The 123,758-nt window shown below is 42.6% G+C and overlaps 3 protein-coding genes and 1 non-coding gene across 7 annotated transcripts in view; 3 read left to right on the top strand and 1 right to left on the bottom strand.

The window, feature by feature from the left end:
• Positions 1 to 17,525, top strand: part of ABCC5 (ATP binding cassette subfamily C member 5) — a 100,551-nt gene extending 83,026 nt beyond the window's left edge. For all 4 annotated transcript variants that reach the window (XM_029214166.1, XM_029214168.1, XM_029214165.1 and 1 more), the window contains exons 26-30: positions 1,405 to 1,564; positions 12,271 to 12,349; positions 13,359 to 13,472; positions 14,135 to 14,299; positions 16,065 to 17,525. In XM_029214166.1, coding sequence (XP_029069999.1) covers positions 1,405 to 1,564; positions 12,271 to 12,349; positions 13,359 to 13,472; positions 14,135 to 14,299; positions 16,065 to 16,166 — 620 coding nt within the window. In that variant the 3' untranslated portion in view covers positions 16,167 to 17,525. The remainder of the gene's footprint in view (positions 1 to 1,404; positions 1,565 to 12,270; positions 12,350 to 13,358; positions 13,473 to 14,134; positions 14,300 to 16,064) is intronic.
• Positions 17,526 to 33,995: 16,470 nt separating this feature from the next.
• On the top strand, positions 33,996 to 42,489 carry LOC114890309 (cytochrome P450 2J6-like). The gene is given in 10 exon segments (XM_029213732.1): positions 33,996 to 34,066; positions 34,149 to 34,285; positions 35,001 to 35,161; positions 35,442 to 35,793; positions 35,796 to 35,821; positions 36,233 to 36,374; positions 37,167 to 37,351; positions 42,040 to 42,100; positions 42,103 to 42,193; positions 42,279 to 42,489. Coding segments are annotated over 10 exon segments (1,437 nt in total).
• A 14,205-nt stretch (positions 42,490 to 56,694) lies between these two features.
• Positions 56,695 to 121,437, top strand: PARL (presenilin associated rhomboid like). The gene is made up of 10 exons (XM_029214643.1): positions 56,695 to 56,874; positions 66,077 to 66,272; positions 66,740 to 66,880; positions 69,208 to 69,256; positions 101,809 to 101,904; positions 102,493 to 102,642; positions 104,097 to 104,167; positions 117,398 to 117,499; positions 117,639 to 117,736; positions 121,112 to 121,437. Exons 1-10 carry the CDS (start codon positions 56,750 to 56,752, stop codon positions 121,221 to 121,223), a joined length of 1,140 nt encoding a protein of 379 aa, XP_029070476.1. The 5' UTR covers positions 56,695 to 56,749; the 3' UTR covers positions 121,224 to 121,437.
• On the bottom strand, positions 114,633 to 114,705 carry TRNAG-UCC. The gene has a single exon. It is a non-coding gene; the product is annotated as a tRNA-Gly (tRNA).
• Positions 121,438 to 123,758: the final 2,321 nt, after the last annotated feature.

Raw genomic sequence — 123,758 nt, forward strand, 5'->3', positions numbered from 1 at the left:
TGCTAGGTAATGTTAAGAGGAAAAAGCAGTTACAATATTATTTCTCTGGTATGATCTCAACTCTGAGGAAAACACTAAAAGTAAATGTGTCCGAAAAAAAAAAAAAGCAGTAGTGAGATTATGGGAGATTGATGTTAAATCTGCTTGAATTACTTGTATCATTTTTTAAATGAAGAGTCAATTAAGGGACTTCTCTGGTGGCGCAGTGGTTAAGAATCCACCTGCCAATGCAGGGGGACACGGGTTCGATCCCTGGTCCAGGAAGATCCCACATGCTGTGGAGCAACTAGGCCCGCATGCCACAGCTACTGAGCCCATGCGCCACAACTACTGAAGCCCACGTGCCACAACTACTGAGGCCCATGTGCCCTAAAACCTGCATGCCACAACTACTGAGCCTGCATGCCACAACTACTGAAGCCCACCCGCTCTAGGGCCCAAGTGCCGCAACTACTGAGCCCGCGTGCTGCAACTACTGAAGCCCTTGCACCTAGAGCCCGTGCTCCACAACAAGAGAAGCCACCACAATGAGAAGCCCGCGCACCGCAACAAAGAGTAGCCCCTGTTCGCCGCAACTAGAGAAAGCCTGCACGCAGGAACGAAGACCCAATGTAGCCAAAAAAAAGAGTCAATCAAGCAAAGCTGTTCTGCTTATCACTGTGATACTGAACTCGCTATTTTATACCCCAAACCTGCTTTTCTACCGCATTTTCCTATTGTGGTAGAGAATCTATAGCCACTCATTTTCTCAAGCCCAAACCACCTTCCCTTGTGTGTTTAGCTGGCAACTTCTTCCATTTCCCAGCTGCCACAGTGATGCAAGGCCTTGTCTTGTTTCTCTCTCAGCTAAGATAAGGGGACAGAAGAGAGAGAAAACAGCTTGTCCTCTGACTTGCCACTAGCTCCTTGCTGTCTGTTCTCACTTTGCCTGAGAAGCATTAACCCTGTGTACCTGTTCCTAAGGTGAAAAGGAGAAGTTTCTCCATTTTACTCTCATGAGAGTATAATGGTCCCTCCCACTCCTTCTTAGGCTGGAGCTGTGTGATGTAAATGTATATTCTTGGTAGCTCAGGAAAGTTAATTATTTTGGGGGGGATTTTTTTGGCTGCACCATGCAGCATGTGGGATCTTAGTTCCCCAACCAGGGATCAAACCCGTGCCCCCTGCAGTGGAAACGTGGATTCTTAACCACTGGACTGCCAGGGAAGTCCCAGGAAAGTTCATTGGTTTTGGTTTTGGTTTTTGTTTCTGGCTATTGTTTTATACATTACCTGAGTTAATCAGTTGAAATAATGATTGAACAGAAATAGAAAAATAGATGAGGTTGCCCTGAGAATAAACCAGTTTTGTCTTCACAGAATTTGCTAATTGAATGACTTTTCTGCCCGTCTTCTGACTCATCAGGGAAGTCCTCTCTGGGCATGGCCCTCTTCCGTCTGGTGGAGTTATCTGGAGGCTGTATCAAGATCGACGGAGTGAGAATCAGTGATATCGGCCTTGCTGACCTCCGGAGCAAACTCTCCATCATTCCCCAAGAGCCGGTGCTCTTCAGCGGCACTGTCAGGTGAGGAGCTCAGCACCCACATGTTTCGTGCCACATTTCAGGCCAGGTGGGCATGTTACAGCCCCCATCGGGGACTGAGATCTAGTGGCCTCTGATCTAGTGCTTTCCCATAGCACTATGTGCTCCCCATTGCAGAAGGGGCAGCTCCAGTGTGCGAGGCACCTCATTAGCTAAGTGGGGCCCAGAGGCCGTGCAGTGTGGCGGTAAGAAGTCAGAGACATCTGGACTGTGTGTCTTAGACAAGTAAACCACGCCTAAGCTTGTTTTCTCCTCCATGAAATGGGGATACTACTAAGCCCTATTGTTGTGAAGGTTGAATAAATTTGTGCAAATTTTATACAAGCACAGAGGCTGTCAAAGGGCGAGCATCCTATACATGGTAGCAACCATCATCGTCCTCCCCGTGCTGTACTCTCTTCTAGGTACCCTCCAAGTCACAGTTCTCACGATGGTCTTCAGGCATTATTACTACTCACGTTTTTTCATCTTCCAGTATCTTTCCCGCGCCTTTTGTTCTTACTCTAGAATGATGCCTGTTTCTGAAATCTGCCAGATTGCCAAAGATAAAATAACTAAGAAGGATATATGTTTAACCCCGTTATCTTTTCCTAGGCTTTATTCTACCTTTAGCCTGAAGCTTCTGCCTCCTAAAAGCAATGTGTTTCCATAATTTGAGTCCATTTCTATTTAAGTTGACTCCTTCTAAATAAAAACAGCTTTAACTATACAGTTGACCTAGGTAGGACTCCTTTTATTAAATCACTCTAAAAGTGATATTGCCATTCCCTCTTTAATTTTTAGCAGTTTCCAAAAAAAAAAAAAAAAGGTACCAACTTAATTTCAAATAACCACAGGCAATGTTCAGACTTGTCTTTAAAACTAGGCCTCCACACACACACACCCCGCTTTCTTCAGAACTGGCATTTGAACCCACTGATTTAAGGAGGTTCAGTGGATAAACTGACTTCTCACCTGCATTCATGTGGGGTCAACGTTCTTGGGTGTGTTTACTTTGGCATTTCTCTAAAACACTAGTGAATTTGGACAGCATAGACTGGATCTGTTGATGAGGATATCATTCCCTTTGGGTACTGAGATAACAGGGTTAAACAAGCAACATTAAAGAGAATTATAATTTATTGAAGACTCAGGTCTAAAATTAAGAAATTGAAAGGTGTTGCCAAATCTGCGCTTCCTTCCCATAAATCTCTCTATTTTTAGATGCCACAGGAATGCCTTTGAGAATACAATTAACCTTATAATTTTGGCTCAGGAAAAAGAACCATATTTTTCTTAATTTTTTAAATCATCATTTAGAAGAGAACTAGGATATATGACAAACCCACAGCCAACATCATGCTCAGCGGTGAAAAACTGAAACCGTTTCCTCTAAGATCAGGAACAAGACAAGGTTACCCACTCTCACCACTGTTATTCAGTGTAGTTTTGGAAGTTTTAGCCACAGCGATCAGAAAAGAAAAAAATAAAAGGAATCCGAACTGGAAAAGAAGAAGAAAAACTGTCACTGTTTGCAGATGACATGATACTATACATAGAGAATCGTAAAGATGCTACCAGAAAACTACTAGAGCTAATCAATGAATTTGGTAAGGTAGCAGGATACAAAATTAATGCACAGAAATCTCTTCCATTCCTATACACAAATGATGGAAAATCTGAAAGAGATATTAAGGAAACACTCCCATTTACCATTGCAACAAAAAGAATAAAATAGCTAGTAATAAACCTACCTAAGGAGACAAAAGACCTATATGCAGAAAACTACAAGACACTGATGAAAGAAATTAAAGATGATACAAACAGACGGAGAGATATCCCATGTTCTTGGATTGGAAGAATCAACATTGTGAAAATGACTCTACTACCCAAAGCAATCTACAGATTCAACACAATCCCTATCAAACTACCAATGGCATTTTTCACAGAACTAGAACAAAAAATTTCACACTTTGTATGGAAACACAAAAGACCCCAAATAGCCAAAGCAATCTTGAGAAAGAAAAACGGAGCTGGAGGAATCAGGCTCCTTGACTTCAGACTATACTACAAAGCTACAGTAATCAAGACAATATGGTACTGGCACAAAAACAGAAATATAGATCAATGGAACAGGATAGAAAGCCCAGAGATAAACCCATGCACCTATGGTCACCTTATCTTTGGTAAAGGAGGCAAGAATATACAATGGAGGAAAGACAGCCTCTTCAATAAGTGGTGCTGGGAAAACTGGACAGCTACATGTAAAAGAATGAAATTAGAACACTTCCTAACACCGTACACAAAAATAAACTCAAAATGGATTAAAGACCTAAATGTAAGGCCAGACACTATAAAACTCTTAGAGGAAAACATAGGAAGAACACTCTTTGACATAAATCACAGCAAGATCCTTTTTGGCCCACCTCCTAGAGAAATGGAAATAGAAACAAAAATAAACAAATGGGACCTAATGAAACTTAAAAGCTTTTGCACAGCAAAGGAAACCATAAACAAGACAAAAAGAGAACCCTCAGAATGGGAGAAAATATTTGCAAACGAAGCAACTGACAAAGGATTAATCTCCAAAATATACAAACAGCTCATGCACCTTAATATCAAAAAAACAGACAACCCAACCCCAAAATGGGCAGAAGACCTAGACATTTCTCCAAAGAAGATATACAGATTGCCAACAAGCTCATGAAAGGATGCTCATCGCTAATCATTAGAGAAAGGCAAATCAAAACTACAATGAGGTATCACCTCACACTGGCCAGAATGGCCATCATCAAAAAATCTACAAACAATAAATGCTGGAGAGGGTGTTGAGAAAAGGGAACCTTCTTGCACTGTTGGTGGGAATGTAAATTGATACGGCCACTAGGGAGAGCAGTATGGATGTTCCTTTAAAAACTAAAAATAGAATTACCATATGACCCAGCAATCCCACTACTGGGCATATACCCTGAGAAAACCATAATTCAAAAAGAGACATGTACCACAGTGTTCATTGCAGCTCTATTTACAATAGCCAGGACATGGAAGCAACCTAAGTGTCCATCGACAGATGAATGGATAAAGAAGGTGTGGCACATATATACAGTGGAATATTACTCAGCCATAAAAAGAAACAAAATTGAGTTATTTGTAGTGAAGTAGATGGACCTAGTCTGTCATACAGAGTGAAGTAAGTCAGAAAGAGAAAAACAAATACCGTATGCTAACATATATATGGAATCTAAAAAAAATGGTTCTGACAGGGAAGAGTAAGCTGGGACAAAGTGAGAGAGTAGCATCGACATAGATACAGCACCAAATGTAAAATAGATAGCTAGTGGGAAGCAGCTACATAGCAGGGGGAGATCAGCTCGGTGCTTTGTGACTACCTAGAAGGGTGGGATAAGGAGGGTGGGAGGGAGATGCAAGAAGGAGGGGATATGGGGATATATGTATACGTATAGCTGTTTCACTTTGTTATACAGCAGAAACTAACACAACACTATAAAGCAATTATACTCCAATAAAGATGTAAAAAATAATAATAAATTTTTAAAAAATAAGAGAACTAGGAAATAAGGCATGTTAAACATTAGACTTCCCTTGAATATGCTGCCACCAAGAAGTATCAGTGTTCATTTCAAATTTTTACAGCACTTCATTTGGGTCTGTGACTCGGGCTTCTTGAGTTAATGGTTAAGCATTGACCTGCTGGCTGCTGTTTGTAGGACACTGTGGAAGCACAGCCTTCGTGGGAGATGGGGCCATTTGTTATCAGCTCCAGAGATATGTTGCCACTTGATGGACAAGCTCAGTGGCTGGTGTGCCGTTGACTGGGTTTTTAGTAATTGAGCTCGGAGCGCTGTTTGGTTAGTCGGCTGTGCAAACCTAGGAAATCATATAAGTTTCACTTTCTGCCTGCTGTAATTTTGACTTTTTAAGTCGGTAGTAGACACTGAGGAAAAATTAAATCCCAGACCTTCTATCTTCCCTTTATCCCCTCAGGTTTCTCATAGGTTTAAAAGAATATCCAGCTTTTGGTGTTCTTCTGCTTTTGTTAGAAAATTAGAAGGCCTATAATGAGTTTCCCAAGGCAAAGGCAGGGTAGATCAGCTGCTTCCTCAGCTACCTCCTGGAGACTCTGAATCTGGAAACTGTATCTTCACTGCCTTTAACCAGCATTGGGGGTGCGAACGTCTCCTGGAGATACCAGCATGCAGTTAAAACATATCAGGAGCTCTTAGAGGGAAATCAACGTAAAACCAAAATCAGACAAACAGAACTCAGAGAATTTTGCAAGTTAAACATTTGTGAATTGTTCTGCATACAAATATAAATAAATCATAGACCAGATCATTTAGGGGCACACTCCTCCCTAGATTAGCCAGAATCTCAGTCCATTCCAATAGCTCATCCAGCCCTCCCTCATCCAGCTGTCTGGGTTTGAATTGTAGGGCCTGTGTTTCTGTAGCCAGTGCCTTTCCTCTGCCTTTTGCCCTAATGGTTGGCTCCAGGAAGAGAGGTCCCTTCTCATCCAGCCCTAAACACTTTTGTTGACCTTCCCTCTTTCGTGGTCCTGGCAGTCCTTTCCTTTCCCCAGAGGACCTGTGCTTCCTGGTCTCAGGAAGCCTATCTCTTTGCCTCTGCCCTAACCAGCTCCTGCCCAAATGCTTTCCATCCTTGTGGACTATCTACAGCCTGCCTTGGCTGATGGTTAGTCTGCCCCTTAGTGAGACTAGTTGTCCTCAGCTGTCACTCTAGTGTGTCTCTGAGTCTCAGTCTCCTTGTGGGGGGTGAGCACTTCTCATCACCTGGAGCATCTCTGCCTGGCATCTCTTCGTTAGCCGGAGGCAGTGTTCTCAGTTCTTCCTATTCAGCTGCTCTCTCTCCTTTTCCAACTGCCCATTAATATTTTTTTTTTCTGCTTTTGAGGAATATTTCAAGCTCTCAACTCAAAATCACAACAAAAACAACTGAGCCCACAACTGACCCACTCTGCTTTGGTTCATTCTGGGCCCAGACACCTTCAAGCACAAGCACCTAGCGCTCTAGAGGGAATGGAAGTTGCTCCAGATTTGAAGCAGAATCTTAGAATCTCAAGGTCTTTCATTTGTCTTTGAATTATTCTGTTGTTTAAGGGACCCCCTTTTACTTTTTTTGATGTCTTAGACCCTGTGGAACTGGGGAATTCCCCCAAAGCTTCTAATCTCAATGTCAGAAAGTAATGCTAAGTCTAGGATCGCTATATGAAGAACACTAGATATTATCTAACTTTTGTTGAAGTCCTTCTGGCTGGGGGTATATGGGAAATCTCCGTACCTTCTTCTCAATTTTGCTGTGAACCTAAAACTGCTCTAAAAGAATTGTCTTTAAAAAAAAAAGAAAGGAAAAGGTCCTTTGGTGCCAGATACTGCTGCTCTAAAGAACAACAATAATAGTAGTAGCTAAGCATATTGAGGACTTATTACACGGTGAATTGTCCTAAGCATTTAAGTTGTATTAATTCTTCAAACACTCAAAACTCAAATGAGGTAGGTGCTATTATTATGCCTATTTTATAGATGAAGAAGCTAAAACCCAGAGTGGTTAAATAATTTGCCCAAAGATAAGAACCTGGGCTGTCGGCTGAGAGCCTGGGCTCTCCCTCACTCCGCTCACTGTATTGTCTCTGAAGTTATCACCACAGCCCCCTTATTCACTACCTTGAGAGGTAATCTCTTTCTCCAAAAACTAGGGTTGCGCCTGCTTCCGCAGGGGTCTTGACCATTAGTTACCTTTCTTTTTCCGACATCTTCAAACCCTCATCGGCTTTCAGATTTGCACAGCCTCTGTCCCCCTTCTTGAAAAAAATTTTCACACAACCTCTGCTGTTCTCTTTAGTATTTTTCATGTACTCTTAACTAAAAGTCAAGCCTTGTTTCTGAATAACTATTTTGAGTTCTCCTTTAACTTCCTGAGAGACGAAGGTCTGAGGGTCCCGTAGTCTCCTGTCCTGAGGCTGAGGCTGCAGGGAGGCACGCACCACCGACAGAGGACGATGTGGTTCAGCATGGTGTCTTCTGTGTGCCTGGAGGGGATTGCTGTATCCTCAAACACCCCGGGAGATACTCTTGACCTTAATCAGTAGTAGTCAGTAGGTAAACTTAGAATATTGCTAAAAATAACATATAAAGAACCAAAGATGAAAATGCACTTTGAGCAACATAGGACTCCAGGAGTTCCAACTGTTAAAAAGTAAGTGCCTTCATGCTCAGATGCTTTTCTTTCCATCTACCCAGCTGAGTACTTGATGCATTGGATGTATAACTTTGCTTTCATTCGTATCTGTGGGTGAGACCAGGACCATCTGGCCCCTCTAATGAGGGTATATATTTCTTTTTCATTCCTGATTGAGTTCCCTGTTGAGATCAGTCTGGTCTGCCTTAATGTGTATGTTTACCACCTGCTGGTGTATGTAAATATTCCTTACATATCTGGAACCCATTGCTTAGTCTTGGGAGTCTCCTTCAGCTGGTGTGATGGGCCCGGGCGGGGTTGAATGTCAGGCCCCTCTATGTGTCTGCCGAGTCTGATGGGGCAGCTGCTCAGTGAGCAGTACACTCTCGTGTACTTACTATTTGTCTGGTAAGAGGTGTCTGACGGATTACTAGATGTATTTGTATTCTCGGCATGCTGCCACAAAATATCACAAACTGGGTGGCCCAAAACCACAGAAATTTATTCTCTCACAGTTTTGGAGGCTAGAAGTATGAAATCAAGTTGTCAGCAGGGCTATGCTCCCTCTGAAACCGGTAGGATCCTTCCTTGCCTCTACTACATTCTGGTGGTTTGCCAACAGTCTTTGGTGTCCTTGGCTTGTAGATTCATCATCCCGGTCTCTGCCTCTGTTGTCACATGGGCCCTCTCATTCTGTGTCTCTGTCTTTATGTGGCTCTCTTATAAGGACATCAGTCCTACTAGATTAAGGGTCCACCATACCTCATTACTCCAGTATGACCTCATCTTAACTAATACCATCTACACTGACCCTATTTCCAGATAAGGTCACATTCTTAGGTACTGAGGGTTAGATTTCAACATATCTTTTTGGTAGATACTTTTCAACCCATAACACTAGGCATCACTGTACAGTATTAAAGAACACTTCCTAGACTAAGTCTAGGGAAAGTGTACACATTCCTTTCCTGGAAACCAACATTACGGACCCTTCAATCTTGAACATATGTTTGTTGAGGTCTTTAACTCTGTTCAGAGGACTCAACTCAGCAGACGTGGGAGGAATCTGAACAAGGAATCTGAACAATTCTAAAACCTAGAATTACACATTCCTTCCAGGAAGAGGTAGAGAAAGGGAAGATTTAAGAGGTAGGAGATGGGCTAAACCGGAAATCCAGAAAGTGAGGTATCAAACCATAGGTGGCAATTTATCAAGTTATTGGTGCTGGGAATTCCAGCCTTAGGTAATATGGATTTTCCTCTGGCAAATAGACCACAGCAGCGGCAACTGGGCAGTGTTCAGAGACCCCAAAAGGCAGATATTTATAATCAGGGAGCTCACAGATAAAGCCAGAGCAAGGTGGGGCCCCGAAACTTGGGAGCCTGAGCGGGCTGTCAAGATAGGAACCTGGGCACATGGAGACACAACAGGAACTGACCTAGCAGAACTGTCCGACAGGGGGAGATTCTAGCTCAATAGGGTCCCGTGACGCTAAGTGGGAATCACAGTCAGAGCAGGATGCAGATGCAGAGCAGCCCGGCACTAAGCCACATGTGCACCGACTTCGGGTCCTACTGCCCGAGGTCAGAGTTGATTCCCTGTAATGGGCAGAGGCCATTCTCCAGTGTGCAGTCCCGTGGGGCAGCTGTATAGAGACCAAGGTGGAGGGCAAGGAGCAAGAGACCAGGCAAAGCAGGACATGACCCCTGTATGGAACCAGTTGTGATTTCCCGCTGCGTGGGTGCCCCTTCTGTCTAGGTTTGATGAGGACTTCCGAAGACTCTTGTAAAGAGCTCCGAGGAACTTGTTTTTTTAAAAAAAAAAAAAAAGAAAAGAAAAAACAGAGCTCTGAGCATTATGGTTCAAAAGTGAAACGCCTGTTGTGACCCCTAAGGTCAGGAAATCTGCTATATCCTATGAGAAAGTCCATATTAGACACAAAAGGAGAGAGAATATTTTATTGTGAAAACTTGCATTGCCATCTAGATAAATGTCACTCAGAGGCTGTGCTAATCTTGTTGTTGTTTTGGGGGGGTGGATTGTGCTAATCTTGCCCCATGGGAATTCCCACCAGTCTGTGTTGAACCAGACAAAAATGTGATTAACCTTTTATCCCTCAGACTTGGGATGGAGAACACAGGTTTCACCCTGATCTGTCCGTGTATCAGTGTACAAGGCAGCTGGAGAGAGAGCAGATCTCATCAACCCTGAGGCAAGCTCAGGCAGACTCCAGAGTGTAAGAGGGACAAGCAAGGTCAGGTGCTTTCAGCATCTCTTTTTGATTAGAAGCAGGTGAGCTTCTCCTTAGACTTAGGCCCATGCTCTGCCATTTCAGTTTTAGACCATCATTCTTTAAGTGAGAGGGCTCTTCCTAGATGGCATGCCTGCAGAGAATGTCTTCCCCATCTAGACCATTCACGGCTAGGACTTGATCAGAACTATTTCGGATCCTGGTATTCAGGATCCTGGGATTATTGTGTCCACTTGAAAAATGCATCAAATATAAGAGTCAAAACCACCAAGCAGTGCAACCAGGCATCTAAAGTGACCATGTCCCCTGTCAGTTTAACAGCTACCAGCTATCGAGTGTCTGCCGTGTTCCAGGCACTGTATCTACACAGCTCTAATGTTCACAGCAGCCTACCAGGTCGTGTCACTATCCCCCCATTTTATAGATGAGGAGACTGAGGACTAACTTGTCCAAGGTCACGCAGATGGTAAGAGGCAGAGCAGGGATCGAACCCAGTCTGCCCGGATCCTATGTGTGCACACACCCGCCCTCCACCATGCTGCTTTCTGCCTCTGTTATTACTGAAAATACTTAAGTTGTGACATACTAATGTCTGTTATCAGGAACTCAAATAAGCATGGGAGGAATAAGTTCTTCTTTCTTACAAAAAATATTAAACAGTATACATGGGCTACAACAGTGAATAAGATCCAGACAAGGATTCTAATCCAATGGAGGAGAGAGACAAGTGAACAAAGAGACGAGTGCCATTATAGGGGTGGGCAGGGGGACCACCAGTCCAGGCTTGAAGGGTAAGGAGACACTTCCTGAAGACCCCATCTAAGTTGAGAGCTGAAGGACAAGAAGGAATCACAGCCAAGGAATAAGAACAATGATAATAATAACACGGTAATTGTAGCTCTCACGTACACACTGCCGGTCCTGCCGCAGGTACTGCTCTAAGTGCTTTATACGTGTGAGATACAGTCCCCGAAACAACCTTTTTGAGAAGGTGCTCTTTTATCCCTGTCTTACAGTTGGGGGAACTGAAACATAGAGTAGTTAAGCTAACGTGGCCAAGGTCACACAGCTGTCATTGATAGAAGCTGTGAAGGAGTCAGGCAGTCTGGCTCCAGAGCCCTTGTCTTACCAGTGCCTCTCAAGTAAAAAGTGGGGAGAGGTCGCATGTTCTAAGTCGGGGGAAGCACACGTGCAAAGGGGCACGAGAGAGCAGGGCTGGTTAGAGAGTTGCCCAGGAGTCCGGAGATGGCGTGTGCCTGCCTGCGTTCTCCTCTTGGGCAGAATTCTGCGATAATGACCTGCTTGCGTTTGCATACCTGGGATTAGTCTCCGCAGACACAGAGACGAGTGTGGATCAGAGCTAAGGTTCTCCCAAAGGTTTTTCTATTTCCCATATGCCAACCATAATTTATGAGCAAAGCAAATTATACTTAATACCTTTCAGATTACTAGACCCACAAATGCGACGTTTAGATTGAGACAAGACACCCCAAATTAATGCAACAGCCCACTTTCCACCCAATATGTTTCATCACCACCTGTTCACCCTCATCCTTCATGACAAAGAGCTTTTTCTCCTATCTTTAACACTTCCAGAAATAACTAGACCTGTTCTTTTGGTATCAATCTTGATATCCTTGAGGTGGATACTGTTAGTACAGTAAGCAAGAGTCCCCAGACTAGTTTTCGGTGCCAGTAAAATCCTTCCTCCTGAACCCATTATGCTCAGCCTTCTCCTCTGCCTTCCTGCTGGATTAGCTCCTTTCCTGGTCAGCTAGCTGTTGAGACCCCTGCTCAGTGACAGGGCTCTCACCCTGGTGCAGCAAGAAGAAAGAGGGCGTTTTTCTAAGTTTATACATATAAGAGAGAGATTTTAACATGTATATGCATAGAAAAAATCTAGAAGGATCTATGTCAAAGTGCTAACAGTGTTTGTTTCTGAGGGTCTGATAAGAAGTCATTAAACATACATTAGTTTTTGTTTTGTCTTTGTATGTCTATATCTCCTAATTTTTCTATAACTAACTTGTATCATTTACATAATAAAAATAATAAAGTTTTGTAAAGAAGAAAGGGAGGCTCATTCCTGTGACAGGCAGGCAGCAGTGTTCCCATCTCAGCCTCCCCCTGTGGCTGGATGGGGTTTGAGCCCCAGTGTCTAAACCTTTACCACAGTCAGCCTGTGTAGCATGGTCACGTACATGTTGGATCCCTGAGAATTCCTGTTATGTTTCTCACTAGGTCCAATTTGGATCCCTTCAACCAGTACACTGAAGACCAGATCTGGGATGCCCTAGAAAGGACACACATGAAAGAATGTGTAAGTAAAGAACTGACGGAGAGTTTTGCTGGCATTTCAGGGCTGGAAACACAGTGATGCTGTGGTCACTCTCCACTGTCCAGCCCAGCCTTTCCCTCCACCTCCAGGATGTCTGTGGAGGAGCACTTCAGAGCAGGGCTTCCCAGGCATTTCAGAAAGGGCATAAAGGTTGTTATCTCCCGACCCTCACCTACCCCCTTAGCCCCCTCCCATGGTCATATTGCCCTTTTTACTGTCCATTAATTGAGAAGATATTAACGACAACCACTCAGAATTCAGTCATGCTTTAAAATCAAGTTCTGTTCTTATTCATTATAACAGTACAACATCTTTTTGAAGCATCTATATATGTGTAAGAGATATATCACTTGTGGAGAAAGTGTGTGTATGGATTCACAGACCTCTTAGGGTAACTCAGCAGGCCCCATCCAGGGGCCACAATCTACAGATACCCCTGGCCTGAAGTAGGGTCTCTTGTGTTCCTGCGCACAAGCCCAGGGTCTCTTCCGCTAATTCAACTAGATCCGCGCTGCCTTCACCTTTATAATTGGCTGCCTCAAACAAGTTCACTTGAAGAATAGGTTCTATAGTTTATGGAAAGAAAGGTTTGACAGCCATGGGCCTACAGCTTTGGACTTCAGAAAGAGAGTAATTTCGTCTACCCCATTTCTCATCGCGTGACCATATTTTCAGAACCAAAAATGACAGGCTTTGGGGACGAACATATTGGAATTTCTGGGACATTTTGATGATATGAGACTAATAGAATAGTTTAGCTGAAATATGGAATGGCCTAGAAAATGTGGTCCTACTACGTGATCATCACACCTGTACCTTCTTTCTAGGTGAGCTAGGTTCTGGGCTAATAATTCTTTCATCTGTTTCAGAATAATTTATTTTTGCCACTGGATTTTTGACAAAATTTAGGTTCTTTTTTTTTTTTCCTATCTTTCAAAATTTACTTTTTTTTTTTTTTTACCCTTCTAATCTCGACTTCCTTTCTCCCTAGATTGCTCAGCTACCTCTGAAACTTGAATCTGAAGTGATGGAGAATGGGGATAACTTCTCAGTGGGGGAACGGCAACTCTTGTGCATAGCTAGAGCCTTGCTCCGTCACTGTAAGGTAAGGCAGTTTGGTGGGTGGCAGGGAAGGGGGATCAGCAGAGAAGCGCAGGAAGATGGAAGAACAGCTTTTGCCTGTGGCATGAGGTCCAAAGGCATTCCTGGCTCCGAGCCCAGTGGCACTTCTTAAGAGTATGCCCAGAGATGTTTCTAAATTAACCTTGACACGATTTGGGTATATGGATATTTTGTTTGCTTGTTTGTTTTTATTTTTAACTTCCCTGAGCCTTCAGTTTCCAAGGGCAACTTGTTTCTAGCCACTGAGCAGTTGTAGTACTGGAAACCATGGATTTGAAAAATTTTAAAACTACAAGACACATCCAGGTCATCAAATCCAGTCCCCTCATTTTAAAACTGGAAAAGGGAGGTCCAGAAAGATTACTGTACGTGTTTAGAGTTACAGAGCAAGTGGGGCGAGTCTTTTGTTAGATCAGTATTTCACATATATCCTTTCATTCATGGAAATCAAGGCAAACATAGGGGTTTGAAGTTATATCAGTTCTAACTAAGCAAAACAGTATTTTTACATATGCGTGTACCTATTTAGAAAAAACAATATACGGTGTAAAATTCAAATCATAAAATACATTTTAGTGAAACCTAGATTAACCAGAATGCTTTAGGAATTGGTCAGACCCCCCTTTTTCTTCTCTCCCCTGGCAGATTTTGATTCTAGATGAAGCCACAGCTGCCATGGACACGGAGACAGACTTGCTGATCCAAGAGACCATCCGAGAAGCATTTGCTGACTGCACCATGCTGACGATTGCCCATCGCCTACATACAGTCCTGGGCTCTGATAGGATTATGGTGTTGGCCCAGGGGCAGGTACTGAGCCCGCAGGGGACCTTGGCTTGGCACGTGGCCTTGTCTGGGAGGAAAACTGGCCCCTGGCAGGATTGGGCAGATGGCCCTCTTAGAGTAGTTCTGAGCATTCAGATAAGCAGCCATAATGACTGTAGTCTGGTTCCTTTTGGGTGGGATGCAGCCCTCCCAGTCAAGAGATTGAGCTGGGAGCACTCTTATGGGGTTCTCGTTATGCTTTACTACCTGTTCTTTTGTTGCTTGTAAACAGTAACATTTTGACTTAGGTCAGAGAGCACGTGTACTTAGTAATTCACTCACATGCACAAGAATTTCCCAAAGCTACTGAGACCAGCCACTATATGTCTGCTTTCTTTGTTTGTTTTTTAATTAATTAATTAATTAATTAATTTTTGGCTGCGTTGCGTCTTTGTTGCTACGTGTGGGCTTTCTCTAATTGTGTTGAGTGGGGGCTACTCTTCGCTGTTGTGTGCAGGCTTCTCATTGCGGTGGCTTCTCTTGTTGTGGAGCACGGGCTCTAGGCGCACAGGCTTCAGTAGTTATGGCACATGGGCTTCAGTAGTTGTGGCACGCAGGCTCAGTAGTTGTGGCTCGCGGGCTCTAGCGCACAGGCTCAGCAGTTGTGGCGCATGGGCTTCGTTGCTCTGTGGCATATGGGATCTTCCCGGACCAGGGCTCGAACCTGTGTCCCCTGCATTGGCAGGCGGATTCTTAACCCCTGCACCACCAGGGAGGTCCCTATATGTCTGCTTTTTACAGTCATGTAGTGGTGCCAAACTTCTTGCTGGTCCCAGCCTTCCAACAATCTGGCCCCCCAGCCTTCTTCGTTTCCTGCTATTTCCTTGCAGTGCTGTTGGCTATAAACAATCTTGAATCCCCTAAGCTTTTCACCTCTGTGTCTTACTCATACAGTTCCATCTACCTAAAATGCCCTTTCCTCTTGTTCCCTCTCCCATATGGATCTGCTTATAATCTGCCTATCCCTCAATAGGGCCAGTGTCTACCTTTCCCCTTATGACGCAGGATGTCTGCTCTAGCACCCAACGTCATACCCTCACACAGCCAGTCCTAAGGAGGAACACTTTGTCCTTATGCCTGTCTCTTGGTCAGGACAACCTTTCCTAGAAGCACCCTAGGAGATGTTCCCTTCCTCTCCTTGGCCAAAGTTGTGTTCCATGCCTTTGCCCTGCAGCAGGGGAGGCTGGGAGAGTATGTGTCCTCTCTCATGGGAGGCAGGTTCTGCCAGTATATCATTCATTTTCTACTGAAATATGATTTCCAGTGGCCGCCTAAGAGTCCATCACAGGAATGGATAATTGTCTGAGTTGATTATACTGACTTTATACTCACTTCCCTTTTTCCCCCAGCCAACTAGGCATCCTGAACTGTTCCTTTTCTATCCATAGATTCAGATCAGCTTGCGCAACAAGATGACATTTGCCTGGTATGCCTTTGACTTGAGCTGCAATTTTTTCCTCTGCAGCTTATAGGACCTTGTTGATTGATTCCTTCATACCCAAGGCTGAAGGAATTGAGATTTATGTGAAGGAGGTCTGGAGGTTTTTCTCTCTAACCTTTCTCTTAACTAAACCCTGGTTAGTCGAAAAAAAAAAAGAACCCATTTGGGCATGACAGGGCTGGTTGAATTGCCACCTTGATTCCATCCTCAGGGGGCTTTGGGCTTTGCCCCCGTTCCTGAGCAGTGGATCCTCTAAATCACCCCATGTGTCCCCGAGTCACATTCTGATACCATCTCCTTCCTTTACAGGTGGTGGAGTTCGACACCCCGTCGGTCCTTCTGTCCAATGACGGCTCCCGGTTCTATGCCATGTTTGCTGCTGCAGAGAACAAGATCGCCGTCAAGGGCTAACTCCTCCCGCCGCTGCCCAAGTCTCTTTTCTTTGGAGCATTGCCATTCCCTGCCTGGGGCGGGCCCCTCATCGTGTCCTCCTGCCGAAACCTTGCCTTTCCCGATTTTATCTTTAGCACAGCAATTCAGGATTGGCTTGTGTGTTTCACTTTTAGGGAGAGTCATATTTTGATTATTGTATTTATTCCATATTCATGTAAACAAAATTTAGTTTTTGTTCTTAATTGCACTCTAAAAGGTTCAGGGAACCGTTATTATATATGTATCAGAGGCCTATAATGAAGCTTTATACGTGTAGCTATATCTATATATAATTCTGTACATAGCCTATATTTCCAGTGAAAATGTAAGCCGTTTATTTTATATTAAAATAAGCACTGTGCTAAGAACAGTGCAGATTCCTTTCTATCATTTTTGTACAGTTTGCTGCACTAGGATCTGGTTTCACTATTAGACTATAGGAAGGGTAGCATATGTTCTTCCCCAGCTGGCTGTTTCATGGTGCCGGGTTTTCTGGGTGTCCAAAAGGAAGGCGTGTGGGAATAGCGGGCCCTCCAGTGGCCCCCCTGCCGCCTCCCCAGCAGCCACTCCAGGGCGGGGTGGAGCGGGGGCCACTGGAGGCCACGCAGAGCACCGTGAATTCTCAGGGCTCCTGCTTTCTGTCCTGTTGTCACTTCACTGTTTCTGTCGGGAGAGCAGTGGGGCAAAGTCCCAGACCCCTCTTCGCTCCCTCCGTCGGAAATGAGAATCGCCGAGACGTTCCTCGGTGAGGGGGGAGTGTCCTTCCTGCTTTCCTCCTTTTCTCTGCTGTTTCTCAACAAGCATCGAGTCTGTTCCAAGTGTCCCACTGCCTCAGGTTCCTAACGCTGGCCACCGCACAGCGCTCTCCGGCTCCTCAACCCGTCGGTCCGAACCCTGGAGCCCACTGCTGCTTTTCCCGGTGGTACTTCTTCATTTGCCTTCATTTGCCCCACGAGCCCACAGTTCAGTGACAGGGTTCAGGATTTTGTGGGTCTGTTCCCCTTTCTCCCTGTGGTCGCTGCAGAGTCTCTTCCTCTCTCTAAAGTCTGCGACTTTAAGCAGCTCTTGCTCATCAGTGTCTCACACTGGTGTAGAAGTTTTTTGTACTGTAAAGAGACCTACCTCAGGTTCTGAGTGCCGTGTGGTTCATTGTGTTCCCGCAAACCCCGTTTGTGCTCTGGGGCCAGTAGCTCAGGTGGGCGTGGTCGCTGCTGTCATCCGTCCAATGGTCAGCGTTGCATGTCGTGACCAACTAGACATTCTGTCGCCTTAGCATGTTTGCTGAACACCTTGTGGAGGCAAAAATCTGAAAAAGTGAATAAAATTATTTTGGATTTTCTAAAACTCTTGGTGTATAAAATAATTCTCTGGGAGGGGAACAAGCTGTCTTTGAATGGCTTCGGAGTCCCGGAGCCTCGGATCTGAATATCCAGCTGTGGAGTGACAGATGGGAGGGACCAGTAGCAGAGCTGGTTGGTTGCAAGGGGCGTGGAGCCCCGCTTGCCTGGAATCACTGCGGCGGGCCTTAGTCCCTCCAGCCTGTGTTCCTGGGCATGGTCGTCAAACCAAGCTCCTGTGCTGCTAATAAGAGGGTGGGGAGTGGGAAGGGATGTGGTAAGATGGATGGTTGTGGTGAAACACATTTTAAATGAAGTTTGTTGAGGGTTCTCAGCAATTCAAACAATATAATGGCCCTTTCAGCCAATTCATTCAGGTTAACTCATTGAGAATTAAGTGCCCATTCGAAATGGTACTCATTCTAGAGTTTCTCAATATCTCATGTTGAATGCGGCCAAGAAAGCGGCATTAAACTATTTGGTATTGGTTCTGCTGAGTCATCAGAAATCGTATCTTAAACCCAGCCCGTTTTGTAAACTGGTGTCTTGAAAATTCAGGGGTTTGGCTGTTAAGTTAAAAATTCAGGGCTTCCCTGGTGGCGCAGTGGTTAAGAATCCGCCTGCCAGTGCAGGGGACACGGGTTCAAGCCCTGGTCCCGGAAGATCCCACGTGCCGCGGAGCAACTAAGCCCATGCGCCACAGCTACTGAGCCTGCGCTCTAGAGCCCGCGTGCCACAACTACTGAAGCCCGCGTGCCACAACTACTGAAGCCCGCATGCCACAACTACTGAAGCCCGCGTGCCTAGAGCCCGTGCTCCGCAACAAGAGAAGCCACGTCAATGAGAAGCCTGCACACTGCTACGAAGAGTAGCCCCCGCTCGCCGCAACTAGACTGCGTGCAGTAATGAAGACCCAACGCAGCCAAAAATAAATTAATTAATTAAAAAAAAATTCAGTCCCTCAGTTGTCACATTTCGAGTGCTCTTGTAGCCACACGTGGCCTGTGGCTACTGTACTGGACAGCGTAGACATAGAACATTCCCATCATTGTGGAAAGTTCATTGGATGGCGCCAATGTAAGCAACCATGTTTTTGGATGCACTGGATTTACCCTCCAAGAAGGGTAACAAAAATATCGTATAATACTGCTTATATGTGGAATCTAGAAAGATGGTAGAGATGAACTTATTTGCAAAGCAGAAATAGAGTCACAGATGTAGAGAACAAACTTATGGTTACCAAGGAGGGAAGAAGTGGGTGGGATGAATTGGGAGATTGGGACTGACATATATACACTTCTATGTATAAAACAGATAACGAATGAGAACCTACTGTATAGCACAGGGAACTCTACTCAATGTTCTGTGGTGACCTAAATGGGAAGGAAATCTTAAAAAGAGTGGATATAAGCACACGTATGACTGATTCACTTTGCTGTACAGCAAGAAATTAACACAACAGTCTAAAGCAATTATACTCCAATAAAAATTAAAAAAAAAAAAAAGAGTAACAAGGTCAGCAGAAGGAGCCCTACGTGGTTGCCCTTGTCAAGCTCACTGCAGCACGTGACACTAACTTCCCCTCCTTCAGTTTTGTTCTTTCATCTCTTGGGTCTCCTCGCACCCCTGTAACCTGCTTTGTCCCCTTAAAAGGAGGCATTTCCCTGCCTTTTGCCCTCTCCCTTTGCTCTCCTTGCCTGGATTCTTTCACTCCCACCAACACAAACCTTCAACTGTGGGCTTGACCTCTCTCTTTAGTACCAGTCTCCGCTGCCTGCTGGGCGCATCTCCCAGACCCCTCAAACAGCTTCTTGCAAATCAGTGCTCCCTGTCTTAATTAATAGCCCCTCTGACTTCCTTAAGTCTTTCAGGCTAGAAGCCTTGAGTTATTTCAGTTCTCCTGCCCGTTCCCAATAAATTTAGCCACTTCCAGGTCCTACGTATCACCACTACCACCCCCTTCTCTCCTTCTGCCCTCATTTAGACTCACCTCCTTTCTTTTTTTAAATATTGTAGTTACAGCCTCATAGCTAGTCTCCTTGCCTCAGTGTCTTTCTCCAAACCACTGTATATACCACTGCCAAAACGCAAACCAAAATGCAAGTGGATCAAATACTTTATCCTCCAGAAATCTTCAGGGGACATTTGCCTGTAGAGTGGCCTATATTCCTGAGTTTGGCAGTCAGGGTGTCCATTATTTGCCTCCAACCCTCCTTTTCTACTCAGTATTTCCAAAAACAAGTCAATATTTTCACACCTTTAAGTCTTTGCTATTTTCTTAGCCTGGAATCCCTTGATCCTCTCTTGTCAAACAAAGCCATGTTTTTTTTGAACAAAGCCATGTTTTTTTTTCTTAAACTCAGTTCAGATACTATGTCCTCCACAAAGCCTTTCTCTTAAAACTAAGTTCCTCTGGGTTCCTCCAACACTTTGCTCACAAATCTATTTTAAGGTTTATTTCCGTTTGCATATTATGGTTGATTATTTCCTTATATTTTAGCCCATGAATATAAACCTGAAGGCAGTAAATCATCTTATTAAATATACCTTTAATTATAAGGTATATTTTGTATACCTTATAACTCCTGGCTTAAGTATTACGTTTTACATATAGAAGGTGCTTAATAAGTATGACACTACTTAGCTGACTCTTGAATCATGCCTTGTACGTGGATGCTCAATGAATATTTGTTAACAGAAGCCAGTGTTGCAGACTTTTCTTTGTGGTCATGACAAAAAAGAATTTGATTCCTCGGCAATTCCCTGGCAATCCAGTGGTTAGGACTCCACGCTTTCACTGCCGTGGGCCCGGGTTCAATCCCTGGTCGGCATTTGAGGTGTGGCTTAGTGATGTGACAGCTCCTTTCCTACCTCTTTCCTGATTGATCACCTAGAAATAGGGCCTAGCATTGAGAGGAAATGAGTCACGGGGATGTGGGGGGCACACAGAAACCTTACCTTGCACTGATGGCTGCCTGCATGGTCATGAGACATATTTTCTAAATAAATTTTTTTCCTTAATATAAAAATAATGCATGCTTTTTGTACAAAATTTGGAAAATGCGGATAGGTACAGTGAAGAAACCCAGAATTGCCTGAACCCTACCATGGCAGTGTGTTTTACAAGCATGGCTGCAACAGCATCTCCCATCTCATGGGCTTTGCCGCAATGTGACCTTGCTACTCTCCCATCAAGAGGTGGAGTCTTGTTTCTCCACCCCCTTGAATCTGCGTGGGCTCTGTGGCTACTTTAACCAACAGAATATGGTGGTGCTGTGCCAGTTCTGCACAAAGCCCTTTTGTGGCCTAGCAGCTCACACTTCCTGCCTCTTGGAAGCCAACCACCATGTCAGCAGTGCAGCTATCTGGAGACCAGCATACTGTGAGATTTACAAAGCACATGGAGGGTTCCTGGAGGATGAGAGAGTGTATGGAGATGGAGTGAGGCCAGGGAGTACTGAGACATCAGACATGTGAGTGAAGAAGCCATTTTGGAAGTGAAACCTCCAGCCCCAGACATCCCAGCTGATGCCACGTAAATCAGAGATGAACTGGCCAGCCAGAACTGTCCCCAAATTCCTGAGCAAAATAAAATGTTTTTAAGCCATTACATTTTGGGGTAGTTTCACAACACTACTGAGGCATCCATCACCCAAAAGTAGCCAGTGTTATCTTGTTGTATTCTTTTTTTTTTTTTCCGGTACGCGAGGCTCTCACCGCTATGGCCTCTCCCGCTGCGGAGCACAGGGTCCGGACGCGCAGGCTCAGCGGCCATGGCTCACGGCCCCAGCCGCTCCGCGGCATGTGGGATCCCCCCGGACCGGGGCACGAACCCGTGTCCCCTGCATCGGCAGGCGGACTCTCAACCACTGCGCCACCAGGGAAGCCCCCTCTTTTCTTTTTTTTAACAGGTTTTTTGTTTGTTTGTTTGTTTTTGGCTGTGCCATGCAGCATGCGGGTTCCTAGTTCCCCAACCAGGGATCGAACCCTCGCCCCCTGCGGTGGAAGCACGGAGTCTCAACCATTGTTCCGCCAGGTAAGTCCCTGGTTGTATTCTTTCTTTCTTTTTTTTTTTTTTTAACGTTTTTATTGGAGTATAATTGATTTACAGTGGTGTGTTAGTTTCTGCTTTATAACAAAGTGAATCAGTTATACATATACATATATCCCCATATCTCTTCCATCTTGCGTCTCCCTCCCTCCCACCCTCCCTTTCCCACCCCTCTAGGTGGTCACAAAGCACCGAGCTGATCTCCCTGTGCTATGTGGCTGCTTCCCACTAGCTATCTATTTTACGTTTGGTAGTGTATATATGTCCATGCCACTCTCTCACTTTGTCCCAGCTTACCCTTGCCCCTCCCCGTGTCCTCAAGTCCATTCTCTAGTAGGTCTGCGTCTTTATTCCTGTCTTGCCCCTAGGTTCTTCATGCCTGGTTGTATTCTTTATAGCTTTTTCTAAACATGTATTTTTTTCCTTTTTAAAAAATTATCAAAAATACTATGTATGCATTTTTGTTAGAAATCCAAGTAGCACTTAAACATAAAAAATGTAGAGAGTAGAAATGCATCTTAATCACTCCCTACAGAAAAAGGCAACCACTGTTAATAATTTGATCTGTATTTTTCCAGGCATTTTTTTAAAACACATAACAGCATTATTCATTTAAAATATAATTCAGGGAATTTCCTGGCGGTCCAGTAGTTAGGGCTTGGCACTTTCACTGCCATGGCCCCAAGTTCAGTCCCTGGCTGGGGAACTAAGATCCCACAAGCCTCACGGCACAGCCAAAATAAAATAAAAGTCATTAAAAATAAAATTAGGATAACTTACATATACAACTTGTATGATCTCAACTAATAGGAACATTTTCTCATGTCAAATATTCTTCAGAAACATGATTTTAATAGTTTTATAGCATGGTCTTGTAGAGATTCACTTATTTGTTTCATTCAAAAAGTATTTATTGAGCATCTAGTATAAGGCAGACACTGTTCTAAGAACTGACAATATAGTAGTGAATAAAACAGAGAACATCCTTGCCGTCATGGACTTTACGTCCTATTGGGAGAACAGGCAGTCAGTAAGATATATGGAATATTAGATAATGATAAGGTCCAGGAAAAAAATAAATAAAGCAGGGAAGGGCACCAGAGGGTAAAATTATAGACAGGCTGTCCAGTCTCACTGAGAAGATGACATTGATGTGCTTTTTATATGAACAATCCAATTTTTTTTAATTTGCTTGCACTGGGTTTTAGTTGTGGTAGGCAGGCTCCTTAGTTGAGGCTCATGGGCTCCTTAGTTGCAGCATGCAGACTCCTTAGTTGTGGCATGCAACTAGTTGCAGCATGCATGTGGGATCTAGTTCCCTGACCAGGGATCGAACCCGGGCCTCCTGCATTGGGAACATGGAATCTTATCCACTGCGCCACCAGGAAAGTCTCTAAACAATCCAATTTTGATGGATATTTAGGTTGTTTCAGTTTTCCATGTTGTCTTTAAATTTGATTTTTTAAATATTTATTTATTTATTTTTGGCTGCGTTGGGTCTTCCTTGCTGTATGTGGGCTTTCTCTAGTTGTGTCGAGTGGGGCTACTCTTCGTTGCGGTGTGCGGGCTTCTCATCGCGGTGGCTTCTCTTGTTGCGGAGCGTGGGCTCTAGGCGCGCGGGCTTCAGTAGTTGTGGCACATGGGTTCAGTAGTTGTGGCTCGTGGGCTCTAGGCGCGTGGGCTTCAGTAGTTGTGGTGCACAGGCTTAGTTGCTCCGTGACATGTGAGATCTTCCTGGACCAGGGCTTGAACCCATGTCCCCTGCAATGTCAGGCAGATTCTTAACCACTGCGCCACCAGGGAAGTCCCTAAATTTGATTTTTAAAGGCAATTTCCACATCACCATTCTGTCCTCTCACGGCTTATAATTCCCTGAGTCCAAGTAGATAGTCAGAATCTGCTAACTGCTTTCAGCAGCTTATCACAATGACCCCACCCTGTCACAGAGCAGTGTGGTGCTGGGAGGGGGGGAGTGAGAGTCACTCGTGAACCCAGGCTTTCTCCTTCTGGTCATTCTGCCAACCTCTAGGCTTGAAGTCCTCAGCCAGATCCTCTGTGTGGGCTAGTAAACCAGGGAAGAAAGAGCATGCAGTGTTGAACAGGAAGTTTTTGTGGGCCAGACCTAAAGATATTATATATTACTTCCACTCAAATTCCACTGGCTAGAACTCACTTCTGTAGCTGCAAAGGAAGCTGGGCAATGTCTAGCTGTGTGCCCAGGAGGCAAAAACTGCTTTGAGGACAAAACAGCTTTGGTGAACATCTAGCCACCTCTGCTGCAGGGAATTAGTGACCCGTTGGAGCCTGTTTACAGGTATAGAAACAAAATACTAGGCTCATAAAATCCTCATGTCTGTTTCATAATAAGTATTGATTTGTTGTATTTTAATTAAGGTTTTAAACCTAGTAAGCTTTATAACCTATCAGTGTTGTCACCTTCAACTAGGAAAGAGAGTACTCAAATTATCTGAGCGCCTGTGTGCCAAGCACTGTGGAGGCGCCTGCAATGTGACCTTATTTAATTTTCTCAATGATTGCACTAGGTAGGTGTTATTAAACACATTTTGCTGATGAAGAAACAGGTCCATGAAGATTAAGTTCTCTCGGGTCACACATCCAGTATGTGGTAAATTACATAGAATTCAAACCCAGACAGTCTGATTCTAGACTTCTAGTGGTTCTCTCGCATCTGATGACCTCAGCCTCAGTTGCTTCAGGAATAAATGAATGTGCTGGACCAGATGGTCTCTAAGATTTCTTCCAGCTCCAGTTCTGATTAACGTGGATCAACAAATATGTCCTGAAAAACCTGGGTCCTGGTAACCTCATTTGGAGCATAGCTCCAGAACTGCGTCCATGCCTCCTAGCTCCCACGAGGGAGATGGTGTCTGTTTGGAGGCAGGGGGTCACCTCTTTTCCTGGGATCTTCTCCCTATCCTGCTGCTGTCTCTGGTGTGGGCTCCGGCACACTCCCACCCACCCCCTCTTGTGGACTCAGCGTAGGAAGACCAAGTCAGCTGCTGCCTGAGTGAGAGCTGTCAGAGCTTGGAATTGGTCTCCCGCAGCTATGGCACAGCCGCCTTCCCGAAGAGGAGCCCCATCACCCACCCAGGACTGGCCCAGTGCCAGCCAGGGAGGAGTGTGGGCACACGGTTGCTGGGGCCAAGACACTCACCTTGCCCAGAACAGTTCTAGGGGCTGAGGGACACTGTCCTGACCAACCTTTTGTGTCCTTGACAAAGAATCTAGTGGGCTGTGGTCCTGGGGCCATTCTGTCCACTGATGACAGAAAATGTGTCAACAGGCCCGCTTGGGGTCCTCCCCTACCTCATCCCCATGGGCCTATGAGAGAGGCCTTCCCTCCAAGCTCTCACTTCTCCTTCCCACGTTATTGACCCAACTATCTCTTCCCTCCCAGCTTCCCGATACCTGGACTCTAGCTTCCTCTGGATTTTTTCCTTTCCCCCCAAAATATTTATGGAGCATCCATTAAGTGCTGGGCACTCTGCTGGCCACTGGAGACAAAAACAGACACATGGAGCTCACGGCTGAAAAAGAAGAGAGACTGAAACAATGTGCTCTCTGTAGCTGTCTCTTTTTCTCTCCCTCCTTCCTCCTCCGTGATTCTCTGCTCTTGTTCTATGCAGCCAGCATGCCGAGAGCAGCCAGGCTCTCTCATAACTGGGGAGGTGCCTGGACCGGTTCTGGCCTGGGTTGTACAGACACCCTTTGCTCCTGTCGGCGGTGTTCTTTACCTTGGGGTCATGCGTTCTCACCTTGAGTGTGGAAAGGTCTGAAGGTCTAATATAAGGATGTGAGCCCGGGGCTGGTGCTAAAAGGCCAAAAAGGCCTTTGGCCTTGGACCTCCCTGAGATCAGCCACAGAAGCCCTCTGCACCAGACTGTCCAGACTAACCCAGCAAGCTGCCTCACAGAGGGCAAAGCCTTGAAGCAATCAGTGGAAGGGTTTTTGCCTAGAGCATCCTTGGTGGATATTTCCTTTGGGAGCCTGGCAGCTGGTCAAGATTGTAGGTGCTCGGTCCTGGCCACCCACCATGTGATACAACCTCTGGCATTCATAGTTAGATAAGCAAAACAGTGTTTGACTAAGAGACGTGATACTACCCATTCCTAAGTGTGATCGGATTCTCCCCGTAAATCACGCCACACTAGGCGAGCCATTTTGTACTTACAGAGAGACCGTCACTCCTCTGGTTTCAATTCTTTGTCCTTGGTCAGTACTAGAGCCACTCTCAGAAATGGACCCATGAGGAAAGCTGCTGCTCATCTTCCAGAAAATCTCTGTTGACAACTTTGTCTACTAGATGATAGTCCACACAGTAAATCCCTTTCAGAATTTGCTACTGGGAAAATTCTCTGCTTCTCAATGCGGATTCTGGAACACATGGTGTCGCCACTCTTATTCTTAAGCTCAGGCACTGTAAATACATTTGTCTCCGTCTATTTCCAGTGTCCTCCATAAGATTTTGGGTCTTTCCTTTTGACTGTTTAAAATATAGTTAATATTTTTAACAAAAAACTTCCATAAATCTTGTTTGCATAAGAGGAATAGGCTGAGTCTAATGAAAACATCGTTCTGGTTTGATGAATAATTCAGCTACTCCGGAGCTCCGTGAAGGCAGGAGGTGTTGGGTGTGGGTGTGCCCGTGTGCATGGGGAGGGTGTTGGCTACCCTCCGCCGCGCTCTTCAGACACCAAGCCTCCTCCTGAGCCCTGGGATCCTACTCCTGGGGCACAGCAGTGGCGCGTGGGAGTGTCTTTTGTGGCCCCACTCCCCCTCTCAAATTGAGGTTGAAAGCAAGCCACTCCCTGTGGGAACTGGAGCGCTCAGCAGAATTCTCAATGCCGAGATCTCATTACAGCGAGACATCACGTCATCATTTCCCTGCCTGCAAAGCCTGGAGACTTTCGGAGTCGGAGGCTGTAGGGTGTTCATGGGGAGTGGTCAAACTGGGATACTTTGGAGAATGAAAGAGGCACAATTAATGTTATAATGTGCAAAGCATGACATGTCCTTTAGGGCCGGCCGTTGTCCCGATTGCCTGGGTATTATGGTCTCTGAGTCTGACCCTCCTTCAGTTAGGGACCTGTGGGTCTCCCGATCTTCCCCAGAAATAGCTCCAGTTCTTTGGGGACTTCATCTAGCTGTCCGGAGGCCACCTGTATTTTTTCCCACTCACTCCCAGGAGGCGTAAGGCGCATTGTGCAAATTCAACACAAATGTAGGAAGTACAAGTCCCTCTCTTTGTTCATGTGTACGGAGATAACTTTAGGGACCTCTCCTCCCTCACCTCTTCTTATTTCTTTTATCTCTAGTGGTCTCCGTACCTCCTTATTTTTGTCTCCTCCCCTTCAGAGTGGAGGGAGAGGTAGGGGTGGGGCTACAGATAGCCCAAACCTTGCTGGAGTGGGTGTGGAGTGGAAGTGAGCATGGATTAGGCCCGGGTTTGGGTAGATCTAGAGGTGGGAGGAAGCAGCCTTTTATCTGGAATCCATCACATTGCAGGGAGCAGTCTATTTTGGAGAATACCTCCTGCCTGGGGCACAGGCCCCTTGGTTGAGGCTGTGATATGCTGTCCATAGCCACTGTTTCTCCAGGGGCCACAGAAGGGGGTCCCCCTGGATGGGGGAGAGGAGAGAAAGGAGGAGTGGAAAAGGCATCTCAGTTCTGAAGAAGGGGCTCCTGGGTGCAGCATCAGACAGGGTGCAAAGCCAGACCTGGGACCAGCCTGGGCCCTGTGAAGGAGGCCTCTACAGCTGCATCAGGATCTCTGGAAGCATGACTGGCTCAGGGTTTCTCACATTTGTTTTTCTCTTGGCCTTTAGTAAACTCCCTTTTGAGTATGTTGGCTTGTCCCAGCTGAGAGGCAGCTGTGGAAAGAGAAAACTGAACTTGGAGACAGAAGACCTGGGTTAGAATTGTAGCCCTAGCACTTTCTTGAGCAAATCAGTTCACCCTTGCTTTCTTCATCTGTAAGACAGAAGCAATAATGGTACGCAAAAACTGGGTTCGCGTCCTGGTGGGTGTCGAGCCAAAAGATGCACCCAAGCCAAAGAGCAGGAGAGGAGAAGGATTTATTACTCGCAGCAGGTAAAGAGAACACTGGGATCTTTCCCAAAGCAGTTTCTCCCCAAACAGCAAAACTGGGGGTGTTTTAAGCTAAGTGTAGATGTATATTCATAAAGGGGCCTGGGCGGTCTACAGAGTCCAAGCTTTAGTTGATTGAAGTCACGAGGGTCAGAAAAGGTCAACATCATCATCCCTTAGGTTCCAGTTGATCTGGTGGTTGAACCCTTCAGGCTAATGTTTACCGTGCTAACAGAACTGGGAGTCTTGACAACCCATATTACCTTTGCTATTTTTACTTCTCTTGCCTGATAACAGTTGTTTGTTTCTGCATTCTTTTGTTGCCTTAGGATCGTTAGTTTTTAACGATCAAGGGCCAGCATTGTGGCCAGGCATAGACCACAAAATGACTTAGGCCAAAAATGGCTTCTTTTATGTCCAGAAAGCCAGGCTTGCTTGGTTTTCTTTCTCCGGGGATCCCCTACCTTACCTGCTTATAGTAACATCCATCACAGTGTCATAGAAAGCAGTGGTTTAGGAATTCGATAGGCAAATACCTCACACGGGGCAGGTGCTCAGCCAAGACATCTTTAGCTGATTTGAGTTGTTCCTAGAGGAATAAGAGATAGGGGTCTGAGCTTTGTCTGCCCTTGGCTTAGAATTCTAAAAAGGAAACAGGGAGCCCCATGGCCTGGATGGTGATGGTGGCTGGAATCATAAGGGGACCATCTCTGAAGGTATGACTTGAGGGTGGGCTACCACAGGATCAGACACTGCATGGGGACTTCCCTCTAAGTGGGAACCATGTGGCCTACCTCCACCATCTTGTTGGGGAGCCCACACCTCACAGTGTAACACTGAGGGCCTTGGCCAAGCAATGAGGAGGGGGTTAGTGCCCTGGGGCCTTCATTCCAGGTCCTGGACCTGCCATCCCTAGAATCTGATTGCAGTCTGGCTCTGTGTGCTGTGTGTGTCTCTCTTCCAGGAGCCACATCCCACCCTCAGGAGCCAGAAGGAGGGGAGGAAATTTGTCAAAGTTCAACACACTTAGGAATGTTGACCAGGCAAGTCTCCCATTAGGGGAATAAATTTCTGTGTCTTAAAGAAAAGGCTTCAAATGCTATATCTGATTTTGAGGAGGCTCTGAGAAACATTCCTACCTAGCCAAGACACCCAGAATGTAGCTGGACCCGAATGAAATGTGGTCAGTGGGTCACAAGACAGATGACCGACCCATCTTTCTATCCTACGACAATCTCCCAAACCAGAGTCACCATCACAGCCACTGCCCAATTCCCTGCATTTGTGCAAAAGCCTCTACTAAAACCCTCATGCCTGCTAGCACCACCCACCCCAGCTGTCCCCAGAACACCATCCTCATGTGCCCAAACCACCAAAACCATCTGAGTTAACTCGAAGGCTGCAACGGTGTACTAGGTTACATGTGAGATATTCCAAGGTCCCCACACTGCAGTGGGGGAGAGAAGGGGGTAAAGCAAAAGTCTAAATGTGTGTGGAAGGACCACCATGAAGGAGCTCTCATGCAGTGGACACTGGTGTGCTCACACAGAGGAAAGTGAGCCGTGGGACTGGCCTGGGGGGCCACCAGGTCCTTCTGTTAGTAAGTCCACGTTACCTAATGGCACCTTGGGACTCTGAGCAATCGGGTGACACTGTTGGAGAAACCCAAAGAAAGGCCCTTAGGACCTTGTCATATTGTGGAAGAGATGGAGTGGACACCCACGTAGTTAACAGAGCCAAGGCAAGGACCACTGTGGGAGAGGGTTGGGGTGTTTGGAGGTAGTGGATAGAGACCGGTGAGGTTGGCTAGAGAAGCATTTCGAGAAATGTAGGCTCTTAAGCAACAATTTGAGGAAGAAGGAACATGACATGTTGGAGAGGGGAAGGCAACTTATAAAAAGCGGAAGCCAGCAGCTTTGTGGAAATTGCAGCAGTAACAGTATTTGTACCAGCGTGTACATTATCCACAAGCACTTTCATCTCACATTGTCTCAGCTCATCCTCCCAACAGCCCTGTGAGGGGAGCATCCTTGTCATCACATCCAGGTGAGACAGGCCTTGAAGATAGATGGAACTTCTAGAGGAGGAGACATGGGGGAAGGGCCTCCAGGCAGAGGGAACTACATGAGCAAAGGCATAGAGATGGAGAAGGACTGACTGTGTGGATGGAGAGATTAGTGCAGGGTTTCCACATGCAGAGTGAAGTCTGAGAACTATTCCTCAGTTGATGGACCATTCATCATTTTTGGCCGTTATGAATGATGCTGCTATGAACACTTGTGTACACATTGTGGTGTGAACATATGTTTTCATTTCTCTTGGGTATACACCTAGGAGTGGAACCGCTGGATCATGTGCTAATTCTATGATTAACCATTTGAGGAACTGCTAGATGGTTTCCAAAGCAGCTGCACCATTTTACATTTTCTACGGGATTTCTTGCCCTCCAGCTTCTAACTGGATTTGACCAATGGGAGGCACATTACATTACAGACATCAGAGGGTAGAGCAGAGTGAGGATGAGGTATTTATTTTCTGCAGGATTGCCATAAACCAGCTGCATCTCACTACTGAAGGCCAGAGCTCTTGTCAATGATCCACCAAGAGTCACTGGTGGTTCTCCACCAAACTAAGGGCTCCAGGCTCCTCTACTGATGTCTCTGTCCCTTGGCTTTTTTAAAAATTGTGGTAAAATATACACAATATAAAGCTTACCATTATAATCTTTTTTTTTTTTTTTTTTTTTTTTTTGGCCACACCGTGCAGCTTGCAGGCTCTTAGTTCCCCGACCAGGGATCCAACCTGGGCCCCCTGCAGTGCAAGCAAGGAGTCCTAACCACTGGACCGCCAGGGAATTTCCCACATTTTAATCATTTTTAAGTGTACAGTTGAGTGGCATTAAGTGCGTTCACATTGTTGTGTAGCCATCACCCTCATCCATCTCCAGAGCTTTTCCATCTATCTGAACTGAAACTCCACACTGGTTAATCGATGCCCCTCTCCTTTCTCAGCCTTGAGTGGGCAGGGCTCCCCCGCGTGGCTACCCTGGAGCACTGCACCGTGCCTTGTGGTTCCACTAACTCCTGCCCACACACCTTTGTAAATCTCTCTTAAACTATCTTCAATTTACTCAACTTGAGTGAACCATTTATCTCCCGCCACACCTGGTACAACAACTCTCTGAGGCAGTGCCTAAAATTATCATCACCATTGTACAAATGAGAAAACCAAGGCAGGGGGAGGCTGAATAACTTTCCCAAGGTCCTCACCTAGTAAGGGGAGAACTAGGATTTCGACTCAGCAATCTGGCTCCAGGACAGCTGAGATAAAAGCAAAGGCTACAGAATGTGACAACTGACAAACACTAGGATCCCGGGCAGGTGAAGAGTTCAAGCTGACCAGAGGCTGGAGCAGGGATGGGGGCGACTGGGAGGCTGGAGAGGCCTCCAGAGAGACTGTTTAGCACCTGGGCAGAGGGGAGCAGGAAAGATGAGCCCAGTCTGCATCATGCTGAGCCAGAATAGCGTATCCCGAGGGGAGACACCGCCGCTGCCAGTGGCTGCCCCGTCCCTCGCCGAGCTGACCCAGGCGGTCAGCTGAGACTCGCAGGAAGAGGCCGAGAGGACCTTGACTGGGGTTGAGCTCCATGGGCCAGAGGTGAGGCTGCTCTGGGAATGAAGCTGTCCCAACCTGTCCCAGGCCGGGGCCCTGTGGCCCTGCTGAGTAGCCAGGCCTGGGTGTGACTAGCGTGACCAAGTGGATTTACTCCATTGTGAGAAGACTCCTGGGATTGCCTCCCAACATGACACTGCCTGATTGTGCTGGGATAACAGTAGAGGTCAGACAGCGCTGGAGAGGAGGGGGGCCGGACAGAGCTAAAGTGAAGGCTGGAGCGCACTGGCAGCCCAGGACTGGAGGCAAAGGGGTGAGGGACATGCAGGCCCAAGATGTTCTCCCTGCTCAGTGGGCTGGCTTTGCTGGCTGTCTCCTTCCTGCTCCTGAAACTTGGCACCATCTACTGGGAAAGGAGCCACCTTCCTCCTGGTCCTTTCCCCTTCCCCATCCTTGGAAACCTATGGCAACTAAGCTTTCAGCTGCACCCAGAGACACTTCTCCAGGTAGGGAATCTGTCCTGAGTTGGAGGCCCTCCGGAGAGGTGGGCACACGGACCCTCCCTCTCAGCCCAGGGACACTAGAAGCAAGGAACTGGGCTCAGACACGCGTGGGGAGGTGAATCATGCACCTGCCACTCACTTGCTCTATGACCTCAAGACTCAGTTTCCTCATCTGTCAAATGCAGGGTTGTTGGGGGATTGCAAACATTGAATGTAAAAACTTTGCACAGGGACATCCCTGGTGGTCCAGTGGCTAAGGCTCCATGCTCCCAATGCAGAGGGTGTGGGTTCCATCCCTGGTCAGGGAACTAGATCCCACATGCCGCAACTAAGAGTTCACATGCCACAACTGAGACCTGGAGCAACCAAATAAATAAATAAATAAATATTTAAAAGAAAAAAACTTTGCACAGAGGTCACCCAAGAGGATTCTGTGGCAGAGCTCCACTGCCAGTGTAATGAGGTGGAGAAAACTCTTTAACAGGACTCTGCTCCAGGAGAGCACTGTTTGTGGCTGGAAGGAATTTTCTGAAAAGCCACTTGGGATGGAAACTGGGGAGAATGGGACCCCCGAGGGCACACTCAGGTAGCACTGCTACACCAAGCCCCCTTCTAGGGTGGGTGGATCCCACCAGTGGGAGGGTTTTGTTGCCCTGAGTGGGGGGTTTGAAATCCAGGCCAGAGCTGACTTATTGCTGAGAATTGGAGGAGACAATTCCCCTCCCCATGACAATGCTCAGTTCTCATCAATGTTGACTAAGTATTTTATAAAATTCTGGTTGAAGATTCTAGATGACCATGATCCCCAGGCTCCTCATGTAGTAGGAAAAGCACTGCACTGAGAGTCGGGAGACCTGGGTATGAAGCCCTGGTCTTTTGCTTTCTTTTTTGGCCTCCATTTTCTTTCTTTGTTTCTTTTTCTTTTTTTGGCCACACCGTGAAGCCTATGGGATCTTCATTCCCCGACCAGGGATTGAACCCACGCCCCTGGCAGTGAGAGCGTCAAGTCCTAACCACTGGACCGCCAGGGAATTCCCTGGCCTCCATTTTCATGAACTAGAGATTATGATACTTACCTCGCACACTTATACTGAAAGTGCACTCAAGTAATATACGTAAAGGCCACACTGGACCCTGAGCCCTGAAGAAGGTATAGTTATAATTGACTATCATCTGTAAAATGGGTAGAGCATACCCGCCTCCCAGGATCCTTGGGGTCCAAACCAGATGCCGTATGTGTAAGTGCTGGGCCCTGACTATTCTAGGTGCTCAGGGAGCCTGTGATATGACCCCAGCTGGCACTAGTGCTGGCTGTGGGAACCCAGGGTTTGGCTTGTCCGACAAACGGGGTGGGCGGGTGCTCTGAGAAGGTGCACCTGAGGTAAGTGTTGGGTGCGAGAAGGTGGAGATTCATGCCAAGGGGAAGGTGCCCAGGAATGGGGCCATCTGAGCTTTCTCTGCAGCCCTGGGACTCTGTCTCTCCGCAGCTGGCCCAGGCTCACGGCAACGTGTTCACCGTGTGGGTGGGCCCGACGCCCATGGTGGTGCTGAGCGGCTTCTGGATGGTGAAGGAAGCCCTGGTCTCCAACTCGGAGCAGTTCTCAGGCCGGCCCCTCACCCCGCTCTTCCGGGACGTGTTTGGAGAACGAGGCAAGGCTGCCCTCTCTGCTGGGAACGGGGTGGCTGGATGGTGACTGCACTCAGGAGTCCCCTGGGGTGGCCCAGAACTGTTAACAGGGAGGAATCTGCCAGGAGAACTCGGGTCTCCTCAAACACCGCTGTGCGAGGGGAGGGGGCAGCATGGGAAGGAACCAGCTCTGGAGGGTCAAAAAGACCTGAGTCAAGTCTCAGCTGTGCCCCTGCCAGCTGTGTGACTGGGCGAGGCAGCCTCACTCTCCGTCCCTCAGTGTGCCCATCTGTTAGATGGGGATAGTGACTGCTCTCGCCTCCTCGGGATGTGGGGGAGATTAAGTGAGCCCTACAGCCAAGAGTGCCCAGGACAGCGCCTGGCTCAGCAAATGCCCTTCCCCCCACCTCCTCCCCTCCAGGCTCCGGCCTCCCTTCCCTTCTTTATCTCCTCCTCCATTTAAGAGTCCAGTGGGGACTCTTAAAGGCAAAATCAGATTGGCAGCTTGGGAGGAGGACATAGCTGAGCCCACCTTGATGGCACCAGGCCCACGGACCACATGACCGCCAAATGCCCCTCGGTCAGAGCACCAGCCCCGAGCTGATTGGGAAGGCTGCCCAGGGGTCTGCTCTCCTGCCTGAGTGAGAGCCAGGTGACCCTGGCCTGGGAGGCTGGGACGGGCTGCTGACTGTCCCTCAACCCGGGCCCAGGGGTCATCTGCAGCAATGGGCACACGTGGAGGCAGCAGAGACGCTTCTGCCTGGCAACGCTTCGGGAGCTAGGCCTAGGCAAGCTGGCACTGGAGCTGCAGTTGCAGGGAGAGGCGGCAGAGCTGGCAGAGGCCTTCCACCGGGAGCAGGGTAAGGAGCGGCTGGGGCAGGACCACCCTAATCCCTCCACAACAAACATGCACACTCCTGCAAGGAGGCTGAGCCCTCGGGTGTGTGTGTTTGTGTGTGTGTGTGTGTGTGTGTGTATGTATAAATGGGTGGACCCTTTGCGGGTCCAGTAGGGGATTTGTGCTACATCAATAAATCAGGAGTTTCTGTAAGGTGGGCAAGTGGGCAGACAGAGGCCCAGGAACGTCCAGTCCATTGAGAAGCCTGAAGCCCTTCTCTACAGGTGGGGAAATGTCCTCCCTCAACATCTCGGGCCTTTTACACCACAGACCCTTTGCACATGCTGTTCCCCCTCTGGAATGTCCTAATCCACTCCTCTTCCCTCCCTGTGAGAAACCACTGCTCCTTTCAGACCTGGCTGACATCACCTGCCTAAGAAGCCCTCCCCAAATCCCAGGCACAGCTGGTCCCTGCATCCTTTGTTCCCAGCTGGAACACACCTGTCCCACGTTCTAGTGTGTTTAAATGGGTCTGTGTCCCACACCTCTCCCTGCAAACCCAGCGCCTGTCACCAAACCTGGCTCATAGAAGTTGCTCCGTAAGCATTTGCTGAGTGAATGACTGAAGACTGGGAATGAATGAGTGATGCAATGAGTGACCTTATACAGACTGGCTGAACACTCAGGGCAGTGCTCTTTTCGCCTCCTCGCCCCGAGCCCTGCCCCTCTGCTCTCAGGTAGACCCTTCGACCCTCGGGTACACATTGTCACGTCCACGGCCAGAGTCATTGGGGCCCTTGCGTTTGGCCACCACTTCCTCTTGGAGGATCCCTTCTTCCAGGAACTGATTCAAGCCATCGACTTTGGCCTGGCCTTTGTCAGCACCATTTGGCGCAGGGTAAGCTGGCCCTTGGGGAGGCAGGTGTGCCGACCATTGGACAGCTGGGGGCCCAGGGCAGGCAGGGGCCTCAGCCAGGGCATAGCAGGGAGGGTGTCAGGCAGGCAGGAGGAAGGCCATGGGGCCTGATTCTGGGTTCCTCAGGTAGCCTCTGCTCAGCAAAATGATGATTCACAGCATCAAAGTTCCTTTATTGTGGTTGAGCATGGAAGTGTGGGCAGGGAGTAAGAGACAGGTTAAACCCCCTTAAATACAGCTGTCTGGGCCTGCAACATCCTAGCTGAGCCCTGGGTCCAGTCTCTGCTACTACTGCCTTCATTACTGTCTAGATTACTTTGGGAGTGTGGAGAGTTTCCAGATGACGAGCGGTCCTGGGATGCCCATGTCAGAGGTTCCAGACCACTTTGGTGCCCCCAGCACCATTCTGAGCTGCCCTGGCTCAGGGTCAGCACCTGAGCAGCCCCTGGGCAGGCCTCTTCCCCCACAGCTGTATGATCTGTTGCCCTGGGCCTTCCGCCGCCTCCCAGGCCCCCACCAGGAGATGTTTAGGTACCAGAAGGCTGTGCGAGGCTATATCTGCCAGGAGATCAGCAGACACAAACTCAGGACACCTGAGGCCCCCAAGGAGCTCATCAGTGCTACCTGGCCCAGATCACTAAGGTGGGCCTGAAACGGCTGCAGACGGAGGGAGGGAGGGACGGAGGGGGCTGTCTTCCCGGCTGCATCTCATTTCAAGGCCACGGCCTCAGTTCCTCCTTCTGGCCTCAGTTTTTCAGAGCACGCTGAAGCAGCAGCCGTTTGGGTTTTTCCCTCCTTATTTTTTCCCAGGCCGGCGCTGGCTCCTGCAGACATGGGTAGGGTGGGAAGCAGGGGACCTGGCTGATGTCAGGGCAGTTTCCCCCTCAAAAGTCAGTGCAGTCCTGGGACTCAGGCCCTTCTGACCCCAGAGGAGCTCTGGTCCCACAAGTTTAGGGACAGGCCAGGCCTCAGTCAGGGAGATGCCAGGGCTCTGTGTGAGGAGAGCTTCAGACTCGGAGCTCCTCTCCCCACCACTCATCCCCCACCCACCAGGCCACGGACGACCCTGTCTCCACATTCAACGAAGAAAACCTGATCCAGGTAGTGGTCGACCTGTTTCTGGGAGGCACCGACACCACGGCCACTACCCTGTGCTGGGCACTCATCTGTGTGGTCCAGCATGGAGCCATCCAGGGTAAGGGGGCCGTGGTTACACCCTGCTGACTGCCCCATGCCCATTACCCCCGCTGTGGGCTTCTGGGCTGAAGGAACCTGTCCCCATCACTGTCTTTGGTCTGCGGCCCCAGGGGTGGGTCCTGCTCTCACTGCTGTGGTGTAGGAGGTGTTCATGGCTTTGAATCAGATGGAGGGGCTGGGGGGTGGGGACTTCTAGTCCCACCCTGCTACTGACTGAGTGATCCTGGGTAAGTAATTCAACCACTTAGGAACAGTGTGAAATGAGGCAACATTATTTCACCCATTCAGTAATGATCCAGCACCTACTAAGTGCCAGGCCCTGTGTCAATGTCCACCAAGATCACAAACGAAGAAAAGGCGGCTAGAGTTCTCTCAGGGACAAACTGGCCATGACCTAAGTTCAGATCCTGGTTCCACTAGTTTTGTGGCCTTCAGAAAAGTACCTGTCCTGTCACAGCCTCAGTTTTCTTGTCTGTAAAGTGGAGACAACAGTTCCTACCCCATAGGACTCTTTGTATATAGAACACTTGGCACATACTGGGTGCTGAAATCTGGGTCCTAGCCCTTCCCTCAAGTTCCCCTCGGAGGAGCAAATCCTGCAAAATCTTGTTCACAAGCTCTGCCTCAGAGAGGGACTGCCACTGTTGGGACCAGGGGTGGCTGAGTGGGGTAGGGCAACCTAGGGGCGATGAACCTTGGCGACTGTCTCTGGGTGGGGACAAGGACGGTGGGGCGTGGTGGGGAGGTCGGGTTGCAGCCCTTCCCGGGACCCACGCAGAGCCGCCTGCAGAGAGGGTGCAGCGGGAGCTGGATGCAGTGCTGGGCACCTCCCGGGCCATCCGCTACTAGGACCGCGAGGTACTGCCCTACACCCGCACCGTCCATGAGGTGCAGCACCTCAGCAGCGTCGTGACCGCAGATGCCGTGCGCCAGTGCGTGACCTCCACGCATGTGCACGGCCACCCCATGCCCAAGGTAGGTGGCCCCAGTGTGACCTCATGCCCTATCCAGTGCCTGCAGAAAGCACCCTTCGCTGGGCTGCCTGCCCAGCACAGCCACCTGCTGCAGCTTCTGCCTGTCTGCCAACTCAGTCAATCATCCATCCATCCATCCATTCATCTCTATCTATGGCATTCCGGATGGAGAGTTATGATTGTGAAAGAATACACTCAGGGATATTTTAAAATGTTCTGTGTTGTTCAGAAGTAACCCCTGCAGACATTTTAATGCACCTCTTTCCAATCTTTTTTGTCCACATATATTTTACGTAGCTGTGATTATGCTGAATATATAACTCTGAATCCTTCATTTCACTTAACATATCATTCTGATTCTTCTGCATTACTGGTTCCCAAACTTCTAGGTACACCAGAATCACATGCAGGGCTTGCTAAAATGTACATTGCTGGGAGCCATTCCCAGAATATTGGGGGTGAGGCCTGAGAATCTGCCTTTCTAACAGGTTCCCAAGTGGTGTGGATGCTTTGGGTCCCGGGGCCACATTTTGAAAACCACTCTTCCACATCACTCTAGATGGCTGCATAATGTTCCACCAAATGGATGTTTTGTAATTCTTAACCCTTTTTAGTGAACTTTTAGCCTATTTGCAATTTATGTGCCTTAGGCTTGGTCTGCATTTTGTGTTATATCCTTAGAACTGATTTCTAGTAGAAATGCCTGTCTCATTTCTTTCATTTTATAACTAGGTTAAGAGAACAAGTACTGAATAAGGAGAGATAGAGGAATAAAGTTAAATCAAACTGTTTAGGTCAAGAACAGCCACTGTATATGTACATAAAACTTGAGTCTGAGCTTCCCTGGATCCAGTCAAAAAAGGAAATCCCAATTAGGTATGACTTGCATTATGTCATAAAAGGAAGCATGCCTGAATCAGGAAAACTTTGGCTCATCACCCTTCGAGAAGTTATTATGAAGATCATCAATCAGAATACCTTTTTGAGGGCCAGTGGACGATGTACTGGGTGGTGCCTTCAGTAGGAGTTTAAAGATACAGAAATATTCTTTCATATGGTAGCTTCTTCTTATCTTCAACCCTTTTTTTTTTTGCAGTACACAGGCCTCTCCCTGTTGTGGCCTCTCCCATTGCGGAGCACAGGCTCCGGACGCGCAGGCTCAGCGGCCATGGCTCACGGGCCCAGCCGCTCCGCAGCACGTGGGATCTTCCTGGACCAGGGCACGAACCCACGTCCCCTGCATCGGCAGGCGGACTCCCAACCACTGCGCCACCAGGGAAGCCCTCTTCAGCCCATTTTAAACGATGAAAGTTTAACATGAACACATTTCTGCATGGAGTTAAAAAATAGAGTTCAGGTTTGTAGCTCTCTTGGTGATTCAGCTTGAAACAGGTTTCTGTGCAGGTTTCTGACATGAACTGGATCATAACATAATAATTCCTGCTCTTTGCCAAGCCTTACTGTGTGCTAAGGGCTTTGAGTCCTCTACAGCATTCAGTCCTCACAATGACTGACTGTCATGCAGATCCTAGATAAGAGATATTTATTGAATTAGTTGTCTATCTCTCTTGCTATGTAATAAACTACCCCCAAACTTAGCACCTTACAAAAACAGCACTTCTGTGGGCTAGGGATCTGGGTTTCTGTGGGTCAGGGATCTAGGTGCAGCTTAGCTGGATGCCTCTGATTCAAGGTCTCTCATGATGTTATGATGAAGTTGCTGGCTGGGGCTGCAGTCTTATCTGAAGGCTCCACGGGGAGGTTCCACTGTCAGAGCACTTGCATTGCTTTCTTCAGGATTCAGTTTCTCCTGGGCTGTTGGCTGGAGGCCACCCTCAGTTCCTTAACATTGGGCCTCTACATAGGGCAGTTCAAAACATAGCAGCTGACCTTCACTAGAGAGAGCAAGTGAGAAGACAGAAGCTACAGTCTTTTTGTATCCTAATCTCAGATGTGGTATCCCCTCACTTTTGCCATATTCTATTTGCTAGAAGTGAGTCAATAGAGCCAGCCCACCCTCAAGGGGAGATGGTTTTACAGGGAGTGAATGCCAGGCATCATGAATCATTTTGGGAGTGGGGTGTCATTTTAAAGGAAATGTAGCACAGGTGTGTAGGTGGCAAGGTTGCCATTTTAATGAAGATGAAACAGAGTCACTCATCTTGGTGCCCTATGCACAGAGGTGCGCTGTGTTAAGACTTTCCTCAGAAAGGGACTTTGGCTCAGCACTGATGCTCCAGCCCGTCCCTGGTGGAAGCCTCAATGGTACAAGGTGGGTACACCATGAAAACAATGGGGATAGAAGGTATGGGGGTCCAATTTTTTCCATCATGAGAATCTTTATTCAACTCTTACAACCATGGTTCAGGGCAGACTTGGCAGCAAGGGCCCTGCCAGGATGTGATTATTAAATTCTTATTAATTTGATCAGACTTGAGATTCCTGTCTCCATGCATTTTTTTCTTCATAATAACCCTGTCCTTTAGATGCTGTTGCTACTGTTAATCTTTTTTTTTTTTTTTTTTTTTTACAGATAGCTTAAGAGAGCTCAAGTAACTGCCCCAAACACACAGTAAGGTACTTAACTGAGTTTCGAATTCATGTCCCTCTGATTCGAAATTTTTTGCTCTACCATACTCCCTGCCGTTCATATTGCTCCAGAAATGCCTCTTTAGGAAGGTAAGTGAATCAGCATGTTGGAAGGAGGTGTTTTGCATTGTCTATTGGTCTGCCAGATTGGCTAATACTGAACAGTCCTTGGCAGTATTCGGCCATCAAGTTCAGAGGTTAGACAAATGTCTCCTTAATTGTGAGGATAGGACCATGTCATCAACTCATTTTGCTGTTATCCTGGTAGAAGCCCCCAGGCCCTGGTTGTCCAAGAGTTGTTCCAAATTAGGTCAAGTTAAAAAGGAGGGAACTAAGGTTCAGCTCTGCTTCATGTCGTTTGGGATTAGAAATTTCCTTATTAATAGCCCATTCCTGCCAATCTGATTCTAGGAGGTGTTCTGTGATAAGAGCTCCAGGGAGCCATTAACAGCCTGGAATCAATACCGAGCTTTTCCAACTTGGGCGAGAGATGTCTCCTGAAAGTAGAATCAAAGCTTGACAGTACATCAATAAATGTTACAGATATTCCTAAACGGTTCTTAACCATTCCATCAGTCGAGTGACAGCGACAACAGCAATGGTCCCTAATACAGAGGGGGCACTTCGAGCCTTTCTCTCTTCAGACATTCTATTTGATTGTAAACTCCAAGCTGCCATTTACTGGGAAGAAGTTGGGATAGAATCCCCAGGAGGTATCCAGCAGGCAGATGGCTCTATAATTTGTAGGAGAAGGAGGGTTGCCCATGTTGTGTGCTGGGTAGGCTATGGTCTGAGCCTGTCCCACAAATTAATATAAGTTAATCACTTTGCAAGGAGTCCAGAACATTACCCAGAACAGGATATAACTAATTCTGGAGGGAAAAGAGCATCTTGCCAGGAGCCTCTGCATCTGAGGGTGATTATTAAGAACTGTTGTAATGCAGAGGTTACTTCATCCCTGGTAGTGAAAATGGAGGGAAATTCCCAGGACTATAACTAGGAAACAAACAGCTCACTCAGGCAGCAGCAAGAACACGTGCTTCCCAATCCCTCTGATTAAAGCCACGGAGTAAAGAGGTCTGGGTGCCTGTCAGTCTGGATGGCTAAGGTCAGGCCCCTCACTTAAGGCTTCAGTAGAGCAACTAAAAAAAAAAAAAAAGAAGAAGAAGAAAAAAGAAAAGTGCCTTCTGAAAGTATTTACATTGTCTGAACTTCTGCATTCTTCACTGGCTTCTCTTTGGTGTGCAGGCTTCAAACTGCTGAGTTTTTAATTTCAAGATGCCTTTGTCAAAACTGAGAATCCTGTGGCCAGTTCTCTAGTCCCCACAGGGGTGACCAGTTTAATTCTCTGGTGTTGGTTAATGAGCCACAGGCTATGAGGCCTTCCTCAGAACACCTGGAGCTGCACCTCCCAGGTCCCGGGTCCATAGCCAACCCCATCCTGGTTCCACTTTGGCTTCCTGGTCAGCCCAGGGCCCACGTGATAAGGAGCTGAAGTCACCAACAGGAGCCTTTGGCTCCTTTCTTCTCCCATCTGTTCAGTCTGATTCTCTTTCCAGTTATTCACTTCTTTGAGGTAGAGTGAGGGCTCGGGTTAGGTTAGGGTTAGAGGTCACTCTCTCCTCTCCCTAATCCTAAGGATTGAAGTTTTCTGTCTCTTCTTCTATCTGCCTTGTTACTCAGTCTTTCTTTCACTTTGTTTGTCTGCCATTCCATTTCTCCTCTCTCTCTCTCTCTCTCTTTCTCACACACACACACACACACACACACACCCCGCCAGTATTCATTGCCCTGTGCAGAACTTGGTCCCCTCCATTCATGCCCAATAGCCACTGGCCTTCTTCCTAGGAGGCAGAAGCTGAGTCTCTAGCCTGGGCCAGGAGTCTTTAGGATGGAGGTGGGTGCCCCTTAGCCAGGAGAGCATAATGCCCAACAACTTCACTGATGTGAAGACCTGTCTGCTGAATCTCTTTGAGGCCCCCTGGTCCCAGGCAACTCTCCTCTAAACACCAAGTGTTCTCTGAGCTCATATCTGCCCAGCATCAGGGCTGGGTGCTGGGCCAGCTGAGCTCCCTGAGCCATATCAGCTCCTCTCTGCAGGGCACCATCATCTTGTCCAACCTGGCCTCTGTGTTCTATGACCCTGAGTGTTGGGAGACCCCCAACAATTCAACCCTGGCCACTTCCTGGACAAGGATGGAAACTTCCTGGTCAGTGAGGCCTTCCTGCCATTCTCTGCAGGTACTGGACACAGCACTGGGTCATGAGTGGTGGGTGTGACGGGACAGGCACAGGGACAGCTGCCATCCTCTGACCTTTCCTTCTGTTTCCAGGGCATTGGTGTGCCTAGGGGACCAGTTGGCTCGGATGGAGCTCTTCCTGATGTTTGCCACCCTCCTCAGGACCTTTTGGTTCCAACTGCCAGAGGGGAGCCCAGGGCTCAGGCGGGAGTATATCTTTGGGGGCACTCGGCAGCCCCGGCCCCAGGAGATCTGTACCGTGCCCCGTCTGAACTGCCCCAACCCAGGTCCTGGAGAGGAGGGCGTGTAAGCCAATGGCAGGGGGCGGGGGCGGTCTGGAGACTTGTCCCCCACAAAGACCTTCCTTAGTCTCTTTCGGCTCCTGAAAAGTTGAAGAAGGACAGAGGTTCACCAACTCAGCTGCCTGTGGTTCCCCCTAACACAGGCTCTGATGAGTGACATTGGAGAGTAGACGTATTAAGGACTCTACAAAGGTGGTTCAGTTTTGGTAGCTCAGTTCTTAGGATTTTACAAGGTTGGTTAAGAGGTTTGGCCTTGAATCACTTCACAAGATTAATCTGGGGAGTCAAGCCTCACAAGGTGGCAGCTAAAGAGGTTCAGAGGGAGAGGCATTTGAGAAAAACTATAAATTCAGTAGTGCCTCCAAGTATTATCCATGCTGGCCCCTGAGAGTCCAAAAACTGGGAAGCTTATTTTCTGTCCTCTCCTTCCCTCTAGTGACTGGATGCGAGAAGTGCAGGTCCCTGCCAACACAGGACAGGGAAAGATCTTCCCGACTCTCTGTATCAGGTAAAGCCAGCAAATTAGGATGCCCCAAGGTTTGAAACACCGTGTCTCCAGACGAGTCTTGCTTATTAAAAAAGAATAACTTGTATTAAGGAAATTCAAATTAAAATCAAAATGAGATACCACTACACACCTATTTGAATGGCTGAAAACAAAGCCCTGAGCCCAAGTACTGGAATTCTCACACAGTGCTGATGGGAATGTAAAATGGTACAACCACACTGGAAAACAGTTTGGGAATTCCTGGTACAATTAACATTACACCATACAACCCAGCTGTTTCACTCCTGGTATTTAACTAAAAAAGATGAAACTATATGTTCACAACAAACCATACTATCTGAATTCCATTTCTGTGATATTCGAAAAGACAAAACTATAGGACATAAAACATAACTGGTGGCAAGGTCTAGGAGTAGGGTTATGGGTTGACTATAAAGGGACACAAGGGAACTTTCTGGGATGATGGAAATGTTCTGTATCTTGATTGCGGTGATGGTTACACAACTGTATGTGTTTGTCAAAAATCATTGAACTGTTACTTAAAAAGGTGAATGTTATTGTGTATAAATCATATCTCAGTAAATCTGACTTCTAAGAAAGAAATGTCTTACCTTTCTCCTTTGAGTTATTTAGAAGATGTACCTATGAATTGTAAACAAATAGAACAAAGCACAGATGTAGAAAACAAACTTATGGTTACCAGGGGATAAGGGCAGGGGAAGGGATAAATTGGGAGATTGGGACTGACATATACACACTACTATATATAAACTAGATAACTAATAAGGACCTACTGTATAGCACAGGGAACTCTACTCAGTACTTTGTAATGGCCTGTATGGGAAAAGAATCTAAAAAAAAAAGATATATGTGTATGTATAACTGATTCGCTTTGCTATACACCTGAAACTAACACAACATTGTAAATCAACTATACTCCAATAAAAATTAAAACAAACAAACAAACAAAGGGTGTCACTCATCATCCCCTTATACAAAGGGTTAAGTCGCAACCCACTTACCAGTGGTAGTGTAGTCACCCATGACAATGCACTCTGAGGGGAATTCAGGATGGAAAAAACAGGATGAAGTGTTCTGTATTTTGGATATAAAGGCCCCTAGATGGTTAAGATACTTACCTCAGGAAGAATTTCAATGACCCCCAGATTCTTGCATTTTCCTATGCATAGATAGATAAGCACTAAAATCATTAACTTTGTGATTAGCAGTAACCTTTTTAATGCTTAACTACATGTACTTTCCACCAAAAAATTCATATACGTACTGGCCCCTCCCCTCCCTCTTTGGAGCAGTTCCTCAGGGCTCTCTGAGAGGCTGTCTCCCGAGCTACAGTCCTCAGTACAGTCCCTGAATAAAACTGAAACTCACTGCTCTCACTCTTAAGTTGTGTGTTTCTTCAGTGGACAGAATGAACCAACATTTCTAATTAGTAGGACATCAGTCATCACTGTGATGAAATAAAATTCATATTTTATGGCAAGACAAGAACAAATTTAAACAAAAGTTTTCTTTGCCGGTTTGGGCCTCCTCCCTCCCCTTTAGTGTGTGTAGTGCATCTGCGTTAACCAGACCTCCTTAGGAGATAACCTTCCTTCTTAATCTCGTAAGGGGCCATGATGACACATGACCCACTATTCGCTTTATACGTGCAGATCTGGATTGTGTAAATTGTCAATAATGCGTCATTTGATGTATATTTGTCTCAAAAACATACATAACTGTGCTTTGACCTCTAATGGGTGGAACAGTCCTCAGAGCTTTCTGAAAGACTGTCTCCCAGGTTAGAATCCTCAGGTTGGTTCCAGTAAAATTTTCCATTTCTCTCTTAGATCGACTATTAATTTTTTCATCCACAACTGCTACACTGAGCTGGGAAAATTCCAGCCAGAAATGAGGAAACTTGTATTAATTAGCCTCTGGCCTTTTTGCAAGCAAATGTACAGTTCTTCTAGGCTTTTTTTTTCTTCTTTTTTTAAATTAAAATATCGTTGACATACAATGTTTCAGGTGTACAACAAAATGATTCAGTTATATATGTGTGTGTGTGTATATATATATATATTCTTTTTTAGATTCTTTTGTGAAAAAAGGTTATCACATTATAGGTTATCACAAGATATTGAATATAGTTCCCTGTGCTATACAGTAGGTCCTTGTCATTTATCTACTTTATATATAGTTGTGTATATATGTTAATCCCAAACTCCTAATTTATCCCTTCCTCCCCCTTTCCCATTTGGTAACCATGAGTTTGTTTTCTATATCTGTGAGTCTATTTCCGTTTTGTAAATAAGTTCATTTGTATCATTTTTTTAGATTCCATATATTAGTGATATCCTATATTTGTCTCTCTCTATCTGACTTCACTTAGTATGATAATCTCTAGGTCCATCCATGTTGCTGCAAATAGCAATATTTCATTCGTTTTTATGGCTGAGTAATATTCTCTTATAGGCTTTTAGAAATCTTGAAGCTTTCTCACAGACACCTCATTTTCTGTATGGAACCATACCCAGGGCCTGGGGAGTCCAGAGTGGGGCCCTCTGGGCAAGCAGGGTCCCAGAAAGCAGCAGAAAGCCTAGGGTTCTCTTGCCTGGGTGATCCCCTCCCAGGGCTGGCAGCCTCTGGTGACGCAGGCAGGCTCTAGTGTGGAGAAAATAAAGTGGGCCCTGATGCAACTACTTCTTGCCTCACTCTCCAAATCCTCTGTCAGTTCTCTCCCTGTTAGAGCCCCTGTGGTATAATAAGAAATGCATCTGGTCTCTGTCCCTTGTTCCTGGCACAAAGCTCCTCAAACCCTTGGAATTTCCCAAGCAACAGGAGTGCCTATAGCCTGTTGGTCAGAAGCACGGGTGATACCCTGAATTTGTGACTGACATCAGAATTGGGGAATGGGAGCAGTCCTGCGGGACTTAGCCCATAACCTGTGGAATCTCCAGATAGATCATGTTAGAATTGCTTCGTGGTGTGAAAAACATGCATTGGAGCCACTATCTCAAGCTTACAGCACCCTCTAACACCCACCCCCACCCCCATCCAGCCTCCTGTCTTTGAGCCTGCCTGTCCCCCTGCATGTTACTCCTTTCAAAGGCCAACTTTTCCAGGAAGCTTTCTTTCACATGGGCTTCGACCCGGGTTGAAATCTCAGTTTTGCTATCAATAAAACTCTTGTGTGCCTCTATTTCCTCATCTGTCAAGTGGAATGATAATAGGAGTTCTCCCTTAGGACTGTTGTGAATGCCAATGTTCAGCATAGAGCCTGGTACATGATAAGTGCTCAGCTGATGTTGATGGAGATCTCTTTCCCCCATGCACACACACACATAAGCACTACGTCTTCATTTATGGCCCTAAAATGAAAATGATGATGAGAGGCGCCCTTCCCCTGTGGATGGGCTTCCACTTCAGTTTCTAATATCTCACGATGATAGCTGCTATATGTTTATTTCGTTGTTGTTTTTGTTTTTTTTCATGGGCTTCTATCTTACAGGATGCAGTACAAGCTTTGAATCAGAGGACAATGTTGTGATATATCTCATAAGCCCAAGAGTCCAGAGGTTGTAGTGGGGAGAAAAGAAAAGTCTCCTGTTATTACACCTAGTAAACTGCTCTGATAGCTTTTTTTTTTTTTTTTGAATTTTTGAATTTTATTTAATTTACTTTTTTATACAACAGGTTTTATTAGTCATCAGTTTTATACACTTCAGTGTATACATGTCAATCCCAATCGCCCAATTCATCACACCACCACCACCACCACCCCCCGCCACTTTCCCCCCTTGGTGTCCATACGTTTGTTCTCTACATCTGTGTCTCTATTTCTGCCCTGCAGACCAGTTCATCTTTACCATTTTTCTAGGTTCCACATATATGTGTTAATATACGATATTTGTTTTTCTCTTTCTGACTTACTTCACTCTGTATGACAGTCTCTAAATCCATCCATGTCTCTACAAATGACCCAACTTCGTTCAATTTTATAGCTGAGTAACATTCCATTGTATATATGTACCACGTCTTCTTTACCCATTTGCCTGTCAATGGGCATTTAGGTTGCTTCCATGACCTGGCTATTGTAAATAGTGCTGCAATGAACATTGGGGTGCATGTGTCTTTTTGAATTATGGTTTTCTCTGGGTATATGCCCAGTAGTGGGATTGCTGGGTCATATGGTAATTCTATTTTTAGTTTTTTAAGGAACCTCCATCTGTTCTCCATATTGGCTGTATCAATTTACATTCCCACCAACAGTGCAAGAGGGTTCCCTTTTCTCCACACCCTCTCCAGCATTTGTTTGTAGATTTTCTGATGATGCCCATTCTAACTGGTGTGAGGTGATACTTCTTTGTAGTTTTGATTTGCATTTCTCTAATAATTAGTGATGTTGAGCAGCTTTTCATGTGCTTCTTGGCCATCTGTGTGTCTTCTTTGGAGAAATGTGTATTTAGGTCTTCTGCCCATTTTTAGATTGGGTTGTTTGTTTTTTTAATATTGACCTGCAAGAGCTGTTTATATATTTTGGAGATTAATCCTTTGTCCATTGATTCATTTGCAAATATTTTCTCCCATTCTGAGGGTTGTCTTTTCATCTTGTTTGTAGTTTCCTTTGCTGTGCAAAAGCTTTTAAGTGTCATTAGGTCCCATTTGTTTATTTTTGTTTTTATTTCCATTACTTTAGGAGGTGGATCAAAAAAGATCTTGCTGTGATTTATGTCAAAGAGTGTTCTTCCTATGCTTTCCTCTGAGATTTTTATAGTGTCCAGTCTTACATTTAGGTCTCTAAGCCATTTTGAGTTTGTTTTTGTGTATGGTGTTAGGGAGTGTTCTAATTTCATTCATTTACATGTAGCTTTCCAGTTTTCCCAGCACCACTTATTGAAGAGGCTGTCTTTTCTCCATTGTATATCCTTGCCACCTTTGTCATAGATTAGTTGACCATAGGTGCGTGGGTTTATCTCTGGGCTTTCTATCCTGTTCCATTGATCTATATTTCTGTTTTTGTGCCAGTACCATATTGTCTTGATTACTGTAGCTTTGTAGTATAGTCTGAGTCAAGGAGCCTGATTCCTCCAGCTCTGTTTTTTTCCCTCAAGACTGCTCTGGTTATTCGGGGTCTTTTGTGTCTCCATACAAATTTTAAGATTTTTTTTTTCTAGTTCTGTAAAAAATGCCATTGGTAATTTGATAGGGATTGCATTGAATCTGTAGATTGCTTTGGGTAGTAGAGTCATTTTCACAATGTTGATTCTTACAATCCAAGAACATGGTATATCTCTCCATCTGTTTGTATCATCTTTAATTTCTTTCATCAGTGTCTTATAGTTTTCTGTATACAGGTCTTTTGTCTCCCTAGGTAGGTTTATTCCTAGGTATTTTATTCTTTTTGTTGCAGTGGTAAATGGATTTCTCTTTCAGATTTTTCATCATTAGTGTATAGGAATGCAAGAGATTTCTGTGCATTAATTTTGTATCCTGCAACTGTACCAAATTCATTGATTAGCTCTAGTAGTTTTCTGGTGGCAACTTTAGGATTCTCATCTGCAAACAGTGACAGCTTTACTTCTTCTCTTCCGATTTGTATTCCTTTTATTTCTTTTTCTTCTCTGATTCCGTGGCTAGGACTTCCAAAACTATGTTGAATAACAGTGGTGAGAGTGGACATCCTTGTCTTGTTCCTGATCTTAGAGGAAATGCTTTCAGTTTTTCACCATTGAGAATGATGTTTGCTGTGGGTTTGTCGTATATGGCCTTTATTATGCTGAGGTAGCTTCCCTCTGTGCCCACTTTCTGGAGAGTTTTTATCATAAATGGGTGTTGAATTTTGTGAAAAGCTTTTTCTGCATCTATTGAGATGATCATATGGTTTTTCTTCTTCAATTTGTTACTATGGTGTATCACATTGATTGATTTGCATACATTGAAGAATCCTTGCATCCCTGGGATAAACCCCACTTGATCATGGTGTGTGATCCTTTTAATGTGTTGTTGGATTCTGTTTGCTAGTATTTTGTTGAGGATCTTTGCATCTATATTCATGAGTGATATTGGTCTGTAATTTTCTTTTTTTGTAGTATCTTTATCTGGTTTTGGTATCAGGGTGATCGTGGCCTCATAGAATGAGTTTGAGAGTGTTCCTTCCTCTGCGATTTTTTGGAAGAGTTTGAGAAGATGGGTGTTACCTCTTCTCTAAATGTTTGATAGAATTCGCCTGTAAAGACATCTGGTCCTGGACTTTCGTTTTTTGGAAGACTTTTAATCACAGTTTCAATTTCATTACTTGTGATTGGTCTGTTCATATGTTCTATTTCTTCCTGGTTCAGTCTTGGAAGGTTATACCTTTCTAAGAATTTGTCCATTTCTTCCAGGTTGTCCATTTTATTGGCATAGAGTTGGTTGTAGTAGTCTCTTAGGATGCTTTATATTTCTGCGGTGTCTGTTGTAACTTCTCCTTTTTCACTTCTAATTTTATTGATTTGAGTCCTCTCCCTCTTTTTCTTGATGAGTCTGGCTAATGGTTTCTCAATTTTATCTTCTCAAAGAACCAGCTTTTAGTTTTATTGATCTTTGCTATTGTTTTCTTTGTTTCTATTTCGTTTATTTCTGCTCTGATCTATATGATTTCTTTCCTTCTGCTAACTTTGGCTTTTGTTTATTCTTCTTTCTCTAATTCCTTTAGGTGTAAGGTTAGATTGTTTATTTGAGATTTTTTTGTTTCTTGAGGTAGGCTTGTATTGCTATAAACTTCCTTCTTAGAACTGCTTTTGCTGCATCCTATAGGTTTTGGATCATCGTGTTTTTGTTGTAATTTGTCTCTAGGTATTTTTTTATTTCCTCTTTGATTTCTTCAGTGATCTCTTTGTTATTTAGTAATGTATTGTTTAGCCTCCATGTGTTTGTGTTTTTTTCCCTGTAATTTATTTCTAATCTCATAGCATTATGGTCAGAAAAGATGCTTGATATGATTTTAGTTTTCTTAAATTTACTGAGGTTTGATTTGTGACCCAAGATGTGATCTATCCTGGAGAATGTTCCGTGTGCACTTGAGAAGAAAGTGTAATCTGCTGTTTTGGGATGGAATGTCCTATAAATATCAATTAAATCTATCTGGTCTATTGTGTCATTTAAAGCTTGTGTTTCCTTATTAATTTTCTGTTTGGATGATCTGTCCATTGGTGTAACTGAGGCGTTAAAGTCCCCCACTATTATTGTGTTACTGTCCATTTCCTCTTTTATAGCTGTTAGCGGTTGCCTTATGTATTGAGGTGCTCCTATGTTGGGTGCATAAATATTTATAATTGTTATATCTTCTTCTTGGATTGATCCCTTGATCATTATGTAGTGTCCTTCCTTGTCTCTTGTAACATTCTTTATTTTATTTATTTATTTTTATTTATTTATTTTTTTGCAGTACGAGGGCCTCTCACTGCTGTGGCCTCTCCCGTTGTGGAGCACAGGCTCTGGACGCGCAGGCTCAGCAGCCATGGCTCACGGACCCAGCTGCTCTGCGGCATATGGGGTCTTCCCAGACCGGGGCACGAACCCGTGTCCCCTGCATCGGCAGGCGGACTCTCAACCACTGCACCACCAGGGAAGCCCTATGGGTTTGTTTTTGTAGTTCCTTTTCTTCTCTTGTGTTTCTCACTTAGAGACTTTCCTTTAGCATTTGTTGTAGGGCTGGTTTGGTGGTGGTGAATTCTCTTAGCTTTTGCCAGTCTTTAAAGCTTTGGATTTCTCCGTTGAATCTGAATGAGCTGCTTGCCGGCTAGAGTAATCTTGGTTGTAGGTTCTTCCCTTTCATCACTTTAAATATATCATGCCACTCCCTTCTGGTTTGTAGAGTGTCTGCTGAGAAATCAGCTGTTAACCTTATGGGAGTTCCCTTGTATGTTATAACAAATTGTTGCTTTCAATAATTTTTTCAATAATTTTTCTTTGTCTTTAATTTTTGTCAGTTTGATTACTATGTGTCTCAGCGTGTTTCTCCTTGGGTTTATTCTGCCTGGGACTCTCTGTGCTTCCTGGACTTGGGTGGCTATTTCCTTTCCCATGTTAGGGAAGTTTTCGACTATAATCTCTTCAAATATTTTCTCGGGTCCTTTCTCTCTCTCTTCTCCTTCTGGGACCCCTATAATGCGAATGTTGTTGCATTTAATGTTGTCCCAGAGGTCTGTTAGGCTGTCTTCATTTCTTTTCATTCTTTTTTCTTTATTCTGTTCCATGGCAGTGAATTCCACCATTCTGTCTTCCAGGTCACTAATCCGTTCTGCCTCAGTTATTCTGCTATTGCGTCCTTCTAGTGTATTTTTCATTTCAGTTATTGTATTGTTCATCTCTGTTTGTTTGTTCTTTAATTCTTCTAGGTCTTTGTTAAACATTTCTTGCATCTTCTCAATCTTTGCCTCCATTCTTTTTCTGATGTCCTGTATCATCTTCACTATCATTATTCTGAATTCTTTTTCTGGAAGGTTGCCTATCTCCACTTCATTTAGTTGTTTTTCTGGGGTTTTATCTTGTTCCTTCTTCTGGTACATAGCCCTTTGCCTTTTCCTCTTGTCTATCTTTCTGTGAATGTGGTTTTTGTTCCACAGGCTGCAGGATTGTAGTTCTTGCTTCTGCTGTCTCACTACTATATGTTGAGTTTCAACAATGTGCACCTGGCCACCTGACACATACAAAGTCATTTAATCATCAAAATGACAAGGTAGAAGTTATCTGAATTCATAGAAGTGAGTCAAAGTGTCAGATTATCAATAGCCTCAGTTTCCTCACCTGCAAAGTGGAGATAATAATGCTAACTCATTTGGTTGATATTAAGATTAAATTAAATATGACAATGTATGCAAAATACCCATCACAGTACCTGGTACATACTAAGTGCACAATAAATGGCAAATAATAATAAATACTCCTGTGGCTGGATTATAGTCAGCACACCTCCGTAGATCCTTTCCAGTCATCTTGACTCCTGGCTGTCCCCTGAGGACCGTGCTTCTGCTGCAGACTTTGAGTTGAGGCTGCTTGTTCTTCCTCTGTCAGTTCAGGTCCTCGCCAGAAATAGCAGCCTCACTCAAAGCGATGAGGAGAGCTTAAATAACAGAAGACAGAGGCCAAGCCGTGTGGCTCAAGGAGGAAGAGTGGATGGAGTAAGTGCCTTTCTCCTCCCATGCTCCAATCTCCTGTTGGTGCCTGCAATTGGCTGAGTCCAGCTGAAAGCCAGAGGGCAGGGGAGCCCATTGATCTGGTCCATAAAGGTTAGTCTTGAGGGGCCTGGAGCAGGATACAAGAGTGATCTGGAGGAGCTAGAAGAGAACATCCAGCACATCCCCACCTCAGAATCCTTGGGTTCTGGAGGTGGACCACATCCTCCTCGTGCCCTAATGATTCTTTCAGATCACTTGTCCACAGATCACCTGGAGCTTGTATTTATCCTCTGTTGACACTCTGTCCTCTATTTCTAGCCGTTCTTCAGCACTATTAATCTTCTGGTCACTGCTTCTCTTTCACTGAAGCCTCAGGATTCCTCTTCAAGTCCTGCTGTCATCCTGGTGACACCAAGTTAATGTGAGTAGCCCAGTCAACATCCAGGACTCTCAGTTTCTAGGCTTCCTCATCTTTAGTGACTTCCAGTTTCCTTCCTCTTTAGCCATCAACCGTATGACCACACCCAAATTCTTGTTAGCAGCTAGAGAAGCTCCCCCTAGGAAATGACAAATTCACATATCCCTATCAAGAACTGTGAGGGCTCTGAACAAGTTAGCCTGACACAGTTTTATGGATGCTGGTAGAAAACAAAGAATCTTGGGTCAAAGATGAAGTACAACTTATTAGAGCAATAGCATTAGCCAGAATATCAACATTTTTGTGTTGATTCCCTGGGTTCCAATTCCCACGGGACAATGCAATGAAGGCTAAAGGACACCTGCACACTGAGTGGGTTGCATTATAGGAGAGGAATGCTGAGTTTAGGGAACTGGAAACTTCTATAATGGGCAGTAAGCATGCCCTTGCTCTGTCAAGTGATACTAATCTCTATCTTCCAAGGTGTTATGGACAGAATTGTGACCCCCCCCTAAAATTTGTATGTCGAGGCTCTAATCCCCAGTGTGATGGTATTTGGAGATGGGGACTTTGGGAGATAATTAGGTGTAGATGAGGTCATGAGGTAGGGCCTCCATGATGGGATTAGTGCCCTTAAAAGAAGAGACACCAGGGAGCTTGCTGTCTCTCTCTGCCATGTGAAGGCAAAGCAGTAAGTCAGCCATCTGCAACCAGGAAGAGAACTCTCACCAGAACTTGACCACGCTAGTGCCTTGATCTCAGATTTCCAGCCTCCAGAACTGTGTGAGAGAAGTTTCTGTTGTTTAACCCACCCAGACTATTGTATTTTCTTATGGCAGCCCAAGTAGACTAAGATGCAAGGCTATAAGCAAATATGCCCCTTTGCTCTGGAAGAAAATGCCTTTATCTCAAGGTTGTTTGCTTGCTTACCACTTTTGTTCGGCTGAGTAAATTTGAAGATCTCAATTAGATCTTTATTTAATGATTCATGAATTGGACAGTATCCCATCTTAGCACTTAGAAAGGAGCTCTCAGGACCCGTCTGAAATGGAAGCTTATTATAGGCAGAAGGGGGAGGAAAAAGAAAGCTTCTAGCAAAAGAGTGGATTGTTTCAGGCAAGGTCACCTTCATTTGGGGGAAGCTGTGGGTCTATCAGGCAGATTACCCGACTAGTGCTGACCAGGTAATTCCAGATTGACTGGTTAAAGGACACATTCCTGGGAGAGGCTGAAAATGCAATTAGGTTACGTAGTAAGTCTTGTTTTCCTGATGTGGGGCTTAGCACAGGTGACTCCATTTTGGCCTTGTTGTTTCTTTCTTAATGCTATTAAAATGGTAGATACCCCAAGCTCAGTGTTCTTCAGTTGAGATGCAAAACCACTGCATGTTCAGCATCCACCTGGCCCTGTAGGACTTGCAGAGCAAGGGGAGCCCCTGCAAACACGATGCACATGATGCTTGTGCTGTGGGTAATAAAGTCTTTTCTTTCTGACCCGGGAGTCTCCTGTTTTCTGCCAGCATCTAAGCTGATTAGCTTGCAAATAGGGTAAAATCAAATCTCATAGTTGACACCTATGACAGAGCCAAAGTTAATTTATTTTAGTTTCTCAAAGAAGTCATGCCCTGGAAGACATCACAAATGCTACTTTCTCTACCTAGAACATTTCATCCTTTCTCTTCTCCTGGTAACTACCATCAGTTTCTCTGGGAAGCCTTCTCCCCTGCCTCCTGTTCCTTATCCCTTGACAGCATTATTTCCCCCTCCTCCAAACCCCCAGAGAGCCTTCTGCTTCTCTGACCATAGCACTTCTTCCAATGTATTGTAATTGCCTGTTTATTTACTTGGTCCCTTCCTCCCCTGTAGAGTAGGATCTCTGTGAGGACAGAGATAGTGTCTTCTAAAATATATCCCAGATCTAGTACATTGCTGGGCATACTATAGGTGTTTAATAAGTATTTATTGGAATGAATGTGGTGTTATTATACTGATATGCATAAAGCAGTATTAAAACACAGATGAAGGTCATCTAAATCAGCGTGAAGGTCTAAGAGGAAAGCCTTAAAGGGAACCAAAATGTCACCCCCAAGTATGACTCTGACATAAAAGTTATTTTGAGCTGAAGGCAATCAAGAAGCAGTAAATGTGGAAAAAGCTCCCCCTTTTCTTTCTAAAGGCAGGAAATAAATGTTTCCTTTCATGGAGACAGACATCAGCCCAAAGACTAGAGACCAGTGTAAAAGTAAACTCAAAATGGAGTCGGTATTGCTAAGAGAGCCCTCTAAAATACAGCTGGGAGATCATTGAGGAAGTATGACTTATGCACATCTCAGCCTGGATGGAATCTGACCTTCTGACCACTTATTGTCTTAACACCGGCATCCAGAATATCTATCCAGTTTTCCAGAAACTCAAGATAATTATTCGACTCACCCTAAAATTAGCTCATGACAGCCTACCTACTTATTTGACCCTTACCCTGGAATAACTAGTGAGAGCCTGTCCCTTAAGGAATATTGCCCTAAGGGATTGCCTGAGAGTCCAACATAATTCTTCTTTTTGGCCGTGTGGCTTGTGGGATATCAGTTCCCTGACCTGGGATTGAACCCAGGCCATGGAAGTAAAAGCCCAGAATCCTAAACGCTAGGCCACCAGGGAACCCTCTAATTCTTGAACAACCTTGTGGCTTTTGCCTTTATAAGCCCCTGATTCCTTCTCTTCCCCGGAACACTCTTGGTTTTACCCTAATCTGTGTCTCTGAATTGCAGTTCTTGAGACCCTAAATAAAGGGTCTTTGCAGCTGCGATATTATTATGAATACTAATTATTAATATTATTATTGTTCAACAAGAGACACTGGGGTAATCTGCAAACAAGCTTTGTTAACCTCTCGTCTTCCTACTTAAGGAAGATAAGCCCTAGTTGGACTACTCCTAGTCCAAGCCCCATTGTCTTGTCAATTCTTCACAAATTGTTTCTTTGTAGAAAAGGTATAAAAACTTCCTGCTCTGGTCACTTCTTCTGGTCTTCATTTTCTTTCGAAGACTCCCATGTACATGTAAAAACTCAATAAACTTTGTGTGCTTTTCTCCTGTTAATGTCTTTGTCACTACCTTTCAGACCTGGCCAGGGACCCTAAGAGGTTGGAGGAAAACTTTTTCCTACAGCTTCCTAGAGGAGGTGACGATTCAAGTTGGTCTGGAGGACAAATTTGTTAGTAGGCAGAGAAGGGAAAGGCGTTTCAGGCAGTGAGGATGGTATATGAACTCGGGAGAAGTAGGGACTGGAAAAGTAGTGCCTTTCAGAAACTGCGGGGGCTTCCCTGGTGGCGCGGTGGTTGGGGGTCCGCCTGCCGATGCAGGGGACATGGGTTCGTGCCCCGGTCCGGGAAGATCCCACATGCCGCGGAGCGGCTGGGCCCATGAGCCATGGCCGCTGAGCTTGCGCGTCCGGAGCCTGTGCTCCGCAGCGGGAGAGGCCGCAGAGGTGAGAGGCCCGCGTACCGCAAAAAAAAAAAAAAAAAAAAAGAAACTGCGTATGTTTCAGTATGACTGCAGCTAGGGTCAGGGGGAGGGATGGAGTGGCAGGAAATAAAGCTGACGGGTAGGCAAGGGCTGATCATGAAGTTTGAATTTTATCTAGAATCTAGATTTTCATGTCACGCTTGGACTTTTTGTTAAAGGCACATCCTCTTCAGTGTATCATAACGTGAAATGGTGGGCAGAAAAAAGAGTAGTAATTTAAGAAAACTTGGGTTGCAATATTGGTTCCTCCACTCACTTCTCTCTGGGCCTCAGAACCACGGTAAAAAAAAAAAAAGCAGTAATAACATCTATCTTAAGAGTTCTGCGAGGATTAAATGCAGTAACTTAGGTAAAGGTACATGGCATCATTCAATAAATTCGTTTTTCCCCCTCTTTCCTGTGGGTCAGTAGGGTGGAGGCCTGGCCGCTTTCGCACGCCCCTCCCAGGTCGAGGCTGGGCACTGCCGGGAGAGCTGCTGCCGACCGGACTGCTGCCGACCGGCGGGTGCCTCTCCCTCAGGTTGGTCCGGCCTGGGATCGGCCGCACGGGGGCGCGCTAGGCTGCCCCTCGGCACTCTATGGTTCTTCCTTTCGCCCCGGAAGTGGTTCCGGGCAGGGTTTGGTAAGGTGGGGCCATGGTGGGGCAGAGGTTGGGAAGATGGCGTGGCGAGGCTTGGCGCAGAGAGGCTGGGGCTGTGGTCAGGCGTGGGGCCCGCCGGCGGGCGGCCGCAGCTGCGAGGAGCTCACTGCAGCCCTGGGTCAGCCGCGGCTGCTCGGGCGCAGGTAATGGTCGCGTCTCGGGGCTTCTTGCCTCTCGTGCCCTCGGCTCCGGCAGCGCATCCTGAGGGGCGGAGGCCGTGCGGTTCTCTTATGCTGCCCCCGGCTCACCCTCTCTCTTCACCAGCCCCTCCTCTCTCCCTCCCCCTTTATCTCTCGCCTGCGTCCAGTCCTCGCTTCTCGCCGCGCCACCCTGCCCGGGTGCACAGTGACCAGCCCCGGCCCAACTCTCCGTGAGCCCGCGGTGGCCCCTTTCCCATCCGGAGGGACGGGAAAAGTAATCTGTGAGGGCTGATTGCGCACCACGCCTCATAATCCTGCGAGCAAGAGTTAACACAGCTGGTAGAATGGCAGGGCTGAGATTTTATTGTCAGTCTTTATAAAACCTTTGTTTTACTACAAATTACCTTCTTTATCGTTTAGAGAACTCTGTAAGGGAAGGCGGAGTCAGAGGAGGGCATCACTTTGCCTCTTGCAGAGTTGTAGGAGAGGCTTTTCTGTTAAAGAAATTGGGAGTGGAGTATTTGGTTTCTAGATGACTTGGAAAGAAAAGTCAATTTTTCCCGAGTAGAAGCTGTATGAAGAGTACGGTCTATCAGTATTTGCTGCTTTTGCATTAGAGTAATTCAACTCTAAATTGAGAGAAGAGAGAAATCCCTGAACTAATATTCTGATGTGTATTTGGCTCTGAAATTTCTTCCTGTTCTTTAACAGAATTTCAGCTCTGCCAGTTTCTGACTTGGTTAGATGTGTGCCTGGAATCCACCTGACTGATAGTAGCAAGGAACATGAAGTGTTTATCAACATGGGGATTAGCCAGTGGTAAATAATTGAGGCTCCAATATGGTGGAGCCATCCTTAATTTTAAAATCACCTGGAGTGTTTTTAGACTGTATTTCCCAGGCCCTATCCCAGTCCTTCCTGTCATCTTGCCCGGTGCTGGGGGGCGGGGAGTGAAAGAACCTGCAGTTCCAAACAAGCACTGCATGTGTGTAGGATCAGAGATTTGTGGAAAACTGGCTTATGTTGTACCTTAACTTCATGATACACTGGAACATGGAGCCTCAGGCACTAATCTTAAACTCCTGAGGAGATGGAGAATGAGGTCAGGTGGAGGTGGTGGTTGATTTCAGTGGTCCTGATTCCATTTCCACTTTATTCCAAATCCCAGTCGAAATTGCATGGTTTGAGGGGGAGGAAAAGTGAATAGTTATTAGGAAGCAACTGGTGTTAAATATTCAAGATATGTGTTAGGAAGGGAAAGGAAAAGAACTAACTTGGCTAATGAGGCCATTTAAAAAAAAATCATGTGATGTTGAAGATTAGCATCACAATTTTTTAGTTTGTCATTTATATGCAGAGTTTGAAATTGACTTTTTTGTGGTGACACTGAAAAATGTGCATTACAAGAGATTGTAGGTAAGCCTGAAATATAATAGAATATATGTCTGCTTACCTCTAGAAAGCATGAGTTTCCTTGTATATAACTTTATTAGGTCTGCTTTCACTTCTAGTGGTTCTAAAATTAGTATGTGGAGGAATGAAGTCATGGATACGGTTAAAAAGCAGAGGTCTGGGCTCAGTCCTTGTGATTTTGATGTAATGGGCCTGAAGTGTGGCTGAGAATTTGCATTTTTTTCTTCTTACAAGAACTACAGGTGGTGATATTCCTCAAAATTTCTGCAGACAATAGCAGGCCCGAGGCAGCCCACCAGCCAAGAATGGTTTCTATGTCTTTAAAGGGTTGCAAAATGAAACACTATGCCGCAGAGTTTTAAATTGTTCTTCACAAAGACTAAAATGTTTATTGTCTGGCTCTTTACAGAAAAAAGAGACTATTTCACTTAGGGTTTTCAGAAACTTTACCACGATCAAACTGTTGGCAGCCCTGCTGAAAAATGGTTTAGGTCTGAAAGAAGCCTGCATAATTTGTCAGTTGTATAGAACTAGCTAAGAGAAGAAAATAGTTGATTGTAGCACTTACACGGAGCTTAAATCTTTTAGATTAGGATAACAATCTTAAGATATCTTTAGGTTAAATACCTGACAAATTAGTAAATCAGGTATATTCAATTATTTTCCCTGTTTAATTCACCATGTATTAACTCAAGATGAGTTTTAAGAAAATAATTGCGGCATGCAAGAGTTTATGCCCCTTCCCCTGAATACAACTATTTTCTTTTAAGTGGGATGAGTCTGTTGTGTGTGTGCTTGGACACGTCTGTCTCCATTTGCACAATAGGCCACTTCTACTCAGTTTATTCACAAAAATCTATAGTAACATAGACATTAGTGCTGACTTGTACGATATCTAAGTGGCATTGTCTTTATCCTCACACTGTTGAAAACAATTCACTAGACTGTGTTATCTCACTCACCACTAAGGCAACAGATATATAGACATGACTTTTCAATTTAAAAGTTACGGGATGGTATTAAAAAATGGAACCATAACAATTGTGTGGTTAGTGGTAACTCAAGCATTCATAAGATCTTCCCACTTTGAGCACGTTACATTGCTTTCACAAATCACTAGTTATTGGCAGAAGGACCAAAGCACAGAGCAAAAAGGCAGGCCTGTCCTCATGAGTTGGTGTATACCTCTTGTGACTCTTTCCTCCCATCCCACCCCCATGCATTTTATTGTGTTGCTTCCTTTGTTTTCCAGACTTATTTCAGGTCATTTATTTTTCCATATTACCTACCCATATGAATGGTTAGAGCTTAAGAACCTAGGCCTTTAAGTATGATATCAAACATTTGCAATTGGAGACATTTATTACACTTTTCCTGGTTGGTTTTACTTTTAAGAAATGTAAAACAAAAGCTCACTAAGGACAGAGAACGTACCTTGTCATGTAATGTGTGATGAAGTACTTATTATATCTAAAAGCATCCTTGTACCAACAGAAAACCCAGCTCTAGCTGACCTTAATAATTAGGGGAATTTATTGGTTTATACCGTTAAAAAGTCCAGAGGTGAGCCTGGCTTCTGGGTGAGGCAAGATCGTGTTTCAGATTGTCACCAGGACTCCATTTTCCTCCATGGCTTGGCTCTGCTTCCTAAACGTTGGCTTTATGTTCTCAGTATGCTATCTCCTTGTTGTAAGATGGCTGTCAGCAGCTCTTGGGGCTATATACTTGTAGGTTCAAGTCCAGCAGAAAAGATTCTCTTCCCCAGTATTACAAACAAAATCTTGAAATTTGAATTTCACTGGACTGGATTGGCCTAACTTGGGATGCATGTTCATCTTTGAATTCCTTAAATTTGCCAGGGATGTGGGACATGTAGTTTCGCTTAAGCCAGTCAGGAGCTTGGTGTGCCTCCCCAAACCAAGTGGCTGGAAATTCCAGGGTACCCTTAGGTGCGGATGCTAGGATTGAGCCAAAAAAGCTCACTGTCAGTCCTAGTGAAACTTTTGTATTGGAATACTTTGGTTACAAATCCTAATTTTAAAATTCTAGTCAGATAGGATTAACCTGTAGATAACCATTGTAATTTAAGTAGAAATGTTGTTGGAAGGATGAGGGATTAGATTCTAGCTCCTGCTGTTCAAAGTGGTTCATGAACGAGCAGTTCAGGACAGGGTTTGCCAAACATATTTTGTAAATGGCTTGATAGAAAATAGGGCCACGTAGGTCACTGTCAGATATTCTTTTTCTTTTAAACAACTCTTTTAAGCAATAATAAATGAGACAACTGAGGAAGCTGCTACCAGATCAGGTTCTGCTAACCAAAGTAAGAACTATGCTGTCTCCACCGTTATTTTCATTAGCAGAAGTCATGCCTCGTGTGCTGCCTCTCACTCAACTCAGTTCTGACTTCAGGTGTTGTGCTGATGTATCTGATTAGCAGGCCCTGATCACATCTCGAATCCTAACCAAAAGGAAATAGTTTTTAGCTTTCCAGTCCCTGCAGCATGTGAATGTACCATAGGTGAAAGGAATAGGTGTTCAGTGAGCCAAGTCATAGTACTTAATTCTATCCAACAAGATCTGTATGTCCAACTCTAATTCCCAGTGTATGTACTCCTAACATGTATTTTGCATCTGAACTGCATCTGGGGCCAATTTGTTCTTGGTGTCCTCAGTCCCACACTTAACTTCTGTTGAGATTCTCAAGGTAAATATTATTCTAGGCAAAAGGTCTGGCTTTGCGTCAAATCCAGATTCCCAACCTGGTGTATTTGTATTCCTTTTCAAGCATTGTGCTTCAGAATTGTAAATGAGTTGATGAGCTGTAGAAGAACTGATTGAGTACATATCCTGGAGTATTAAGCTGTTGGAGATATAAAGAAATCTCATCCTTCATATTTCTTGGTCTAAAAAGAAAAAAATGTGGCCTACTGGTTAGGACTCTGGGTTCTCACTGCCGTGACCCAGGTTCAGTCTTGGTTGGGGAGCTGAGATCTTGTAAGCCATGAGATGTGGCCAAAAAAAAAGAATACCAGAAACCAGCAACGTTGGGTTACAATTTTTTTTTTAACTTATTTATTTATTTTTGGCTGCATTGGGTCTTCGTTGCTGTGCGCAGGCTTTCTCTAGTTGCAGCAAGCAGGGGCTGCTTCATGGCGGTGTGCGGGCTTCTCATTGCGGTGGCTTCTCTTGCTGCGGAGCACGGGCTCTGGGCACATGGGCTTCACTGGTTGTGGCTCGCGGGCTCAGTAGTTGTGGCTCCCCGGCTCTAGAGCGCAGGCTCAGTAGTTGTGGCACGTGGGCTTAGTTGCTCCATGGCATGTGAGATCTTCCCGGACCAGGGCTCGAACCCGTGTCCCCCTGCATTTGCAGATGGATTCTTAACCACTGCTGCCACCAGGGAGGCCCTGGGTTACAATTGTAACCATTTACAGGGAAACATTTAAAGGAAACATATTCCTATTACTTTATGTCACATCTTTGGGGTTTTTGGCCCAAAGTGGTGTTACTTGTAATTTATTTACTAGACCTAGCTCTAAATTACTTTGGAATATTTAATAAAAATCAAATCCAATTGCAAAGGATTAACATCTGCCACTTTTAAAGCTGTTATCAGTTAGGAATGCATTTGGCTGTAAGTTAATTGTTGCTTAAAGAAACGAGAGGAGTATTTAGCATAAAATGATTGGAGGTAGGTGGCTATTGTCTTTGCTCAGTGGCTCAAAAAATGTTAAGGTTAGTTTCTGAAGCCCTTGGCCTTTCTCTGGGCATTCAAGATGACTGCCTCATCTCTAGAAAATTGCGTCCTTTTTCAAGGCAAAAAGAAGTGGGAGGGATGAGACATTAGTGATACCTCCAATTTTATCAGATAAGCAAAACCTTTTCAAGAGGTTTCTAAACAGTTAAGTCTCATTTTGTCAGAACTCTGTAATATGTCCATCCCTAGCCATAGGAGAGACTGGTAAAGTGAAGATGTTTATCTTTCCTAGCCTCTGCAGAAAAAGCAGGCAACAGAACAAGAACTAGAAATAGATTTGCAATTAGCCATTCAACAGTTACTTGCTAAAGGATATTCGTAAGACTGGGAACAGGTTCTGAAGTTCAGAGCCATTCAGAGCAACATTGGCATTGTTTGACTAAGTGTACTGCTTTCCAAAATAGATTTTGTTGAAAGAAGTAGCACTTATTTGTTAGTACAAATTCTAAATTATTAGAAGTTTTAAGGTGAATTACTTTATCATCATCACCCATCCTCACCATGTGATGTCTGAGAAGTTGAACTGTGGCGTAGACTCAGTGTGGAAGACAGCATTTTAGGTGAGTAATGGTAATAGTAGCTATACCATTTTTCTGGGTTTCGTGTTTCCAAATGCCTGCTAGACATCACCTGGGTGTTCTACCAATGCTAAAAATACTTCATTGCAATATAATTTGCATGTAGTAAAACATATAAGTATTAAGCATACAGCCCATTAGTTCTGACAAATGTATACACCTGTGCAACCATCACCTAAAAATAAAGATACTGCCCATCATTCCATCAAGTTCCCTCTTGCCCCTTTCCAGTCAAGTCCCACTTCAGGCAACCATTATTAATTTTTTTCAAAAAATTATTTATTTAATTTTGGCTGCATTGGGTCTTCGTTGCTGCGCGCAGGCTTTCTCTAGTTGCAGCGAGTGGGGGCTACGCTTTGTTGCGATGCATGGGCTTCTCATTGAGGTGGCTTCTCGTTGCAGAGCACGGGCTCTGGGTGCGCGGGCTTCAGTATTTGTGGATGAGGGCTCAGTAGTTGTGGCTCACGGGCTCTAGAACGCGGGCCCAGTAGTTGTGGTGCACGGGCTTAGCTGCTCCACAGCATATGGGATCTTCTGGACCAGGGCTTGAACCTGTGTCCCCTTCATTGGCAGGTGGATTCTTAACCACTGTGCCACCAGGGAAGCCCACCACTATTGATTTTGGTCACCACAAATTATTTTTGCCTGTTCTTTAGCTTGATATGCATTAATGGAATCACACACATTATGTGCTCTTTTGTGTTTGACTTCTTTTACTCAGCAGTGTTTTTGAGATTCATCCGTGATGTGTGATCAGTAGTTTTTCACTGAGTGATACAGTTGGCCCTCTGTATCTCCAGGTTCCTCATCCATGTATTCAAACAACTGTGGATGGGGAATGTCACTGTATTACGTCATTTTATATAAGGGATTTCAGCATCCCGAATTTGGTATCCGCAGGGGGTCCTAGAACCAGTCTCCCATGGATACTGAGGGACCACTATATTCCATTGTGTGAATATAACACAGTTCATCCTTTCCCCTGTTGATGGAAATTTAAGTTCCAATTTTTACCTGTTAGAACTGAGCTGCTGTGATTGCAGGCATTTTAAACAGTGCCCAAGATGGAATTATTCATCTCTCATTTTCCAGTTTCCTATTTTGGTGCCTCTGATTTTCCTTGTCTTAGTGAGTAGTACCACCTTCCTTTCAGTTATTCAGAATAAAACCAATAATCATTCTTGACCCCTTCTTTCTTCTAACATAATTATTGACCCTTTCTTTATTAGGAACTGGCCTTGGTGGTGGAGATAAAATGAATACAGAAGTGATAATCTAGTTACGGTACAGGCAATAAATGAGACAAATATAAGAGTACATACAGCATGCTTTAGGACTCTAGGGGTACAAAGGAGACACCCAGCCTGCGAGAGTTTAGGAAGGCTTCCTGGAGGAGGAAATAAATGAACTGAATTTTGAAGGGCATGAAAAAGTTAAAGGGAAGTAAGTACCGCAACAAAGGAGTAGCATTGCTGAATTTGGTGGGGTGATGAAAAATTTACTGTGGGATTTAAAGCAGGGGAATGATAATATATTTGTGCCTAATAAAGTGTGGAGGATGAATTGGAGTAAGGCAGTATTAGAAGCAGTGAGATCTGTTAGGAAATGGTAGAGTATTCCAGGCCAAAAGGGATGAACTAAGGGATTGTGTGGGAATTAGGGAGAGAATGTTGGCCCTCTAAGACGACATTTGAGGAAGTGTTGAATGTTTGTGGAAGAGTGCTATGAGGAAAGAAGAACATGCAACATGTTAAAATGTTTGAACTGAAGTCAGCTGTTGCTGTTGTTTAGGCATGGGGTACGGGACTAGATTAGGAGTGAAAAAAATATTCGACAGATTTGGTTTTAAATTAGATGGTAAGAATTAAGCAGAGAGAACTCCATAATGACTTCTAGATTTTTAATCTTAGTGATTAAGATAACTGTGGGCCCACTGAAAGAATAAAGAAGTCAGAAAATGGAGCTTGTAGAAGGGGATGAATTCCCTTCTGAATATATTGGTTTTAAAGTAATAGGGAGCATATCCAAGTAGAATTATTCAATATATAGTTGGAAATACAAGACAAGAAAATTGAGGCTGGGACTAGAGACATATATTTGAATCATTTACTTGCTCAGAAGTCATCCAGGCCACAGAAATGAACTTTTTCTTTTATTCAACCAAAGTGTTTCAAGGCCCACGTTACAAAAGTGAGAAGACCTGTCTGACTGGCAGACAGGAGTTCTATGAGTCTGAAGGATATAGTATGATTAGAGTACAATGAGAACAAACAGGAAGGGGCCTCTACATGGTCTACCTGGGGGAAATTACCATTTTACAAAAGAAAAAAATGCTTCACAAATTTATATGGGTTCAGTTTGAATGGAGAATGTGTAAAGGAAGTATTAGAGCCTTTAAGCATATCTGTCTTTACGGGATAGGAGAAAGGGGGAAGCCGTTAGGAAAGCAAGTTTGAAGAGCAGAGAGTGCAACCTTACAGGCGCTGACAGGTGTGATCAGTAGTGTCAGATGTTTTGAGGAGGTCAAGCTATAAGGACTCAAAACAAGAAAACCCTTTATAGAACATCTAGTTGGGTGTCCCCCAAACTGGTAGTGAAGTAAATAGGGGGCAAGTTGGGGAAAATCCGCCAACTTGTACTAAGTAAGTTAGTACTTATAAAAGGAAAATCATTATTTGATTTAAATGTTTGGCCAAACTTCAAAAAAAATAAAGCTATTCTGTGCTAATTCAAACCACAACTTGTAGTTCTCCAGCTTTTTACAGGATTGCAGACTGTGTGGGGGATGGATACAAATTATTCTGTTGATTGATACACAGTAACGGCCCAAATAGATGCCCTGTAAAGCTGCTGTAGTTTATGTCTCTCCTTTTTCAGAAGGGCACAGTTCATTGTTTTGACTGAATCCTACCTGGGAGTAGGAGTCTTGGCGGCTTTGGGGCTGCATAGTGAGAATAAACTGAAATGGTGATGATGCACGTCAGTTGGGGAGGCTCGTAGAGGTTGATGTTTGCAAGATGCAGCTCTGTTTCTTCCTTCCTTCCCTCCTTCCTTCCTTCCTTCCTTCCTATTTATTTTCCTTATTTTTTTTGGCTGCATCGGGCCTTAGTTGCAGCACACGGGATCTTCGTTGAGGCACACAGGATCTTTAATTACCACACTCGGTCTCTGTTGCTGCGCTCGGGCTTCTTACTAGTTGCGGCGTGAGGGTTTTCTGTCTCTAGTTGTGGTGCGCGGGCTCCAGGGTGCATGGGCTCTATAGTTGTGTTGCGCGGGCTCCAGAGCACGAGGGCTCTGTAGTTTGCGGCACGCAGGCTCTCTCATTGAGGTGCGTGATCTCAGTAGTTGTGGCACGTGGGCTTAGTTGCCCCGAGGCATGTGGGATCTTAGTTCCCCAATCAAGGATAGAACCCATGTCCCTGCAGCTCTGTTTCTAATCTGTTATTTTCCCCTATAGGTTTAATGTTTTTATTCAGCAAAAATGTGGATTCAGAAAAGCACCCAGGAAGGTTGAACCTCGAAGATCAGACACAGGAACAAGTAGTGAAGCATACAAGAGAAGTGCTTTGATTCCTCCTGTAGAAGAAACAGCCTTTTATCCTTCTCCTTATCCTATAAGGACTCTTGTAAAGCCTTTGTTTTTTACTGTTGGGGTAAGAGCTCACGTCACTAGGAGTTACCTACCTTGCTGCAGGTGTAGTGTTAAAGTATCAATACTACTTGTCCTATTTGGGCTCCCTTAAAGACAAGTGGAGTGGGATCAAAAGGATCTGGGGTCATGATTACAATAGAACATGAATTTAATAATTGCTGTTAGAGTATGGGTCATTTATGTAAGCCCTGGAGAAGAAACTCATGGGCCTCTTATTTGGTATAACAATGCAAGTGATACTGAGTTGATATTTTGAATTTTATTGGAAAAGTTCTAACTGTAAACAGGCCCCAGGGTACTGTAACGTTAATAAAATGGGAAACAAGTGTTCTTTTCACCTAGTAAGTTTCAGTGGGCCAGATGTTCCTTATGTTTATAAAAAGCAATGAAAATGAAATATCATCCTTGGAACTATGTATAGATCTATTTAAAAAATTTTTTCTTTTGTAATATATTTATTTTATATAGTTTACAGGCTGTGCATTTGGATCAGCTGCCATTTGGCAATATGAATCACTGAAGTCCAGGGTCCAGAGTTATTTTGATGGTATAAAAGCTGATTGGTTGGATAGCATAAGACCACAGAAGGAAGGAGACTTCAGAAAGGAGGTAAAGATAAACATGGCATTTTTTTTGTTCTAGTTGATCAGTTTTTGAAGTCTGGTTATTTATGAAGTGTTTTTAGTTAATGGCAACATTAGATCAGTAGATGTGAAGTCATTGCAGTTAATATTCTTCTTTAGAGTCATTTCACTGTAGTAAGTATTAATGTTTCGTATGTCTGGCAACGTTGTACTTAACAGTGTTCCAAGAAGTTTGTCCCTCTACCCACATATCAAGAATCACCACAGATAGTTGTTAAAAATTAATGTTTTGGAGCCTTTTCCAGCTCTACTAAGGGCCACTGTTTTACTTTTAGAGTCCATATTAGAATCACAGGGAGTTTTATGCTTGAGGGGTAGAGATACTATGTGGGTTTTAAAAAGCTTCTCAGTGACATGATGTTTATATATCTCTGATAAATAACCACTGTTGATGTTTTTTCTAACTGTGCTCAGGGGATCAAGAGGCAAGAAAAGGGTACAAATACAGAGCTTTTAGAACTTTTCATTATTTCATATGCAAGTTGATGGCCTTCCTTCCACCTAACTGATTTTCTTAAAATGTTGCCTTTTAGATAAAGCGTATATTTTATTTCATTTGCCAGTACTTATTGAGCAGAGACCATAGGCTAATTTGTGGATCCAGGTCCATTTATTTTTCAAGCACCTCCGTATTTTTTTATGACACACTGCTCTTCCAGTTTGGAGAGAGTGTTGATGTCCTCTTCAGTTTTCTCCTTCCTAGGAACTTCTTATTCCTGGCTAGTGAGAGAGCAGCCTTGGGTTTTCTTTTTCCTAATGATAGTTGAAGGTTCCTCTAAGTAGGGAGAAGGATTCATTCCTCCTTGTTTCCCCATAGACACAAGAAGCATGAGCCCTACCAGTTCTAGAGAGGCTTTATGTCAGAAGAACAATGGATGTAATATTTGCAGGTAAAACCTGCAGTAATGAGCAGTGGTTTTTTTTCAGTACAATATGTTTGAGAAGATAGTAACACTGACCTATTCCACAGTCCTGGATCCCTTGAAAGCTACAGGCTTCTGCACTATAAAGTTTTGATACCCAGATTGTTCCTTGGAATGGTGAAAATGACACATGCAATATACATAATCTTCATCCAAAGATGGATTTGTTTAAAGTAGTTAAATGATAAGAGATAAAATATAAAATCCATGTTAAAGAAAATTGAAATAACACATAAATATAACATGGGAAGTGAAAGTCCTGGGAACCTGTGCCCCACTACTACGTATGCAGTGAGTAAGGTCTGAGAGTTCACACACATTTAAATTGTTGTTGACCTTGAACAACTCAGGGGTTGGGGTGCTGACCCTCCACGCAGTGGCACACGTGCCTGTAACTTTATAGTGGGACCTCTGTAACAGCGGTCCCACATCTGTGGATTCCACCAACTGCGAATGGTGTAGTATATTATAGTACATATTTATTGAAAAAAATCTGCATATAAGTCCAGTGCAGTTCAAACCCCTGCTGTTCAAAGGTCAACTGAATTACAAAAATGGAATCATTGTTGTGCATGAATCAAATATATGTTGATCTGTAACTTTTTTTCTTTACCTTGGGTTTCTTTCTGTATTAGTATACAAAGTCTGGTTCAGTTTCATAGTTAGAACATAGTTTTTTTTAATTAAAAAACTTTAATCATGGAAAATTTCAAAGGTAAAGTAAAAAGAGTGAAGAGAATAGTATAATGAACCCCTATCATCCAATGTCAACAGTTATTGACACATAGCCAACTTTGTTTCATCTAGTTCCCCTTCTTTCCCTTCCCTCCCCACCACTGATTACTATAAAGCAAATTCTAGGCATATATCATCTATAAAATTTCAAGGTGTGTCCCTAAAAGATTAGGATTCTGTCTTTTTCTAAACCTCAATCTAGTATTATACCTTTAAAAAAAAAAAGCCAATTTTAGTAGAAAATATTTTTGGTTAGAATTTCAAAACTAGATTGGGTCTTGGTGAACAATCACTTGATAGTGTGCTAGGTACTTTATGTTATTGATATTCCTCACAGTGGTATTGCTATATATCTGTTACTGTCTCCATTTTATGTATCAGGAAACTGAAGTTTAGAAGTAATTTGAGGTCACAGAGCTTATCAGTGGCTTTGTGTAGAGAATGCAGGCTGTCTGACTGTAAAACAGCTGTGTTTTCCACTCTATCGCATATTTGTTATGTCTGTTGTTCAGTAGAGATTTTTATAGATGAGGACTCTTTCATTTACGCACAAAGGATTTTCTTTCTTGCTTTTCATTTACATAGCCTGAAATTATTTACCATATGGTGATATGCAATTTTTCTTCTGTTTTAGATTAACAAGTGGTGGAATAACCTAAGTGATGGCCAGCGGACTGTGACAGGTTTGTGTTAGCTTACACGTTTTAGCCATTCAAGGGAAGAGAAATCAAACCAAAAGGTACAGTATGTCATAGTCAATGGCTTTTGTACCATGCTCATCAGTGGTTTAGAAGACAGAGTTTCTGTACCTTCAGGCTAATGTAATGGTTTGAAAGTAGTGTGGCATAAAGGTATACATGAGGCTCTGGGTCAGTTATTTTCTAATTTTGATCTAGTATGATATTGATCAAATGATCTATCTTTGTTGTAAAATCCTAGCTTGTGAAATAGGTTATGAGTAATTATTACTTTCCCATTAAAGTAACTAAAGAGGACATTGATTAAGTACCTTCTTTATGCAGCATGCTTTATACATATTCTCTCTGTACCTCACAGGGTTGCTTACAGGGTAGTTATCTCCCTTTTTACAGATAAGGAAACTGGCTTTCAGAGAAGGAACTTTTCGAAGGTCACACTGCTAGTAAGTAAGAGCTGAGTTTCAAAACCCAGGTCTGTCTCATCCTAAAGCCGGTTTTCTCTTTTCTATACCATGCTGTTTATAAAATCCTCTTTAAATGTAAGCATAACATGTATATCACCATGATAATTTGTTTTTTTAAATTTTTATGGAAGACAGATCTGGCTCTTCAAGGTAACACTTGTGCAATATATTATGGACTTAGTTATTTTGAGAAATTTGGGGAAATGGATTTGTAAGTTCTTTAACAATTGTGCAGATAGGGAAAAAAATCTTCCTAGAGAAATAGCAAAATACTGCTTTTCCTTAAATATGGTTAGATTTAATGGTACTCTTAATTTTCTATACCTACTTAAGTGGAGAAAAGGTGCTTATGTTTCTTCATTCAGACTATGTCTGGAAGGTTTAATTTTTCTCTCTCCTTGGTGGAACCTGATCCTGTCTTCAAGCTTATGGTTTAGACATTGCTTCCTGCGGGAAGTGCTTTTTATCTGAACTCATTGCACTTTTTAATCACTTATAACACAACCTGCCTTATATAATTGTACATGTATCATCTTTGAGGACAATGATGAGATTCATTTTACTATAGCTCCTAGCACATACCTGGCACACAGTAAAGGCATTCAATTAAAATCTATTGAGTGAATGAATGTCGATGAGATCTTGAATCAAAAGATTGAGATTTTTCAAAGTATATTGCCAAACTGTATAATTGATTAGTTAGGGAGGTCTTAATAAATATGATAACTTCAAAAATAGCTATGTAATAACACATGTTTCCATTGGAATTAATTGGGATTTTTGGTTTGTTTGCTTGTTTTCTGAAAATTAATAGCCTTTCCTTAGGGTAGCAAAGTTTTGATTTCTTTTGATATTTTCAAAGTATCTCACAATTAGTTGATACTTAGTGTTCTTTGAAGATTGTGAAGATTTTATCATTTAACATTTGAGGAAACCTGGGACCAGAATTTAAAACCTTTTTCATGCCAGGAAATGGTTTATCCAAAGCAGTTGGTATTTGGAGATAATTAAAAATCAGAATTCTTTCCCTCAGGTGACGTTGCAGTGTAACTAGCAGCTTGGGTATAAAGTGCTTCGAACCACGTAAACGTGCATGGTCATGCTAAAGACCTTAAATACTTACTGTCAGGTTAGCTAGGTGACTTTTAAAGGCCGAGGAAATGCTCTTTGATCTGTTCAGTGTCACCTCAAACTCCTTCAGGAAATAATTATTCTGGTAGCAGTGAATCTAGCCTCACTGCTGGTGGTGCTTTATAATCAGTTAGCTATGTACTAAAATTTCAATGGTTAATAAACTTGTGCTTTAGTTATATCTTGTCTCTTTTCAGAGGTGCCAGTTCATTCCACTGACCTTGCTTAGCCCCTCGATTGCTTCCTTTAGGCTGATTCTAAGTGAGGTTGGCTCAGCTCCTGGCTTTTATTGAGGATGGGGTGACAGATTCATTCTGTGCCATATTTTCCTTGGATTGTAGCTGTTCTCTGAGTGTTTTTCTTTTTGTATTTTGAAAGAACTTGACAAGTCCTTAGGCCACTGACCTAGAAAGTTTCAAAGCTCTGTGAGACTAGTGTGCTTCTTTGCTCTGTAGTATTCACACCTAGACACTGGCAGCTTGAAAGCTGTAGCAGGTTAAAGATTTTGCAGTTTTACACCAAACATTTCATGTAAGAATTCCTTGCTATCTGAACCTAATGTGCTCATGGATTTGGATGGCAAGATTTTGGTTATAGCAAATTCAGACAGCAAAATGTTTTATCCAAATGCATTTGTTTCCTGAGCTTGAGGTGTAACAAGGGATATCTCAAATTTATCCATATCTCTTTTGAGTCGTAGGTTTGGATAAGAACAGTTCAAATCATAAGGGATACCTGTAATTTACTTTATCTTTAAGGTGGAATCCAGTGGTGAGGTGAAAAACCTCCCTTAGAGCTGGTAGCAGTTTTGGAGTCCCTAGTTTTTGACTCTTGTAGCTCAATCTGTCCCTGGAAATCACTTTGTCAAGGTCTACCAGAGAACTGGTCTTAATCTTTTTTTTTTTCTTATCTGGTTTAGGGATTTTTTTTTTTGTCTTAATTGTTACACAGACATATCTCCCCAAACTTCACATTGCTCTGAAAAAGTTGTTTTAAGTTCACTTGGTGTTTGTAGGATGAAGGGGAGAGCATCAAGTAGCATTCTTCAAAGTTAGGCTTGTCCCTGGTACTTTTATATTTCAGCTAGTCTCCTGTATTGTCTTGCTCTGCAAGGCTTTTTTTTTTTTTTTTTTTTTTTTGCGGTACGCGGGCCGCTCACTTTTGTGGCCTCTCCCGTTGCGGAGCACAGGCTCCAGACGTGCAGGCTTAGCGGCCATGGCTCACGGGCCCAGCCGCCCCGCGGCACGGGGGATCTTCCCGGACTGGGACACGAACCCGTGTCCCCTGCATCGGCAGGCGGACTCTCAACCACTGTGCCACCAGGGAAGCCCTCTGCAAGGCTTTTAAGCCTGTAGTAGAGGTCCCAGGCAACCCCCAAGGAGAGTATTTCCCCTACATTTCTAGCTTTTAGAGATGCCTGTGAGGCACTCGTCATAGTTTTAGTTATTTCTGGGGAAAGGATAACAAAACTAATGCTTGAGTGCCAGCTAGGCTTCAAGTACTATGTTAGGTACTTTACGGACACACACATTATTGTTAATCCTTATTATTAATCTTCTTAAAAAATAAATTATTTATTTATTTTTGGCTGCATTGGGTCTTTGTTGCTGCACGTGGGCTTTCTCTAGTTGTGGCGAGCGGGGGCCACTCTTCGTTGCGGTGCATGGGCTTCTTACTGCAGTGGCTTCTCTTTGCTGCAGAGCACGGGCTCTAGGCATGTGGGCTTCAGTAGTTGCAGCACGCGGGCTGAGTAGTTGTGGCTCGCTGGCTCTAGAGTACAGGTTCAGTAGTTGTGGCGCATGGGCTTAGTTGCTCTGCGGCATGTGGGATCTTCCCGGACCAGGGCCATGTCCCCTGCATTGGCAGGTGGATTCTTAACCACTGTGCCACCAGGGAAGTCCTTAAGAGCCCTGTTACTGGTATCCTCATTGTTCAGATGGGGTAAGTGAGGCTCAGAGAGGTTAAATAACTTGTCTGAGATCACACAGCTAGAAAGGCTGGAGATGGGAAACAAACTCCTTAGTTCAAATAATATGCGTTTTATTACGTCCATTCACTTTCTGCTATAGCAAACCACCACTAATTACCTTTCTGATAAACCACACTGCCTTTCCCCATCTCAGGTATCTGAGTGCTAATTCATAGACCAAATTGCAGCAAATTGTCCCAAGGCAGCAGGCTGGCATTCAGTGAAGAAAGAGGGACGTTTTCGGCTACTCGGTTTATAGTTTGTCATTGTAAAATGAATAAATGTGCATAGTAACATTAAAATAGAGAATATGTAAAATAAAAAAATAAATCTCTCTAACTGTAGATGTCCAGTTCCACCCCCATAACCATTGCCTTTTTAGCTGCTTGTGTATTCTTCCAAAGCACCTGTTTATATATAGACATTTATATCTGTATCTAACTATGGTTTAAACACAAACGGTAGCATGTAATGCATACTCCTCTACACCTCCACACCTCCTCTACTCCTCTACACCTTTATTTTTTTTCACTTAGTATTTTAAAGGACATTCCATATTGATACAAGTAGGTCTATTGTATGCTTTTTTTTTTTTTTTTTTTCTGGTATGCGGGCCTCCCACTGTTGTGGCCTCTCCCGTTGCAGAGCACAGGCTCTGGACGCGCAGGCTCAGCGGCCATGGCTCACGGGCCCAGCCGCTCCGCGGCATGTGGGATCTTCCCGGACCAGGGCACGAACCCGCGTCCCCTGCATCGGCAGGCAGACTCTCAACCACTGCGCAACCAGGGAAGCCTCCTGTGTGCTTTTTAAAAGTATTTTATTGAAGTATAATATACATAGAAGAACATGCACGTGTCAGATGTACAACTGATTTTCACAAACTGAGCACATCCACATAACTAGCACCCAGATCAAGAAATGGAAATTACCAGCACCTCAGGGTCATTCTTTTTAATGGCATTGCAGCAGTTCGTGCAAATGAATACTATTGTAACAAGTCTTCTATTAATGACTATTTAGGTTGTCTTTAGTCTTGCTTTCATAGGAGGATGGAAGATGGATAGTCTCTTTGGATTTCCTCTCGATTTCAGGAAGCTGTGGAACCAGTCCTTAACTTGTTTTGTGGATACTCCCCAGAAGGAGAAATTATAGCCACTGTGTGAGGCTGACAGAATGATCCCAGTGCTTGTAGTCCTGGCTCCCAGGGAACCTGAGGACTGCTTGAACTCAGTTGTTTGCCTGCTGTGGGTGTGTGTGCTTGTCATTGTCTGGACTAGCCAGGTTCATTCAGATAGAGGAGCAGTGGAGGGGTGAGCTGGCCCACCTCAAACAGAAGGGTTGCTGTACTTAGCTGTTAGACTCCAACTGGGATAGTCTTTTTTTTTTCTTTTTTAGGAAAAGAGAGAAAGAGATTGTACCCCCTTCCTTGGAGGAAAATAGGCTGAAGTTACTGAACCCCCAGTAGTGCTTCCCAAATCAGTGTATTTTTTTTTTTAAATCAAGGTATAATTCACATGTCCTAAAATTCATTTAAAAGCACAGTTGACCCTTGAACAATGCAGAGGTTAGGGTTGCTGACCCTCCACACAGTTGAAAATCTGTGTATAACTTTACAGTCAGCACTCTGTCCACTGTTACGCATCCGTGGATTCAACCAACCGTGGCTCATGTAGCACCGTAGCACTTTAAAAAAAAACTTTGTAAGGTGGACCTGTGCAGTTCAAACTCATGTTGTTCAAGGGTTAACTATACAATTCAGTGGTTTTTATTATATTTACAAGGTTGTGCTACTATCACCATCACCTACTCCCAGAACATTTTCATTACCCCAGAAAGAAACCCTATAGCCATTAGCAGTCACTTCCTATTCCCCTCCTCCCCTCAGCCCTAGACACCTACTTTCTTTCTCTGTGGATTTGTCTGTTCTAGACACTTCATAAAAATGGAATCACATAAATATGAGGCGTTTTGGGCTGCTTCTTTCACTTAGCGTAATGTTTTCAGAGTTCATCCATAGTGGCACGTGTCAATACATATTTCTTTTTATGGCTAAATAATATTCCATTATATGGATACATCACATTTTATTTATTCATTCATCTGTTGGTGGACATTTGTTTCTACTCTTTGGCTTAATATTATGATAATGCTGCTATGAATTTTCATATATATGTTTTGTGTGGACATATGTTTTCATTTCTCTTGCTAATATACCTAGAAGTGGAATTGTTGGGTCATATGGTACTCTGTTTAACTTTTTAAAAACTGTGGTAGAAAAACACATAAAATGCACCATTTAAACCATTTTTAAGTGTATAGCTTAGTAGAGTTAATTATATTCACATTGTTATGAAACACCTCCAAAACTCTTTTCGTCTTGTAAAACTGAAACTCTATACCCATTATACAACAATTTCCTTTTTTTTTCCCTTCCCCAGCTCCTGGTAACTATCATGCCACTTTTTTTTTTTTTTTTTTTTTGCCGTATGTGGGCCTCTCACTGTTGTGGCCTCTCCTGTTGCGGAGCACAGGCTCCGGACGCGCAGGCTCAGCAGCCATGGCTCACAGGCCCAGCCGCTCCGCGGCATGTGGGATCTTCCCGGACCGGGGCACGAACCCGTGTCCCCTGCATCGGCAGGTGGACTCTCAGCCACTGCGCCACCAGGGAAGCCCTCATGCCACTTTTTGTTTCTATAAATTGCAGTACTTTAGATACCTCATATAAGTGGAATCACACAATACTTGTCTTTTTTGACTGGTTTATTTCACTTAACGTAATGTCCTCAAGGGTCATCCATGTTGTAACATGTAACAAGATTTCCTTCCTTTTTTAAGGCTGAATAATTAATTCTTTTGTGTGTATACACCACATTTTGTTTATCCTTTCATTCTTCGATGGCCATTTGGGTTGCTTCCACCTCTTGGCTATTGTGCGTAGTGCTGCTAGGAACATGGGTGTGCAAATCTCTTTGTGTCCCTGCTTTCAATTCTTTTGGATATATACCCAGAAGTAGGATTGCTGAACTATATGGTAGTTCTATTTTTAATTATTTGAGGAAGCTCCATACTGTTTTCTATAGTGTTTGCACTATTTTACAATCCTACAACAGTTCTGATTTCTTTGCATCCTTGTCAGCACTTGATATTTTCTGTTTATGGTTTTTTAGAAAATGGGTGCCATCCTAATGGGTGTGAGGTGACACATTGTGATTTTGATTTGCATTTCTCTAATTAGCTGTGTTGCTCATCTTTTCATATGTTGGTTGGCCATTTGAATATCATCTTTGGATAAATGTTCAAGTTCTTTGCTCACTTTAATCAGGTTGAATTTTGTTGTTGAGTTGTAGGAATTCTTTATATGTTCTAGATATTAACCCTTTATCAGATAGATGACTTGCAAATATGTTCTCCTGTTCTGTAGGTTACCTTTCACTCTGTTGATTGTGTCCTTTGCACAAAAGCTTTTAGGTTTGATGTCCCATTTGTCTATTTTTGCTCTTTTGGTGTCATAGCCAAGAAATCATTGCCAAATCCAATGTTATGAGGCTTTTCCCCTGTGTTCTTCTAGGAGTTTTAAAGTTTTTGGTCTTACCTTTAGGCCTCTATTTAATTTTTAGTTAATTTTTGTGTAGGGTGTAAGGTAAGAGTCCAAGTTTATTCTTTTGAGTGTGAATATCCACTTTTCCCTGTTTTCTTTCTGAAGAATGCCAAATTGTTTTCTAAAGTGGCTGCACCATTTTATATTCCCTTAGGCAGTGTATGAGGATTCCATTTGTTATTGCTTGTCTTTTTCTAATATATCATCAACTACAATTTTTTTGGTATTTTTTTATTGTGGTAAAATATACATAACATAAAATCTATCATTTTAGCCATACCATAAAGTGTGCAATTCAGTGGCATCAAGTACATTCACAGTGTTGTGCAACCGTCATCACTGTCCATTTCTAGAACTTTTCAGCATCCCAAACAAACTCTGTACCCATTAAACAATAACTTCCCATTTCCCCTGCCCCTTAGCCTTTGGTAACCACCATTCTACTTTCTGTTTCTGTGAGTTTGCCTACACTTCATATAAGTGGAATTATAAAATATGTTTTTGTGTCTGGCTTCTGTTGTTTAGCATACTGTTTTCCAGGTTCATCCACATTTTAGCACATATCAGAATTTCATTCTTTTTTAAGGCTGAATAATATTGCATTGTTTTTTCAATTATTTTTAAAATTGAAGTATAGTTGATTTACAAGTTACGTTAATTTCTGCTGTACAGCAAAGTGATTCAGTTATATATATATACATTCCTTTTTAAAAATATTCTTTATTATGGTTTATGGTTTATCATAGAATATTGAATATAGCTCTTTGTGCTATACAATAGGACCTTGTTGTTTATCCATTCTATATATAAAAGCTCACATCTGCTAACCCCAACCTCCCACTCCATCCCTCCCCCAGCTTCCTCCCCCTTGGCAACCACAGGTCTGTTCTCTATGTCTGTGAGTTTGTTTCTGTTTCATAGGTAGGTTCATTTGCGTCATATTTTAGATTCCACGTATAAGTCATATCATATATTTGTCTTTCTCTTTCTGACTGACTTCACTTAGTATGATAATCTCTAGTTGCATCCATGTTGCTGCAAATGGCATTATTTCATTCTTTTTTATGGCTGAGTAGTATTCCATTGTATATATGTGCCACGTCTTCTTTATCCATTCATCCATTGATGGACATTCAGGTGTTTCCATGTCTTGGCTATTGTGAATAGTGCTGCTATGAATATAGGGGGTGCATGTATCTTTTTGAGTTACAGTTTTGTCTGGATATGTGCCCAGGAGAGGGATTGCTGGATCATATGGTAATTCTGTTTCTGGTTTTCTGAGGAACCTCCATACTGTTTTCCACAGTGGCTGCAAAATCTTACATTCCCACGAACAGTATAAGAGGGTTGCCTTATCTCAACACCCTCTCCAGCATTTGTTATTTGTAGACTTTATAATGATGGCCATTCTGACCAGTGTGAGGTGGTACCTCATTGTAGTTTTAGTTTTTTATTTTTTATTTATTTATTTTTTAAAACATCTTTATTGGAGTATAATTGCTTTACAATGGTTTGTTAGTTTCTGCTTTATAACAAAGTGAATCAGTTATACATATACATATGTTCCCATATCTCTTCCCTCTTGCATCTCCCTCCCTCCCACCCTCCCTATCCCACCCCTCTAGGCGGTCACAAACCACCTAGTTGATCTCCCTGTGCTATGCGGCTGGTTCCCACTAGCTATCTATTTTATGTTTGGTAGTGTATATATGTCCATGCCACTCTCTCACTTTGTGACAGCTTACCCTTCCCCCTCCTCATATCCTCAAGTGCATTCTCTAGTAGGTCTGTGTCTTTATTCCCATCTTGCCCCTAGGTTCTTTTTTTTTTCTTTGCGGTACGCGGGCCTCTCACTGCTGTGACCTCTCCTGCTGCGGAGCAAAGGCTCAGGACGTGCAGGCCCAGTGGCCACGGCCCACGGGCCCAGCCGCTCCACAGCACGTGGGATCTTCCCAGACCGGGGAACGAACCCATGTCCCCTGCATTGGCAGGCAGACTCTCAACCACTGTGCCACCAGGGAAGTCTGCCTCTAGGTTCTTGATGACTTTTTTTTTTTTTTTTTGGCTTAGATTCCATATATATGTGTTAGCATACGGTATTTGTTTTTCTCTTTCTGACTTACTTCACTCTGTATGACAGACTCTAGGTCCATCCACCTCACTACAAATAACTCAATTTCGTTTCTTTTTATGGCTGAGTAATATTCCATTGTATATATGTGCCACATTTTCTTTATCCATTCATGTGTTGATGGACACTTAGGTTGCTCCCATGTCCTGGCTATTGTAAATAGAGCTGCAATGAACATTTTGGTACATGACTCTTTTTGAATTACGGTTTTCTCAGGGTATATGCCCAGTAGTGGGATTGCTGGGTTGTATGGTAGTTCTATTTTTAGTTTTTTAAGGAGCCTCCATACTGTTCTCCATAGTGGCTGTATCAATTTACATTCCCACCAACAGTGCAAGAGGGTTCCCTTTTGTCCACACCCTCTCCAGCATTTATTTATTTATTTATTTATTTTGCGGTATACGGGCCTCTCACTTCTGTGGCCTCTCCCATTGAGGAGCACAGGCTCCGGATGCGCAGGCTCAGCAGCCATGGCTCACGGGTGCAGCCGCTCCGCAGCATGTGGGATCCTCACAGACCAGGTCACGAACCCGTGTCCCCTCCATTGGCAGGCTGACTCTCAACCACTGCGCCACCAGGGAAGCCCATCTCCAGCATTTATTGTTTCTAGATTTTTTGATGATGGCCATTCTGACTGGTGTGAGATGATACCTCATTGTAGTTTTGATTTGCATTTCTGTAATGATTAATGATGTTCAGCATTCTTTCATGTGTTTGTTGGCAGTCTGTATGTCTTCTTTGGAGAAATGTCTGTTTAGGTCTTCTGCCCATTTTTGGATTGGGTTGTTTGTTTTTTTGTTATTGAGCTGCATGAGCTGCTTATAAATTTTGGAAATTAATCCTTTGTCAGTTGCTTCATTTGCAAATATTTTTTCCCATTCTGAGGGTTGTCTTTTGGTTTTGTTTATGGTTTCCTTTGCTGTGCAAAAGGTTTGAAGCTTCATTAGGTCCCATTTGTTTATTTTTGTTTTTATTTCCATTTCTCTAGGAGATGGGTCAAAAAGGATCTTGCTGTGATTTATGTCATAGAGTGTTCTGCCTATGTTTTCCTCTAAGAGTTTGATAGTGTCTGGCCTTACATTTAGGTCTTTAATTCATATTGAGTTTATTTTTGTGTATGGTGTTAGGGAGTGTTCTAATTTCATACTTTTACATATAGCTGTCGAGTTTTCCCAGCACCACTCATTGAAGAGGCTGGCTTTTAACCACTGTATATTCTTGCCTCCTTTATCAAAGATAAGGTGACCATATGTGCGTGGGTTTATCTCTGGGCTTTCTATCCTGTTCCATTGATCTGTATTTCTGTTTTTGTGCCACTACCATACTGTCTTGATTACTATAGGTTTGTAGTATAGTCTGAAGTCAGGGATCCTGATCCCTCCAGTTTCGTTTTTCGTTCTCAAGATTGCTTTGGCTATTTGCGGTCTTTTGCGTTTCCATACAAATTGTGAAATTTTTTGTTCTAGTTCTGTGAAAAATGCCAGTGGTAATTTGATAGAGATTGCATTGAATCTGTAGATTGCTTCGGGTAGTAGAGACATTTTCACAATGTTGATTCTTCCAATCCAAGAACGTGGTAAATCTCTCCATCTATTTGTATCATCTTTAATTTCTTTCGTCAGTCTCTTATAATTTTCTGCATACAGGACTTTTGTCTCCTTAGGTAGGTTTATTCCTAGATATTTTATTCTTTTTGTTGCAGTGGTAAATGGGAGTGTTTTCTTGATTTCACTTTCAGATTTTTCATCATTAGTGTATAGGAATGCTGGAGATTTTTGTGCATTAATTTTGTATCCTGCTACTTTAACAAATTCATTGATTAGCTCTAGTAGTTTTCCGGTAGCATCTTTAGGATTCTTTATGTATAGTATCATGTCATCTGCAAAGAGTGACAGCTTTACTTCTTCTTTTCCGATTTGAATTCCTTTTATTTCTTTTTCTTCTCTGATTGCTGTGGCTAAAACTTCCAAAACTATGTTGAATAAGTGTGGTGAGAGTGGGCAACCTTGTCTTGTTTCTGATCTTAGTGGAAATGCTTTCAGTTTTTCACCATTGAGGACAATGTTGGCTGTGGGTTTGTCATATATGGCCTTTATTATGTTGAGGAAAGTTCCCTCTATGCCTACTTTCTGCAGGGTTTTTATCATAAATGGGTGTTGAATTTTGTCGAAAGCTTTCTCTGCATCTATTGAGATGATCATTTGGTTTTTCTCCTTCAGTTTGTTAATATGGTGTATCACCTTTATTGATTTGTATATATTGAAGAATCCTTGCATTCCTGGAATAAACCCCACTTGATCATGGTGTATGATCCTTTTAATGTGCTGCTGGATTCTGTTTGCCAGTATTTTGTTGAGGATTTTTGCGTCTATGTTCATCAGTGATATTGGCCTGTAGTTTTCTTTCTTTGTGACATCTTTGGTTTTGGTATCAGGGTGATGGTGGCCTCTTAGAATGAGTTTGGGAGTGTTCGTCCCTCTGCTATATTTTGGAAGATTTTGAGAAGGGTAGGTGTTAGATGTTCTCTAAATGTGTGATAGAATTTGCCTGTGAAACCATCTGGTCCTGGGCTTTTGTTTGTTGGAAGATTTCTAATCACAGTTTCAATTTCAGTGCTTGTGATTGGTCTGTTCATAGTTTCTGTTTCTTCCTGGTTCAGTCTTGGAAGCTTGTGCATTTCTAAGAATTTGTCCATTTCTTCCAGGTTGTCCATTTTATCAGCATAAAGTTGCTTGTAGTAATGTCTCATGATACTTTGTATTTCTGCAGTGTCAGTTGTTACTTCTCCTTTTTCATTTCTAATTCTATTGATTTGAGTCTTCTCCTTTCTTTTTTTTTTTAAATTTATTTATTTATTTTTGGCTGTGTCTGGTCTTTTTTGCTACATGCGGGCTTTCTCTAGTTGTGGCGAGCAGGGGCTACTCTTCGTTGCGGTGTGCGGGCTTCTCATGGCAGTGGCTTCTCTTGTTGCAGAGTACAGGCTCTAGGGCACACAGGCTTCAGTAGTTGAGGCACATGGGCTCAGAAGTTGGGGCTTGCGGGCTCTAGAGTGCAGGCTCGGTAGTTGTGGCTTCCGGGCTTAGTTGCTCCTTGGCATGTGGGATCTTCCTGGACCAGAGATCGAACCCGTGTCACCTGCATTGGCAGGCGGATTCTTAACCACTGCGCAACCAGGGAATTCGTCCTTTTTTTTCTTGATGAGTCTGGCTAATGGTTTATCAATTTTGTTTATCTTCTCAAGAACCAGCTTTTAGTTTTATTGATCTTTGCTATCGTTTCCTTCATTTCTTTTTCATTTATTTCTGATCTGATCTTTATGATTTCTTTCCTTCTGCTAACTTTGGGGTTTTTTGTTCTTCTTTCTCTAATTGCTTTAGGTGTAAGGTTAGGTTGTTTATTTGAGATGTTTCTTTTTTCTTGAGGTAGGATTGTATTGCTATAAACGACCCTCTTAGAACTGCTTTTGCTGCATCCCATAGGTTTTGGGCCATCGTGTCTTCATTGTCATTTGTTTCTAGGTATTTTTTGATTTCCTCTTTGTTTTCCTCAGTGATCTCTTGGTTATTCAGTAGTGTATTGTTTAGCCTCCATGTGTTTGTATATTTTACAGATTTTTTTCTGTAATTGATATCTAGTCTCATAGTGTTGTGGTCGGAAAAGATACCTGCTATGATTTCAATTTTCTTAAATTTACCAAGGCTTGATTTGTGACCCAAGATATGATCTATCCTGGAGAGTGTTCCATGAGCACTTGAGAAGAATGTGTCTTCTGTTGTTTTTTGATGGAATGTCCTATAAATATCAATTAAGTCTACCTTGTTTAATGTATCATTTAAAGCTTGTGTTTCCTTATTTATTTTTATTTTGGATGATCTGTCCATTGGTGAAAGTGGGGTGTTACAGTCCCCTAATACGATAGTGTTACTGTCAATTTCCCCTTTTATGGCTGTTAGTATTTGCCTTATGTATTGAGGTGTTCCTATGTTGGGTGCATAAATATTTACAATTGTTATATCTTCTTCTTGGATTGATCCCTTGATCATTATGTAGTGTCCTTCTTTGTGTCTTGTAATAGTCTTTATTTTAAAGTCTGTTTTGTCTGATATGAGAATTGCTACTCCAGCTTTCTTTTTATTTCCGTTTGCCTCGAATATCTTTTTCCATCCCCTCACTTTTAATCTGTATGTGTCCCTAGGTCTGAAGTGGGTCTCTTGTAGACAGCATATACTTGGATCTTGTTTTTGTATACATTCAGCCAGTCTATGTCTTCTGGTTGGAGTATTTCATCCATTTACATTTAAGATCATTATCGATATGTATGTTTATTCACATTTTCTTAATTGTTTTGGGTTTGTTATTGTAGGTCTTTTCCTTCTCTTGTGTTTCCTGCCTAGAGAATTTCTTTTAGCATTTGTTGTAAAGCTGGTTTGGTAATGCTGAATTCTCTTAGCTTTTGCTTGTCTGTAAAGGTTTTAATTTCTCCATCAAATCTGAATGAGATCCTTGCTGGGTAGAGTAATCTTGGTTGCAGGTTTTTCTCCGTCATCACTTTAAATATGTCCTGCCACTCCCTTCTGGCTTGCAGAGTTTCTGCTGAAAGATCAGCTGTTAACCTTATGGGGATTCCCTTGTGTGTTATTTGTTGTTTTTCCCTTGCTGCTTTTAACATGTTTTCTTTGTATTTAATTTTTGATAGTTTGATTAATATGTGTCTCGGTGTGTTTCTGCTTGGATTTATCCTGTATGGGACTCTCTGTGCTTCCCGGACTTGATTAACTATTTCCTTTCCCATATTAAGGAAGTTTTCACCTATAATCTCTTCAAATATATTCTCAGTCCCTTTCTCTTTCTCTTCTTCTTCTGGGACCCCTATAATTCAAATTTTGGTGCGTTTAATGTTGTCCCAGAGGTCTCTGAGACTGTCCTCAGTTCTTTTCCTTCTTTTTCTTTATTCTGGTCTGCAGTAGTTATTTCTACTATTTTATCTTCCAGGTCACTTATCCATTCTTCTGCCTCAGTTATCCTGCTGTTGATTCCTTCTAGAGAATTTTAAATTTTATTTATTGTGTTGTTCATCGTTGTTTGTTTACTCTTTAGTTCTTCTAGGTCCTTGTTAAACATTTCTTGTATTTTCTCTATTCTGTTTCCAAGATTTTGGATCATGTTTACTATCATTATTCTGAATACTTTTTCAGGTAGACTGCCTATTTTCTCTTCATTTGTTAGGTCTGATAGGTTTTTAACTTGCTCCTTCATCTGCTGTGTTTCTTTCTGTCTTCTCATTTTGCATAACTTACTGTGTTTGAGGTCTCCTTTTTGCAGGCTGCAGGTTTGTAGTTCCTGTTGTTTTTGGTGTCTGTCCCCAGTGGCTAAGGTTGGTTCCGTGGGTTGTGTAGGTTTTCTGGTGGATGGGACTCGTGCCTGTGTTCTGGTGGATGAGGCTGGATCTTGTCTTTCTGGTGGGCAGGTCCATGTCTGGTGGTGTGTTTTGGGGTGTCTGTGGCCTTATTATGATTTTAGGCAGCCTCTCTGCTAATGGATGGGGTTGTGTTCCTGTCTTGCTAGTTGTTTGGCATAGGGTGTCCAGCACTGTAGCTTGCTGGTCATTGAGTGAAGCTGGGTCTTGGCGTTGAGATGGAGCTCTTTGGGAGATTTTTGCCATTTGATCTTATGTGGAGCTGGGAGGTCTCTTGTGGACCAGTGTCCTGAAGTTGGCTCTCCCACCTCAGAGGCACAGCACTGACTCCTGGCTGGAGCACCAAGAGCCTTTCATCCACACGGCTCAGAATAAAAGGGAGAAAAAAATAGAAAGAAAGTTAAGACAAAATAAAATGAAGTTATTAAAATAAAAAATAATTTTTAAGAAAAAAATTAAAAAGAAAACGGACGGACAGAACCCTAGGACAAATGGTAAAAGCAAAGCTATACAGACAAAATCACACACAGAAGCATATACATACACACTCACAAAAAGAGAAAAAGGGGAAAAAAATATATATTTTTGGCTCCCAAAGTCCACCTCCTCAATTTGCGATGAATCGTTGTTTGTTCAGGTATTTCACAGATGCAGGGTACATCCAGTTCATTGTGGGGATTTAATTGGCTGCTCCTGAGGCTGCTGGGAGGAATTCCCTTACTCTTCTTTGTTCTCACAGCTCCCGGGTTCAGGTTTGGATTTGGCCCCGCCTCTGTGTGTAGGTCGCCTGAGGGCATTGTTCTTTGCTCAGACAGGACGGGGTTAAAGGAGCAGCTGATTCGGGGGCTCTGGCTCACTCAGGCCGGGGGGAGGGAGGGGTACAGATGCAGGGAGAGCCTGCGGCGGCAGAGGCCAGCGTGACATTGCAACAGCCTGAGGCGTGCCGTGCGTTCTCCCGGGGAGGTTGTCCCTGATCACAGGACCCTGGCAGTGGCGGGCTGCACAGGCTCCCGGGAGCAGGGGTGTGCAGAGTGACCTGTGCTTGCAACAGGCTTCTTGGTGGCGGCAGCAGCAACCTTAGCGTCCCATGCCTACGCGCTGACGGCCACGGCTCACGCCCGTCTCTGGAGCTCCTTTAAGCGGCGCTTTTAATCCCCTCTCCTCACGCACCAGGAAACAAAGAGGAAAGAAAAAGTCTCTTGCCTCTTCAGGAGGTCCAGACTTTTTCCCGGACTCCCTACCGGCTAGCCGAGGCGTACTAGCCCCCTTCAGGCTGTGTTCACGCAGCCAACCCCGGTCTTCTCCCTGGGATCCGACCTGCCAAGCCCTAGCCCCCCACCCGCCTCATTGGGTGAGCAGACAAGCCTCTCAGGCTGGTGAGTGCTGGTCGGCACTGATCCTGTGTGGGAACCTCTCCACTGTGCCTTCTGCACCCCTGTTGCTGCGCTCTTCTCTGTGGCTCTGAAGCTCCCCTCCTCCGCCACCCGCAGTCTCCTCCTGCGAACGGGCTTCCTAGTGTGTGGAAACCTTTCCTCCTTCATAGCTCCCTCCCAGTGGTTGAGGTCCCGTCCCTATTCTTTTGTCTCTGTTTTTTCTTTTGCCCTACCCAGGTACGTGGGGAGTTTCTTGCCTTTTGGGAGGTCTGAGGTCTTCTGCCAGAGTTCAGTAGGTGTTGTATAGGAGCTGTTCCATGTGTAGATGTATTTGTGGAGAGGAAGGTCATCTCCGCGTCTTACTCTTCCACCATCTTGAAGCTCCCGGTGTAGTTTTAGTTTTGATTTAAGTATCTCTAATAATTAGCGATGTTGAGCATCCTTTCATGGGTCTGTCGGCCACCTCTATGTCGTTTTTGGAGAGATGTCTATTTAGGTATTCTGCTTTTTGTTTGTTTCTTTTTTTGGCCCTGCCACGTGGCTTGTGGGATCTTAGTTCCCTGATCAGCAATTAAACCCCGGCCCTCAGCAGTGAAACCACTAACCACTGTTTGTTTTCTTGTTGTTGAGTTGTATGAACTGTTTGTATATTTTGAAAGTTAAGCTGTTGTCAGTTGCATTGTTTGCACATGTTTTCTCCCATTCTGTAGGTTGTCTTTTTGTTTTGTTCATGGTTTCCTTTGCTGTGCAAAAGCTTGTAAGTTTGATTAGGTCTTATTTGTTTATTTTTGTTTTTATTTCTATTGCCTTGGGAGACTGACCTGAGAAAACATTGGTATGATTTATGTCAGAGAATGTTTTGCCTGTGATCTCTTCTAGGAGTTTTATTGTGTCATGTCTTAACGTTGAAGCCTTTAACCATTTTGAGTTTATTTTTGTGTGTGGTGAGAGTGTTCTGACTTCTTCGGTTTACACACGGCTGTCCCACTTTCCCAACACCACTTGCTGAAGAGACTGTCTTTTCCCCTTTGTATTAAGGCAGAATAATATTGCATTGTATGGATACACTGCATTTTGTTTATCCAGTCATCTGTTGATGGGCATTTGGTTTGTTTCACCTTTTGGCTGTCGTGAATAATGCTGCTAAGAACATTCACTGTAAGTCTGTTTTTCTGTTTTAAGTCCCTACTTTCAATTCTCTGGAGTATATATTTAGAAATGGAATTGCTGCATCATATGGTAATTCTGTGTTTAACTTTTTGAGAAACTGTTGAATTGCTTTTCACAGTAGTTGCACCATTTTACATTCCCACCAGCAGTGTATCAATACAGGAGTTCCAGTTTCTCCATATCCTTGCTAATACTTGTTATTTTCCTTTTTTTCTTTTTTTTTTAACAATAGCCATCCTAATGTGTGGCAAGTGGTATCTCATAGTTTTGCCTGCATTTCCCTAATGACTAGTAATACTGAGCATCTTTTCATGTGCTATTGTCCATTTATTCTTTGGAGAAATGTCTGTTTAAATCCTTTGTTTATTTTTTTGGCTGCGCCACATGTCAAGTGGGATCTTAGTTCCCTGACCAGGGGTCGAACCCACGCCCCCTGTAGTGGAAGTGCAGAGTCCTAACCACTGGACCACCAGGGAAGTCCCACTTTGTCCATTTTTTGAGTTGTCTTTTTGTTGAGTTGTAAGAGTTCTTTATATATTCTGGATACTAGACCTTTATTAGATACATGATTTGCAAATATTTTTTCCTATTCTATGGGCCGTCATCACTTCAATAGTGTTCTTTGCAGCATGAACTTTTTAATGAAATCCATTTTATCTTTTTTATTTTATTGTGCTTTAAGTGTTATATCAAGGAAACTGTGGCCTAATCCATGGTCACAAAAATTTACACCTATGTTTTTTTCTAAGATTTTATAGTTTTAGCTTTTACATTTAGGTCTTTGATTCATTTTGAATTAACGTTTGTATTCAGTTTGAGGAAGGTGTCCATATTCATTCTTTTCCTGGTGGATATCTACTTGCTCTGGCACCATTTGTTAAAAAGACTATTCTTTTCCCATTGAATTGTCTTGGGACCACAGGAAAAAAAAAACTGACATAGATGTATGACATAGATGTATGGATGTACTTTTGAACTGACATGGATGTATGGATGTACTTCTGAACTCTCAATTCTATTCCATTGGTCTATATGTGTATCCTTATGACATACTGTCTTGATTACTGTAGATTTGTACTTTTAAGTTTTAAAACTGGTAATTGTGAGTCTTCCAACTTTGTTAATATGGACTATTACATTGATTATTATATGTTGAACCAATTTTGCCTTTCTGAATAAATTCCGCTTGGTCATTGTTTATAATTTCTTATATTCTGCTGGATTTGATTTGGTAGTATTTTCTTGAGGATTTTCCATCTGTGTTCATAAAGGATATTGGTCGTTTTCTTGTGATGTCTTTGTCTGGTTTTGATGTCAAGGTAATACTGGCTGCATAGAATGAGTTGAGAAATGTTTCTTTTCTGTTTTTTGGAAGAGTTTGAAAAGAATTGATGTTGATTCTCCTTTATGTTTGCTATAATTCATCAGCTGTAGTAAGTTGAATAGTGTTCCCCAGAATTCATGTCCACCCAGAAACTCACAGTGTTATTTGAAATAAGGTAACCCAGAAACTCAGTGTTATCTTAATTGAAATAGTGAGATCATACTAGATTAAGGTAGGCCCTAAATCCAAAGATTTGTGTCCTTATAACAAGAGAATAGGACAAAAAGGCACATGCCGAAAAGGAGGCCCTGTGAAGAGATGGAGGCAGAGACTGGAGTGATGCTGCTATAAGCCAAGCAATGCCGAGAGCTACCAGAATCTAGGAAGAAGGAAGGAAGGAGTCTTCCCTAGAGTCATAAGGAAGCATGACGTAGCTGACAATTTGATTTCAAATTTCTAACCTCGAGAACTGTAAGAGAATACATTTCTGTTCTTTTAAGCCACTGAGTTTGTGGTAATTTATTATAGCAGCTCTAGGGAAGTAGTATACTAATAAAGTTATCTGGTCTTGGGCTTTTCTTTATGGGAAGTTTTTTGATTATTAATTCAATCTCTTTACCTATAAAAAAGGCCTATTCAGGGCTTCCCTGGTGGCGCAGTGGTTGAGAGTCCGCCTGCCGATGCAGGGGACATGGGTTCGTGCCCCGGTCCGGGAGGGTCCCACATGCTGTGGAGCGGCTGGGCGCGTGAGCCATGGCCGCTGGGCCTGCGCATCCGGAGCACAGGCTCCGCAACAGGAGAGGCCACAGCAGTGAGGAGCATGCGTTCGCCAAAAAAAAAAAAAAAAGGCCTATTCAGATTCTGTATTCCTTCTTGAGTCAGTTTCAGTGCTTTGTGTCTTTCCAGGAATTTGTCAATTTCATCTACGTTGTTCTCATTTGTTGGTATATAATTGTTCATAGTATCCTTAGAATCCTTTTTTTTTTTTTTGGTTTTTGAAAATTTTTCTTAGAATCCTTTTTATTTCTGTAAGGTAAGTGGTATCATTATGCTTTCTTTCCTGATTTTAGTGATTTTGAGTCTTTTCTTCTTTTGTCAGTCTAGCTAAAGGTTTGTCAATTTTGTTGATCATTTCAAAGAACCAACTTTCAGTTTCATTGATTTTTCTCTGTTTTTCTATTCTCTACTTCGTTTATCCAGACTCTTTATTATTCCCTTCTGCTTGCTTTGGGTTTACTTTGCTCTTTTTTTCCTCCTAGTTTATTAAAGTGGAACCTTAGGTTATTGCTTAGAGATCTTTTTTTTTTTTACATCTTTATTGGAGTATAATTGCTTTACAATGAATGGTGTGTTAGTTTCTGCTTGACAACAAAGTGATTCAGTTATACATATACATATGTTCCCATATCTCTTCCCTCTTGCGTCTCCCTCCCTCCCACCCTCCCTATCCCACCCCTCCAGGCAGTCACAAAGCACCGAGCTGATCTCCCTGTGCTATGTGGCTGCTTCTCACTACCTATCTGTTTCACGTTTGGTAGTGTATATATGTCCATGCCTCTCTCTCGCTTTGTCACGGCTTACCCTTCCCCCTCCCCATATCCTCAAGTCCATTCTCTAGTAGGCCTGTGTCTTTATTCCTGTCTTACCCCTAGGTTCTTCATGACGTTTTTTTCTTCTTAAATTCCATATATATGTGTTAGCATACGGTATTTGTCTTTCTCTTTCTGACTTAACTTCACTCTGTATGACAGACTCTAGGTCTATCCACCTCATTACAAATAGCTCAATTTCGTTTCTTTTTATGGCTGAGTAATACTCCATTGTATATATGTGCCACATCTTCTTTATCCATTCATCCGATGATGGACACTTAGGTTGTTTCCATCTCCGGTCATTGTAAATAGAGTTGCAATGAACATTTTGGTACATGACTCTTTTTGAATTACGGTTTTCTCAGGGTATATGCCCAGTAGTGGGATTGCTGGGTCATATGGTAGTTCTATTTGTAGTTTTTTAAGGAACCTCCATACTGTTCTCCACAGTGGCTGTATCAATTTACATTCCCACCAACAGTTCAAGAGGGTTCCCTTTTCTCCACACCCTCTCCAGCATTTACTGTTTCTAGATTTTTTGATGATGGCCATTCTGACTGGTGTGAGATGATACCTCATTGTAGTTTTGATTTGCATTTCTGTAATGATTAATGATGTTCAGCATTCTTTCATGTGTTTTTGGCAGTCTGTATGTCTTCTTTGGAGAAATGTCTATTTAGGTCTTCTGCCCATTTTTGGATTGGGTTGTTTGTTTTTTTGTTATTGAGCTGCATGAGCTGCTTATAAATTTTGGAAATTAATCCTTTGTCAGTTGCTTCATTTGCAAATATTTTTTCCCATTCTGAGGGTTGTCTTTTGGTCTTGTTTATGGTTTCCTTTGCTGTGCAAAAGCTTTGAAGTTTCATTAGGTCCCATTTGTTTATTTTTGTTTTTATTTCCATTTCTCTAGGAGATGGGTCAAAAAGGATCTTGCTGTGATTTATGTCATAGAGTGTTCTGCCTATGTTTTCCTCTAAGAGTTTGATAGTGTCTGGCCTTACATTTAGGTCTTAAATCCATTTTGAGCTTATTTTTGTGTATAGTGTTAGGGAGTGATCTAATCTCATACTTTTACATGTACCTGTCCAGTTTTCCCAGCACCACTTATTGAAGAGGCTGTCCTTTCTCCACTGTACATTCCTGCCTCCTTTATCAAAGATAAGGTGACCATATGCGCGTGGGTTTATCTCTGGGCTTTCTATCCTGTTCCATTGATCTTTCTGTTTTTGTGCCAGTACCATACTATCTTGATTACTGTAGCTTTGTAGTATAGTCTGAAGTCAGAGAGCCTGATTCCTCCAGCTCCGTTTTTCGTTCTCAAGATTGCTTTGGCTGTTCGGGGTCTTTTGTGTTTCCATACAAATTGTGAAATTTTTTGTTCTAGTTCTGTGAAAAATGCCAGTGGTAGTTTGATAGGGATTGCATTGAATGTGTAGATTGCTTTGGGTAGTAGAGACATTTTCACAATGTTGATTCTTCCAATCCAAGAACATGGTATATCTCTCCATCTATTTGTATCATCTTTAATTTCTTTCATCAGTGTCTTATAATTTTCTGCATACAGGACTTTTGTCTCCTTAGGTAGGTTTATTCCTAGATATTTTATTCTTTTTGTTGCAGTGGTAAATGGGAGTGTTTTCTTGATTTCACTTTCAGATTTTTCATCATTAGTGTATAGGAATGCTAGAGATTTCTGTGCATTAATTTTGTATCCTGCTACTTTAACAAATTCATTGATTAGCTCTAGTAGTTTTCTGGTAGCATCTTTAGGATTCTTTATGTATAGTATCATGTCATCTGCAAACAGTGACAGCTTTACTTCTTCTTTTCCAATTTGGATTCCTTTTATTTCCTTTTCTCTGATTACTGTGGCTAAAACTTCCAAAACTATGTTGAATAAGAGTGGTGAGAGTGGGCAACCTTGTCTTGTTCCTGATCTTAGTGGAAATGCTTTCAGTTTCTCACCATTGAGGACGATGTTGGCTGTGGGTTTGTCATATATGGCCTTTATTATGTTGAGGAAAGTTTCCTCTGTGCCTACTTTCTGCAGGGTTTTTATCATAAATGGGTGTTGAATTTTGTCAAAAGTTTTCTCTGCATCTGTTGAGATGATCACATGGTTTTTCTCCTTCAGTTTGTTAATATGGTGTATCACCTTTATTGATTTGTATATATTGAAGAATCCTTGCATTCCTGGAATAAACCCCACTTGATCATGGTGTGTGATCCTTTTAATGTGCTGTTGGATTCTGTTTGCTAGTATTTTGTTGAGGATTTTAGCATCTTTGTTCATCAGTGATATTGGCCTGTAGTTTTCTTTCTTTGTGACATCCTTGTCTGGTTTTGGTGTCAGGGTGATGGTGGCCTCATAGAATGAGTTTGGGAGTGTTCCTCCCTCTGCTATATTTTGGAAGATTTTGAGAAGGATAGGTGTTAGATGTTCTCTAAATGTGTGATAGAATTCGCCTGTGAAGCCATCTGGTCCTGGGCTTTTGTTTGTTGGAAGATTTTTAATCACAGTTTCAATTTCAGTGCTTGTGATTGGTGTGTTCATATTTTCTATTTCTTCCTGATTCAGTCTTGGCAGGTTGTGCATTTCTAAGAATTTGTCCATTTCTTCCAGGTTGTCCATTTTATTGGCATAGAGTTGCTTGTAGTAATCTCTCATGATCTTTTGTATTTCTGCAGTGTCCGTTGTTACTTCTCCTTTTTTATTTCTAATTCTATTGATTTGAGTCTTCTCCCTTTTTTTCTTGATGAGTCTGGCCAATGGTTTATCCATTTTGTTTATCTTCTCAAAGAACCAGGTTTTAGTTTTATTGATCTTTGCTATCGTTTCCTTCTTTTATTTTTCATTTCCTTTTTTTTTTGCGGTATGCCAGCCTCTCACTGTTGTGGCCTCTCCCGTTGCAGAGCACAGGCTCTGGACGTGCAGGCTCAGCAGCCGTGGCTCACGGGCCCAGCCGCTCCGCAGCATGTGGGATCTTCCCGGACCGGGGCACGAACCCGTGTCCCCTGCATCGGCAGGCGGACTCTCAACCACTGTCCCACCAGGGAAGCCCCATTTATTTCTGATCTGATTTTTATGATTTCTTTCCTTCTGCTAACTTTGGGTGTTTTTTGTTCTTCTTTCTCTAATTGCTTGTAGGTGCAAGGGTAGGTTGTTTATTCGAGATGTTTCCTGTTTCTTAAGGTAGGATTGTATTGCTGTAAACTTCCCTCTTAGAAGTGCTTTTGCTGCATCCCATAGATTTTGGGTCGTCGTGTCTCCATTGTCATTTGTTTCTAGTTATTTTTTTATTTCCTCTTTGATTTCTTCAGTGATCACTTCGTTATTAAGTAGTGTACTGTTTAGCCTCCATGTGTTTGTATTTTTTACAGATCTTTTCCTGTAATTGATATCTAGTCTCATAGCGTTGTGGTCAGAAAAGATACTTGATACAATTTCAATTTTCTTAAATTTACCAAGACTTGATTTGTGACCCAAGATATGATCTATCCTGGAGAATGTTCCATGAGCACTTGAGAAAAATGTGTATTCTGTTGTTTTTTGATGGAATGTCCTATAAATATCAGTTAAGTCCATCTTGTTTAATGTGTCATTTAAAGCTTGTGTTTCCTTATTTATTTTCATTTTGGATGATCTGTCCATTGGTGAAAGTGGGATGTTAAAGTCCCCTACTATGAATGTGTTACTGTCGATTTCCCCTTTTATGGCTGTTAGTATTTGCCTTATGTATTCAGGTGCTCCTATGTTGGGTGCATAAATATTTACAATTGTTATATCTTCTTCTTGGATTGATCCCTTGATCATTATGTAGTGTCCTTCTTTGTCTCTTCTAATATTCTTTATTTTAAAGTCTATTTTGTCTGATATGAGAATTGCTACTCCAGCTTTCTTTTGGTTTCCATTTGCATGAAATATCTTTTTCCATCCCCTTACTTTCAGTCTGTATGTGTCTCTAGGTCTGAAGTGGGTCTCTTGTAGACAGCAAATACATGGGTCTTGTTTTTGTATCCATTCAGCCAATCTGTGTCTTTTGGAGGGAGCATTTAGTCCATTTACATTTAAGGTAATTATTGATATGTATGTTCCTATTCCCATTTTCTTAATTGTTTTGGGTTCGTTATTGTAGGTCTTTTCCTTCTCTTGTGTTTCTTGCCTAGAGAAGATCCTTTAGCAGTTGTTGTAAAGCTGGTTTGGTGGTGCTGAACTCTCTCAGCTTTTGCTTATCTGTAAAGGTTTTAATTTCTCCATCAAATCTGAATGAGATCCTTGCTGGGTAGAGTAATCTTGGTTGCATGTTTTTCTCCGTCATCACTTTAAATATGTCCTGCCACTCCCTTCTGGCTTGCAGAGTTTCTGCTGAAAGATCAGCTGTTAACTTTATGGGGATTCCCTTGTGTGTTATTTGTTGTTTTTCCTTTGCTGCTTTTAATGTTTTCTTTGTATTTAATTTTTGACAGTTTGATTAATATGTGTCTCGGTGTGTTTCTGCTTGGATTTATCCTGTATGGGACTCTCTGTGCTTCCTGGACTTGATTAACTATTTCCTTTCCCATATTAGGGAAGTTTTCAACTATAATCTCTTCAAATATTTTCTCAGTCCCTTTCTTCTTCTGTTCTTCTTCTGGAACCCCTATAGTTCGAATGTTGGTGCATTTAATGTTGTCCCAGAAGTCTCTGAGACTGTCCTCAGTTCTTTTCATTCTTTTTTCTTTATTCTGCTCTGCAGTAGTTATTTCCACTATTTTATCTTACAGGTTACTTATTCGTTCTTCTGCCTCAGTTATTCTGCTATTGATCCCATCTAGAGTATTTTTAATTTCATTTATTGTGTTGTTCATTGTTGCTTGTTTCATCTTTAGTTCTTCTAGGTCCTTGTTAAATGTTTCTTGCATTTTGTGTATTCTATTTCCAAGATTTTGGATCATCTTTGCTATCATTATTCTGAATTCTTTTTCAGGTAGACTGCCTATTTCCTCTTCATTTGTTAGGTCTGGTGGGTTTTTATCTTGCCCCTTCATCTGTTGTGTGTTTTTCTGTCTTCTCATTTTGGTTATCTTACTGTGTTTGGGGTCTCCTTTTTCCAGGCTGCAGGTTCATAGTTTCCATTGTTTTTGGTGTCTGTCCCCAGTGGCTAAGGTTGGTTCAGTGGGTTGTGTAGGCTTCCTGGTGGAGGGGACTAGTTAGTGCCTGTGTTCTGGTGGATGAGGCTGGATCTTGTCTTTCTGGTGGGCAGGTCCACGTCTGGTGGTGTGTTTTGGGGTGTCTGTGGCCTTATTATGATTTTGGGCAGCCTCTCTGCTAATGGGTGGGGTTGTGTTCCTGTCTTGCTAGTTTTTTGGCATAGGATGTCCGGCACTGTAGCTTGCTGGTCGTTGAGTGAAGCTGGGTGCTGGTGTTGAGATGGAGATCTCTGGGAGATTTTCGCCGTTTGATATTATGTGGAGCTGGGAGGTCTCTTGTGGACCAGTGTCCTGAAGTTGGCTCTCCCACCTCAGAGGCACAGCACTGACTCCTGGCTGCAGCACCAAGAGCCTTTCATCCACAGGGCTCAGAATAAAAGGGAGGAAAAGTAGAAAGAAAGAATTGGTCGAAGAAGAAAGGAAGGAAGAAAGGTCGGGAGGGAGGGAGGAAGGAAGGAGGGAAGGAAGGAAAAAGAGAAAGAAAGAAGATAAAGTAAAATAAAATAATATAAAATATGAAAAAGTTATTAAAATAAAAATATTATTAAGGAAAAAGAAAACGGACGGATAGAACCGTAGGACAAATGGTGGAAGCAAAGCTATACAGACAAAATCTCACGGAGAAGCATACACATACACATTCACAAAAAGAGGAAAAGGGGAAAAAATCATAAATCTTGCTCTCAAAGTCCACCTCCTCAATTTGGGATGATTCGTTGTGTATTCAGGTATTCCACAGATGCAGGGTACATCAGGTTGATTGTGGAGCTTTAATCCGCTGCTCCTGAGGCTGCTGGGAGAGATTTCCCTTTCTCTTCTTTGTTCTCACAGCTCCCAGGGCCTCAGCTTTGGATTTGTCCCCGCCTCTGCGTGTAGGTCGCCGAAGGGCGTCTGTTCTTTGCTCAGACAGGACGGGGTTAAAGGAGCCGCTGATTCGGGGATTCTGGCTCAGGCGGGGGGCGGGGGGGGGCATGGAGTGCGGGGCGAGCCTGCGGCGGCAGAGGCCAGCATGACGTTGCACCAGCCTGAGGCCGCGCCGTGCGTTCTCCCGGGGAAGTTGTCCCTGGATCCCGGGAACCTGGCAGTGGCAGGCTGCACAGGCTCTCCGGAAGGGGGGTGTGGATAGTGACCTGTGCTCGCACACAGGCTTCTTGGTGGCTGCAGCAGCAGCCTTAGCGTCTCATGCCCGTCTCTGGGGTCCGCGCTTTTAGCCGTGGCTCGCGCCCGTCTCTGGAGCTCCTTTAAGCAGCGCTCTTAATCCCCTCTTTTGGGAGGTCTGAGGTCTTCTGCCAGCGTTCAGTAGGTGTTCTGTAGGAGTTGTTCCACGTGTAGATGTATTTCTGGTGTATCTGTGGGGAGGAAGGTGATCTCCGTGTCTTACTCTTCTGCCATCTTCCCGGAAGCCCCCGCTTAGAGATCTTTTTTAGTGTAGGCATTCACAGCCCTGTTTTTGCTGTATCCTGTAAGTTTTAGTGTTGTCTTAGTTAGCTTGATCTGCCAAAACAGAATCCCATACATCAGGTGGCTTAAACAACGGAAATTAATTTTCTCACAGTCTGGGGGCTAGAAGTTTAAGATCAACGTGCCAGCATGGTCGGTTTCTGGTGAGAACTTTATTAGCTTGTAGACTGCCATCTTGCTGTGTCTTCATATGGCAGGTAGAGAGAGCAAGAGCAAGCTCTCTGGTATCTGTTATGAGGACACTAATCCCATCATGAAGGCCCTACCTCAGCCTCCTCTAAATCTAATTACCTCCTAAGGCCCCATCCCCAAATACATCCCATTAGGGGTTAAGGCTTCAACATATGAATCTTCGGGGGACACAGTTCAGTTCATAGCAGGTATGTTATATTTTTGTCTTCATTCATCGCAGAGTACTTCCGAATTTTCCTTGCGATTTCTTCTTTGACCCATTGGTTATTTAGGAGTGTGTTAATTCTACATATTTGTGAATTTTACAAATGTATTATTGACTTGTAATTTTATTCCATTGTTGTCAGAACCTACTGTTTATAATTTCAGTTTTGAAATTTTCAGTTTTGCAATTTATTGAGACTTGTTTTGTGGCTGAACATATGGTCTATCCTGGATAATGTTCCACGTGCACTTGAGAAGACTGTATTCTGTTAAGTGGCGTATTCTGTACATGTCTGTTAGGTCTAGTTTGTTTATAGTATTCAGGTCTCTCCATCTTTGCTGGTAATCTAATTTTATCCATTATTACAAATGAGGTATTGAAGGCTCCCAGCTATTACTGAGTCATTTATTTTTCCCTTAAGTTCTGTCAGTTTTTACTTCATATATTTTGGGTTTCTACTGTTAGAAGCATATATGTTTGTAATTGTTATATCTTCTTCATGGATATCAAGATTTTTTTTGACCCTTTTTTCATTATATAATAGCATTCTTTGTCTCTAGTAACAAATACTGTCTTAAAGTCTACTTTGTCTTCTTCTTGTGGCTTTCTAGATCCCAGAAATATGTTGGAGGTTTTGTAAGTCCCTATGGACATCTCACTCCTCATATTTTCCTTTTAAGATTTTTGTTTAGTCTCTGTTATCCATCACCTCAGGCAGCTGCAAACTTAAACACTTGCCTGTAATTGCTTTTGACAAACGCCGCCTGGGGAAATGAATTTTGTACTTAAGCTCCCAGGCAGGTCAAATACAGACATCCTTGCAACTGGGGTCTTCCAAGAAACTATTATCAGATAGGCCAGATGATGATAATTCTTTGGGAACAAGGCTTTGAAAGAGATTCAGCTCCATTCTGCTATCTCTGGTGGCTGCCAGGGAAAGTGTATTTTCATGGCTAACATATCTGGAAAGCGGGGAAGCTCACTGTTCTTATCAAGATTTATCCATTTTTCTTAAAAAAAAAAAAATGCTGGGGGCTTCCCTGGTGGCGCAGTGGTTGAGAGTCTGCCTGCTGATGCAGGGGACGTGGGTTCGTGCCCCAGTCCGGGAAGATCCCACATGCCGCGGAGCAGCTGGGCCCGTGAGCCATGGCCGCTGAGCCTGCGCGTCCGGAGCCTGTGCTCCGCAACGGGAGGGGCCACAACAGTGAGAGGCCTGCGTACCGCAAAAAAAAAAAATGCTGGTTTGCAGCAAGCCTTTGGCTAGTTACCAGAGTTCTAAAAAAGTAGATTCTAACATTTTTTGCCAGTTTTTTCATTGCTTTTATGAAGGACAGAACTTTTGGTGGTCTTTACTCTATTATTCTTGCTGATAGAATCCAGTGCATCACTTTTGGTAAAGGTAGGCACTGAGGCAGCAGCGACCTTCCCAAATCAATAGTGCCAAGCTGGTCCAAGACATGATTGAGTCAGGAGGAGGCAAGTAACACTCCTCCTAAATGGAGATACAAACAGAGACCCTAAGCAGTTCTACCTCTCAAAGGAGAAGGAAGGAGGGCAGGGAACCATTTTCTTTGAGCATCTACATACTAGGTGCATCTATTATCTATTTAAGCCTTTATGATGTATAGCAAGTATTATCCTCATTTTACAAATGAGGGAACTGAAATGAAGGCGGTGAAATGCCACATTCCACAAAGGTTCAAGTGACGTACCTAGGATTCAGACCTGAAAAGGCCATTCCCTTTCTAGCATATTTTTCATTTATTGAGTTGTCTCTGTGTGACCACTACATGTAATCATGCTTTCTCATTTAATCATCACTCAGCTCTTCGAGGTTGATTTTATTACCCTCATTTTACAGAAGAGGAAACTGAGGCTGAGAGATTAGGCCTCTTGCCCAGGTTATAGTGTAAATAGGACAGAGTCAGTCCTGCTGGGCTCCTTCACCCTTACCTTCAGACAATGTGCAGTGCTTCCTCAGTAGGCCTACGATTGTCACACCTCCTGCTCACTCGCCTCTGGGGACCAACCTATGCTGTTCCCCATATAAGGAGCCCTTTGTCTGGTATCTGAAGTCCTAGAGTGACCAAGGTCAAAAGAAATCCCCTTGGCTACCCATGTCGCTGTCTAGTAGAAAGAGCACTACATTAGGAATTCTGGCTTAACCACTGAATTTGGCTCTCTGAAAACTTGTGCCTCTTAGAGCCTCAGTTTTCTCATCTATAATTGGCCTTCAAAATGGGATAACCAGGGAAGAAAATATCTGCATTTTACTTTCTCTCTTCTTTTGTTAGTGTATTTTATAATGAATTATAGTTGTGCATGTATATAATTTGGGTATATACGTTCAGTTGTTTACTGATGGGTTGCCTAATCGTAGATCACTGGTCTATGAAGTGAGGGGTTTGACTGCAGCGTGTTCCAGTACCACTATTCTGTCAAATTTACCAAAAAGGCCTCTTACGTTTCGGTTGAAAATTTGGCAATGTTAACTCTTTGGCTACTGTTAACCTTGATATCTTTGGTTATCTTTCCCTTCAAGTCTTTTCCCTGGTTGTAATTTCTTCAGCCAGAGATGCTTTCTACTTCTCTACAGTGCTGTAGTGCTTGTAGTTTTTGGAATTGAGTGCTGTATGTCACCGGTTTCAGGAAGTGGCCTGTGGAACTGGCAGAGTAGGCAGAGTAGTTGCCATTTTTCGGCAGGCAGGATGGGGCCCCATCTTGCTTTCTCTTTGCAGTGAACCATAACTGGAGCAAACTGCAAAGCCCTGACTTATCTTTATGACCATGGAAATCTGGGCCAAACTATTCTCAAGTCTTTTTTACCCTGAGATGACAAACACTGTGTACAACAATCTAGACCTAAGAGTCTCTGGGTTAGTAAAGATGTTTAACTCTGCAAAAGAAACTAAAGAACCCCAGGCAATACTCATCACTGCTCACTTCTTTTTATGATAAACACCTGAGATCTGTTCCGGCAGCTGAGGAGGCCCTGCCCACCTTCCCTGCCCAGGGTTCCAGATTCCTCATTGGGATGTACACACAGTGCTCTTACTTACCTTGTTTATGATCCCTTTCCCCATTTTTAAAAAAATAAATACTGTTCCTCACACCATCTTGGAAAGAGTTGTAGTTATTTACTAAAGATGGTAAAATAGGGCTTCCCTGGTGGCCCAGTGGTTAAGAATCCACCTGCCAATGCAGGGTCACGGGTTCGAGCCCTGGTCTGGGAAGATCCCACATGCCACAGGGCAACTAAGCCCGTGTGCCACAACTACTGAGCCCGCATGTCACAACTACTGAAGCCGTATGCATAGAGCCCATGGTCCAGAACAAGAGAAGCCACCGCAATAAGAAGCCCGTGCACTGCAACGAAGAGTAGCCCCCGCTCGCCGCAACTAGAGAAAGCCAGTGCGCAGCAACAAAGACCCAACACAGTCAAAAATAAAGAAATTTTTTAAAAAAGAAAGATAAATTTTTTTTAAAAAGACATGGTAAAATAGCTGTCATAATCACAGTCACAGTCCTCACTAGTAGGGCATCTGATAAAATTGATAGGATCAGTTCAGTTAAACGCAGTAAAACACCATTCAGTATGCTATGAAGAAAGGAAAGATACTACCAGTTCATTGGACACACTACCAATTGTAAAATGCATCCTGATTTCAGATATTAAAATGGGAAAAAATGTCTTTGGAAAGGAAACTACCATTTTTCATAGATTCTAACTCTTAAGTGGGAGAGCAAAAACTAGAGAGACTAGGAATACCAGTGGATAGCTGAGAGTCTTACAGAGTGCAGAAATATGGGAGCCAAAGGAAAACTCCAAGATGTAGCAGCTGGCAGGGACTGTACAGTGAATATCTTCTAAAATAAATTATTTTACCAGAATGTTGCTGGAATCAGTCCTTATTATCATTGAAGAAGTTGAAAGGGCTAGTTGCCTGTTGCCTAAAGAGACAGGATGAGTGAATACATGTTTAAATTTCTTTAATTCAAGTAGATAAGTGCCTACTATGTGTAAGGAGTTGTGGTACCTAAAATTAATGTATCTTTTTAAAATTTGTAGTTTTTAAGAATAACTTAATTTCTTCCCTAAAATTAACTATTTAGTCACATTTTAACAGTAAATAAACTTACTCAATTTAGTGGTAGTTCTAGCAACATCAGTTCTTGCAGAAAAATAAAAGTCACCCAACTCCTACATGTAGACATATTTTCAAAAGCAGTTGCAAAAGTCTTCCAGACTATTACTGAATTCTTATGAGCATTTTTCTCAGACATGTGGATCTTCATCTTCACAGATGACTTTTTTAAAAAAGTTTTTTGGCCGTGCCGAGCAGCATGTGGGATCCTGGGATCCTAGTTCCCTGACCAGGGATTGAACCCGCACCCCCTGCAGTGGAAGCACGAAGTCTTAACCGCTGGATCACCGGGGAAGTCCCTATATGGATGATCCATAGGTGTTTCCACAAGCTGTCCAGAAGTTAAAGAAGCATACCATTCCCTGTGGAAAAAGAAGCGATGTTCTGTAGCTTTTTGACTCTTGGCCAAAGAACCTAATTCTGTACATTACTTCTGTCTTTGCCTTGGCCATTTTCAAGCAATAATTATAGATCTGATTATTTATTGAGAAGAGTGAACTGTTCTGAAGGAGTAAAATATGGATCTGAGTGAAGGAAGTTAGCTCCTAGAGCATTTTCCAGGAATTTTCTGACTTTACCAACCTGTGACAGTTTTGATACTCAGAAACATTGATTTCACTTACTTTTCTTAGCTTACATCCCCCCAGCTCCCCCAAGTATATTATTATTTGGGTGGACTTACTTGGGTGGACTTCTTTTTTTTCTTAAGATTTTTTTTTTTTGATGTGGACTACTTTTAAAGTCCTTATTGAACTTGCTACAACACTGCCTCTGTTTTATGTTTTTTTGGTGTTTTGGCTGCGAGGCATGCGGCATCCCAGCTCCCCGACCAGGGATTGAACTCGCACCCCCCTGCATTGGAAGGCGAAGTCTCAACCACTGGACTGCCAGGGAAGTCCCTCGGGTGGACTTTTTTTTTTTTTTGAGGTACGCGGGCCTCTCCTATTGCGGAGCACAGGCTCTGGATGCGCAGGCTTAGCGGCCATGGCTCACGGGCCCAGCCGCTCCGCAGCATGTGGGATCCTCCCGGAGTGGGGCACGAACCCGTGTCCCCTGTATTGGCAGGCAGACTCTCAACCACTGCGCCACCAGGGAAGCCCCCTCGGGTGGACTTTTGATCAGACTTTCTTTGCTTTTATTTTTAACTTCCCTAAATTATAAATGTTTATTTTGTAGGTATCATAGCTGCAAATGTTTTTGTATTTTGTTTGTGGAGAGTACCTTCTCTACAGCGGACGATGATCAGATATTTCACATCCAGTCCAGCCTCAAGTAAGTCTAACTTGTGTGATTTTATTTTGAGGTAGAGGTAAAATGGAAGAAATATGCTTTATGGTAATTGAAGTGCTATAAAAAAGATGATTTACTTGTCAATAATTGTAAGCAAAATCTGGAGGATAGGCTGTAAACTCTTGGAGGACAGGAACCTCATTTCTCTTACAGCTGTGTCAAGGCACCTAAAATGTACTTTGCACATAGTAGATAATCTAAATATTTTTTAGTGATTTAAGATCTGTGATCACTACAAGTTTACTCTTTGAAGAGACTATTATATACAATTTTATTTCTGTAATTGAAATAATTTACAAATTCTTTTTTCTAACTAACTTTTTCTATAGGACAAGTTGCTTTCATTGACCTGAGAATCTTTATTGGTTGCTTACTAAGTAGAAAATCTCTGAGATTTAAGATAGCCTTTTTCAAGTGGTAAAAAGCTGTCTTAAACCATCTTATCCATCTTTTAACTAGCTCTGGTTTGTTTCTCATGTTTGTGTCATAATAATAATGAAAAAATCTAAAATGGATCATTTTTACTGGCTGTGTGTTCCACAATTACAAGACTTTTTCTGTCTCTTGTAGAGGTCCTTTGTTCTCCAATGTTGCTGTCAACGTTCAGTCATTTCTCCTTGTTTCACATGGCAGCAAATATGTACGTCTTGTGGAGCTTCTCCTCCAGCATAGTGAACATTCTCGGTCAAGAGCAGTTCATGGCAGTGTACTTATCTGCAGGTAACAAGCTTTCATCTCAGGCCCTTTCAGAGTATAAGTGTTCTCCCCTATCTGGAGAAGGGACAAAGGGAATGATTATAGCTGTATTCTATATACCGTAAGTGCTCAGTACATATTTGTTTCTCAGATTGTATATAGAGAAGGATACAAACTGGTGTAGTGTTTAAGCATGTCATTTTTATCTCCCTAGGCCTTGGTTTCTTCAGCTCAGGCCCACCATTTTATAGATTAGTGGTTCCCAGACTTCTGGGCTGCTTCAATCATCTGGATCTGTGTTAAATAACCTTAACGCTCATTTCCCAAGTGTGTTCAGTTTTCAGAAAGCTTTCGATTAGCTATCCAATAAGATTGTCAAGAATTAGTTCATTCTTTGTTGCAAGCATATATTAGCATGGAGCCACTCAAGTCATCCTGGAGGTAGCATCATTTCCTTATTTCACTAGTAAATGATAGTGCAGGATTCCAGGTTCCTAGATGCTGCTAAATTGGCAGTTAGTTGATTATATTTTACTTATCTCAAAAAAATTTTTTTTTACTTTCTGTTTGCAAAATGTACTTAATTCAAACCAGAAAGTGTAAAAATTTATTCCTAAAATCCCTTCATTTAAAAACAGTATAGCTGGCAGATATATGTAGTGAAAAGACACTGAGCTTGGAGATGGAAGACCTAGGTTCAGATCCTGTTTCTGCTTACCAGCTGTGTGATGTTGCAGAAAAGACTATATATACTCTCTGAGGATAAAACTGCTTACTCTCATGACATGGGGTTGTAGAAGGGATAAAATAAAAGCACCTACCACAAGGCCCAGAGTGGGTACTTAATCAGTGTTAATTAAATACTCACATGCATCTAGTCCTCAAAACAGAAGCTGAGCAGTATCTTTGGCCTAATAAGTTAAGTGTGTAGTTCTTTCCCCTAGCACTAATGTTGTTGTAGGTACAAAGGGTCTGTTTCAAGTGCCATTAATTCCTGCTCTATAGAAAGTTGCTGTTTAAAATTAGCCATACTCAGTTCAGATGACATTGGTGCCAAAGGGACCTGTAAAGGATCATCTAGTCTAGATCTGCAGCACATTCATTTGGCAAGCTGGGTAAAATATAGACTCCCGGGTCCCACTCCAGAGGTTCTGATTTAGTGTTTAGAGTGCAGTCCAGAGAATTCCCAGACAGTTGGTGAGCTTGGGAACTAGTCTTTCTTCATACAGTGTAGTTGAGGAAAATGATAACTACAAGGTAAAGTGAATGACCCTCTGTTACTCAGTAAGTGTACAGTGGGTCAGACTTTGCTTTCCCTGTAATATATCTGAAGCGACAGGCAGGATAAGTATCTATGCCTGCACCTTGTAGTGACCTGGGTAGAAACCCAACATTGTTAGTCTCTGTGGGGTGGAGGTCAGAAATGGAAGCCATTTTTATACCTCACTAAAATTACTGAAATGTGATTTATTTCTTAGGTGTTATTTCCAATTTTGTTAGTTATGTGTGTAAAGTTGCCACAGGAAGATATGGACCATCACTTGGTGCAGTAAGTATTTCTAACTAAAATTTTTCGCTTCATTTTGAAATAATTTTAGAATTACAAGAAAGTTGCAAAATTAGTACAAAGAGTTCCTATATACCCTTAACCCTACTATTAACTAGAGAACCACAGTACAACTATCAATGCCAAAATATTAATATTTAAACAATACTATTAACTAATCGACATCTAATTTAGAATTTATACATTTGTAAAGCCTTATAAATTTCAGGTTATAGCTTTTAACCATTGGTCATTTATATATACTTAACTGGCACAGCGTGTATATCATGAGGAGTACTCAAAATAGTGGGTATGTAATCCCCATAAACTGGAGAGCCTAATCTAGCATTGGAGAATTCTAAGTAATTAGAGATTTGGATCTGATACTGTGTCCTCCTCTTTAGTCAGTATTTGAGTGCTGTGCAGATTAGCCTACTAGGCACTGTACTTACTAGAGGCTGAGGATACATCCAGTGAGCAGGATGTCAAAATTCCTGCCCTCAGTTATTTCTGGATGATTTTTAAAAATTACAATTGTGTTTTCTTTTGAGTTTAATGACAGATTTCTAGGCACATGGAAATCTTTACATAATATTTCTTTAAAAACTACACATTCAATTTGTGCATAGTTACATACACTTAAATGTATTCAATGCACTTAAATGTATTCAAATAGAGAATTTCACATTTAAAGAAACTGTAAGAAGGTTCAGTTTTGGAAAAGAATCCTTATGTAAAATAACCATTCCATAATTTGTGTGTTCCTCAGATTTGTGTCTACTTAATTTTCCCAATGAGGCCTGTATCTTGTCCTATGACCTTTATGCTTTCTTAACTTAATACCGCCCCCCCCCCTTTTTTTTCTTCGTGGAATGTTTGTTTTCTATATAAAATTTGGTGTCAATATAATTTATATATCTCAAATTCTACCTCATTTGCCAACTAAGCACCTGTTTTGTGAAGGCAGTGAAGACCACTAGGATGACTCAGAAATGGTCTCTGACTTTCAAGTTTAGTTTAGTTGGGGAGAAAACATACACATCTAATGTACACTGAAAGGGCTCAGTAGTCTCTAGAGGACATTGGGGGTTCTGAGGGTGGGAAGACTTTTCTCATTACTTCGGAGGATCTGGGAAGGCATTTTGATGTGCCCTCAGACAAGTGGTATTCCCATTTTGCAGATAGGAAACTGAAGTTCATGAATAGAGTGTGGCGGCATATCATTTGGAATTAGACTGAGTTTGAATCCCAGCTCTGCCACTTACTCATGATTTCCAGGACTTATTACTTAACCGCTCTGAACCTGCTTCCCCATATAAAATGGGGGTAACATACCTATTTCTCATTTGCAATGCAAGTGTGTTTAGAGTGCTTAGCATAGTAAGGAACATGTAGTAAGAAAGGTGGAAATGGTGGTTTCTGTTCAGTCATCAAAATCCTATAGAGCCATGGCAGGATAAAATTATTAGCCCCAAGTACTTTCATTCATTCTTGGTTAAAATGAAGGAAAACTAAATCACCAGGTATATGGTATTTTTAATGAGAAATCTGGAGAAAAAAATACTGTTGACAAAATTGTGATAGAAAATATAAAGTATTGGTCTTATTGCCTTTGAAAGATGAAGATTGTTAAAGAATATTTGTCAATTAACAGTGGCACAAAGGAGCACGAATACTGACTAGATTTTGGTAAGGGTTTTGTTTAGTTAGAGCTCTGCATATTCTGAATCTCATTTAAAAATGGAACTTCTTACTAGTTATTGGTTATTATTATATTCATTCCCTGTGCTATACAGTATGACCTTGTTGTTTATCCTATATATAATAGTTTGCCTTTGCTAATCCCCAAACTCCCATTCCTTCCCTCCCCTACCCTGCCTTCCCCTTGGCAACCACAAGTCTGTTCTATCTGTAAGTCTGTTTTTGTTTCATAGATATGTTCATCTGTATCATATTTTAGATTCCATATATAAGTTATATCATATGATATTTGTCTTTCTCCTTCTGACTTAGTATGATAATTGCTAGGTCCATCCATGTTGCTGCAAATGGCATTATTTCATTCTTTTTGATGGCTGAGTAATATTCCTGTGTGTGTGTGTGTGTGTGTGTGTGTGTGTGTGTGTGTGTATACACACCACATTTTTATCCATTCCCCTGTCGATGGACATTTAGGTTGTTTCCATGTCTTGACTGTTGTAAATAGTGTTGTTATGAACATAGTGGTGCATGTACCTTTTCGAATTAGTTTTGTCTGGGTGTGTGCCAGAGAGTGGGATTGCTGGATCATATGGCAACTCTATTTTTAGTTTTTTGAGGAACCTCCATACTGTTTTCCATAGTGACTGCACCAATCTACATTCTCACCAACAGTATAAGAGGATTCCCTTTTCTCCACACCCTCTCCAGCATTTGTTATTTGTAGACTTTTTAATGTTGGCCTTTATGACCGGTGTGAGATGGTACCTCATTGTAGTTTTGATTTGCATTTCTCTAATAATTAGCAATGTTGAGCATCTTTTCATGTGTCTATTGGCCATTTGTATTTCTCCTTTGAAGAAAAGTCTATTTAGGTCTTCTGCCCATTTTTCAATTGGGTTTTTTTTTGTTGTTATTGAATTGTATGAGCTGTTTGTATATTTTGGAAATTAAGCCCTCGTCGGTCACATCATTTGCAGATATTTTCTCCCATTCCTTAGGTTGTCTTTTCATTTAGTTTATGGTTTCCTTTGCTGTGCAAAAGCTTGTAAGTTTGATTAGGTCCCATTTGTTTATTTTTGTTGCCTTGGGAGCCTGACCTAAGAAAACATTGCTACAATTTATGTTAGAGAATGTTTTGCCTATGATCTCTTCTAGGAGTTTTATCGTATAATATCTTTTAAGTCTTTAAGTCATTTTGAGTTTATTTCTGTGCATGGTGTGAGGGTGTGTTCTAACTTTATTGATTTACGTGCAGCTGTCCAACTTGCCCAGCACCACTTGCTGAAGAGACTATCCTTTTCCCATGTTATATTCTTGCCTCCTTTGTTGAAGATTGACTGTAGGTGTGTGGGGTTTTTTCTGGGCTTCTGTTTTGTTCCATTGAGCTCTATGTCTCTTTTTGTGCCAGTACTACACTGTTTTGATTTCTGTAGCTTTGTAGTACTGTCTGAAGTCTGGGAGGGTTATGCCTCCTGCTTTGTTCTTTTTCCTCAGGATTGCTTTGGCAATTCTGGGTCTTTTATGGTTGTATGTAAATTTTAGGATGATTTGTTCTAGTTCTGTGAAAAATGTCATGGGTAATTTGATAGGGATCGAATTAAATCTGTAGATTGTTTTGGGTAGTATTGCCATTTTAACAGTATTAATTCTTCTAATCCAAGAACATGGGATATCTTTCCATTTCTTTGAATCATCTTTAATTTCCTCTCTTAATGTTTTGTAGTTTTCAGTATATAAGTCTTTCACCTCCTTAGTGAGGTTTATTCCTAAGTCCTTTATGTATTTTTTTATGCAATTTTAAAAGGGATTGTTTGTTTCCCTTTCTGATATTTCATTGTTATTATAAAGAAATGCAACTGATTTCTGTATGTTAATCTTGTATCCTGCTACATTGCTGAATTCGTTTATCAGTTCTAGTAGTTTTTGTGTGGAGTCTTTAGGGTTTTCTATATATAGTATGTCATCTACATATAATGACAGTTTTACCTCTTCCCTGCCAATTTGAATACCTTTTATTTCTTGTCTGATTGCTGAGGCTAGGACTTCCAATACTATGTTGAAGAGAAGTGGTGAGAGTGGGCATCCTTGTCTTGTTCCAGATTTTAGCAGGAATGCTTTCAGCTTTTCACCATTGAGTATTATATTGGCTGTGGGTTTGTCATAAATACCTTTTATTATGTTGAGATATGTTCCCTCTGTACTCATTTTTGTAAGTTTTTTTTTTTTTATCACAAATGGGTGTTTAATTTTATCAAATGCTTTTTCTGCATCTATTGAGATGATCATGTGGTTTTTGTCCTTCCTTTTTTTGTGGTGGTGTATCACATTGGTTGATTTGCGTATGTTAAACCATCCTTGTGACCCTAGGATGAATCCAGTTTGGTCATGGTGTATGACCTTTTTTATGTGTTGTTGGATTCGGTTTGCTAATATTTTGTTGAGAATTTTTGTGTCTGTATTCATCAAAGATATTGGCCTGTAATTTTCTTTTTTCGTAGTGTCTTTGTCTGGTTTTGGTATCAGGGTGGCTTTATAGCATGTCTTTGGGAGTGTTCTTTCCTCTTAAGTCTTTTGGAAGAGTTTGAGAGGGAGCAGTACAAGTTCTTCTTTGTATGTTTAGTAGAATTACCTAGTGAAGCCATCTGGTCCTGGACTTCTCTCTGCAGGGAGTTTTCTTAGTTACAGATTCTATTTCATGTCTAGTGATCTGTTCAAGTTATCTATTTTTTCTTGATTCAGGTTAGGTGGGCTGTATGTTTCTAAAAAGTTGTCCATTTCTTCTGGATTGTCAAGTTTGTTGGCATATAATAGTTCATAGTATTCTCTTATGGTTTTTTTTATTTCTGTGGTATCAGTTGTTATTTCTCCTCTTTCATATTTTGTTTATTTAGGTGTTCTTTCCTTTCTTCTTGGTGAACCTGGCCAGAGGTTTGTCAATTGTTTACCCTTTAAAAGAACCAGCTCTTGATTTTATTGGGCTTTGTCCTATTGTTTTTTTTTAATCTTTGTTTTATTTATTTCCTCTCTGATCTTTAATGTCTCCTTCCTTCTGCTGACTAGGTTTTTGTTCTTTTTCTAATTCTTTTAGGTGATGGGTTAGATTTGAGATTATTTGAGATTTTTCTTATATCTTAAAGAAGGCCTGGGGACTTCCCTGGTGGCGCAGTGGTTGAGAGTCCGCCTGCCGATGCAGGGGACATGGGTTCGTGCCCTGGTCCGGGAAGATCCCACATGCTGCGGAGCGGCTGGACCCGTGAGCCACGGCCACTGAGCCTGTGTGTCTGGAGCCTGTGCTCCGCAACAGGAGAGGCCACAACAGTGAGAGGCCCGTGTACCGCAAAAAAAAAAAAAAGAAGAAGGCCTATATTGCTATGAACTTCCCTCTAAGGACTGCTTTTACTGCATCCCATAGATTTTTGTATGGTTATGTTTGTAAATAGTTTATCATAGGCTGAATTTGCTCACCAACGTTATGATAACCTGCTTGCTGTAACTTCATTGATTTAACTCATCACTGGTCTAACTTGTACATAAACTGAATTCTTGTGCTTAGGAAAGTATCTTCAGTCTCTTTCTTACAAGGTTGCAAGTGAAATAAAATGATCACTAGTGCAGATTCATTTGGAATTCCATTTTGATTTATCTATAGTGTTCTGGAGTGTTTCTCTTTGTATAACTTTTTAGTGGCTGCTCTGGGTACTACAGTCTATATATCACTTACCACAGCCTACTGGTGGTATCATTTTACCTGTTTGAGTGAAGTGAGCCTTACCTTGCTTTTTGTCCGCATACCTTCCCCAAATTATAATCATCTTAAATATTTCCTCTACATACATTTAGAATATCACTGTTGTAATTTTTGCTTCAGCCATTAAACATAAGTTAGAAAATTCCAAGAGAGAAGGACAGTCTATTGTATTTACACTCAATTTTTACTTTTTCCATTGTTCTTTCTTTCTGATGTTCCAAGATTTCCTCCTTATATCATTTCATTGTTTAGAAAACTTCTCTTAGCCATTCCTTTAGCCACTAGCCAGTTAGGTCTGCTGGTGACAGATTCTCAAATTTTTTTCTTTTTTCATTTTTTTTCCACCCTTCATTTCTGAAGGATATTTTCATTGGATATAAAATTCCAGGCTGACAGTTCTTTCAGCAGTTGAAAAATGTGCCACTTTTTTTGGCCTCTGTAGTCTCTGAAGAGAAATTCTTTGTTGTTCAAATAGCTTTTCCCCTATAGGTAAGGTGTCATTTCTCTTACTACTTTCTAGACTTTTTCCATTGTCTTTAGTTTCAGAAGTTTGACTATATGTCTTGTCATGGATATCTGTATTTATCTTGTTTGTGGTTCACTCGGTTTCTTGAATCTATAGGTTTATGTCTTTTGGGAAATGTTCAGCCATTTCTTCAGATACTTTTTCAGCCTCACCCTTTTTCTTTTCTCCTTCTGGGACTCTGAAGACATGATGTTAGATAGTTTGTTATTTCATGGGTCCCTGAAACTCCATTAACTTTTTTTAAAGTCTGTTTTTTCTCTGTTGTTCAGATTGGGTAATTGCTATTCTGTCTCAAGGTAACTGATTATTTTCTGTCCTTTCCATTCTGCTTGAGCCATTCAGTATTTTTATTTAGGTTATTGTATTTTTCATTCTAAAGTTTACATTGTTCTTGATATCTCTTATTTCTTTGAGCCTTTTTATTTCTTTGCTGTTTTTTACTTGTTTCAAGCATGTTTGTAATTGCTTGTTGAACCACTTTTATGATGGCTGTTTTAAAATGCTTGTTAGATAATTCTAACATCTGTGTCATCTTGATGTTGGTATCTATTAATTGTCTTTTCTCATTCAAGTTGAGATTTTTCTGGTTCTTGGTATGATGAGTGATTTTTATTTTATTTATTTATTTGGCCACGCCTCACAGCTTGCAGGATCTTAGTTCCCTGACTAGGGATCGAACCTTGGCCATGACATTGAAAGTGCCGAGTCCTAACCGCTGGATTACCAGGGAATTCCCTGACGAGTGATTTTTAAATGAAACCTGGACATTTTGGATATTATGAGACTTTAATCTTAATTAAATCTACTGTTTAGCAGGCTGCCTCTGACAGTGTTGTGATTGCTACTGCCAGGTGAGTGAGGCAGTCCAGGTTCCCCAGTCTCCTTTGACACTGTGGGGGAAGAGCTCTTGTTGCTGCAGGGCGGGGAGTTTGGGCTCCCCAGGAGACCTCTACTGATACAGCCCTGGCTAGGAGGAGGAACAGTGCCTTATTACTGCTGCCTGTGTGACCCCCGCTGACACCACCCTGTCAGGGACAGTGGGACACCTCATTGCAGTCTTTAAGGCTGGAAGTCCAGGCTCTCCACTCAGCTTTTGCTGATGGAGATGGGGCCACAGTTGTTTCTGTGGTGTTTGGCTGGAGTAAAGTGGTTATTGTCTAAAAGTTTGTGTCTTGCTAGGCTATGCTTTCTTAGTCCTTTGGCTAGAGAGAGCATTTTTTGGTACAGGCCTATTTTGTCTGAGTTCATTGGTGTTTCCAGGTTGTGAGCTTCTCCAGAGCCCAGTCTGAGCAGCGTGAGGCCAAAAGAAAACCCAGGGAACTCACCACTGTGTCATTCCTTGGGTCCTAAGGTTCCTAGCTGGGCTGCTTTCCTTTCTCAGTCTTTAAGAGTCATCTTATATTTGTTTTACATATAATGCCCAGGGTTTTTAGCTGTATGTAGCTTGTAGAAGCAGAAGGCCTCTTAGAGCAAGTTCATTTAAAATTTATAGTGTAAAAAAAAATTTTTTTTATATGATAGATACATGAAGCTTATATATTAATAAAGAAAAGTACTTAATGAAAATTGTTTACTTATGAAATAAATAAAAATATATGTGCATATTGATTACAAGTTCATAACCAGTGTACATAAACAAATTATTAGTGGAGAATAAAAGATCTTTACCTCTAATCAAAGAAGCAGACCTCTAGGGTCTACATGGGTTTGGGTTCATGAGTCCCTGAAATTATATCTAAAATATGTATGAATTTTTCTGAGGAGGAAGGTTTCATTTTTATTATATTCTTAAAAGCCTCCTACTAGGAAAGGTGAAAATAATCATGGGGTATGCCAAACATTTGTCTAAAAAGCAAGTTGCAACTTATTCAGACACATAAATATATTTAAATCTATGTAGATATAGATCACTTTGAGAAAACTTTAGAAGGATAATGGAACTCCCTCCTATCTTTAAAATAATATAAGTACAATAAATTATAGTCAAACAGAAACTGACTTTATATACACTACCAAATGTAAAATAGGTAGCTAGTGGGAAGGAGCTGTATAGCACAGGGAGATCAGCTCAGTGCTTTGTGTCCACCTAGAGGGGTGGGAAAGGGAGGGTGGGAGGGAGACGCAAGAGGGAGGAGATATGGGGATGTATGTATATGTATAGCGGATTCACTTTGTTATAAAGCAGAAACTAACACACCATTGTAAAGCAATTATACTCCAATAAAGATGTTAAAAAATAAATAAAAATAAAGTCAGAGGAAAGATGAAATTAAAATAAATAAAATTTAATAACCAAAAAACTGACTTTACATAGAAATGCACAGCTAATGAGAATTTCCTTTAATATTTAAATTTCTGTAATGAGTGCTTTAGATGGAGATAATAATCTATTTACCATATGATCTGGCCATTTCACTCCTAGGTGTTTACCCAAGAGAAATGAAAGAACACAAAGCCTTGTACACAAATGTTCACAGCTTTTTTTGTAACAGCCAAAACTAGAAAAAACTCAAATGTCCATCAGGTGAATGAATATACATATTATGGTATAACCATACAATGGAATATTATTCACCCATGTAAGGGAATAAATTATTGATACAACCACATGGGTGAATTACAAAATAACTATACAGAGTAAAGGAAGCCAGACAACAAGAAAAAGGAGTATATGCTGTATGATTCCATTAATATAAAACTCAAAGTGAATCTATCTTAACAGAAAGTAGAGAAGTTGTAGCCTAGGAATGGGAGAGGAGCAGGAGGGACGCACTGCAGAGGAGTACCAGGGAACTTCTGGGGATGATGAACTTTTGGGCCACACTCATAATCTTGAGTGTGGCCATGGTTTCATAGGTATTTATGTGTCAAAGCTTAATTATAAACTTTACACATGTGCAGTTTTTTGTGTGTCACTTATACTTCAGTAAACCCAACTTGCTTTTATTTTTTATGTTTAAAGATTTGGGAGTCCTTTGTACTATTCCTGCAAACTTTTCTGTAAGATTTAAATTATTTCAAAATAGGATGTTAAAAAAACACCTAAGAGAAAAATTTCTAAAAGATGCACCTATAATTGACTCTGACTGTCCCTATAATTAAAAGGAAAGGTCCCTACTTTTTTATATTAAAAAGGCTATTTCTGGAAAATAGCATCTACCTCTCTTAATCGCCAACTGTTTAGGGTCTTCTGTGTGAAGAGTTGCTTCAGAATAAAGGATTATCTTACATTTTAGGAATTACTAAAACTTTTAAGAGTTATGAGTCCCAGGCATCCCCGAAGTCCGCAGCCCTTTAATATATAGTTGCCAGTCAGCCTAAACAGGGAAACCAGCTCACGCTGCATTCCTAGGAATGGGTTGGGGAAGCTACACGGTGGAAGGACAGCATTAATATTCCTCAGAAGGAGAACCTAAGACATGAGTTCAGGCAAGTGGACAAAGACAACCCAGGGCTTAGGCTAAAAAAATGAAAGAACAAGGAAACAAAGTCAACTACATATTAAAAGGGATAGGCTGGGTGTTGGAGATAACGTGTTAATTTTGCAGTGGAGGTCAGGAGTCAGAATTCTGTATTCTCTACTTAAGATCAACTGTCTGCAATTGTATATTTACCAAACTGGCTCCTATGTAAGTCTGCAATAGTAACACACGAGGTTCTTCAGAAATCCTGACTTCCCTTCACAGGGCCGTCGCTGCCTTGTGAAGACACACACACATGCACACACAGCCTCTGTAATTTGTTCACTCTTTCGCTGGTTCCCCACTCCACGTCCTTAATGTATCACAGCAGCTTTCAAGGAAGGATATCAGCACTACCTCAGAAGGTGGGATTCCCCACAAAACTTGCTGGGTCATGGTTCCTCTAGGGTGCAACATGTTAAACTGGCCAAATTTATATTTGTTCTGAAAGATTTGTTTTGGCTAGAACTTCAACATCTGCCACTATAATCTACCAGCATATACTGTATTTAAGCAGAGTGGATGTCAGTGTCACTGAGAATTTGAAAGTTAAAGAGTAACCCTTCACCTTTCAGGCTTTAAGATGTGCGACTTGAGCATCCTAGATTTTTAAATAAAACCTAAAAAAGTCAACTCAACAAAACCCAGAAGAAATCAAGTTGAGACCTTATTTTCTGAGAGAAAAAAACCAATAAAATTATACTTTTCCCCCAAATGAAACAAATATAATTTGGTTAGCTGAATTGAAAGAAGAGCACTAAAATCCTGCACCCTCTAAATTGCTTCTCCGTAGATGATTATATTCTCCGTCTAAAGTCCTCATTACAGAAACTTAAATATTAAAGAAATTAGCTGTGCATTATTAGCTGTGCATTTCTATGTAAAGCCAGTTTCTTTGTGACTATAACTTATTGTACTTATTATACATTAAACATATTTATGTGTCTGAATAAATTGCAACTTGCTTTTTTATTTTTTTTAATGACATTTTATTTATTTTTTGGTCGCACCGTGTGGCTTGCGGGATCTTAGTTCCTCAGCCAGGGATTGAACCTGGGTCCCTGGCAGTGGAAGTGCAGAGTCCTAACCACTGGACCACCAGGGAATTCCCACAGCTTGCTTTTTAGACAGATGCTTAGCCTACCCCGTGCAGAGATTCTTTATTTTCACCTTTTTTAGTCAGAGGCTTTTAATGAAAATGGACCCCTTTTTTAAAAAAAGGCTGTGGAAATGGTCCAGCTTTTAGGAGACCAAGGAGACATGGCAACTAAATGCAATACGTGGGGAAAAACAGCTGCAAGGGCATTAGTGGAACAATTGATAAAACTGGAATATGTTTATAGATTAAATGGAAGTATAATATAGCAGTATAAAATTTCTTGAAATTGAGAACTGTATTGTAGGATATATAAAGATATTCAAGTTCTTAGGAAATATACACTGAAGTATTTAGGGGTAAAAGGGTATGATATATGCAGCCTATGCTCAAATGGTTCAGGAAAAAAAGTATGGATATAAAGAAAAAATGATAAGTGAAATGTGGCAGAATGTTAAAAGTTGGTGAATCTGGTTCAGGAGTATTTTGGAGTTTTTTTCAAAGTGAAACAGACCTAAATGTAAAACCTAAAATAAAAACTTACAGAAGAAAACAGGAAAAAACTCTTTGTGACCTTATTTTAGGCAAAGATTTCATAGTTGAGAGACCAAAAAGCACAAATTAATAAATCAGACTTCATGTAAGTTAAAAACTTATACTCTTCCAAAGACACTGTTAAAAGGCAAGATACATGCTAAAAGAAAATATTTGCATGTCAGAAGTCTGATATAGGACTTGTGTCTAGACTATATAAAGAAAAATTCAAGAATAATGGGCAAAAGGTTTGAACAGACACTTCAATTGAAGATGTATGGATAGCAGCTAAGGACATGAAAAGATGAACATCATTAGTTGTTAGGAAAATGAAAATAAAAACTACACTGAGATATCACTATAAACCTATATTACAGATTTAAAAGACTGACCATACCAAGTGTTGGTGAGGATGTGGAGGAACTGGAAATCTCATACACTGCTGGTAGGAAAGTAAAACACTAAAACCACTTTGGAAAACAGTTTGGCAGTTGCTGTGCTTCCTCATCATAACTGATTATATTTTGTTGTTTTTGTTTTTTTTTTTTTTTTTTTTTTCCGGTATGCGGGCCTCTCACTGCTGTGGCCTCTCCCGTTGCGGAGCACAGGCTCTAGACGAGCAGGCTCAGCGGCCATGGCTCACGGGCCTAGCCGCTCCGCGGCATGTGGGATCTTCCTGGACCGGGGCACGAACCCGTGTCCCCTGCATCGGCAGGCGGACTCTCAACCACTGCGCCACCAAGGAAGCCCTATTTTGTTGTTTTTACTCATTTATGTCTTTCATGCCAGTCTGTAAGCTCCATTAAGGCAGGGACTGTCAATTTTGTTCCCCTTTGTATCCCAATCATCTAGCATAGTGCCTGGTAGGACTCAAGTATTTGAATGAATGATTATTGTGAGATTTAATGTAAACAAGGGATTATGATCCAATTTCTCAAGTATTGTAGCATTTAGAGGAATTAGGAACATGTGTAACATTAAGAAAGTTTAGTTAAATTATCATAATTTATCCAGGAGATTTCCATAGCCATTATCAATTTAAATTATGAAGGTTATGTAGCAATGTGGAAAAACACAATAGACGATAAAACTATACAGCAATTATAATTTCAATTATAACAAGAAATGGTTGACTTACTGGTCATAAGGTTTTTAAGTTTCAATTTTTATTCTCAAATACAAGGCTGTTGGGGAAAGTGCTTCTCAAGCAGGTGGATGCATGTATGTCCCTGGGAGGATGCTGTGATGGGGGGGGCGTGTCATGCAGAGCCATGGGATAAATTTGGCATGCTTTCCTGGAGCAGAACATTTGTCAAACGTTTTAAGGAAAATGTTTAGTGTTATAATGAAGTAGGATACAAATTTCACGTGATTTATGGTAAAGCATTAAATTTGGGAGAAATTCCACACGTGTGGGTTTCTTTGGGCAAATTCATGCTCAGTCTCTGGTTCGAGGAGTTTTGATTTGGTTTTTTTTTTTAATTTTCTTTTATTTATTTATTTGGTTGTGTTGTGTTTTCATTGCTGCACGTGGGCTTTCTCTAGTTGCAGCGACTGGGGGCTGCTCCTCATTGCGGTGTGCGGGCTTCTCATTGCAGTGGCTTCTCTTGTGGAGCACAGGCTCTAGGCGTGCGGGCTTCAGTAGTTGTGGCACGTGGGCTCAGTAGTTGTGGCTCACGGGCTCTAGAGCGCAGGCTCAGTAGTTACAGCGCACGGGCTTAGTTGCTCCACACACGTGGGATCTTCTGGACCAGGGCTAGAACCCATGTCCTCTGCATTGGCAGGCAGATTCTTAACAACTGCGCCACCAGGGAAGTCCCTCGAGGAGTTTTGTTGAAGTTTGAGAAGTCCTTTTTTAGTCATTAAATGAAATGATGTATGTGCCACACATAACACTGTCCCTGAAGTTCATTAACTGCTGACATGCTGGTTGTTACATCTTATTGCCTGTAGTTCAGTCCTTGCCAGGTGGTTACCATATCACGGACTTAGAGTCCCTTTGCCTGATATTTTGTACGTTAGTAACGGAAAGCTTTTTAACTTTGTGCTAACCTAGAAATGTGTGGCTTGTAAGCTTTCTGGAAAAAGTATTTCTACTTTAGACGTTATAGTCACTAAGCAGTTGCACATGAGAGTTTCATTTCTTCCCCAATGTGTTAATTTGCAGTCGGGCGCAATCATGACTGTCCTTGCAGCTGTCTGCACTAAGATCCCAGAAGGGAGGCTCGCCATTATCTTCCTTCCAATGTTCACGTTCACGGCAGGGAATGTGAGTATTTTTATGAAGTGAAGTGCTGGGGACAGTGGTGATATTTTTACATTGACTGAATTCTTGCCCTTAAATTAGAAATGTCAATGCTGGAGGAATCAAAGTTGTATCAGTTCTGTTCTCTTTTGCTGGCTTTCAGGCCCTAAAAGCCATTATTGCCGTGGATACAGCAGGAATGATCCTGGGATGGAAATTTTTTGATCATGCAGCACATCTTGGGGGAGCTCTCTTTGGAATGTAAGTTTGAGTATGACTGACTGTTACACTGCTTTCTCAGCTCATCTCCCTCCCCCCACCCCTAAGGAAGGCAGAATAAGGCAGTTACTTCTGTGATGGAAGCAGGGCAGGTGGGGTTGGGAGGGCAAGGAAATCGCAACATGGTTTGCTTTGATCTTGAGCAGCTTCACCATATGAGATGGGAACGTGAGACTGTTGGCCCTGCCCCTGCCTCGGTCATTTGTAGAGGGAGACCATCTGTGCCTTTACCCTCCCCTTAACCTCAAGTCACCTGAACTCATGACTGTCAAAATTCCTAGTCCTTCATGGAGACTGTTGCCCAGCCCACTAGTCTGTGCTGTATTCCTTTCCCCACTCTCAAGCCACATCTCCCCTACCTGGCTACCACTGACCTCACCAGTGCTGGGCAGACACCCTGGGTGGGTGGATCTGGTCCTCTGCTTGCGATGACTGTGCAGGTGCCTGCTGCATGACTGGCGTAGAGGCCAGATGGCATAAACTCGTGTTGACTACTTATTGAGCATCTGTTATGTTGCAGGCACTGAGCTAGTTACCTTGCGTTACATAATTATTACCCCTGTTTCACTGATGGAAACTGAGGCTCAGAAGTGATCTTCCCCAGGTCAAACAGCTCTTAAGTAGCAGAGCAGAGGTTTAATAAACCCAGATCCAGAGCCCTCCCCGCCTCTGTCACACCACAGTGATTACAGTTACATTGTGGTTACAAGATCTCCCACTTGTGCTCCAGGCAATGGACCCTTGCCTAAAACATAGTAGTGCTGTAGCGACACTGTCATAGAACTTCCTCAGGGCTTCTGGAGTCCATCTGACCGTGAGAGGCCCTTCAGCAGAGCTGTTGTCTGTCTGATATGCTGCATCCCTGATGGCCTCTCTTTTCTTGCATAATGTTGCCTTTTACCCTTATTTGGTTTTTACTTTATTTCACAACAATGGGAAACCTTAGTTTTTTAATTAAAAAAGAAAAAGTAGAAAAATCTATTCTAAGTGGAGCTGTTTTGCCCAGTAGGCGGTGGAACTAAATGCCATTATGCCATTTATAATTTTCAGTGATGATTAAAGAATAGCATGTGTGAGTTCGAGCTTTAACAGCAGCCCATTATAAATAGTAAAAACTGACCTGGTATTACAGTATGAGAAACATAAAGACTGATGAAAAGGGGTTTTGTTTTATGAACTCTAAATTTACCTGGCTCCTTCCATGTATACTTAAAGGATCTTTTCCCCAGCAGTTTTTTATTCCTCTCAACTATAATTAGATTACCTTTTTCTGTTCTGAAAACTGGATCAAATGTATTTTAAAGTCCAGAATCTGAAAGGCAGAGGAATCCTTTCTCTTTGCTGTTTCTAATTTCAACTCCTTTCATTTACTAGATCTTGGTCATATCTAGAATTCATCTTTTCTAACATCTTTAATGGTGAAGATTCCTCAGTCTAGATTAAAGATGTTAGAAAAGGTAAAGATCTGTTAGTAACCTCCTGCACATTGCTTTGACTTTATGTCCCTTGACCACATTTTATGGTCTTCACCTTGTACTGCTGCAGTAATGATAGCTAATGTATATTGAGTATTTGCTGTGTGCCTACGCTAAGGAGTAATTTAATACTCTTAACATCCTGTGAGGTAGTCCAACTTACAGAAGGGAAACTGCTTAAAGAAGGGAGTTATCCAAGGTCACACAGTGAGTCATTGCAGAGCTGGAGTTTCAGACTGAGCACTAGACTGTGAGGCTGCTACCAAAAACAAACAGAAAAAAAGATACCTCAAAAATTAGTCAGTTTGAAATATTTTCCTAATTTTAATTTAACCAAATGACCAATTACATTTGAACTTATGAGTATAATCAAAACAAGTACCTGTAAGATTAAAGTGTTTGACTCTTTGCTTGAAATAAGTAGGTTAAAAAGATTTGAGAAGACACTTTACTAATGGAGAGTTCCCGATAAGTGTTTCATTTCTTGTAAGAGTTTTATAATTGCATTTGAATCATAGGATGATCCTTTTTCTCTTGTTTTAAGTTCACCAGAGAACGTCACTCTAAGCCCAAAAGAATTTTGTAAACATGCCTATTAATTTGCATGTTTTTAAAATGCTTTTTTTCTTTCTGTAAATTTACTGATTATTTTTCAAAATTTTAATGGTGACTTTTTATGATTAAATGTTAACTATATTTAGTGAGAATTAGGATTCAGGTACAATTCAAGCCCTTTGTAATAAAAAAAAACACATGCTCCAAACATTAAAAAAATGTTAAAACATTAAACTGCCATTCTGATATCAATTAAGTTGAATAGAGCATTTTTTCAGTCAGATGTCTAAAATGAAAGATCAACAAAATCTAGTTTCTGCCTCAGGGAACATGAAATCTGTTTGGGGAAACCAGGGCAAGAATAAAAGTTTCAATAACAGAAGCTTTTTAAAAGAGCCGTTCCAAATGCCCCTTCTCCAGGGAAGCTCCCCGGGGAGGCAGGTGCCTTTGAGCTTCTCTGCAGCCTGTGCTGCCCTCGGGTAGAGCTCCTGGTCGTGCAGACCCCAGACCATGGGCTTCTGATCTCACTCCCTGTGTGTTCCTCAGCTTAAGCAGATGCTCCCGAGAGGCTGACGTGTAGCACCGCGGTTAGAGCACAGGTTACAGGGTCAGATTTGGGTTCTAGTCTCAGTTTGGTCATTCCTAGTTGTGCAGCCTGAGCAAGTTAAATTACTAAACCTCTCAGTGTTTCAGCTTCCTCGGCTCATTGCTTCAGGCTGCTTTTAGGCATTGTTTAGGCATTGTTTAACAGAGGATGGGGATTGGAGCTGTATTTTAAAAGGTGGGCAGAATTTGGATCCTTTTGTGTAGCCAGGCTGAAGGTGAGGAAGGAGAGACATTTAAATTAGCATAGCCATCATTATTAGTAAATTCTGATTCTGACATTTCTTACACTTGACATAATAAAAAGAGTCCAGGCTTAGAATCACTCTGATCCTGCTAGTGAGTGCTTGATTGACCACTTAAAAGCTGTTAGCGCCTTGGGCAAATGACTTTCTTTCAGACTTGATTTCTTCATGTTTGTAAATGGGAAAAGTGATACTTGATTTGCAGGGTTGTGGTGAATTAAAAGTTGTGTGTGTGAAGTACTTACATTTTTGGAGCAGTCACACATGGTCCATCCTATTTCCATCTTTTATGTCTTCTGTATATTAAAGGTAAGTCATTGATCTACATTAAATAAATTAATCAGCTTTTTTAATATGCTGGATAGTAAATGACAGTGACATTCAGTTTTTAAAATGTCAGCTTGATATCGTCATAGTACTTGGCATTTGTATGTCATACTGTTTGAATGTTGGACCTGGTTTGTTTTTCTTTTCCCCAGATGGTATATTACTTATGGTCATGAACTCATTTGGAAGAACAGGGAGCCTCTAGTGAAAATTTGGCATGAAATGAGGACTAACGGCCCCAAAAAAGGAGGTGGCTCTAAGTAAAACTGGGGTTGGACAATACTGGTACGACTGGTCCATGCTGCCTGAAGCCCTAGGAATGCATCGGCCCTGGAGTGACCACATCTTTGCTCCTGCCTGGAAGACACTGAGCATCTAGCTTTCCCAGTATTTTAAATTATGTCTCCAGTACATGTCTCATTAGAAAATGAATTATGACAAAGTTGTGAAATAAAGGTTTATATCTCTAGTTTGTAAATAGCGGGTATATGTCTCTTTTGAAGAGCAGTAATGCTGCCCTGGAATCTTGCTGTTCGTTATTATATTTAACATAGTTTGAATACATGGAAAGGTCTGATTGGAACTCAGAGGCGCTTGTTTTTTAATGTTGGCCTTCTAGCACCTCTGCTAAATATTTACTCTTACTTACCTACCCCTTTCCTTGCTTGGTTAACAGGTAAAAGTTAAGAGCATCTTCTCTCTGGCATGGGTCTGAAATAACAGCTGCAATATTTTCTAAATTTTCCCAAAAAGGTAGGTAACGTTTTGTGGCAGTGAGTGGCATATACAGAAAGGTATTTTTAGGTTTTGCTTTCTAGGTTAAAATTGTAGCTAATTAAGAATTAGAAGGAAGTATCTTGGATAAATTCAGACTTGAATCTGAGCCTAATAGCATCTTATGTTGGAAAATGTACATTCTTTGAAGTGGAGCATCATACTGACATAGCAGACAGTGGTCGTCGTCATATCTTCACTGTAGTGGAACTCACTTGTCCTCGTGATTGAGAATTATTTCTAGGAAATGCGATTTGAGAATTTAAAAGTTTTTCTTGAAAGGGTTTATAGGAGAGTTTTTGAGTCTTTTGGTTGATCTCAAAGGGTTATACCAAATTTTGCACCTTGTGCTGGAGAGGGCCGGGCTTGCGTGGTGGCGGGCACAGAGCGCCTGGCTTCATGACAAGGAAGGGAGTCGTGCTCACCTCACACGGTGTTGAGAGCTGAATGGCATCGTGTGCCCAGCACATAGGAATTATCCAGTTATGGTGGTTCTTCATCTTTTTCCCAGCAAGCTGGACTCTTCTCTGCTGCAAAGTACCGGTCATTCTTGCCAGGCAAGGGACTCTGTTCTAGTTTAGAATAGTCTAAACTAATGTCACTTTAAGGAGAGAGAATTTTTGTTAACCCAGCCCTCATTTTGCCAGTAAGGAACCAGGGCGGTCGTGTGTGGGAACTGCCCAAGGTCACACTGCTGTGCTTTGACATTTCTGAATATGTAGTTATGCTAAGAACCCTGTGACTTACAGATGAGACGAGAAGTGTTTTTCAGAGATGGGATGGGAGGCTGAGATCACATGGACATTCCATATGGAGTCCAAAATGAAATTCATGTCGTCCGTGGGCAGATCTGGAAAACAGGCAACAAAGACACGTCTGCTCTCTCTGCTTTGTGATGTTTAGAGAAGGAACGTTTGGAAGGTCAAGTTACCTACCTGTGAGAGGCCTTGGGAGGTCAGCATCCAGCTCCAGAAGCATAAGCCTAACTGTCCATAGCTTTGGCAACTTTCCCTACTCTCCTGTTTGCCCAGTGGGGTATCTTGCTTTCTCATCTTGGCCTCTCTGCTGGCATGTGAGCACCCCAAGGCCGTGCTCTGCCTGGCTAGCGTGCCTCTCAGCCTGTGCCACCTCCACTGTCCTCTGAAGTGTGGGGTCCCAGGAGTGTACTCTTAGCTGTCTCGTCTCTCTCCATTTCTGTGGCTTCAGTTATCTCTGTGAGGATGTCTTCTGAGCTCTGGACCCACTGAATATCTCTAAGCTGTCACTCAGTACATATGTCTACTTTGTAGACAGTATGGAACTATGTCCTAGGCATAGTTACAGATCCTCAGACCCCACTACACAGGCACATCAAATATGACTCCTGGCTTAAGCCAGAAACCTGGAGCCATTCTAGATTTCCCTCTCTCACCTCTCATTTCTAGAATCCAGCCCCTTCTCTCCACTCCCAGTGCCTTAAGTTCAGTCCCTTGTCTCTAACCTGGACTGTTGTTAAGATTGTTCTCCCGCTGCTCTCTTAAATGTCCTGTACTTCTCCACAAGGCCACAGAGTGCTAAAAACACTTTAGTCACTTCCTGTTGTCGCCTATGAAAACTCCCTAGTGTGTCTACCAAGGCACTCCGTGGCCCAGCCTCTGCTGCCTGTGGCTGAACCCTTGGCCCCTGGACCCTGCATTCCCACCTGATCCCACTACCCTCCCTCACTATGGGCAGTGAGTCCAGGTCCCTGGCCCTCTCTCCGCTGTTGGAAAGCTCTATTACACTGCTTTCCACATCTGTCACCCACTGCACTGTAAACCTCCTGAAGGCACCCAGCATTATTCCAGGCACATTGTAAGTCCTCTTTGACTGTTGTTTAGTGAATGAAGAAATCAAAACAAGATGGGCTGCTCTTTTTTTTCTGCAGAACGGAGTGTTTTAGTCACCAGTCTCCCAGGTGGCTGACCCAGGGCCTGGCACACATAAGTCACACAAAGCCAGCGTACCCTGAGCAGGTGTGTAATCTCCCAGTGTCTTCACGGTACG

This window comes from Monodon monoceros, unplaced genomic scaffold (genome assembly GCF_005190385.1).
Source record: "Monodon monoceros isolate NGI ecotype Baffin Bay Population unplaced genomic scaffold, NGI_Narwhal_1 Super_Scaffold_11, whole genome shotgun sequence".
NCBI lineage: Eukaryota > Metazoa > Chordata > Mammalia > Artiodactyla > Monodontidae > Monodon > Monodon monoceros.

Bases quoted from the DNA above. Each gene is read 5' to 3' on its own strand.
- PARL (XM_029214643.1), top strand. From the start codon at position 56,750: ATGGCGTGGCGAGGCTTGGCGCAGAGAGGCTGGGGCTGTGGTCAGGCG. The intron at 101,905-102,492 runs GTAAGTCTAACT...TGTCTCTTGTAG, and splicing joins CACATCCAGTCCAGCCTCAA to AGGTCCTTTGTTCTCCAATG. The intron at 117,737-121,111 runs GTAAGTTTGAGT...TCTTTTCCCCAG, and splicing joins GGGGGAGCTCTCTTTGGAAT to ATGGTATATTACTTATGGTC.